Source organism: Salmo salar, chromosome ssa18, assembly GCF_905237065.1.
Source record: "Salmo salar chromosome ssa18, Ssal_v3.1, whole genome shotgun sequence".
Taxonomy (NCBI): Eukaryota; Metazoa; Chordata; class Actinopteri; order Salmoniformes; family Salmonidae; genus Salmo; species Salmo salar.
The window spans coordinates 14,745,418-14,889,596 of record NC_059459.1 but is presented as its reverse complement, the minus strand read 5'-3'; the positions used below and the strand labels follow the sequence as shown (position 1 = coordinate 14,889,596).

At 42.1% G+C, this 144,179-nt stretch overlaps 3 protein-coding genes across 12 annotated transcripts; 1 reads left to right on the top strand and 2 right to left on the bottom strand.

Annotated features, from left to right (window-relative positions):
* Window positions 1–24,322: 24,322 nt before the first annotated feature.
* Window positions 24,323–50,968, bottom strand: LOC100136798 (paired-like homeodomain transcription factor 3beta). Of its 2 annotated transcripts, XM_014153922.2 has the most exons (4): window positions 50,697–50,968; window positions 34,803–34,929; window positions 27,537–27,742; window positions 24,323–25,800 (listed from the first exon to the last, which is right to left on the bottom strand). In XM_014153922.2, exons 2-4 carry the CDS (start codon window positions 34,909–34,911, stop codon window positions 25,234–25,236), a joined length of 882 nt encoding a protein of 293 aa, XP_014009397.1. In that variant the 5' UTR covers window positions 34,912–34,929; window positions 50,697–50,968; the 3' UTR covers window positions 24,323–25,233.
* Window positions 50,969–54,774: 3,806 nt separating this feature from the next.
* LOC106576680 (Golgi-specific brefeldin A-resistance guanine nucleotide exchange factor 1) lies at window positions 54,775–128,926 on the top strand. 8 transcript variants are annotated; one of them, XM_014153976.2, is made up of 41 exons: window positions 54,775–55,075; window positions 59,153–59,256; window positions 59,686–59,752; window positions 91,117–91,248; window positions 96,789–96,907; window positions 97,217–97,325; window positions 97,741–97,801; window positions 100,921–100,975; window positions 101,401–101,481; window positions 102,919–103,066; window positions 103,617–103,825; window positions 103,940–104,120; window positions 106,196–106,407; window positions 106,500–106,598; window positions 106,714–106,908; window positions 107,141–107,336; window positions 107,479–107,619; window positions 107,740–107,828; window positions 107,965–108,167; window positions 110,287–110,410; window positions 111,479–111,604; window positions 113,016–113,098; window positions 113,294–113,530; window positions 113,661–113,754; window positions 113,842–114,018; window positions 114,258–114,322; window positions 114,522–114,645; window positions 114,870–114,941; window positions 115,068–115,162; window positions 115,381–115,534; window positions 116,990–117,215; window positions 117,435–117,592; window positions 117,809–118,055; window positions 119,033–119,235; window positions 120,680–120,830; window positions 123,684–123,814; window positions 124,130–124,231; window positions 124,485–124,598; window positions 125,259–125,442; window positions 125,656–125,823; window positions 125,935–128,926. In XM_014153976.2, the coding sequence occupies exons 2-41, from the start codon at window positions 59,161–59,163 to the stop codon at window positions 126,207–126,209; spliced, it is 5,703 nt and encodes a 1,900-aa protein (XP_014009451.2). In that variant the 5' UTR covers window positions 54,775–55,075; window positions 59,153–59,160; the 3' UTR covers window positions 126,210–128,926. The 8 variants fall into 8 exon arrangements, with proteins under 8 accessions (XP_014009451.2, XP_014009455.2, XP_014009453.2 ...); XM_014153980.2 differs by lacking the exon at window positions 101,401–101,481 and adding an exon at window positions 102,227–102,262 and having other exon boundaries at window positions 54,777–55,075; window positions 59,140–59,256; XM_014153978.2 differs by having other exon boundaries at window positions 54,777–55,075; window positions 59,140–59,256; window positions 103,940–104,111.
* A 59-nt stretch (window positions 128,927–128,985) lies between these two features.
* Window positions 128,986–135,154, bottom strand: LOC106576681 (core histone macro-H2A.2). Of its 2 annotated transcripts, none has more exons than XM_014153984.2 (9): window positions 134,781–135,154; window positions 132,632–132,823; window positions 132,356–132,462; window positions 131,609–131,803; window positions 131,391–131,501; window positions 131,138–131,237; window positions 130,949–131,038; window positions 130,511–130,685; window positions 128,986–129,579 (listed from the first exon to the last, which is right to left on the bottom strand). In XM_014153984.2, exons 2-9 carry the CDS (start codon window positions 132,801–132,803, stop codon window positions 129,414–129,416), a joined length of 1,116 nt encoding a protein of 371 aa, XP_014009459.1. In that variant the 5' UTR covers window positions 132,804–132,823; window positions 134,781–135,154; the 3' UTR covers window positions 128,986–129,413. The 2 variants fall into 2 exon arrangements, with proteins under 2 accessions (XP_014009459.1, XP_014009460.1); XM_014153985.2 differs by lacking the exon at window positions 134,781–135,154 and adding an exon at window positions 133,437–133,462.
* Between the last annotated feature and the right edge of the window lie 9,025 nt (window positions 135,155–144,179).

Here is a 144,179-nt window from a genome sequence, read left to right as displayed (position 1 = left end):
TCAAAGGCCCATCCAACTGATTAATTCTGGCGCCGGCTGTGGGCCAAATGCTTGCTGGCGTCAATCAATCAAATGCTACAGTGGCAACATGTCATAGTCTTTTGGTCCAGACAGCATTAGATACATGGGCTACACATACCGAGACAAAGGGGCGCTGTTTCCCTTTGCTCGGTTGAATTCTCTGGTGAGATTCAGGCATTTGCGAATTGAAGGAAAATTATGAAAACAGGGAGACGAAAGATAAATGATTATATATATTGGTCAAATATTTAGGGAAGCCTGGCTTCCCTTGGCATTAATGAATATACACCACTGGTGAAGAGACTATAAATGTAGTTCACAGGAGGTTGGTGGCACGTTAATTGAGGAGGACAGGCTCTTGGTAATGGCTGAAGCGGAATAAGTGGTATGGGATCATATACATCAAACACATGGAAACCATGTGTTTGATGCCATTCCATTTGCTCCATTCCAGCCATTATTATGAGCCGTCCTCCCCTCAGCAGCCTCCACTGATTTAAGTCCATTTTCTTTTTTACTCAAACCATCTGCAGGCTGGATTGAATGGGCTTGCGGGCCCGCGGGCCTTGAGTTTGACACATGTGCCCTAACCTAACCTTACACTTAACCCGCAAACCTAACCCTCTAACCATCAATTAACATTTACCGAACCCTTAACTGTTACATCTGCCAGCTGAACATCTACTTCCTATTTTATGTTTTTGCTGATGTTTAGTGGTGGAAAAAGTACCCAATTGTCATACTTGAGTAAAAGTAAAGATGCCTTAATAGAAAATTACTCAAATAAAAGTGAAAGTCATCCAGTAAAATACTACTTGAGTAAAAGTCTAAAAGTATATCCCTGGATATCCAGGGCCAGATCAGAGGCAGTAGGGGTGACAATGGATGTTCACTTGATAAGTGGATGAATTTGACAGTTTTCCTGTCCTGCTAAGCATTCAAAATGTAATGGAGTACATTTCTTTAAGAATGTAGCAAAGTAAAAGTAAAAGTTGTCAAAAATATAAATAGTAAAGTAAAGTACAGACACCCCAAAAATCGACTTAAGTAGTACTTGAAAGTATTTTTACTTAAGTGCTTTACACCACTGCTGCTGTTACACTAATACTGAACAAGAAGGACTGTAAATTGGGTTGTAGGTTTCTTATTTTTTGGTTGATAAAATGTTTTATCATACCAATGAATACACCATGCTTAAAAATTATCCACTTGCACATTAAAACTTTGAATAAATAAAAGGTTTCAGTACAATTTAAATGACATGTTTTTCTCATTTGAGTCCACTACTGTACATTTCACTACTGTACATTTCCAAGAGATGGCACTGGAGAGTAAACTGTGGCAGTTTCTCTCTTGCCTCAGTAACTATCCCTTTTATATGTCCTAGTAGATATAGGAGATCCAGTGATTGAATGTACCCAAAATGCTTTGTAGGGGTTTGTATAGTATATGTTTAATATGATGTGCAGATAATATATATTAACAAGCTTTATCAATAACTACCGAATTGCGACTAACAAAACATGAATGAATGTTGAGTATGAGCAAGGAAAATTAAATACTGAGATACAATATAACATTTAAGCATAATTGTTTGGTAATTTACCTATTTATGAAATTCCTACCTTGCAATTATATTATCATCAAAAGGAATATAGCAGACACTTTACATATCCAAAGCTCTAGAAAAAACACTTTATACTGTAAAAGAAAACTCAACAACATAATAAATGTGAGACAGTGAGGAGGGGAAATCTTTTCCAGATAATCCTGTCAGTGCATTTAGAGGAGATGGTCATTGTGGAGTTGGGTGCGTTTCGACCAAGGAGGATAATCCCATGAGAAAACAGTCCTGCTCTCTCTCCTCTGGGGATCCTGGATAAATAATGTGTAATAGGAGGTGGCTGGGATTGGTTTAGTGAAGCATCTGGCCTTTAGCCTGGTTTACACGACCCACATGACTACACTAGGAAAGGCTGTGACAGGAGGCCTACGATAGCTGGTGTCAGCCAGACTACTTGGCCTATCCCAAGGGTCAAATATGTGTGTGTATCATTTTGATTACTTCAGGACCAATGTGTGTTTGTTGTAGTCTTAGTTTACTTGTTGAATTTATTTATTAGCTCAATTTGTCTTTGCTTTGGCTATTAGGTTTCCACAAACAAGTGGAGACATAACCATTGTAGATTTTGGTTATGAATACAGCAGTAACAATTCAGCCACAGCTCTGCAAGGGGAAATAAATGTTTGTTTTTGTTGTTGCATGCACTCTGATTCATCAATGCCATTGAAATGTCTTATTCATTTCTGGATTTCTACAGTATAACATCTCACCACAACCTGTCAGAACTAGCCTTACAACTCATGTAGGTAATGGTGGGAAAAGGAAGCCAGGAATATTGTTAGTCGAGAGATTAACCTTTGATGCATCATTGCACTGTGGCACATGTGTGTGAGGGGGGAAAAGCGAAGATGCAGAAGGGAAATTACGTGCAAGATGGAGCAGGCTGATGGCCTGGGGGAAGAGGACAGAAAAGCCGGCAGGTTCGTCTGCGGGGCTTACCATCGGAATGTTAATCCTGCTAATGTATTACAGTTGGAGTGGAGGACCACAGTCTGGAACCATCCTGCAGGGCAGGAGCATCTAAAACCAGGAGGACGAGAAGGAGGTGGAAGTAGGGGGTGGAGGAGAAGGAGGTGGAAGGGGGAGGAAGGAAGAGGAGGAGGGAGGCAGACAGCAAGGCTTTTATTGCTGGAGAATTACACACAGGACCAGGCTAAAGTATGCAGAGGCTGCACCAAAACAATAGAGCATGTATTTTCTGTTGTTGGGTGTGTGACAGAGAAAGCACACGTTCCCTGGGTTTTACTGGGGGTATAGTTGGACTAAATCCTCAAAATCATATTGAGTGGTAGAGTAGGATAAAGTAGATGCCCTAAAATCCACCCCTAAAACAGCAAGTTTCAGGCCTCAAGTAGATCCAAAATTGGGCTTACTGTGTCTGTGGCTTGCTCAGGTATGAGAGTCTGTGTGGTCCACCAATTCCCTGATCCCCCAGGGTACAGCATGTCAGCCATATCTTGTATTGCTCCTATTGTGAGTATTCAGATAGAGCCGAGACAGTGTCTCTACAAGCATCTTATTGAAAAGGAGGGGTTTAATCACATAATGGGGGATTAAACACAAACGAGGCATGTTATACGTCTTGTACATTGCCTTCGGGAAAGTATTCAGAGCCCTTGACTTTTTCCACATTTTGTTACGTTACAGCCTTATTCTAAAATATATATATTTTTTTTATCTACACACAATACCCCATAATGACAAAGCATAAACAGGTTTTTAGAAAATGTAGCAAACGTTTAAAAATAAAACAGAAATACCTTATTTACGTAAGTATTCAGACCTTTGCTATGAGACTCGAAATTGAGCTCAGGTGCATCCTGTTTCCATTGATCATCCATTAGATTTTCTACAACTTGATTGGAGTCCACCTGTGGTAAATTCAATTGATTGGACATGATTTGGAAAGGCACACACCTGTCTATGTAAGGTCCCACAGTTGACAGTGCATGTCAGATCAAAAACCAAGCCATGAGGTCGAAGGAATTGTCCGTAGAGCTCAGAGACAGGATTGTGTTGAGGCACTGATCTGGGGAAGGGTACCAAAACATTTCTGGAGCATTGAATGTCCCCAAGAACACAGTGGCCTCCATCATTCTTAAATGGAAGAAGTTTGGAACCACCAAGACTCTTCCTTAAGCTGGCCGCCCGGCCAAACTGAGCAACCGGGGGAGAAGGGACTTGGTTAGGGAGGTGACAAAGAACCCGATGGTCACTCTGACAGAGCTCTAGAGTTCCTCTGTGGAGACAGAAGAACATTCCAGAAGGATAACCATCTCTGCAGCACTCCACCAATCAGGCCTTTATGGTAGAGGGGCCAGACGGATGCCGCCACTCAGTAAAAGGCACATGACCTAAAGACTCTCAGACCATGAGAAACAAGATTCTCTGGTGTGATGAAACCAAGATTCAACTCTTTGGCCTGAATGCCAAGCATCACGTCTGGTTGGAACCTGGCACCATCCCTACGGTGAAGCATGGTGGTGGCAGCATCATGCTGTGAGGGTGTTTTTCAGTGGCAAGGACTGGGAGACTAGTCAGGATCGAGGGAAAGATGAACGGAGCAAAGTACAGAGAGATCCTTGATGAAAACCTGCTCCAGAGCGCTCAGGACCTCAGACTGGGGCGACGGGGGTGGCCCGTCAGGGAGTCCAGGACCCAGTTGCACAGACCCAGGGCCCGAGCTTAATGATGAGCATTCTTACATAGGTATTTCTCTTGTCCAGATGGGATAGGGCAGTGTGCAATGCGATGGCGATTGCATTGTCTGTGGATATATTGGGGCGGTATGCCAATTGAAGTGGGTCTAGGGTGTCAGGTAAAGTGGAGGTGATATGATCCTTAACTCTCAAAGCACTTCATGATGACATAAGTAAGTGCTACAGGGCGAGAGTCATTTAGTTCAGTTACCTTTTCTTTTGTACAGGAACTATGGTGGACATCTTGAAGCAAGTGGGGACAGCAGACTGGGATAGGGAGAAATTGAAAATGTCCGTAAACACTCCAGCCAGCTGGTCTGCGCATGCTCTGAGGACGCGGCTAGGGATGCTTTAGATGTCACACGCTTAAATGTCTTAATCACGTCGGCCACAGAGAACGAGAGCCCACAGTCCTTGGGAGCGGGCCGCGTAGGTGGAACTGTGTTATCCTTAAAGCGGGCGAAGAAGGTGTTTAGCTTGTCCGGGTGCAAGACTTCAGAGTCCGCGACGTGACTGGTTTTCCCTTTGTAATCCATGATTGTCTGTAGACCCTGCCACATTTGTCTCGTGTCTGAGCCGTTGAATTGCGACTCCACTTTGTCTCTGTACTGACGTTTTGCATGTCGAATTGCCTTACGGAGGGAATAACTACACTGTTTGTATTCGACTATATTCCCAGTCACCTTGCCGTGGTTAAATGCTTTCAGTTATACGCAAATGCTGTCATCTATCCACGGTTTTTGGATTGGGTAGGTTTTAATAGTCATAGTGGGAACAACATCCTCTATACACTTCCTGATGAACTCAGTCACAGTGTTCGTGTATATGTCAATGTTATTCTCAGAGGCAACCCGGAACATATCACAGTCCGCGTGATCAAAACAATCTTGAAGCATGGATTCCGATTGGTCAAACCAGCATTGAATACACCTTAGCACAGGTACTTCTTGTTTGAGTTTCTGCCTATAGGAAGGGAGGAGCAGAATGGAGTCGTGATCTGATTTGCCGAAGAGAGGGCGGGGGAGGGCCTTGTAACCATCCCGGAAGGGAGAGTAACAATGGTCGAGAGTTTTTGAGGCATGAGTACTACAGGCAATGTGTTGATAGTACTTCGGTAACTTTTTCCTCAAATTTGTTTTGTTAAAATCCCCAGCTACAATAAATGCGGCCTCAGGATATGTGGTTTCCAGTTTGCACAAAGTCCAGTTTAGTTCCTTGAGGGCCGTCGTGGTATCGGCTTGAGGGGGAATAAACACTGCTGTGACTATAACCAAAGAGAATTCTCTTGGGAGGTAACACGGTTGGCATTTGATTGTGAGGTATTCTAGGTCAGGTGAACAAAAGGACTTGAGTTCCTGTACATTATCACAATCACACCATGAGTAGTTAATCATGAATGACACACCACCACCTTTCTTCTTCCCAGAGAGTTCTTTATTCCTGTCTGCACGATGTACTGAGAACCCAGCTGGCTGTATGGTAGGGGACAGTATATCCGGAGAGAGCCATGATTCCGTGAAACAGAGTATGTTACAGTCCCTGATGTCTCTCTGGATGGAGATCCTCGCCCTGAGCTTGTCTACTTTATTGTCCAGCGACTGAACATTAGCGAGTAAAATACTAGTAGCGGTGGATGGTGTGCACGCCTTCTGAGTTGGACTAGAAGTCCACTCCGAATACCTCTTCTCTGCCGGCTACGTCTTGAAGTGGTCTCTGGGATAAGTTCAGTTTCCCTGGGGGGGTAAAAACAAAGGATCCAATTTGGGAAAGTCATATTTCTGGTCGTCATGCTGGTGAGTTAACGCCGCTCTGATATCCAAAAGTAATTTCCAGCTGTATGTAATAACAAACAAAAAAAACATTCTGGACTAATAATGTAAGAAATAAAACACAAAAAAATCTAAATACTGCAAAATTGCTTAGGAGCTAGAAGCAGAGCTGTCATGTCTGTCGGCATCATCTGTATTCAGAACATAGAGTTAATTTCTTTGTAACACAACAAAATGTGGAAAAGGTCAAGGGGTGTGAATACTTTCTGAAGGGACTGTATGTAAGGTGCTGATACACTTCATAAACAGCTACAATGAAAACAGTATATCAATCCTCAAGCTTCTTAGTGGGCATGTATTTACAAGACATAAAAAACAAAACAATAAATCCCTCATGTTCCTCATTCACCTCCTCCCCTTTGATGCTTCCCGCATGAATCTGTCCTGTACAATGATGTTTAAATATGATACTGCTTTATGAACTGTTTGCCCATTTACACCACTGAATAATTATGTTGATGAGTAAAACTTTTAGGTTGGTTAATTGTGGATTTTTTTTTTTATTAGTTTGGAATTAAGATGTTTAAACCAGTGCTTAATCAATCTTTTAGAATATGGCTAGGGATGTTTTTCTAAACTAATTCATGCCCTTAATTGTTATAGTTTTGTCCATGAATTAATCATCACAATATATTGATTATACACTATTAGAGAGACTGTTGTTGCAGCTTCCAACTTCATGAATGATGACATAAACAGTGCTTTCGGGAGGTTTTCAGACCCCTTGACTTTTTCCACATTTTGTTAGGTTACAGCCTTGTTCAAAAATGTATTAAATTGTTTTTTCCCCTCATCAATCTACACACAATACACATAATCTACACATAATGACAAAGCAAAAACTTGTTTTTAGAGATGTTTGCTAATTTATTACAGATTAAAAAAAACATAAGTATTACTCAGTGCTTTGTTGAAGCACCTTTGGCAGCGATTACAGCCTTGAGTCTTCTTGGGTATGACACTACAAGCTTGGCACACCTGTATTTGGGTAGTTTCTCCCATTCTTCTCTGCAGATCCTCTCAAGCTCTGTCAGGTTGGTTGGGGAGCGGTGCTGCACAGCTATTTTCAGGTCTCTCCAGATATGTTTGATTAGGTTCAAGTCCAGCCTCTGGCTGGGCCACTTAAGGACAGTTTTGTCCCAAAGCTATTCCTGCGTTGTCTTGGCTGTGTGCTTAGGGTTGTTGTCCTGTTGGAGGGTGAACTTTCGCCCCAGTCTGAGGTCCTGCGCGCTCTGGAGCAGGTTTTCATCAAGGATCTCTCTGTACTTTGCTCCGTTCATCTTTCCCTCGTCTCCCAGTCCTTGCCACTGAAAAACACCCCCACAGCATGAGGCTGCCACCACCAAACTTCACCGTAGGGATGGTGCCAGGTTTCCTCCAGACGTGATGCTTGGCATTTAGGCCAAAGAGTTGAATCTTGGTTTCATCACACCAGAGAATCTTGTTTCTCATGGTCTGAGAGTCTTTAGGTCATGTGCCTTTTACTGAGTGGCGGCATCCATCTGGCCACTCTACCATAAAGGCCTGATTGGTGGAGTGCTGCAGAGATGGTTATCCTTCTGTTCTCCCGTCTCCACAGAGGAACTCTAGAGCTCTGTCAGAGTGACCATTGGGTTCTTGGTCACCTCCCTAACCAAGTCCCTTCTCCCCCGATTGCTCAGTTTGGCTGGGCGGCCAGCTTAAGGAAGAGTCTTGGTGGTTCCAAACTTCTTCCATTTAAGAATGATGGAGGCCACTGTGTTCTAGGGGACGTTCAATGCTCCAGAAATGTTTTGGTACCCTTCCCCAGATCAGTGCCTCGACACAATCCTGTCTCTGAGCTCTACGGACAATTCCTTCGACCTCATGGCCTTTCCAAAATCATGTCCAATCAATTGAAATTACCACAGGTGGACTCCAATCAAGTTGTAGAAAATCTCTTGGATGATCAATGGAAACAGGATGCACCTGAGCTCAATTTCGAGTCTCATAGCAAAGGGTCTGAATAATTATGTAAATAAGGTATTTCTGTTTTTTACTTGTAATACATTTGCAAACATTTCTAAAAACCTGTCATTATTGGGTATTGTGCGTAGATTGCTAAGGATTTTTTAATTAGATGTATTTTAGAATAAGGCTGTAACGTAACAAAATGTGGAAAAAGTCAAGAGGTCTGAATACTTTCCAAAGGCACTGTATGAATTAACAGACTTATTTTCAAATAATTGTCAACATATACAGTTGAAGTCGGAAGTTTACATACACTTAGGTTGGAGTCATTAAAACTCGTTTTTCAACCACTCCACAAATTTCTTGTTAACAAACTATAGTTTTGGCAAGTTGGTTAGGACACCTACTTTGTGCATGACACAAGTCATTTTTCCAACAATTGTTTACAGACAGATTATTTCACTTATAATTCACTGTATCACAATTCCAGTGGATCAGAAGTTTACATTCACTAAGTTGACAGCTTGGAAAATTCCAGAAAATTATGTCATGGCTTTAGAAGTTTCTGATAGGCTAATTGACATAATTTGAGTCAATTGGAGGTGTACCTGTGGATGTATTTCAAGGCCTACCTTCAAACGCAGTGCCTCTTTGCTTAACATCATGGGAAATCAAAAGAAATCAGCCAAGACCTCAGAAAACAAAATGGAGACCTCCACAAGTCTGGATCATCCTTGGGAGCAATTTCCAAACGCCTGAAGAAGCCACGTTCATCTGTACAAACAATAGTACGCAACTATAAACACCATGGGACCACACAGCCGTCATACCGCTCAGGAAGGAGATACATTCTGTCTCCTAGAGATGAACGTACTTTGGTGCGAAAAGTGCAAATCAATCCCAGAACAACAGCAAAGGACCTTGTGACAATGCTGGAGGAAACGGGTACAAAAGTATCTATATCCACAGTAAAACGAGTCCTATATCGACATTACCTGAAAGGCCGCTCAGCAAGGAAGAAGCCACTGCTCCAAAACAGCCATAAAAAAGCCAGACTACGGTTTGCAACTGTACATGGGGACAAATATTGTGCTTTTTGGAGAAATGTCCTCTGGTCTGATGAAACAAAAATAGAACTGTTTGGCCATAATGACTGTTGTTATGTCTGGAGGAAGAAGGAAGAAGAATTGGCTAAGGTGTATGTAAACTTCCGACTTCATCTGTAACTTCACATTAAGGTGTGGAACGTTCACTGGATTACAAGGAACAATAGCAAGTCTATTTCGCTCCAGTAGCTGACCCAATTTGAATCTCTTGCGCTGCCCACTTCTAAAGTGGATTCCTACTCAACTAAAGTGGAAAGCAACTCCATGACCTGGAAACAGCACGAACTAAGCCAGAAGGGGAAATCAATCTCCTAAAAAGAAAACAGAATCACTAAAGATAACAGTTACATCATTGATAATACACTCTTTTTTTTTTTTACAATGCAACGCTAGCTATTCTCACTTGGAATTTGAAAGGCATGCACTCTCTTTTTAAATGTTCCAGCTGTCTTGATATCCAAGAAAGAAACCATGTTGATATAGCAATGCTCCTAGAAACACACTTGCTCCAAAAGGACTTGCAAAGAATAGATAACCATTTATACAAACTGGCTGTTTTTTCATCAGCCCCAAACAACACTAAAGGTGTAATCATGATGACACATAAGAAACTCAAAATCACCATCTTGGGTGAAGGCGAAACCAAGATGTATCCATAATGGAAAGGAAATTGCCTTTATTAATGTGTACGCTCCAAATTCATATGATCCTAAGTGTGTTTATTCTCTGAACAGCATATTAATAGAATTAACTAAATTCCATCTGGTTATTGGGACAGACATGAATGCCATTTTGGACATGTGGGAGAAATCGTGTAAGAACAACTACAATCCACATGCAACCAAGGCCCTCCAGCATATACTCGCTGAATACAACCTCATTGATGCCTGGTGAGCACATAATCCTAAAGCAAAAGATTACACTTTCTACTCAAACAGGCATAAATCATTCTCACAAATCGATGTCATACTTTTATCTACACCTCTGTGGTCTTTAGTCAAGAAAATAGAAATTCGACATATGAGCTTGTCTGACCACCGAACATACTACTTCCAACTTAAAATGCCAGAATCTCCTACAATAACCATAAAATGGCGTTTCAACATCTCATTACTACAAAATCTTACATTCTGTGATCAATTTGAAATTGAACTAAATTAATTAATAATAATACATAAAAATTCAGTCGATGACCCCACGGATTCTATGGGATGCCACAAAAGGTTTTATTAAAAAGAATGCAACTGGGGGAACAAAATGGCGCAGTAGAGAGAACACGGTGTTTCAGCGAGCTCACGCGGTATTCGTAAATTTATATTCTTACATTAATCTCCTAGCTTGAAAAAGTGGTAGAATTGGCTAAATAAGTTACCTTACAATGAGTCTTGGCGACTATTTCTCAAAAATCTCCGACAACACGCCCAACAGAGCTACTAAGAAGTCGACCAAAACCGCCATCCGTGTAGATGCGCAGGAGGAGCTAGCTAACGTTAGCGAATCTAACAACATTGCGGATCCAGGCACAATGGACCTGGTGAATCAAAGGATGACGGATAACATTACTAAAGTGATCGATGTTAAGATAAGAACGGTCCTGGAAGCAATAGCAGGCCATTGAGCTGAACTACAGAGGGTTGTCAAACGTGTTGATGAGGCGGAAGGAAGAATTGCTACTGTGGAAACTTCAACTACATCCATGGACACTAAGATAAAAGCACTTGAGAAACAGGTGCGCGAAATGGCGGAGCACATTGACGACTTGGATAATCGAGGACGCAGATGCAATATACGTGTTGTGGGACTCCCGGAAAATTCTGAAGGGACACGTTCAGTAAAATTTTTTGAGGAATGGATCCCTGGCTACCTACAAATGGACACTAAGGCTGGTCGTGTGAAGCTAGACAGAGCACATCGCTCTCAAGCACCGATACCCGGTCCCAATCAGCGCCCACGACCAGTGGTTATAATGTTCCACAACTTTACCGACAAGCAGCGCGTCATGGATGCGGCTAGAAACATCGGTTCTGACGGTAGTCAACGTAAAGGTCCAAAGGTCTCATTCTTCAATGCGTTTGATGAGGTGAAGGCTCGACTCAAGTGAATGAAGATCGACTACGCACTGCTGTACCCGGCCACATTGAAGATTATGGTCAACGGATCGCCTAAAAAACTCTACACATCTGAAGAGGCTGCTGCGTTTATTGACTCTCTCGGGTAAATAACCTTAAGCTGCACCTCCGCAGCATTGGATAACGTCTTATCTTATTTTTAATCTGATCATGAAACAGTGGTGTAAGTTCTCATGTGCTCCTGTTCAGTAATATTCGTATCGTTATTATTTTTCTTGCTAAAGTAACTGCCGCCGTAGCTCAGACTGAGATATGTGTGAACCTATATTGGTGCCCATGCTTGGTTTTAGGTGGAAGAGCCTCAATCTTCTTCTATTGATTTTAATTTCCACATATATAAAGGATGAGGCTATTGAGTGGCAATGCGGACTTAAGAGTCTACATTGGAAAGTTGAAATCCCCTGCATGTTAGCTAGTGGGAAAACCCCCTTTTGGATCTTTTCATGTTTAATTTTTGGGTTTAGTATAGTTCGAGTTCAGGGTTCATATCGTTTGTTTACGCTCAGTGAGATAGAGGAGAGTTCAACACATGGAAAAAGGTACCACCCCATTTTTACAGTAGGATTCAGTCTGGATATTGAATGGTCAAAGCGCAATGGCAGGTAACAGACTACGTGTATGTACATGGAACATTAGAGGGAGCCATAACCCAAATAAAAGGAAGAAGGTACTGTCCTTTTTGAAAAAAGAAAATATTGATATTGCCCTGTTACAAGAAACTTATTTGAATGATAAGGAGCATCTGAAATTACAACAAGGGGGGTTTGGTCAAGTGTTTTTCTCATCATTTACATCCAGAAGTACAGGTGTAGCAATTCTTGTGAAAAAGAACCTACCACTTAAGGTCTTGAAGTGTGTGAAAGATAAATTGGGTCGCTTTGTTATAATTAATGGTACTTTACAAGGGCAGAGCATTTCCATAATGAATATTTACTTCCCCCCTGCCCACCCCCCTGACTTCCTCACTAAGGTATTTCTAGACTTTTCAGAATTAAACTCAGACACTGCAGTGGTTGGAGGAGATTTTAATTGTTTGTTGAACCCCCTTATTGATAAGCTTCCTAGTGGTATAGCCTCACTCTCTCCTCAAGCTAAGTCACTTACAGCTATTTGTGATGATCTGGGGTATGCTGATGTTTGGAGAGCTTTTCATCCCTCCAACAGAGAGTTCACTTTTTTCTCTGCACCTCATGGATGTCAGACTAGAATAGACTACTTTTTTATGCCCAGGACGTCGCTGCAGTCGGTTTTATCCGCTAGGATAGGAAGCATAGTCATATCTGATCATGCGGAGGTGATCCTGGACATAAAACTCAACGGGGCATTCAATCAGTCAAGAGATTGGAGGTTGAATACAACCATTCTTAAAGACCATACATTCACATCATATTTTATTACAGAGTTTAAAGCATTTTTCTCTATTAACTCTCAATCAACAGATAACCCCCTCACTCCTTTGGAAAACCTGTAAGGCGTACGCCAGGGGTCTGATTATGTCATACACAGCCACTAAGAGGCGGAAAAAGCGTGAAAAGCAAAAAACACTAGAGGGTGAATTAGGAACTAAAGAGAAGGACTACATTAAAACTCCCACTCCTGCCCTATTAAAGGAAATATCAGTCATTAGATCAACGTTGGACTCCCTCCTAACACAGGACGCTGAAAAGAAAATGAGATTTGTCAAGCAAAAGCTATATGAACATGGCGATAAGCCAGGAAAGTACTTGGCGTACCTAGCTAAAAAGAGAGCTGACTCACAGTCAATTGCGGCTATTACTGATTCTGATGGCAATCATTTATATGAAAATAAATTGATAAATGACTCATTTAAGAAATTCTATGCAAATCTTTATGCCTCAGAACTGCCAAATGACGCACCCAAGTTAATGGAGAACTTATTTTCTAAGATTGAGCTCCCTACTATCTCCGAAGAACAGAGGTCTCTCCTTAATGCCCCTATTACTGAGGAAGAGATAATGTCCGCAATTAAGAATCTGCAAAACGGTAAGGCCCCAGGACCGGACGGGTTTTGTAGTGAGTTCTATAAAGAGTTCCATGGCCTGATCCTTGAGCCATTGCGTGATATGTTTAACCACTCATTTTCAAATGACCAGCTCCCCCAAACGCTGCGAGAAGCCAACATATCACTTATTCCCAAAAAGGGAAAATGTCCGGAGTCTTGTTCCTCGTACAGACCAATTTCCCTTCTGAATGTGGATAGAAAATTGCTTTCTAAATTCTAGCCACAAGATTAGAGGACTCACTGCCACTAATTGTGAAAGGAGACCAAACTGGCTTCATTAAGGGACGTAGGTCATGTAACAATGTCAGACGGCTTCTTAATGTAATTGAAGTCTACCAACGAAGTGCTATGGATGGTCTTGTGCTCTCCCTAGATGCTGAGAAAGCATTTGATCGTGTGGAGTGGTCTTACCTATTCTTTGCTCTAAATAAATTTGGTCTGGGGGACAACTTTATAAAATGGGTGAAAGTTTTATATGATGATCCTCAGGCTGCTGTCCTTACTAATGGACTACGATCAAATAGCTTCCCTATACACAGAGGTACCAGACAGGGCTGTCCTTTGTCCCCCCTCCTATTTGCACTTGTTATGGAACCACTGGCCGAGGCCATCAGGGTAACGCCTGCTATACAGGGGCTGCTCATTGGTGATGTTCACCATAAAATAAGCTTGTATGCTGATGATGTCCTGATATCCATTTCTAATCCCGAGACTTCAATCACATCTCTTCTTAATATTATTGAGTTATTCAGCGAATTCTCAGGCTACAAGATTAACCTAACTAAATCAGAGGCTATGCCACTTGGTAACCTTCACTCTGTACCTAATACTTCTCCCCCCTTCCCTTTTAAATGGTCTCCCTCAGGTTTTACGTATCTGGGTATATTTGTAACTCCTAAATTCCAACAAATGTACAAAGCCAATTTTGTTCCCTTGTTCGACACAATAAGACAGGATCTGGAGCGCTGGAACTCTCTTCCGATTTCATGGTTGGGTAGAATATCCCTCTTGAAAATGAACATTTTACTTAGGCTACTCTACCCAATCCAAATGATCCCAGTATTACTCTCCAATAAGGTAATAAAGGATGTAAATGGATGGCTAAGTTCCTTTATATGGAGTAAACGCAAGCCAAGACTTAATATGGCAATATTGCTGCTGCCAAGTTCTATGGGTGGCTTGGATCTGCCCAATATCAGGTTCTATCAGTGGTGTGCCCACCTATGTTATATTTCAGACTGGATCACAAACGATGACTCCTCTATTTGGTTAGACATTGAGACTTCTCTTTCAAAATACCCTTTACAGGATCTTTTGTTTTTCACAAATTTCAAGTCTGTAAAAGATCATTGTAACAACCCCATTACACTTAACACACTCAAAGTATGGAAGTCAGTTCAACGTTTCCTGGGAAGGTCCAAACTAACCTCTGCTCTTACCCCAATTCTTAACAACCCAGATTTTGCCCCAGGATTGCTGGATGCTGGCTTTAACGTTTGGCTTAATAAGGGCATACGCAGACTAAATGACTTATTTGCGGATAAGATTTTATTGTCATTTGAGCAGATGGTCGAGAAATATCAACTCCCAAAGCAGGACTTTTTCCGTTTCCTACAAGTAAGACATTATATTCTGAAGAGCACCACCTTAATTGGCAACCCTGATATGTCTGTCATTGAAAGAATGCTTTTTTTCCCACAAAGGAAAATGTCTGTAAGTCTGTTTTATGATGCTTTAAGGCCCTTTTCTGCTGTCGATACACAGAGGGTGAAGCAAGTGTGGGAGAAAGAACTGTCTGTTACTATTGACGAAGAGATGTGGGAGGACATTTGGAAATATGCAAAAACAATATCTATATGTAATCGTACTAGAGCAATTCAATTAAGAATAATACACCGATTGCATATATCCCCAAATCGCAGACATGCTTTTAGCCCCTCTTCCTTTAGCCCCTCTTCCTCAGTGTCTTAAATGTAAAACTGATACAGGCACCCTAACACATTGTTTATGGTCATGTACCAAAATACAAAGATATTGGTCTGGTGTTCTGCAAGAAATTGAAAAGATCCTAGGGGTCGATCTAGAATTGGACCCAGTCTCTCTACTGTTAGGTCTCCCTAGTAGGCATGTAACTTCTGTGGGTAAGAGGAGGCTTTACAACATCCTCACCTTCGCAGCGAGGAAAAATATACTTTTACAGTGGATTAGTGATAAGGTTCCCTCTATTAAAGATTGGCATAAGATACTATTTGAATGGGTGCTGCTGGAATATCTGACATGTACATTGCATTCTAAGACAGATCAGTTCTACAAAATATGGGAACCTTACCTAAATTACCTAGAACCTGAAGTATCAGCTATTATGCTGCAAGGATTCTCTTAGAATGGTGATCTATGTATTTCAGAATTACACTGTACGTTCCATGTGGGGAACTCAACTTCTTGGTTTAAACTGAGCTTTTTTTTTTTTTTTTTCTTTTTTTTCTATATATTTTTTTATATTTCTGTTTATGTTTGTTTAAAATGTATGTATTGAGAGACGCAATGAGGGGGATGGGGTGAGAGAAGCGGGGAGAGGGAAATGGTGTGTGTGTGTGTGTACGTGCGTGCATACATACGGATATGTGTAAGTGAGTGTTTTTTTTTGCCTTGTCTTTGTTGTTGTATCTCTTAATATGAGTGAAAATTGTGATACTCCAATAAAAAATACTGTTACAAAAAAAGAATGCAACTGCATTTGCATCTGGGTTGAATAAATCACAATGAAATAAGATGTGTTAGAGCATTCTCAAGAAACACTCTTTTCAGACCAGGTAGCTATTACTCTTTCCAAAGTCAAAACACAACTTGATTTATTCATAAGACATAGATTTGAATTTGCCATCCATCAATTTAGACACAAATCGAATCAAATACGGTACAGAGTCAATGTGTCAATGTGCGGGGGCACCGGTGTCGAGGTAATTGAGATAATTATGTACATACAGGTAGGGTTGTTAAAGTGGCTATGCATAGATAATAGCAGAGAGTAGTAACAGCTGTAGTAACAGCAGTAGAAGCTGTTTAGAAGCCACATGGACCTAGAATTGGCGCATCGGTACCGCTTGCCGTGCGGTAGTAGAGAGAACAGTCTATGACTAGGGTGGCTGGAGTCTTTGACGATTTTTAAGGCCTTCCTCTGACACCACCTGGTATAGAGGTTCTGGATGGCAGGAAGCTTGGCCCCGGTGATGTACTGGGTCATATGCACTACCCTCTGTAGTGCCTTGCGGTCGGAGGCCGAGCAGTTACCATACCAGGCAGTGTTGCAACCCGTCAGGATGCTCTCGATGGTGCAGCTGTAAAATCTTTTGAGGATCTGAGGACCCATGACAAATTATTTCAGTCTCCTGAGGGGGAATAGGTTTTGTTGTGCCCTCTTCACGACTGTCTTGGTGTGCTTGGACCATGTTAATTTGTTGTTGATGTGGATGCCAAGGAACTTGAAGCTCTCAACCTGCTCCACTACAGCCCCGTCGATGAGAATGGGGGCATGCTTTGTCTTTTTCCTGTAGTCCACAATCATTTCCTTTGTCTTGATCACGTTGAGGGAGAGGTTGTTGTCCTTGCACCACATGGTCAGGTCTCTCACCTCCTCCTTATAGACTGTCTCATCGTTGTCAGTGATCAGGCCTACCACTGTTGTGTCATCAGCAAACTTAATGATGGTTTTGGAGTTGTGCCTGGCCGTGCAGTCAAGAGTGAACAGGGAGTACAGGAGGGGACTGAGCACGCACCCCTGAGGGGCCCCCGTGTTGAGGATCAGCGTGGCGGATGTGTTTTTACCTACCCTTACCACCTGGGAGCGGCCCGTCAGGAAGTCTAGGATCCAGTTGCAGAGGGAGCTGTTTAGTCCCAGGGTCCTTAGCTTAGTGATGATTTTTGGGGGCACTATGGTGTTGAACGCTGAGCTGTAGTCAATGAATAGCATTCTCACATAGGTGTTCCTTTTGTCCAGGTGGGAAAGGGCAGTGTGGAGTGCAATAGAGATTGCATTGTCTGTGAATCTGTTGGTGCGGTATGCAAATTGAAGTGGGTCTAGGGTTTCTGGGATAATGGTGTTGATGTGAGCCATGACCAGCCTTTCAAAGCATTTCATGGCTACAGACGTGAGTGCTACGGGTCAGTAGTCATTTAGGCAGGTTACCTTAGTGTTCATGGGCACAGGGACTATGGTGGTCTGCTTGAAACATCTTGGTATTACAGACTCAGACAGGGAGAGGTTGAGAATGTCATTGAAGACACTTGCCAGATGGTCAGCGCATGCTCGGTGTACATGTCCTGGTAATCCGTATGGCCCAGCGGCCTTGTTGACCTGTTTAAAGGTCTTACTCACATCGGCTGCGGAGAGCGTGATCACACAGCCACCAGGCCATGTACTGGGGCCAAGCTTCCTGCCATCCAGGATCTCTATACTCGGCAGAGGAAGGCCCTAAAAATTGTCAAAGACTCCAGTCACCCAAGTCATAGACTGTTCTCTCTGCTACCGCATGGCAAGCTGTACCGGAGTGTCAAGTCTTGGTCCAAAAGGCTTCTACACCCAAGCCATAAATCTCCTGAACAGCTAATCAAATGGCTACCCAGACTATTTGCATTGTCCCCCTCCCCCCCACCCCCTCTTTTACGCTGCTGCTACTCTCTGGTTATTATCTATGCATAGTCACTTTAACTCTACCTACATGTACATATTACCTCACCAACCTGTGCCCCCGCACATTGACTCTGTACTGGTACCCCCTTTATATAGCCTCGCTACTGTTATTTTACTGCTGCTCTTTAACTATTTGTTATATTTACTTTTATTTTTTACTTATCTATTTTTTCTTAAAACTGCATTGTTGGTTAAGGGCTTGTAAGTAAGCATTTCACTGTAAGGTGTTCGGTGCATGTGACAAATAACATTTGAGTTGATGGTCTTTTTAACATTTTGGAATCAATTAGGTCCACTCCTGCTCAAAATGTTTAATACAGCTGTTCACAAATGTTCATTTGGGAGATATGTGAATACAGCACTAATTTACATTTTATAAAAAAGGTAAGTATCTTTACTTTGAAAAACACATATGAAACTGTTATCCAAAATGTTGTCGTCCTGTCTCGAGACCATGGACCGTCTTTGCTATTTTTATTATCTATGAAACCCCTGGCCCAGGCAATTCATAAATTGAAAGAAATAACACACATTTCCCACAAATCTACTGATCACTTCATCTCATTATATGCAGACGATATTTTACTATATCTGGACAATTTATCTCAATTACTCCCAAATGCGTTGAAGATCACAGATAAATAAATGATCTGGGCTCTCTATAATATATAAACGACTTTTGGAAAGCTCATATTCTGAGCTAGCCATTAAAAAATATGGTCCACAGATCTAATTGAATCTGAACAACCCTTTAACTCGAACAGAATATGGATAAATATGACCTTGGCACCCGGTAATCCGAACAATCAATTTATACAGTTTAAGTTTGTTCACAGACTGTATTTATCCAAGGAAACATTTTACAATGAAATTGGCTCCAACTCCCAGCTGTTCACTGTGTCTCCTAAATCATATGATGTGGGAGTGCCCTGCAGTTAAATGCTTCTGAGTCAAAGTTACAAAATTCATTTTGAAGTGCATACATTTAATATTCAATGCTTTGCATCTATTATGTTACTAAAGGACGATAGCCCCTTGAATCTCTCAATCAATCAGATAAGATTACTGCTGGCAGGCAGCACTGCTACGAACATGGCTCCCGGGTGGGGTGGGAGGGAGGATTGGGACTGAAGGGAGGAATGGGTTTGGGTTATCTTTGTATGCATTTTTTTAATTGTTTTTGTACCTGTAACCCAACCTCTGAAAAAAAATACTACATTAAAGCTGGTCACAGAAAATGTTTACTTATCAAAATAGATAGGATCTTCAAACCATGGAAAGGGAACCACCTGTCCATCTATGGGAAAATTACCCTGATTAATTGTCTAGTGATATAGCAGTTTACATATCTATTAATGGCTCTACCAACTCCAGGGGAAGTCATGTGAGCAAATAATAATACATTTTATTTGGAATGGCAAACCAGATAAAGTTAAATGGGTATATTTATATAATGAATATGAGTTTGGATGGTTAAAACTATTAAATATCAAGGCATTAAAACTCTTTCCTAACGCTTCTATTTAACCGAAACTGTATCTAAATCCAAACTGATTTTCCAGTCAGCTACTAAGAGAGGCACATCTGGGGGCTCTTAGATGTTATACTGAATAAAACCATCCCTTTGTGGTGGAATGACAATGGAACCCTGTTTAAAGTATCCCCTTTTTTAAACGAAGCCATACAATTCTAATTGTATCCTCCAGAAGAGGCACAACACATATTACAGCAAATAATATGGCTAAACTCTAATGTACTGATAGTGGATAAACCAATTTTCTTGAAGATAATTTATAAGGAAGGTATCATGTCTATGAATGACATTGTAAACAAAGATGGTAAAATTTTGTCACACAAGCAATTTATCATAGTGTATAGAGATACAAAATACAAATACAATATACAAAATTGGAAGAGACAATTACTTGAAAGAGAAAGGAATGAATTATTTTGTCTTCAACCAATTAGAAATCATAATGACCAATATACTGAGTATACTATGACCAATAAAATTTGATTTGATTTGATTTACAAACACCTGCTCATTACATGATATACACTATATATACAAAAGTATGTGGACACCCCTTTGCTGACTGGTGTATAAAATCGAGCACACAGCCATGCAATCTCCATAGACAATCATTGGCAGTAGATTGGCCTTACTGAAAAGCTCAGTGACTTTCAACGTGGCACCGTCATAGGATGCCACCTTTCCAACAAGTCAGTTCGTCAAATTTCTGCCCTGCTAGAGCTGCCCCAATCAACTGTAAGTGCTGTTATTGTGAAATGGAAATGTCTAGGAGCAACAACGGCTCAGCCGTGAAGTGGTAGGCCACACAAGCTCACAAACGGGACTGCCGAGTGCTGAAGTGCGTAACGCGTAAAAATTGTCTCCTCGGTTACAACACTCACTACCGAGTTCCAAACTGCCTCTGAAAGCAACATCAGCACAAGAACTGTTCATCGGGAGCGTCATGAAATGGGTTTCCATGGCCGAGTAGCCACACTCAAGCCTAAGATCACCATGCGCAATGCCAAGCATCGGCTGGAAGGGTATAAAGCTCGCCACTATTGGACTCTGGAGAAGTGGAAATGCATTCTCTGGAGTGATGAATCACGCTTCACCATCTGGCAGTCTGACGGACGAACATGGGTTTGGCGGATGCCAGGAGAACGCTACCTGCCCAAATGCATTGTGCCAACTGTAAAGTTTGGTGTAGGAGGAATAATGGTCTGGGGCTGTTTTTCATGGTTTGGGCTAGGCCCTTTAGTTGCAGTGAAGGGAAATCTTAACGCTACAGCATACAATGAGATTCTAGACGATTCTGTGCTTTCAACTTTGTGGCAACAGTTTGGGGAAGGCCCTTTCCTGTTTCCTGTGACATTGCGATCGTGCACAAAGCGAGGTCCATACTTCCATTTTTTATTTAACCTTTATTTAACTAGGCAAGTCAGTTAAGAACAAATTCTTATTTACAATGACGGCTTACTCCCTGACCTCAACCCCATCGAACACCTTTGGGATAAATTGGAACGCCGACTGCGAGCCAGGCCTAATCGCTCAACATTAGTGCTTGACCTCACTAATGCTCTTGTGGCTGAATGGAAGCAAGTCCCCGCTCCAATGTTCCAACATCTAGTGGAACTATACCACGTAAAATTCAAGAAAGTTAGGAACAGATTTGCAATGTCCTAATACCATGGCACCGGGTTTATGAACTGACATAGAAAATAACAATTGACGCATCAATCCATTCTTTTCAATTTAAGCTATTATATAAAATTCTCACTACAAAAACAATTATCCGAATATGGGGCATTGAATAGTCAGCCCTGTGCAGACTCTGCCACGAGGAAACAGAATCAATAGAGCATCTCTTTTGGTACTGCCTTCGGTGGCTTGTCTTTGGAGTCAGGTCCTGGAATCGTTGTCATGTCATAATATCAGGGCGCGGTTGGACCTGCAAACTGTATTGTTGGGGATTTGAAGAACCACATTCAGTCAATTGGAAATATAATTGTGCTCTTGGGTAAAATGTTTATTTTTAGGGCAATTTCAGCAGAAATGTTGCAGATGGGGAGGTTCAAATCCCTAGTGAGACACCATGGTAGAATGTAGGGATGTATTGAAAGAGGAAATTGTAGAATGATAATTTACTGGGAAAGATGGGTTGAACTGTGGCTATCAGAAGGTTGGAATTAATGAGTGTGGGAATAAATATATACACAGTATAAATGTTTGAGGTCCTCCAATCAGGGGTAAGGGTGGGGATGTGATTATTGTATGTTTTGCTTTTAGTTATTTATGTTTTCTATTTTGGTTTTATGCTGTGAGCGGTGTGTGCTGGTCCTGGTCGTTATTGGTGAGATTGCTTCCGTCGGGTGAGACTTGGTCCTTCCCGGCCTTGGAAAATGCCTTTGGGCCGGGGACGGGGGCTTCGACACGCCGGCATCTCGGGGTGGGGTGGGGGCGAGTGCACCCACGGACCAGAGAAGCCACTAATGTGAGCGACCATTCATATTGTCTTTGTATTGTATTGAGTTGTTGTTGTTTTAATAAAAATAAATAAACATCGCTGGGAGCATTCCTCCCATCTTGATCAATTTTTATTGTTAATAAGTTTGAAAAGCTATCTCAACATATTTTAATTTCTTTAATCCTCTTTGCAAACATACTGTTAAAAAAAATAAAATAAAGCTGAGATTCCTTCCCCATTCTGTTTGTATTATTAACACTAATTACCATGATAGTACTTTCTGCTGAAATCCAAATTACAATTTTAATTAAGTCAGGGTTTCCCAAAGTCGGTCCTGGGGGCCCACCCTTGGTGCATGTTTTGGTTTTTGCCCTAGCACTAAACAGCTGATGCAAATAACTAACTCATCATCAAGCTTTGATTATTTGAATTCAGCTGTGTAGTGCTAATGCAAAAACCAAAACGTGCACCCAGGGAGGCCCCAGGACCGATCCTGAATTGTCACTCTTGCTCATTACTTTAATCATAGACAAAGGTGGAATAATGATATGTAATTAAATCATAGTTCCCAACGAGGTATGCAATTAACAAATTAGTTAACACAGGATACCTGGAATGGATACTGATATTACATTCTACACCATTCATAGTATATGGCTTTTTAATAACACATTTTCATTATTGTTCTCTAATTACAGATATTTGGTGTAAGAGATGTTCAATAACAACACACCTCTCTATTTCATGATAACATCTCTCTAGCAATACCGTTGCATATGTACCTTATCGATTTTGGACACAGGCGGTCATAGCGCCTTAGATCAAACAAAATGTTCAACACATTGACGTCCGTAGGCTACCCAGAGAGCTTATCATCGTCATAAAATGTGATGATTGATTCTTCATCAGTAATAAATGCAAATATTCTTTCATAATCTTTATTATTCTTTCCACTACCACAGAGAGACTGTAGGCAGTCCTGGATATTTATAGTGGGTAAAAGGAGATGTGGATTGCTTAATGCTAAACTGTTGTTGACTGTAATTCAAGTGATATTGGTCCCAAGGAAGTTGAAGTGACAGATAAATTAGAACCTACTGATGTTGCTGAACTTCTTGACGCTGAAATGCATGCTTGAACTAAATGTGTTCATGATATATGGGCCCTTGAAATATTTTACTGGGATATATATAGGATACTGTCAGAGTACACAAACAGTTATTCTATTCATTCCCTCTGTATTCTCAAAGGTAATCGTTATTACTTGAAGTTGTATGGATTTTTCCAGACTATGGCTTTGGAACATTGTGAATGTGTTCTCTTTGTGCTGGGCAGTGTGAACAAATGGGAATGGGTTGTTTGCCCCACATATTGATTCTATGTGTTGTGTGGAGGGGGAGACCAAATACTGTGACTGCTCCACCTCACTCCACAGACAACTGTAGTCCCATGGACAGGCTCTTTGGACTGCTGGGAGAAGAGACAGATTTATACACACAGAGTTGTGTTGTTGAAAAAGTAGCCGTTAATAAAGAACTACACATATAGTTGCGATGTTAAAATAATTGTTTCCTTGTCTGCCTTGTAGTTCTAAGATAATAACTCCATTGCTTTATGCCTGCCCGTTTGAGAGACTGATGTCTAACATTGTAGATATTAACTAGAAAATAGTAAGCCTAGGCAGAAAGGAACAACTAAAATGTGAAAATGTAATTGTTGTAAAAGGCTGCTTTGCCACAAGCTGGGCGTCCCAGGCTCAGCCGACAGTCCCCTTGGTGAGTCCGCAGGGACTCCTCCTGAAGGCTTACATAATGTTGGCACTGGCCACAGAGATCTAAGGCACGGCCCCAAGAATTCCTCCTATTACGTTTAGGTCAAACGTATCATTGACCAGGCAGCAGGAACATCTATATCTCTCCATCTCTCTCCAGTCCCCACGTCCCCTGTTGCATAACGTTGCCAGGGATGTGAGACAGCGTTTCCATGGCGTTGACGTTTGCTCAAGGGGAACATTGTGTGTAGGACCTGTTTATCACTCAGTCTAATGTCATAGAACACAGTGGAGGCTGCTGAGAGGTGGACAGCTCATAATAATGGCTGGAACGAAGCAAACACATGGAAACCATGTGTTTGTATTTGATACTATTCCACTCCACTCCAGCCATTACCACGAGCCCATCCTCCCCAATTAAGGTGCATCCAACCTCCTGTGATAGAACATAGACGAAGTCATGCAGTACCTGTAAGGAAAACTGGTGACTTTCTTTCAATAGTACTCACTTTTAGCCCATGTGTTGTTCATAAAAACAGATCATTTTTATTATGTTAATGAGACAAAGCAGGCTACACCAGGAAAAAAGGCTTGTTTTATAACAACTGCACTCTTACATACATTTTTACAGTCATGGACTCCCTTTTTATAACACCACACAAATCTATATATTCAATGGCTTTTTTAGACTTTTCTTTAAAAAGGTTCTGATTTTGGATATTATTTCTTCTGATTGAGACTACGTTGTGCTAGCTCCTCTCTCCTTTCTGATCTGACCTTTGACACCTGACCTTCTGAGGGGATTGGAATTCATAACAAAATTACAATTCCTAAAGGAGGTACTCATAGTACATCAACCTAGGGTCTGCTCTTGAAGAACATGCTTTTCTCATCTCCAAAGTACTACGTTTCATAGATAGTTTTGTCACATACAAAACAAAAAAAGTCCATTATATACATCCTCATATTGAAACCACAGGTCATTTTCCCATGATGGTGGCAAGCGTCACAATGATTTCATGTTTGGCCAAGATGTTGACCACCAGTGCAGTTGAAGCATCCAGGTTTTCTTCATTTTAAATTCACTCTAGTCATGCAGTCCCAAAAAAATGATATTGGATTAAACTTAGAAATCCTTTTTGACAGTTGGTCGGTTCAGCGACAAAGTCTCAGCGTATTTGAGAGAGTTCTTTGAAGCGTGGTGGTCCATCAGGGGATTTTCTTCTAACTGTTAAAGCTTATTCCTGTTGTGTAGCATCAGTTAGACAAACAGCGTCTTGTTAACCAGTCCATGGTGATGACGATGTGTGCAGTTAACTCTGATTCACTGATGGAGCATAGCAGGGACCGGGAGGAAGAGAGGGAGAGGGGGGCAGTGGGTCTGAGAGGTTGGGGGGTACAGGGCAGGCTGGGTGGGAGTGGGTACATGTCTTCATACCGGCCGGTCCACTGCATACTGGCAAGGGCTTAGGTTGGACACTGTGCTTTGCACGGCTGGGTAGGCAAAGTTGGCGTGCTGCTTGGCCTTCAGTCGGAGGCTGGCCAGGCTGGAGTTGCAGGTGTCTCTGTACATGTAAGGACTTGCGGTGGAGGCGTAAGGGCAGGTAGCGGCAGTGACCGCCACCGAGTTCAGCGTGGAGGTATTGAGGTTGCCCAGGTTGCCCAGGTTGTTGAGGCCCGAGCCGGGCACCCCGGCCACCGCCGAGGGCACCATGGAGGAGGCCATGTTCATGGAGGGGATAGAGCTGGGGGAGGAGAACATGGGCTGGGATGACAGGGGACTGACATTCATGGAGTTGAAGAAGGGGAAGCTCTTGGCTGACAGTGGGCTGCTGGCCAGACTCTTGGTGGCCCAGTTGTTGTATGAGTAGCCAGAGTACATGTCATCATAGGGCTGCATTAGTCCATTGAACTGGGCACCGAAGCCGTTTTTACACAGCTCAGCCTGTTGGTTCCTCTCCCTCTTCCTCCATTTGGCACGGCGGTTCTTAAACCATACCTGAGGGAGAAGGACAGAAAAGGGACAAAAGGAAAATAAATATGGGCTTTTCTTTTCAACCTAATCTGAGGTGGTAAAAATAGTTCTGAAACAAAATAACATTTTGGTTTGCAATGGCTGACACTATGATTCCTTTCAAATAGTTTAGGCAAGATTCAGTATACTGTAGCTGCAGACTTTTTAAAAGAAAGAATAATCTGGGAAACTAAGTTGAAGTGTATAATCAAACAGTCATATTAGCCATGATTTATTAAAACAAATTATTCACTTATTTGAATTATGAGCTCCCAGTGAAAGAAATGTCAAGCTGGAGCGGTCTTCACATTTTGTAATTTTAAGGTCCTATTTTTGGAGGGTATAAAACGGATTAAAGTTTTAATGGCAAATCTAAAATGAAGGTACTTAATTCAGTTCCCAATTGGGGAAATATGAATTTGTCCCTGAGCGTTCATTTTGTGGTGGAACTTTTTCTTTATTCTCATAAAGACTTCAAAACTAATTGAGAAGCAAAATACCTTTATTATAAGAATCCAATACAAAAATGATATAAAACGGACTGTATAAATTTAAAAATATAATTGTATTAATCTAAATAATATTATTCACATTTTAGTTATTCGAATAAAAATTATTTAAAAAGCCACCAACACTTCTGCGGCTAACTCATCTCCCTTCCTCATCTAATACTGCTGTGCCAGGCATACAGTATCTAATCCAAACCCTTAGTCTGTGTGTGCCAGCCGGCAGAACAGGCATCTGTTGTGGCAAACCTAACCTCACTTCCCTAAAACTGTCAAATGACTGACACAATCAGACACTCGCTGTATCCTAAGTACCCACGTTCATTGCTTACAACTCTGCTAAAATCTATTTCAGACTAAATCAGAATTCAGACAAGCTCTGACATATTTCATATTATACATTTCATTTTATAATACTGTGTTGGTTTAAATTTAGTCTGAGCTGTATTGATATTATTAGAATCCAGTCTCATTGGACTCAGGACTCTCTGTACTGTAAATATACATGTGCAATAGCAATTTGAGTTTTATAAAGCACATTGTATGCAGCTATGTACTGTACATACACATTTGTAGGCAAGGAAGTAGCCATCATGGATATAGAGGGAGAGCAAGTGGTTTGTTATTCAAACATTTATTACAAACGCATTCTGTGTTAAATGCCATAAATCAAGATGACAGGAGAAGTATTCTGTATATGCAGGGGGAATCTGCGTCCATGTGGGATTAGCAGGGAACAAGTGGGGTCCTGCTAGACATTAGGACGTGTGTGGTCTGTTGTTCTTTCAAAATAACAACCAAGACTGTGTGCTATGTGACCTTTAATCTAGCCAACATGAATTTGATCCATTACTAGGCAGGAAGGCAACGATTGTATTGTCATCCATCAAAATGTGAGCCCACCTGCTCCATACTGGTGGTGAACAAACCTCTGGGGGGACATTTCAGGGTCAGGAGCAGATCAACACACTTCTGACCTTTGTGACATGTGAAGCCTAGTTTTAGGTTGTTGAAGTGAAATTGCAATATTTTTAAATCTCTCCTTAGTTAGGTAAATTTTTTAGATATGTACCTTCAGGTGCCTTTTTACCTTCAGAATTATGTTGAAATTATATGTCTGAATCCCACAAATGTATTGTTGAATAACACCTAACCCTAAGGAAAGGGGGTTTGGATTATTTCACTGGCTCAGTAGTGATTATGTGGGGGACTCACCCTAACTCGTGCTTCTGTGAGGTTGGTCCACACGGCGATCTCCTCCCGTGTGCTCATGTCAGGGTAGCGGTTCCTCTGAAAGGTGGCCTCCAGCTCCTGGAGCTGCTGGCTGGTGAAGTGGGTTCTCTGCCTGCGCTGCTTCTTCTTCAGAGAGCCGTCCTCTGCATTTGACTCATCTGTCTGGTTCTGGTGGGACTTCTCTGTGTCTGGGAGGCAATAACATGAATCAGTAGTTATAATCAGAACAAAATGTGGGCCCAATACATAGCAAATCCTCATTTTGTATCGCATCATAACTATCTATATTTGTTTACAATACTTCCAGACTTGCTCAAAATTGTTTTTGAAAAATTGCATATTTCAATTCTCATCCAATATCAAGTATTTTGCACAAGAGCAGCAATCATCTCTACAGAGTGAAGTGTCTTCCCATTAAAAAGTTATCACACTTTCCACTGTCCTCTTTTATTTTAAATTAATTCATATAATGGACATTTTATCCCATGCTATTTGAAAAATTATGTATTGACATATTTTCAAATAATATGGGAATTGTTTACTGTTTACACCTACTATATTAGATTTGTGCAGTTCTGTTTGGAATATTTCAAGATTCATTGACTGTATGTATCCTCTTCTCAGAGTTGTCAGAAACAGATCAATAATTTAAATTGGCCCTGAAACCCATCTGGCACTAACACCAGAACCAAACAGACATGTTTTGTCTGCCTGAGATCCTTTCTCTCTTCATCTGAGTTCCGCAATTTGAGGACCCCACAGAAAGAGTGAAATTAGTTGGCTACCTAATCCCAGGGATCAGGCTTTTGTTACCGGGCAGGTTTCGGACTGTTTGGCAAGGGTTTATCTCTCTTAGAGCAGTAAGAAATAATCAGCAGGGTTTAAAAGACTCTGCAGTGCCACTGGCAAAACCAATAGGACCAGACTTTTGCTGCTATCTACCAGTAAACTGACACTGGTTTAGCCATCACTTAGGCCAAAAACCATTTTCCATCCCATGTCACAATCCAGGAGAGAGGGCAGACCTTGAAAACCTACAATAAAGAATCTCACTGATGGGAGTAAATAAAGTCTATTTATTGAGCTTTTTTCTGATTACGTTGTACTTGATCTCCAAATACAATAAATCTTTGAACATTTTAACTTTACTTACTGACCTACTGCAAATACAATGAATATGAATAGCTGTTTTGTTTTAATGTGTAATACATTGCTGAGGGTATACTTAAGCAATAATGCCCGAGAGGGTGTGGTGTATGGCCAATATTCCACGGCTAAGGACTGTTCTTACACAAGACGCAACGAGGAGTGCCTGCATACAGCCCTTAGCCGTGGTATATTGGCCACATATCACAATCCTCCAAGGTGCCTTATTGCTATTATAAACTGGTTACCAAAATAATTAGAACAGTAAAAATACATGTTTTGTCATACCTGTGGTATACGGTCTGATGTACCACGGCTGTCAGCCAATCAGCATTCAGGGCTCGAACCACCCAGTTTATAAAAATCAATTGGCTACACAACACACACCTATAGCACATGGGCTAATATTGATGGTGGTGTACAAATGTATAGTAGAAGGCATATACATACATACATACATACATACATACATACTGCTCAAAAAAATAAAGGGAACACTTAAACAACACAATGTAACTCCAAGTCAATCACACTTCTGTGAAATCAAACTGTCCACTTAGGAAGCAACACTGATTGACAATACATTTTACATGCTGTTGTGCAAATGGAATAGACAACAGGTGGAAATTATAGGCAATTAGCAAGACACCCCCAATGAAGGAGTGGTTCTGCAGGTGGTGACCACAGACCACTTCTCAGTTCCTATGCTTCCTGGCTGATGTTTTGGTCACTTTTGAATGCTGGCGGTGCTTTCACTCTAGTGGTAGCATGAGACGGAGTCTACAACCCACACAAGTGGCTCAGGTAGTGCAGCTCATCCAGGATGGCACATCAATGCGAGCTGTGGCAAGAAGGTTTCCTGTGTCTGTCAGCGTAGTGTCCAGAGCATGGAGGCGCTACCAGGAGACAGGCCAGTACATCAGGAGACGTGGAGGAGGCCGTAGGAGGGCAACAACCCAGCAGCAGGACCGCTACCTCCGCCTTTGTGCAAGGAGGAGCACTGCCAGAGCCCTGCAAAATGACCTCCAGCAGGCCACAAATGTGCATGTGTCTGCTCAAACAGTCAGAAACAGACTCCATGAGGGTGGTATGAGGGCCCGACGTCCACAGGTGGTGGTTGTGCTTACAGCCCAACACCGTGCAGGACGTTTGGCATTTGCCAGAGAACACCAAGATTGGCAAATTCGCCACTGGCGCCCTGTGCCCTTCACAGATGAAAGCAGGTTCACACTGAGCACATGTGAGACGCCGTGGAGAACGTTCTGCTGCCTGCAACATCCTCCAGCATGACCGGTTTGGCGGTGGGTCAGTCATGGTGTGGGGTGGCATTTCTTTGGGGGGCCGCACAGCCCTCCATGTGCTCGCCAGAGGTAGCCTGACTGCCATTAGGTACCGAGATGAGATCCTCAGACCCCTTGTGAGACCATATGCTGGTGCGGTTGGCCCTGGGTTCCTCCTAATGCAAGACAATGCTAGACCTCATGTGGCTGGAGTGTGTCAGCAGTTCCTGCAAGAGGAAGGTATTGATGCTATGGACTGGCCCGCCCGTTCCCCAGACCTGAATCCAATTGAGCACATCTGGGACATCATGTCTCGCTCCATCCACCAATGCCACGTTGCACCACAGACTGTCCAGGAGTTGGCGGATGCTTTAGTCCAGGTCTGGGAGGAGATCCCTCAGGAGACCATCCGCCACCTCATCAGGAGCATGCCCAGGCGTTGTAGGGAGGTCATACAGGCACGTGGAGGCCACACACACTACTGAGCCTCATTTTGACTTGTTTTAAGGACATTCCATCAAAGTTGGATCAGCCTGTAGTGTGGTTTTCCACTTTAATTTAGAGTGTGACTCCAAATCCAGACCTCCATGGGTTGATAAATTGGATTTCCATTGATTATTTTTGTGTGATTTTGTTGTCAGCACATTCAACTATGTAAAGAAAAAAGTATTTAATAAGATTATTTCTTTCATTCAGATCTAGGATGTGTTACTTTAGTGTTCCCTTTATTTTTTTGAGCAGTGTACATACATACATACATACATACATACATACATATTTATGTACATATTTGTGTGTGTGTGTGTGTGTGTGTGTGTGTGTGTGTGTGTGTGTGTGTGTGTGTGTGTGTGTGTGTGTGTGTGTGTGTGTCAAATATACCCTTGCAGATTTTGGGACAACAACGTATTGGGTCAGACTGCTAGTCATTCAACCAGCCAATAAACCAACCAACCAACTAAGAGTCAGTCCTTCTTAATGCCCACCACCACTTGCACAACTGATGAGATTTTTGAGAATGTCTGAAGCCTTGTGGATTTATCAACGCCAAGCACACTGCCAGACACAGTTGTTTGGCAATTCAATCTGAATTTAAAAAGCTTCATCCCTTGGGCAGGCGAAAAAGCACCAATGTAGCAGCATACTGTGTTATGCAAATGCATGCACACATGCTTTGAAATGCATGCATACATACCCACAAATGCTTATGTATGACGTATATTATAGGCTATTGCCTCTCTAGGCTTTGCATTATGCACTAAGGCCTCAGCAATCTGAGGCATATTCTATTCACTAGGAGTGTCCTTGAGAATTGAGAGGCTTTGTTTTGACTAACTATACTTTTGTGAAAGAAATGATAGAAATCCCAGCTACATAATCAAAAATGGTCTGAATACAATATGCCTATTGTAACCAAGCCTCTAGATCTATGCTGTACAGTTACAGTATGTGTTTGTCATTTATTGAAGTTTAACTAATTTTGAAACTTCAGATGCCACTTGAGTGAGTGTGCTAATGCCCATGTGCCATTTGTCATTTAAGAAGGCCTAATTTAATAAAAATCGGCAGTATATATTACATTTCGGCAATTAGTGGATCCACAGGTTAGGGTTCTCATAATATGTATCCAGAAGGATATACATGGTTATTTGTTCAGTGTAAGCCTATATTTCTTTAGTAAACTGGATTCCCATGATGGTGGACACCTGGTTCTCACCTCTGAAATATTATAGTGCCTTCAGAAAGTATTCACACCCCTTGACCTTTTTCCACATGTTGTTGTGTTACAAAATGGGGTTAAAATGGATTTAAATGTCATTTTTTTGTCAACAATCTACACAAAATACTCTGTAATGTAAAAGTGGAAGAACAATTCTAACATTTGGAAAACATTAATGAAAAATGTAACCCTAATATATCTTGATTAGATAATCATTCAACCTCCTGAGTCAATACATGTTAGCATCACCTTTGGCAGAGATTAGAGCTTTGAGTCTTTCTGGGTAAATTTATAAGAACTTTCCACACCTGGATTGTGCAACATTTGCCCATTATTACTTTTCAAAATTATTCAAGCTCTGTCAAATTGGTTGTTGATTATTGCTAGCCATTTTCAAGTCTTGACATAGATTTTCAAGCTGATTTATGTCCAAACTGTGACTAGGCCACTCAGAAACATTCAATGTTGTCTTGGTAAGCAATTCCAGTGTATATTTGGCCTTGTGTTTTAGGCTTTTGTCCTGCTGAAAGGTGAATTTGTCTCCTAGTGTTGGAAAGCAGACTGAACCAGGTTTTCCTCTAGGACTTTGCGTGTTCTTAGCTATATTCCATTTATTTTTTATCAACAACAAAAAACTCCCTAGTCCTTGCTGATGAAAAGCATACCTATAACATGATGCAGCCACCACTATTCTTCAAAATATGGAGAGAGGTACTCAGTGATGTGTTGTGTTGGATTTGCCCCAAACATAACACTTTGTATTCAGGACAAAAAGTTAATTGCTTTGCCAAATTTGCAGTATTACTTTATTGCCTTGTTGCAAACAGGATGGATGTTTAGAAATGTTTTATTCTGTACAGGCTTCATTATTTTCACTCTGTCAGTTAGGTTTTACATTTGTATTTCTTATTTAACCTTTATTTAACTAGGCAAGTCAGTTAAGAACAAATTCTTATTTACGGCATACCCCGGCCAAACCCTAACCTGGACGACGCTGGGCCACCCAATGGGACTCCCAATCACGGCCAGTAGTGATACAGCCTGGCATCGATCCAGGGTCTGTAGTGACGCCTCTAGCACTGAGATGCCATGCCTTAGACCGCTGCACCACTCGGGAGCCTATAGGTTAGCATTGTGGAGTAACTCCAATGTTGTTGCGCCATCCTCAGTTTTCTCCTATCACAGCCATTCAACTCTAACTGTTTTAAAGTCACCATTGGCCTCATGGTGAAATCCCAGAGCGGTTTCCTTCCTCTCCAGCAACTGATTTAGGAAGGATGCCTGTATCTTTGTAATGACTGGGTGTATTTATACACCATCAAAAGTGTAATAAATATCTTCACCATGCTCAAAGGGATATTCAACGTCTGATGTTTTTTCATTTCTACCCATTTACCAATAGCTGCCCTTCTTTTCGAGGCATTGGAAAACCTCCCTGGCCTTTGTGGTTGAATATGTGTTTGAAATTCACTGCTCAACTGAGGGATCTTACAGATAATTGTATGTCTCGAGTACAGAGATGAGGTAGTCATTAAAAAATCATGTTAAACACTATTATAGTCTATACAACTTATGTGACTTGTTAAGCACTTTTTTACTCCTTGCCATAACAAAGTAGTTGAATACTTATTGACTCAAGACGTTTAAGCTTTTTATTTTTTATTAATTTGTAAACATTTCTAAAAACAACATAATTCCACTTTGACATTAAGGGGTATTGTGTTTAGATCAGTGACTCAAAATCTAAATTGAATCCGTTTTAAAATCAGGATGTAACACAACAACAAAAAACTGTCAAAGGGTGTTTATACTTTCTGAAGGTACAATAATATTTCAGAGGTGAGACCCAGGTGTCCACCATCATGGCGATCCAGTTTACTAAAGAAATATAGGCTTACACTGAACAAATAACCATGTATATCCTTCTGGATACATATTATGATAACGCTAACCTGAATTGGACATTGAAAAACAAACTCATTGTTTAACTTTAACTATGCCAATATCCCAAGAACAATGAATGAATGATGGTTTCATTTTTCAATATCTAATTTCAACTAGCTAAAACCTTTCTAGAATGAATATTCCATAGTCAGTGAACAATACAAGTAAGGTACAGTACATTGGACATATTGCCTCTTGATATTTGGCCCCCACACACCTCGTTATCTTGATGGTTTTTGTGCGTAATCCGTGGTTCACATACAGTATATGCGGGTTCTCCTAAATCCCTGCACTCACTCAGGGCCGTCCATTTCGGAGTAAGTTTACATTAGTCACACTAATGGAGTCTGTTGCAGCCCCTGGATCCACAGAGATTTCATCTATTAGACCGCACGGGTATCACAAATATTAGCTTTTTCTCTCTGTCAAAGGCCTAATTTGTTATAAATTGGCATGCAGGCGGTTGAAATGCAGAGACAGATATTTAGCTTTCAAGCCTGAGCAATCGTAGTTGCTCGGGATATTCTTGTATGTCTAGGCCTATGACATTCGACTATATTCCGTTCATTACGCACAGGTATGTTTTAGCTTATTTTTTAGGTTTCAATTGAGAGTTTAAAGACACGCACACGACAAAATGCCAAAAAGCTCCGCCAAAGCGTAAGGGGTCCATGCCAAATGTTTACAATAGCTTCCATTAAAGTCTAGCCGCTGCAGTTAACTCTTGCTTTATAAAAGCCAAACGAGAAGAATAAACTTGCAACTTGAGTTCATTAAGGAAAATAACAATTATAGAATGTGAATCATAGGAATATGCGCTATAGGGCTACAAAATAATAGCAAGCCAATTAATATTATGTTTGAATTGATATCCACACAATCACGTACATTAAAGGCGACAATGAATAGCCTAATAGCTATTGCAAGCTACATAAACAATTTTAGAAATTCGTCCTGATGTTATTATTATTATTATTATTATTATTATAGCCTATTAGGACATTATAATTCCCATTATTATGATCAAATTATTCGATTGGTTTAGACCCACACGCATTAACATATATGCCTATTCTTCATCCAAAATGTCAGTCTGAGGACTATTAATCGGTCAAACACTCCTGTAGACAAAGCATTTGCAAGGTAAACGTGGAAACTGACCGCTGTTGTCTTGGCCTTTGCATCCCTGATCATGTTGAGGCGTCCCAGAGTCCGAAAGCGATAGCGCTGGACTACGGGCTTCACTGTCTGTCAGAAGGTTAAAATCCATAACCCCGGCCGCCAGGCTCTGCAAAAGGAAGGCAATACATTTCAATATTAGTCAATATGGCAAAATAATACACGTATCCTCATAAGTTTAGACCTGCAACCGAATTGGCATGACAAATAAATAACAACAATAAAAAATAACATCAGAAAGAACAACTAATGACAACAATAATTATGTTATAATAATTTAATAATAAGCCTGGATATGTAATATAAGAAATTGCAGTTCTGACATTTCCATATCAACACAAATTAACGAGGGAATCTGTTTATGAATATCACAATTCTCTTAACTTTTTAAAATGTGACAAACTGCTAGTGCTAATCATAGGCTATAGGCCTACTGAGCAGGCTTTAGAATATTCTCATATTTTGATAACATTCAGGTTGCTGATTGACTTTATTTTTATTTTGTTTTATTTATTTAACCTTTATTTATCGAATTAAGGACATGAAACGGTCCATCTGTGAAATAACTATTTGATTAAATGTAGGCCTGTATTCCGTGGTAATTACTACGAATGTGTTCTGTTAGTTCTATTTTTGTTCCTTTGCAGTTATATAGTTAAAATATATGGTGACCGTTCAGACCGAAATAGCAACCTCGTGAGGGAGACTGATACGTAATAGAGCCTAAAATAACAGGTCGTTTATTTATACAAGCGCAGTTAACACCTTGAAGATATGGGGACACAATCACTCCCTCAAAGCTTCTTGAGATTTATGATGTCGTGGCTGGGTTTAACGACGGGGGTAGGTTCCAATCCACTTAGCCGCCTCTCAACTCGTTTATGAGAACTCCCAAAATGGGAGCTGCACCTAACGTGCATGGTTCATACCAAATAAAATAAAATGTTCAAAACAAATTGTATTTGTCAAATGGGCCGAATACAACATTTGAATACTTTACCGTGAAATGCTTACTTAGGAGCCATTTCCCAACAATGCAGAGTTAAAAAGTAAGAAAAATTAACAAAAGAAAAAAAGAAATAGTAAGACAATACAATAATGAGGTTATCTATGTACAAGGAGTACAGGTGCCTAGTCAATGTGCAGGGGTATGAGGTAGTTGAGGCAGCTGAGGTAATTGAGGTAATATGTGCATGTAGGTAGGGGTAAAAGTGTCTAGGCAATAAGGTAGATAAAAACAGAGTAGCAGCAGCATATGTGAAGAGTGTGTGAGTGTGTGTGTGTGTGACATCAATATATATGTGTAGGTGTGTTTTGTGTGTGTGGGCATATGTAGTGTGTGTGTGTGTGTGTGTGTTGGAGTGTCAGTGTTTGTATGTGTGTGTGTGTGTGTGTGTGTGTGTGTGTGTGTGTGTGTGTGTGTGTGACAGTGTTTGTGTGTGTGTGTGTGTGTGTGTGTGTGTGTGTGTGTGTGTGTGTGTGAGAGTGTGAGTGAGTAGAGTCCAGTGAGTGTGCACAGAGCCAGTGCAAGAGAGTCAGTGAAAATAAAAAGGGGGTAAATGCAAATAGTCCAGGTAGCCATTTGATTAACTGTTGAGCTGTTTTACAGCTTGGGATTAGAAGCTGTTCAGGAGCCTTTTGGTCCCAGACTTGATGCTCCACGACTGCTTGCCGTGTGGTAGCAGAGAGAACAGTCTATAACTTGGGTGGCTGGAGTCTTTTATAATTTTTAGGGCCTTCCTCTGACACCGTCTGGTATAGACGTCCTGTATGGCAGGGAGATCGGCCCGAGTGATGAACTGGACCGTTAGCACTACCCTCTGTAACGCCTTGCGGTTGGATTCCAGGCAGTTGCCATTCCAAGAAGTGATGCAACCAGTCAAGAAACTCTCAATGGTGCAGTTGTAGAACTTTCTGAGGATCTCAGGGCCCATGCCAAATATTTTCGGCGCATCGGTTTGAGTATGTCAAGAACTGCAACGCTGCTGGGTTTTTCATACTCAACAGTTTCCCATGTATATCAAAAATGGTCCACCACCCAAAGGACATAGAGCCAACTTGATCAATTGTGGGAAGCATTGGAGTCAACATGGGCCTCCATCCCTGTGGAACACTTGACACCTTGTAGAGACCAGGTGCAACTCAATATTATGAAGGTATTCCTAATGTTTTGTACACTCGGTATATATATATATATTTTAATGATTCCAACCTAAGGGTATGTAAACTTCCGACTTCAACTGTATTATATATATATATATATATATATATATATAATACAGTTGAAGTCGGAAGTTTACATACCCTTAGGTTGGAATCATTAAAACTCGTTTTAATTTCTTGTTAACAAACTATAGTTTTGGCAAGTCGGTTAGGACATCTACTTTGTGCATGACACAAGTCATTTTTCGAACAATTGCTTACAGAAAGATTATTTCACTTATAATTCATTGTATCACAATTCCAGTGGGTCAGAAGTTTACATACACTAAGTTGACTGTGCATTTAAACAGCTTGGAAAATTCCAGAAAATGATGTCATGGCATTAGAAGCTTCTGATAAGCTAATTGACATCATTTGAGTCAATTGGAGGTGTACCTGTGGATGTATTTCAAGGCCTACCTTCAAACTCAGTTCCTCTTTGCTTGACATCATGGGAAAATCAAAAGAAATCAGCCAAGACCTCAGAAAAAAAGATTGTAGACCTCCACAAATCTGGTTCATCCTTGGGAGCAATTTCCAAACGCCTGAAGATACCACGTTCATCTGTACAAACAATAGTACGCAAGTATAAACACCATGGGACCACGCAGCCATCATACTGCTCAGGAAGGAGATGCATTCTGTCTCCTAGAGATGAACGTACTTTGGTGCGAAAAGTGCAAATCAATCCCAGAACAACAGCAAAGGACCTTGTGAAGATGCTGGAGGAAACGGGTACAGAAGTATTTATATCCACAGTAAAACGAGTTCTATATCGACATAACCTGAAAGGCCTCTCAGCAAGGAAGAAGCCACTGCTCCAAAACCGCCATAAAAAAAGCCAGACTACAGTTTGCAACTGCACATGAGGACAAAGATCATACTTTTTGGAGAAATGTCCTCTGGTCTGATGAAACAAAAATAGAACTGTTTGGCCATAATGACCGTTGTTATGCTTGGAGGAAAAAGGGGGAGGCTTGCAAACCGAAGAACACCATCCCAACTGTGACGCACGGGGGTGGCAGCATCATCTTATGGTGGTGCTTTGCTGCAGGAGGGACTGGTGCACTCCACAAAATAGATGGCATCATGAGGCAGGAACATTATGTGGATATATTGAAGCAACATCTCAAGACATCAGTCAGGAAGTTAAAGCTTGGTCGCAAATGGGTCTTCCAAATGGACAATGACCCCAAGCATACTTCCAAAGTTATGGCAAAATGGCTTAAGGACAACAAAGTCAAGGTATTGGAGAGGCCATTGCAAAGCGTTGACCTCAATCCCATAGAAAATTTGTGGGCAGAACTGAAAAAGCGTGCGCAAGCAAGGCCTACAATCCTGACACAGTTACACCAGCTCTGTCAGGAGGAATGGGACAAAATTCACCCAAATTATTGTGGGAAGCTTGTGGAAGGCTACTCAAAACGTTTGATCCAAGTTAAATAATTTAAAGGCAATGCTACCAAATACTAAATGAGTGTATGTAAACTTCTGACCCCCTGGGAATGTGATGAAAGAAATAAAAGCTGAAATAAATCATTTTGGCAAACTCCAAACGGGCTCTCATGTGCCTTTTACTGGAGAGTGGCTTCCGTCTAGCCACTCTACCATAAAGACCTGATTGGTGCACTGATGCAGACATGGTTGTCCTTCTGGAAGGTTCTCCCATCTCCACAAAGGAACTCTGGAGCTCTGTCAGAGTGACTGTTGGGTTCTTGGTCACCTCCCTGACCAAGGCCCTCTCCACCGATTGCTCAATTTGGCATAATTTAATTATTATGGAGACCAGTGGTTCCAAACTTCTTCCATTTAAGAATGATTGAGGCCACTGTGTTCTTGGGGACATTCAATGCTCCAGAAATGTTTTGGTACCCTTCCCCAGATCAGTGCCTCAACACAATCCTGTCTCTGAGCTCTATGGACAATTCCTTCGACCTCATGGCTTGGTTTTTGATCTGACATGTACTGTCAACTGTGGGACCTTATATAGACAGGAGTGTGCCTTTCCAAATCATGTCCAATCAATTGAATTTACCACAGGTGGACTCCAATCAATTTGTAGAAACATGTCAAGAATGATTACATTTGACATTTTAGTCATTTAGCAGACACTCTTATCCAGAGCAACTTACAGTAGTGAATGCATACATTTCAATTAATTTCATACATTTTTTTTTTCCCGTACTGGCCCCCGAATCGAACCCACAACCCTGGCGTTGCAAACACCATTGCAAACACCATGCTCTACCAACTGAGCCACAGGTTGCACCTGCGCTCAATTGAGTCTCATAGCAAATGGTCTAAATACTTATGTACATTTCTAAAAACCTGTTTTCGCTTGGTCATTATGGGGTATTGTGTGTAGATTAATGAGTAAAACGATCTATTTAATCGATTTTAGAATAAGGATGTAAAGTAACAAAATGTGGAAAAAACCGAGGGGTCTGAATACTTTCCGAATGCACTGTATATATACACTACATGGTAAAAAGTATGTGGACATCTGCTCGTCGAACAGCTCATTCCAAAATAATGGGAATTAATATGGAGTTGGTCCCCCCTTTGCAGCTATAACAGCCTCCATTCTTCTGGGAAGGCTATCCATGTTGCTTCTGTGACTTGCTTCCATTCAGAGCAATGGTGAGGTCGGGCACTGATGTTGGGCAATTAGGCCTGACTCGCAGTCTGTGTTCCAATTTATTCCAAAGTTGTTCAATGAGGTTGAGGTCATGGCTCTGTGCAGTCCCGCCAAGTTCTTCCAGACCGATCTCAACAAACTATTTCTGTATGGACCTCGCTTTGTGCACAGGGGCATTGTCATGCTGAAAACAGGAAAGGGCCTTCCCCAAACTGTTGCCACAAAGTTGGAAGCAGAGAATCGTCTACAATGTCATTGAATGCTGTAGCGTTAAGATTTTCCGTCACTGGAACTAAGGGGCCTAGCCCGAACAATGAAAAACAGCCCCAGACCATTATTCCTTCTCCACCAAACTTTACAGTTGGCACTAGGCATTCGGGCAGGTAGCGTTCTCCTGGCATTCGCCAAACCCAGATTCGTCCGTCGGACTGCCAGATGGTGAAGCATGATTCATCAGTCCAGAGAACGTGTTTCCACTGCTCTAGAGTCCAGCGGTGGCTAACTTTACAGCACTCAAGCCGACGCTTGGCATTGCGTATGGTGATCTTGTGTGTGGCTGCTCGGCCATGAAAACCCATTTCACGAAGCTCCCATTGCTGCAGACGTTGCTTCCAGAGGCAGTTTGGAACTTGGTAGTGAGGTTTGCAACTGAGGAGAGGCGATTTTTATGCTCTACACGCTTCAGCACTTGGTGGTCCCATTCTGTGAGCTTGTGTGGCCTACCACTTCGTTCTAGACATTTCCACTTCACAATAACAGCACTTACAGTTCACTGGGGCAGCTCTAGCAGGGCAGAAATTTGACTAACTGACTAGTTGAAAAGGTGGCATCCTATTACAGTGCCAAGTTGAAAGTCACTGAGCTCTTCAATAAGGCCATTCTACTGCCAATGTTTGTCTATGGAGATTGCATGGCTGTATGCTCAATTTTATGTGGTTGATATAGCCAAATTTGAAGGGGTGTCCACATACTTTTGAAGGGTTGTCCACATTGTAGAATACTATGAAATAATAAATATGGAATCATGTAGTAACCAAAAAAAGTGTTAAACAAATCAAAATATATTTTATGTTTGAGATTCTTCAAAGTAGCCACCCTTTGCGTTGATGACAGCTTTGCACACTCTTGGCATTCTCTCAACCAAATTCATTACCTACTCACCTGGAATGCATTTCAATTAATAGGTGTGCCTTGTTAAAAGTGAATTTGTGGTATTTCTTTCCTTAATGCGTTTGAGCCAATCAGTTGTATTGTGACAAGGTAGGGGTGGTATACAGAAGATAGCCCTATTTGGTAAAAGACCAAGTCCATATTATGACAAGAACAGCCCAAATAAGCAAAGCGAAATGACAGTCCATCATTACTTTAAGACATGAAGGTCAGTCAATCCGCTCATGAGGACCACCACAGGAAAGGAAGACTCAGAGTTACCTCTGCCGCAGAGGATACGTTCATTAGAGTTAACTGCACCTCAGATTGCAGCCCAAATAAATGCTTCACAGAGTTCAAGTAACAGACATCTCAACATCAACTGTTCAGAGGAGACTGCGTAAATCAGGCCTTCATTGCTGCAGAGAAACCACTACTAAAGGACACCAATAAGAAGAGGAGACTTGCTTGGGCCAAGAAACACGAGCAATGGACATTAGACTGGTGGAAATCTGTCCTTTGGTCTGATGAGTCAAAATGTGTGATTTTTGGTTCCAACCACCGTGTCTTTGCAGAGTAGGTGAACAGATGATCTCTGCATGTGTGGTTCCCACCGTGAAGCATGGAGGAGGAGGTGTGAGGGTGTGTGGGTGCTTTGCTGGTGACACTGTCTGGGATGTATTCTTCAATTCAAGCACACTTAACCAGTATGGCTACCACAGCATTCTGCAGCGATACACCATCCCATCTGGTTTGCGCTTAGTGGGACTATCATTTGTTTTTCAACAAGACAATGACCCAACACAGCTCCAGGCTGTGTAAGGGCTATTTGACCAAGAAGGAGAGTGATGGAGTGCTACATCAGATGACCTGGTCTCCACAATCACCAGACCTCAACCCAATTGAGATGGTTTGGGATGAGTTGGACCACAGTGAAGGAAAAGCAGCCAACAAGTGGTCAGCATATGTGGGAACTCATTCAAAGAGCGTTGGAAAATCATTACAGGTGAAGCTGGTTGAGAGAATGCCAAGAGTGTGCAAAGCTTTCATCAAGGCAAAGGTTGGTTACTATGAAGAATCTCAACAACAAAAAACTACTACATGATTCCATTTGTGTTATTTCATAGTTTTGATGTCTTCACTGTTATTCTACAATGTAGAAAATAGTAAAAATAAAGAAAAACCCTGTGGCTCAGTTGGTAGAGCATGGTGTGTGCAACGCCAGGGTTGTGGGTTCGATTCCCACGGGGGGCCAGTACAAAAAGGAAAAAAAAAAGAAATGCATGAAATGTATGCATTCACTACTGTAAGTCGCTCTGGATAAGAGCGTCTGCTAAATGACTAAAATGTAAATGAATGAGTAGGTGTGTCCAAACTTCTGACTGGTACTGTATATATATTTACATTATAACAGCAGTATAATTGGTATTTGCCTTGTACCAGAATTATTGAGGTAACACTGTCATAAGTGCCATAAGGGACTGTGTGAGTGTATGTGTTTAAATCAACATTTTCATGCCAATCTCTGTCACTCTATAAGCCCATCTGTGGCTGTGCACCCTTTAACTCATCTGGTGTGTCTCTGTGAACTAGGATGTGAACGAGTCACATGGTGGCAAAAAGTGGCATAACATTGAATCTCACTCACTTGAGCTGAATACTTACTGGGGAGACTTGCTATTATATGTAGTACACATTTCCAAGTCATTTTCATTCAAGTACTGTACTGGTTAGGGGCTCTGATCTGATCAACCAACTTGCTGACCATCAACATTTGCAGACTAACTTGATGGAGAGCTCGTTGTCAGTTTGAAAGGGAAACTCAATAAGTCCTCAAACTGAGTCACCACATCAAGCAAACACTGGCAGTACTTCCGTTTCCCCTTCTTTTCATTACTTCAGAACATTCCTGACAGCCCTCTGCTCATCGATGTGAATGCCTCTGCCCTTGACATCTCAGAAGAAGGCCTACACGATGAAACCTCATCTCCATACAGATAAGCCTAACAAAAATATTTGTATTCCACTTCAAAAGTTTAAAGAACTGCACGGTGTCACGGTTGTCTTCGTCCTCTGATGATATAACGAAATCATCGTTGGAAAATGTGGACCAATACGCAGCAGGTACGTGTATGCTCATCTTGAGAATTTATTAACTTCAAAAAATGAACGTACAAAATCACAAAACAAAAAGAACGAACGAACAACTACAAACAGTCTGGCTAGCATAGGCTCAACACAGAACAATCACCCACAAATAACACATACAAACACACCCTAATATATGGGACTCTCAATCAAAGGCAGATAGACAACACCTGCCTTCAACTGAGAGTCCCAACCCCAATCAACCAAACATAGAAACACACACACTAGACTAACCATAGAATTAACTAAACATAAACCAAAACCCGGAAATACTAAATCAAACACCCTTTACACAAACACACCACCCCGAACCACATAAAACAAATACCCCCTGCCACGCCCTGACCAAACTACAAAACAATTAACCTTATATACTGGCCAGGACGTGACAGTACCCCCCCTTAAAGGTGCTACCCCAGAAGCACCTTAACAAAAAAATAACCCCAAGCAACACCAACAAAAAGTCCCCTTTTCTAAAGGGAGGGAAGGGAGGGTGGCTGCCGTCAACGACGGCACTGTGCGACACCCCCCCTCCCCAACCCACCTATTTCTGGAGGTGGCTCTGGTTCCGGCCGTTCCAGGCTGTCGGGCCACTCTGGCATCGCCGAGGGGCAGTCGGGCCAGTCTGGCATCGCCGGGGGGCAGTCGGGCCAGTCTGGCATCGCCGGGGGGCAGTCGGGCCAGTCTGGCATCGCCGGGGGGCAGTCGGGCCAGTCTGGCATCGCCGGGGGGCAGTCGGGCCAGTCTGGCATCGCCGGGGGACGTTCAGGGCAGTCTGGCCACTCCGGCAGTTCAGGGCAGTCTGGCCACTCCGGCAGTTCAGGGCAGTCTGGCCACTCCGGCAGTTCAGGGCAGTCTGGCCACTCCGGCAGTTCAGGGCACTCTGGCCACTCCGGCAGTTCAGGGCAGTCTGGCCACTCCGGCAGTTCAGCGCAGTCTGGCCACTCCGGCAGTTCAGCGCAGTCTGGCCACTCCGGCAGTTCAGCGCAGTCTGGCCACTCCGGCAGTTCAGCGCAGTCTGGCCACTCCGGCAGTTCAGCGCAGTCTGGCCACTCCGGCAGTTCAGCGCAGTCTGACCTCTCTGGCGACTGTTGACTGGCGGGCAGCTCTGACGACTGTTGACTGGCGGGCAGCTCTGACGACTCTTGACTGGCGGGCAGCTCTGACGACTGTTGACTGGCGGGCAGCTCTGACGACTGTTGACTGGCGGGCAGCTCTGACGACTGTTGACTGGCGGGCAGCTCTGATGATGACTGTTGACTGGCGGGCAGCTCTGATGATGACTGTTGACTGGCGGGCAGCTCTGATGATGACTGTTGACTGGCGGGCAGCTCTGATGATGACTGTTGACTGGCGGGCAGCTCTGATGATGACTGTTGACTGGCGGGCAGCTCTGATGATGACTGTTGACTGGCGGGCAGCTCTGATGATGACTGTTGACTGGCGGGCTGACGCACTATAATCCTGGTGCGTGGTGCTGGTACCGGATATACCAGTTTATGAACACGCACCTCCAGGCTAGTGCGGGGAGCGGGAACAGGACGAGTCGGACTGGGTTGACGCACTTCCGGGTCCGCACGAGAGACAGGAGCTGGAAACCCAGGGCTATGGAGGCGCACAGTCGGTCTAGATCTTACCTCCTGCACAACCCGCCTTGGCTGGATGGAACTAGTATCCCTGTACGAGCGGGGTGCTCGTACAGGGCAGACTGGGCTGTGCAGGGGCCTGATGGTAGCCGTGCGTAGAGCGGGAGTTGGGTAGCCTGGTCCTCGGAGGCGTACCGGCGACCAGATGCGCTGCGCAGGCATCCTCCTACCAGGCTGGATGCCCGCTCTAGCACGGCACCTGCGAGGGGCTGGAATAACGCGCAGCGGACTGTGCGTGCGTATGGGTGAGATAGTGCGCTCCTCAGCGAAACATAGCGCTCTCCACCCCATACGCTCCTCCATATAACCACGGGTAGCTGGCTTCCGGCTCTTCTTACGCCTAGCCAAACTACCCGTGTGCCCCCCCAAAAGTTTTTATTGGGGGTGCCTCTCGTGCATCTCCTTCAGCGCGTCCACTCTGTCCTCGTACCACCGCCTCTCTGCCTTGGCTGCCTCAATTTCCCACTGCGGGCGGCGATAATCCCCAGCCTGATGCCAGGGTCCGGCCCCGTCCAGAACTTCCTCCCAAGTCCACTTCTCCCGCCAGTCCAACTCGAACTCCGTCTGCTCCTTCCTCTGCTGCTTGGTCCTTTGGTGGTGGGTGATTCTGTCACGGTTGTCGTCGGTGAAGGAGGACCAATACGCAGCAGGTACGTGTATGCTCATCTTGAGAATTTATTTACTTCAAAAAATGAACGTACAAAACAAAAGAACGAACGAACAACTACAAACAGTCTGGCTAGCATAGGCTCAACACAGAACAATCACCCACAAAACCCAAACACAAACACACCCTAATATATGGGACTCTCAGTTGAAGGCAGGTGTTGTCTATCTGCCTTTGATTGAGAGTCCCATATATTAGGGTGTGTTTGTGTTTGGGTTTTGTGGGTGATTGTTCTGTGTTGAGCCTATGCTAGCCAGACTATTTGTAGTTGTTCGTTCGTTCTTTTGTTTTGTGATTTTTGTACGTTCATTTTTTGAAGTAAATAAATTCTCAAGATGAGCATACACGTACCTGCTGCGTATTGGTCCTCCTTCACCGACGACAACCGTGACACACGGATAAAACAAAGTGTTTATGATATGTCATGTTGGTCGAGACTTTAAGATTGGAATTCACCATGACAGAAAAAGAAAGTGAGTCCAACAAGAAAGATCCACTTACAATCCCTTCTGTTCAAGCATGTTTAAAGTTGCCATGCATCATGTTTTTTTAAGTTAGAAATGACTATAACATTTTTTTCAAAAGTACCGGTTGGATATCAAATATAAAACTTGATGTTGTTTGGTACAAGTAGACAATGATAAATACATACTTATGCCAATGTAGTTCTCTCCTCAATTTGTCAGAATCCTTATTCCCATGTGTATTATCCTCAAACTATTACACCATCACCCTTAGTCTCCCACATGACATCCATGACATAAATGTAACACTCGAGGAAAGCTTTTGAAGAGTAATGACCAAGTAAGCCCATATCCAATCACAATGAGGGAAACTGGGAGACATGTCCGTATTGCTCTAATACAGGTTAGAATGATAGATGTGAAAAGTGCCATGCAAAAGCTGATGAATGGATATTCATCCTTCAAAGTATAAAGCATTTAGGAATATATTATTCTACGGTGTTAGTATCTTTCCCAGTGGCATTGTTCTGCCCCTGAAGGAGAGAAGGGAGATGGAGGATAAGGTCAATTCTCACAGAGATTGCTTTCCAAAATGTACTGCTTCTGTGTTGAGGCTAGCTATATTACTAATGAGGTTCTGATATGGTTTTGTGGGCTAAAGTTGACTTGCAGGTCTAATGGTATTTCAGTTGATTGTACTTTAGAACCAGTCTAAAATGATATAAAAGATTATGCTGAAATCAATACAATTACTTGTCAAAGTTAAGTTATCAAATACTATTCTTGCTTTTGATTCTCTATTGTGTAAGCCTGTTGAAATTAAATGTAAAGTTGTTGAAATCAAAAGTCAATATGTGCCTTATAGGACATATCTGTTTGGTCTACAACAAATACCTAACCTGAAAAATAACCCAGTCTCATTGCAAAGCAACCCACAACAAAACTCAGAGAATAGTTGCCCGACAGAGAGCAACAGGTGCTGTCCTTTGCTTTTGGTGTAGGGCTATGCCACCAGAGAATAACAGTATTTTGGTCAGAAATATGAATATGACACAGTCAGACACATATCCACTTTGACAGTGATGTATGGGACCGTGTCAGAGCAGTGCTGAGAGAGGCTGGGAAGTTTGGCAGGGAGTGCGGGTTACGCTCGCCCGTCATTTCGCCTAGAACAAGGTGTCAGTGTCCCCTTCAGAGCCGCGACATTATTATATTTCGTATTCCAAATCAAGTCCCTTCCCTAGAATTAGATAAGGCCAACAACCCATCATGGGTCTAACTAGGACACATTGATCAAATGGACACTAAGCTTTTATGAATTTCAAGAGACACTGAATGGAAATTCCCGAGTTCACCCCAGATTTACAATAATGTTGTGTTATTTAGTGCATGTGCATTCGTATTATAAAGGTTTTCCCTAGTCATAACCTAATGACTATAGGTGCAATGTCCTATATGTTTATAGGGTATGTTATTACCGATTCATTTCGTTCATTGTTATCTGCTTATATTTGACAACATCTGTCACAATATCAATCAATTACTTCACCTAACATCTCTGAAAATGTAACAATTTCCCTATGGTGGCTCCTTTCATTTATCATAGAAATGTGCATAAATGTGTAGGCCTACAGTTGAGAATGTTTCCTTTCCTAAAAGTTAAATCAGAGATGCCTGATTATGTGGTCAAAAGGCATGCACTCTATTTCTATCCATAAATTAGTCATAATTAAGACATATTGTATATAACCAATTGTTCACCCATTGAAATAAGTGAAGTCAATCTAGTCACCAAATGTGTACAATGGTAATAATACATGTATTATAATAGGAATAATTACAACAAATCATGATACTATTCATGGTCAGATTATAAATCATAATTTTTTTCTTGTTCAGTAGTCTACAAAAAGGCCTACTTATGTTGATAATATCAGGTACTTAATCGTAACCTGACATGCTGAAATGTTACAGGCAAATTGCTTGTCTGACAAACATTACCCATAGCAATTGACTGTGTAACCTCGGTAGTTCAACAACTTTATTAGAATTACTGTGATGTTTTCTAAGGACTTGCTCTCTCGCTCGTGCGCCATGCATTGTTAAATTGGGAGCAGTGCACCACCACTCTCACCATCCAAATTCAACGTCTGTGTTCCTCTGTTTTCTGTCTCCACAATGCGCTTTAAGAGCATAAAACATTTCTGTAAGCACAGATGGAAGTGTACGTTCACTCATATGAACTGAATGAAGTTTAACTCGTGTTTAACTCTTTGCGCAAATCAACATAAATAGGAGTTGATGCGAGATGGGGTCTCTAGTTTGCACAAGCAGAGCGCTTTGCATAAGCAGTAGCCTATACGAAATCAGTCTCATTAAAATATACATCTGATCATTTAAAAAAATGGAAGCAGAAATCCTCTCATTTTTCAGGAGATTGCTGGTTCTATCTGTTGTTACGGCAGAGGCAGACTGCTTACATTTCCACGGAATTATTCATAAACGCGTTGAGAATTAATTCCTTGGATTAAGACTTGATTAAGATGTGTGTCACTTTGCTGTCTGAGAACATATTAAGGGCCTTCTCGAGGAGGCGGCAGATGGAATTTCGGCCCAATGTTTGTAGATGTTAATTTCTCCCCTCCTAACATTCATTTGCATATTACTGGGAGTGGCAAAGTATGAACTCGGATTTCTCAATGTCCCAAGTTATTTTCGTAGCAATTTATTCGATGTTATGAAGTCCATTTTATTGTTATTATCATTATTAGGCTATTATATTTTGTATTTATCAGAACATTTTAAACGTGCGCATAAATGTTTTATTACAGATTATTTGCCACTGAAATGACTGAGCTGGTAGGCCATGTGAATAACGTTATAGCTTTATCTGGACGTTCAGATTCACAATAAATTGTTCAATTAATAAACATAAAGAAATCTGAAATAGGAGCAATTAAAAATAGGAATTAGCCTATATTTACATTTTGAGTGAAATGTACAATGCTAAATAATACAAAATCTAGAGGTAGTTTACAAGTAGTCTACTACACAGGAACAATTCGACAATATCAACATTTAATAATGGGCCTATAAGAAATAACTGTTAGGATAATAGTCATAGCTTGATGGCTGAGGCCCATAGCATGATCACATTTCACATGATCAAAATTATAATGCCCGAGAATCATAGGTTATTTGGAAGACAATGTTGCTCCCTAAATTATAGGCCTATCCCTTGTCTCAATTTAATTCAACATTATCCCACGATTTGACTTTGAATTAACAGAATAGTCTACTCCAAAATGTTTCGTTACAATAACTCCGTGGTTTTCATTTCGAAACCGTTTGATTCCTTAGCCTAACACAAATATATGTTTTATAATACACAAATGATCACATCTAATATTATCTTGATCTTTAACTTCACATGTGATGTGGAACACTTGTCAGACTGAAAACGACAAAATAACATGCAATAAAAAAATGCCATGGCCTAAAGAATCGATTCTTAATAAGTTATAATGGTTTGCCATTTGACCTCTTAAAATCGAATAAATAGATTGACACTTGTTGTTCAACGTTGTAGGCTACTACTGAAAGTCGTTTCTTCTTATTCCCACAGAGTAAATAATTAAAAAGCCAATTTATATACCACTTTTAAAATACCCCTGTATAGGCCTACCATACAGATTAGGCCAAGCTGTGTAGTAAGACACGTTGCTATCAAATCAATTAAATAAAGGATGATTGTCATTCAAATTTCTGCATGACATATATCTAAAGAATTTTTCAATTATTGTAAACATTAGGCTATAGTGTTAGAATGAAGTAGTATAGTTGAATTCGTAATAGCCCATATCCTTTTAAGGCCTATGTTTTCCATGACTAAAAGGGCCATAAACATGGACCCAACAAAGGAAGGAAAGCCTATATGAAACAATAGCAGTGATTTATACTTAAATATATGCTTGAAAACAAACCATGTTCAGGGATGATTGAGCGCACGCATGTTTGTATGGAGAGAGTTCCGAGGCTTAGACGGGAGAGGGTAGAGTGGGCGCAGCTCTGTTTTTCTTCCTGAGGTCTCTTGTCGCTCGGGAGCACCTGCCACCTATCAATTTCGGGTAGTTCCCCAAAAATGTTTGACCTCTGAAATAGTCTCACAGAGAGCGCCCCCCATGCAAGACAAAATCATACGAGTTGCATTTCGAAAGAGTTTATAATTTGGACAAACAATGGGAAAAAAATGTGTATATCAATTCTGATATATTAAATGCTAGTAAACAAATATATGTATTTAGCTTTAGAAAGATGGAAACAGACTTGTTTTTCAACTGAATTAAAGCAAATTTACATTTCACAAGAGGAGCATATGCAAGGTTTAAAAACGTTTAGCCTTTACCTACTAAGAAATTAATCAAGGCCAATATTAGAGATAATTTTAGATACATTGTGGTCTACACTTTCAGTGTTATTGTCAAGGTATACAGGCTAGGCCTAATAGATGTATGTTTCATTCAGATAAGGGTTTGCATTATGGCTATGGTTATAGTAACAGAGTGCACTCTTATATGGAACCGAACTTTGAGTTATGTAAGGCCAGATGTGACACATCATCATCATCATTAATAATGAAGTAAACTTTTAATACGAGTCTATTTCTTTTACCCTGGTCAATAAAAGTTTAACCACGCAGTTACCTAAATCATGTTAACGGACTTACCGAGTATCCTAAACCTTTGGTCAATAACTTTAGAGTAATTTGCTGGTAAAGTTAGAGTTTGTGAGGTGACAGTTTCAGACTAGCAACCCTAGTACAACAATGTATAGGCTACGTTATTGATTGATAGTTCAAACAAGGGCAATCTACTCATTTGCTTGCCTACTGCACATGCTGTCATAACAGACACAACCACGATATGTGGAGTTGTACTGGGAGACTATCCTACTTGCACTTACATGAAATCCCGGTCTGGTTAAATTAATCCCCCGAAAAGGCAAGCTTGATGTGGGTTAATGGTTGTCCGAATGGGATGTTGCTGACATGAAGAAAGTTCCTCTGTTTGTGAAGTAAAAAATCGTCAGTTTCCCTCTTTCAATGCTGTCAGACATGAAGGCAGTCGAAGAGTGAAGGCTTGATCCCCATACAGCGGGGGGACTGACTTTATGCTAAATATCTTGTGCGACAGGTCCACAACAGAAAGGACTGCCCACTTCACCGCTTTTACTTGCCCGGTACCAACTCCACAGTGCGCGCTCGTGCGCAAGCAACCCGCACGCACATACACACACACACACACTCGCTCGCTCTCCCTTTCTCTCTCTCCCTTTCTCTCTCTCTATCTTGCAGCCTTGCACTCTCACATGAATGCGACCTCTCCCCGCCACTTTTCTCTGTATTCTCGGCTTTCGAAGCTTTTCGCTTCGCTTTGTCTAGGTGATATCGAGCTGAGTCAAAGTAGCCAATTATTTTATTGTATTTCAATTTCATCATTACGAAAAACGCATGGCGACAATTACTTTAGAATAACGAAGTCTCTTTCTTGGATGTATTATTATTGATATGCGAATAAGGCTATAACGTGACAGTTACGTGTAGGTTAAACAGGTATTGAGGGTTGTCAACCTTCCACGCACGGAGGAACGCTCCGTGGCATAGGAAGGAGGGGTGAGAACATGGACTAAAATAATATTTGGTACCCCTGTGCATTAATAGTACCAACTAATCTTATTTAATTCCCCAAAAAATCCAGATAAACAGCTTTCCCCTATCTGTGATTAAGTAATTCATTGATGATGCAAATGATGAAGTTTGCCAATGCATTTTAATTCAAAAATTAGGATATCCAATATGGAAGTTCCAGAATAAGATGATCAGCCAAACAACACCCATGCACTCCCAGTTGACATTGTGTGTATTGAACCCACTGCGGACAAATTCTTCCTGCACAGAAAATTCTCCAGTGTCAAACCAACACTGAGTGTGTTAAATTTAACACTATCCCAGTGTCTATATGGTCCACATTTTTCAGTGTTAAATTAACACCGCGATTAGTGTAAAGCCTTATTTGCATATTTCCTTGCCCTTGCATTTCGAGTGAATTGTACAGTTACTACCCATGATTGTATTTGTTAGTGACAGAGACATGGTTGTTGCATTCATTAATTTCTAGCCCTGTGGCCTTCACCAAGTGAGATCCTAAGTGAATATGTTATCATTAAAATTCAATGATTTTAAGACAATACCATAGATATTTCACAAGGCCTTATTTTGAGGGCCTAGTTTTACCCTAATACAGTGGCCTGAAACTCATGGTTTACATTCCACATCAGACTTGCAAGTCACATTATGCTGGCTTGCAAAGGGATGTGAAATTCCTATTGGAATCCAGCCAGAGTGGGGATATCCAACATTTATAGTTTCTATTCACCCGCAATCTACATTCAGAATGACTGCCAGGGTTGGGAAGACTATAGATTACCTAAAGCCTGTAAACTGGAACAACCATTTCAGTAACCGGTGCAATAAATCCAAGAAACAGATTGGATTAGTTTAGAAAAATCTATGTTATTTATATTTGAGTAGCATAAGATTAATTAATCAATCAAATACATGCAAAAGCAAAGATATTGAAACAAACAATTCTAAAAATCAACCTGCAGTAGAACATGATGGGAAATATGATAATGATGGACCTGGCTTTGATTCTACTCTGGTTATTAACACCAACACTGGGGTTATTTTACGCCACTGAGTGTTCATTTAACTCTTACAAAGTTAATTTAACTCCTGAATGAAAACTCTAAATGTTAAACTGAAAAATCAACACTAGTTAACACTGGCCAGCTTGCTGTATGTGTCCTTTGTCATTTGCCCAATGGCAATCCAAACTGTATAGAAGGACTACCTTGCACATATTCATAATTTTATGTAAAGTAGCCAATATTGGCATAGGATATAGTCACTGGTGAAAGCTAATTGATTCTAAGGTCCATCACCGTTTTACGAGTATTGTCTTCAGAAATCCAAATTTGTCTTTAGCTTGTAGTCACAAATGCCTTTGATAATAGCCTAAGCTATATACTGTATCTTATTACAGCACCAATAGGCTTACTGTGCCTTAAACCGGATTTTGTCAGATTTCTTACAACCACCTAGCAAACAAGGCCTATGCCTATGCCGAACTCCATCAAATGAGGCCACCGCTGCCTTAAAATGAATACATAATCAAAATACATGAGTTAGATTCAATTGCCTGAGAAATATGACAAAGGAATTCTATAAGCAACTCTGCAATGGATAACATCCTAGGTTTCATTGTCAACTGATTCCAAATGTTGGCAGTAGTTTTAGCAGTCTGTAATAGGGTAACTATGAATAATGATTGGTGTTACTTACATAACATATGCCATTTAGCAGACGCTTTTATCCAAAGCGACTTACAAGTAATGTGTGCATACATTTGGGAATGGGTGGTCCCGGGAATCGAACATAATATCATGGCGTTACAAGCTCCATGCTCTACCAACTGAGCTACAAAGGACCACTTCCCAGATATCTTGAGTAAATATTTGCATTTTGGATGAAGTAAATGTAATCAAAAGAAATCCAGATGTTTCACATAGTGTGGAGAAGAAGTGTGGAAACAGAATGACGGGGACATTCAGTCAAAACATATCACACTATGGGTCAGATGAGGACACATCATAATACGCAGGCAGAGCAACATTCCATCATAAATGATCATTCAATAGCCTACTTCTTTTACATCGTTGTCCATGATTATGGAAGCATGATTCTGCTGTTTGATGAATACATCAACAGATTGTTTCAATGTGCAAACTGTATAACAATTTTAGTTTTGTTGATGAAATACGATCATCAAAAAAGGTTCCAGGTGTTTATTTGTGCTAATCTGACAGATGTTCACTACAGTTTGTACAAAATATAACCTATTGGTTGAGCATACCACAAATGTCATGAATGTACAGGTGTATGACTGACATCCATAAAAATGTCTGTCATACACCTGTACATACATGACATTTGTGGTATGCTCAACTTTCTTGTTATTGCCTCCGTGGGGTTGGCGTGTCTATGACGTGCATTTATTTGCAGATGAAATGTTGCAATTACAAACCCCACAGGTGATCAAACACTTAGCAAAAGAGCAAATAGAGGGCTTTGATTGTAAGGAGTTGCTGCTGCATGTTTTAAACAGAAAGTAATACTTTCAGGTTAGAAAGGGGCCACTGACATCACACAGCGAGATAAGGGTTTTTATATAGTAATAGAAAACCCTACAATATCTTTACACTGCACATAGAAACATAAATGCTTTCATTTTCCACAAAAATGCAATTTATGCTGCACTGTAGCCTAACGTAAAATTTTATTTTTAATATTTTTACATTAAGTTGTCCCTCCTTACACAGTTAATAGGCCTATCTATTGATTCATTAATCATTATGGAATAACTTTAGTGCCTACATTTTCTAATGCTTAAGAATAGTACAGCCATAAACGCATAAAGAAACATTGGTTCCAGTTATCATTTTGTATGATAATTTCATCATACTGGGCCACCAACAGAATCAATCAACCAAAACCTTCATACATGTGTATCAACCGATGAACCAACCATATAAGTATTGGGAACATGGGCTACAATGACAGCTTGTGTTGTTGTTTACACCAGATTACAAAGATGTAGCCTTGTGCTGCAGTCTTTTGCATTTCCAAGGATGCCGACTATAATGCTTTCGTCATCACGAACACTCAATCAACCTTGCTTACGGTTAGTCCCGCCCATTTAGAGTCCTTGATTTCAGGTAGCTAGAGTAGTTGGATAAATTAGCTTATGGATAAGTCAACAGAGGTTTATGTAGCTAGTTATGATAAATGTAAAAAAATAAATAAAAAAACTTCTGTCTTCTAGTGATTCAAGGTATTTTTTTCTAATAAGAATTATATTTCCTCGGACGAGAGAGTTGTCAAACCATCCCAGGCGATTGGCTTAGAGTTGACAAACCATCCCAGCGCAGCATGTTCGGTTGTGAAGACTCAGGTTTTCCACGTCAGTGTGTTTACCAAGAACAGATTGACAGCCGGTTTATGTGTTTCATTTCTCCATATTAGGAACAAATTACCGAACGAATCAATAGTTGTGGGTTTTAATATGACTCACGTACTGGGATGTCAAAATATTTGAATTGTCCTTATATGTTGTAATTGATTTTTGGTCATCACTGTTGGCCAGTTAGCTTGCTAGCTAACTAAGTTAGCTATCATCAGTTGAAATTGTACAGGACTCCATCTTGGAACTGCAACCATACAGGTAGGCTATTTTCACAGTTCAGTTTGGCTACACAGTTTTGCGCAATGGTAGTTTGCTAGTTGATGAGTCATAAATCCAGTAAAAGCTAATTTCACACAGTCATTGTTTCACCCCGACTGTGTGTCGTCAGCAGTGTAAACTACGGCAGAACGAGCTAGCCGACCTGTCCAATTTGACTGAGCCTAGCTAGCTACGTAACTTGATAGCTAACGTTAGCTAGCTAGTTGTCTCACCAAGTTAATGTTAGTTTAATCGTTGGCCGTGAAATATCTAACGTTGGGTTGCTACCTAATAGATAAAGCATATCGATAGCTGTATAAAATTATTTCCCAGGCCACTTGTCTATGTAGCTGGTTAGTTATTTAGCTAGCTAGATTGTAACATTGGTGTCAAGCCTATTACCCTAGTTAGTTAGCTACCTAACTTGTATGACCCATCACATGATTGGTGATCTAAATTCACTGCAGCATTAGGAATATTCTGTTGTAAATCAGCAACTCATGTTTAAAATGAAGATAATCCCAACATGTAAGCAAGCCTTTTACTTCTCAGCCAGCTAACTAGCTGGGCTAGCCTAATTATCGTAGCTATGCCAGGCCTGTAAATTACAAGGCAAGTTGAGTAGCTAGCTTGCTAGTGATGCTACTGTTAGGTTATCAATCCGTCCACAGTTGACACAGTAGCATAGTTGTCAGGATGTTACTGATAAACGAGCCTAAAACATGGGGATTTTCATGTAGCTAACTCATTTCAGTTAAGAAGACTGAAGACGCTAGCCACTTCCATACCAGTCAGAAGAAGTTAGGTGTTTTATCTCTGAACACTCAAGATGGTTTCTCCACGGACTGTTAGATAAGGGGAGCCTTGTGGCGTTAACAACACTCGGTGGAGACTGGAGATCCTGACTGCCAATATGTCCAGCCCTAGACATACCATGTAGTTATCCTGACCCTCACATCTCACCATTGTCACACACACTAATGGTTGCTAATACACCACTCAGTGTGGTGTATTAGCAATGATTATATGTATCAAAATTCTTCAAAATTGTAATATGTAGAACTATGTTAGTCAGTCCATGTCTTTCTGGGACTACTCACCTTCAAACTCCACAATGCTCCACTCTCCATCTGTCTACCTTATTCTCAGCTGGTTGACCAACAGACAATACACAGGTGTTGTAAGGACTTTTTTCTCAGATATAAAATTAAGTTTATGGATGAAATTTCCACCACTATTTAATGTAACATTTGAGAATGCTAAGATAGCCATCATACAACTTGGAAACTTTTTGTCAGTCATAAACAAATTTGTCCTCACTTTTCTTGCGGCCTATATTTGTTCTTGCCAGCATAATGTGTAGATCCCTTACTGTCCGCTATTAAAACAGAAAATACCATCATTAGCAAATTTACAGGATTCAAATATTCAACGTTAGCTACCACTAATGTGCAAGTTGTAGAAGTAAACAATTAACTTACTGATAGCTCATTCCATCTTGCCCAACCAATGCCTGTCCTGGTGCAGTCACTGGAGAAGAGTTCTGCTGTAGCTGCTGCTGTTGGAATAGTTGAGCTACTTGTGTTAGCCTTTCGTTCATATCAGCCACTGTGTTGTAGTCCGGCATCGGATTCAGCCTGGCTATAAGTTGTTACAAATCCATGCCCTCGTTTGGTGATGCATCGTTCCCTCGCACGAAGAGATTCCTGGCAGGCCCGAGGGTCCCATGAGCTAATGAGAAAAATTAGCTGTCAATAGCCGCTTGTCTCCTTTGCTGTATTTTACTAGGCATGGTTAGTTAGCTATCTGTTGGGTAGCTAACATTAGCCAACTATGTTTTGGTTGGTAGCTAGCTAGCTTACTTTGCTTGCCAGCTAACATTACCCCCTAAAACATTTACAAATAAACATTAGCTAGCTTGTTTTTAGTCAAAACAGCAACATGCAATTTCTTACTCTTATAACTAAAATCCATGTAACATGATCCTGTTAATAACTACAAGGTTTAACTAGCTATTAACATTAGTTATTGGCTGTAGTAATTTAACTTAGTGATCTAGCTAGATTGCTTTGTTGACAAATAATAAGACTGCTTCTTACCTTATTGCGGAATCGCATTCGGAAGGTTGTGGCCTTGGAGTGTAGAGTATTGCTGACTCCTAGTACCGTTTTATAAAGTTATCCTTAACCATTTCCATGGCTTGGTGCGACAAGTAAAAATTCCAGGAGTTGTTCATGGTTTAAAATGACCGGCAGTATAAAACACCCTCAAGGAAGTGGTATGGCAGAGCTTTTAAATTACCTTCATTTGATTGGTCATTTTCAACTGTCACGTCCTCACTTCTGGTTTTGTTTGTTTGATTGAATTGTTTGATTGAATTGTTTTCCTTTCAATCGCTACTCCTCTCCCTTTTATTCCTGTGCATTTGTTTGGCTGAGTTTGTGCCGGTGTTTCATGAAACTACACTTCCTGTCCCATCAAAACAGGACTTCTGGTACAAGTGCGTTGCTCACAATTACTTTATATTGTCACTCCAGCAGAGACAGAAGAGGAAGCGAGACATCTCACTGGCAAATATTTCATGGTTCATATACAAGTAGACCAGACCCAGCTGCTATTGCATTGGTGTCTATGGGAGAGCCACCCCTTAAGTTTACCGAAATTATGTAGCGCTGTGCATATTGCCGGTATAAAGTGCAGTTTGCCAGGACTACAGAGACAGTAAATGTGGTAGTACCAGTTTCAAGCAGGGCTGCTTTTTAGGAATTAGGCTACTTGGAGATAAAACTGTGCATAATCAAGGAGCCTAGCATTGGGAATTTGAGAGCAAAGCTACTGTTCATTTCTAAAATTCTAGCGTAAAAAACGTTTGATAATTTATCATTGTTTATTTGATAAAACAAAAGTATGAAACACTATCTGTTTGTTATATGAAACTTTACATTGTACTGTGAAACTGCTTGAGATCTTAATCCCATTTGTCAATCAGCCTTTTTAGCTTGGCCTTTAATCAATCAAATGAATTTATAAAGCCCTTTTTTCTGTAGCCTGAACAGCCGAAAAGCACATGGAATCGGATGTTTCAAGCCACATGCAAATCTGATTCCTGGCCATGTGATTTGTCTGAATGGTCAAATCTAATGTATTTGCCCTCAAGTGGTTTTAAACTGTTATTTGGCATATCGTGTTGCTTACGAGCTACTCTGACAGTTTGACAAGGACATGTAGTAGCTAACTAGCTTGTTAATTGTTTACAAACAAATGAGTGAATGTGTTAGAACTCTAAACAGCTATACCTAGCTTGCCAAAAAGGACTAATTTTGATTGTTGGGTCATTTTATCCTTTGAGGCTTTATTAAAAATGTTCTTAAACCTATAATTTTGAACATTGAAAGCATCTGGGAAACGTCCATGGCAGGCATTGTTCTCAGCTTAGCTTGTTATAGAACTTCTGAGTGATGGGAAGCACGAGCAAAACCACCAATCAGCCTACACCACTGCTCGCACACTAGTCGTTACTATGACAACTAGCGTAGCCATGTCAGCAAATGACTGCTGTCTGAACACACACATCCGATGTGGTCACTTGTAACTTGCTGTTTTGGACAGTCAGTATTCCAAAACCGATTTGAAAAATGACTGATTTGAGCATTAAGGCCTGCAGTGTGAACAAGGCTTAAGTCTATCATTCAAAGCTTGCATTTCAGCATTCCCACCCCCCTGTACCAATAACATCTCCCTGCAAAGACAGGCTATTATTTTTCTACAGTACCTTTCTCTGGCCGGCGTAAAGGTTAATCCAACCATTTTGAGGTAAATGGGGAAAATGCTACTCAAATATTAACATACGTCAATCTGATAATGTTCTGCTTGCCCAATTTTTGTCTTGAGGTGGTGTCCAGAGATACCCTCTGCTTTATGCTGATTTAGCTGTAGGATCAAGTAGTTCAGTGTAGACAGTTGCATTAACTGGCTGGTCTTTGACTACTAAGCTATTTTACATTAATTCATTTTATTGCTTAAGAGTAAGAAGTAGGCCTACTGCAAATTGATATCATTTATAGTTTGTCTTCTCAGATATCAGGATGGTCGACAAGAATATATACATTGTCCAAGGGGAGATTATTACTGTTGTAAGTGCCATCAAGAGGAATTCAAGGTGGAATACCCACACTCCTTTGGTAAGTTAATTTGTCTTGGTGAAGAAAAATGTTGTAACACAATGCTATTTACCAATCTAGGCTTAGTTTAACATAAGACAACAGTTTTTAGTGTTAATTGTAGAACTACCTGCTCCAGGAAGTAATGTGACAGACTTGGTACAAAAGGAAGAAAGATTAAAAAGTTAAGAGATAGATGGGGGGAAATTGTGTTTTCACAATGCTGTCATGGATGTGTTTGTGTAGTGTTAAGGCCTAATCTTCATTTAAAAAACAATACCGTAGCTCTATACATATGTGAGTAGAAGACAGCCATTGTATTAAAATTGTAGGCAGTGTGTTCATTTTTTTCAGATCTGCAGCATTTGATTAGTTTCACTTTTGAGGTTCAAAGTCCTCTCATTAATTTTAGTTGATGCCAATATTGTTTATTGTTTTACCTTTGTACAGGATGAAGAACAAGATCCATTGCTTAACAGCTTCAGCCACCTGAAGGAGACTCTCAACAATATAAAAGGTAATTACGTCATAATGACAAACACAGCACATCACATAACTGTTGTTCTATTTTGGGAAAGCAGATACCTGTAGTGAAGTCTCCTTTACTAATTCCTGACTAGCCCTCTTCTCTGTATAGTTGACTCATGAGGTCACCATTTCCTCCCTAACAGCATATTATACAGAGATACAGAGGATATGATAACACATGAAAGTTTATAACAATTATTCAATATATGAGAATGATGATAATTGTCATTGTTCCATGGAAGTGGACAAGCTTAAAACAAAAGCCAAATTTTCATTTTCAATTTTCCCTTCGCCAATACGTTACATGGATAAACCTCAGCCAGTCGGGACCTTGGGGCTAAACACATTCAGATTGTTATCACAAAGTACCTTCTCCAGCCTGAAGAGTAAGAGCATATTTAATCAGGTGTGCAGCAGATTTCCACAGAGAAATAGGCTGGCCTTTCACGTTTGTCAATATTATCTCTCCCAATGTCTTACTGGGGGGACTACTCAGCTTAATAATTTTAAGAAGTCCCATTGAAACGATATCACTGTTTGCTAATCTTTTATCCAAATTCCTCATTATGAACAAGACGGCGAAGGTAAATGTTAAGCTAAGTTGTGCAAGTGTTCTCTGCACAAAGACGGGAAGATGTGTGCAACGCTTCAAGACACTGTTACCTCGGAGCTCTTCTAACACAACATGCAATTCAGTAAAAAAAAAAAAATATATATATACTTTATCTATTTGATTTCCCTGCATGTCTTAATATTCTTGTCAAGAATTCCTTGATCAGTTTTGGTTGTGACAATACTTTGCTCTTAATATGTACTACTTCTATCAACCATATTTCCTCTGCAGGGCAATCTTCTCCTTGTACTCAGACATAAGAATGTTCTATTCTTTATTCTTACTTAGTCCTCTTTTTCCGGGGTGGACATAATTCCGCAACAATATTCCACTAGAGTCTCTTGGGCCACAGTTTGTGCCCTGCCCCATGAGACTCATCTCTTCCAGTTCAGCCACCCCTGTCCATCGCCACATTATATTTGGCCTGCCTCGCTTGTGCTTTCCCGTAGGTGTCCATTCAACGTGGACATTTTCTTGAGGCATCCTCAGCAGTGCACGTATCTGTGCCATCGTATCCTGCCCATCTTGATCTATACTATGCTGGTGGAATAAACCTTTTATAGGCCTACTGAGTTTGCAGAACTATCCTCCATGTTGGCAACACGTTCCATGATGTCACTTTGCAGAATGGTTGCCAACATGCTGCATATGACAATTTTAAGTTTCATATAGTTTGCTGAGCAAAAGAGGTTTAGTTGTTTCACATACACTAGGTTGGTTAGTCTACCTAGTCTCCTACAGTGCCATACAGCGCCTTCAGAAAGTATTCATACCCCTTGACTTATTCCACATGTTATTGCTACAGCCTGATTTCAAAATTGGTTAAGTAGTTTTTCTCACCCGTCTACACACAATGCCCCATAATGGCAAAGTGAAAACATGTTTAAGTTTTTTGTGTGCAAATTTGTTGCAAATAGAATATCTAATTTACGTAAGTATTCACACCCCTAAGTCAATACATGTTAGAATCACCTTTGGCAGTGATTACACCTGTGAGTCTTTCTGGGTAAGTCTCTAAGAGCTTTGCACACCTGAATTGTACAATATCTGCACATTATTCTTTTGTTGTTGATCATTACAAGCCATTTTCAAGTCTTGACATAGATTTCCAAGCTGATTTAAGTCAAAACTGTGACTAGGCCACTCAGGATCATTTAAATTTCGTCTTGGTAAGCATCTCCAGTGTATATTTGGCCTTGTGTTTTAGGTTATTTTCCTGTTGAAAGGTGAATTTGTCTCAAGTTTTCCTCTAGGATTTTTCCTGTGCTTGGCTCTATTCTGTTTCTTTAAAACAACTTCCTTGCCGATGACAAGCATACCCATAACATGATGCAGCCACCACCATACTTGAAAATATGAAGAGTGGTACACAGTTTGTGTTGTTGGATTTGCTCCAAACATAAAGCTTTGTATTCAGGACATAGTTATTTTCTTTGACACATTGTTTTGCAGTTTTACTTTAGTGCCTTATTACAAACAGGATGCATGTTTTGGAGTATTTTTGAATTCTGTACAGGCTTCCTTCTTTTCACTCTGTCAATTAGGTTAGTATTGTGGAGTAACTACAATGTTGTTGGTCCATCCTCAGTTTTTTTCTTATCACAGCCATTAAACTCTGCAACTGTTTCAAAGTCATCATTGTGAAATCCCTGAGCGGTTTCCTTCCTCTCCGGTACTGAGTTAGGAAGGACTCCGGACGCCTGTATCTTTGTAGTGACTGGGTGTATTGATACACCATCCAAAGTGTAATAACTTCACCATGCTCAAACTGACATTCAATGTCTGCTTATTTTTTTACCCTTCTACCTATAGGTGCCCATTGCGAGGCATTAGAAAACCTCCTTTGTCTTTGAGGTTGAATCTGTGTTTGAAATTCACTGTTTGACTGAGAGACCTTACAATTATCTGTATGTGTGGGGTACATAGATGAGGTAGTAATTCAAAAATCATGTTAAACACTATTGCACAAAGTGAGTCCATGTAACTTATTATGTGACTTGTTAAGCACATTTTTACTTATGAACTTATATAGGCTTGCCATAAAAATTAAATACGGAGGGCATGGGTTAAATGTGGAAGACGCAATTCAGTTGAAGTTATTTAGGTTTTCCATGACAAAGGGGTTGTATATTTATTGACTCAAGAAGACATTTCAGCTTTTCATTTTTTATTAACTTAAAAAAAAAATGTCAAAACATAATTCCACTTTGACATTATGGGGTATTATGTGTAGGTCAGTGACAGTCTAAATGTAATCAATTTAAAATTCAGGCTGTAACAAAACAAAATGTGGAACAAGTCAAGGGCTGTGAATACTTTCTGAAGACAGTGTGTGGTTTCATAGCAGAATTACTGTATGCTAACTTCATCCGATTTTGTTTTCTGGTCAGAATCTTCACATTTCACTTATTTTGCCTACTAAGTTATTGTAGTGTAAATTCACATCAAATTCAAGTGTTGATTTCCTGATTTATCAAAAAAGCTAGCGAGTTTTGAACCCTTATTTTGAAAGGTAAGTTGAGTAGGAACATATTATAATTTTCATATTTGTTTTACAAATATGTTGGGAGAAGGATGCAAAATGTTGTATGAAGTAATCTTTTCAAAGTGCCATTCTACATGGTCTACAAGAGATTGTATCTTCACAGGTGTGTTTGTATTGCCCTTCTCATAGATATTCATGGCTAAGGTCAGCAGGTGGCAGCCATGTGGGTATGTGTTCAAGCAATCAGCTTAGACTGTGAGTGGTGTATGTATGGCTTTGCTCATATTCCTCATCTTGGGGCTATAGTTTGGAAATGTTAGACATAAAGATTTTGGCTGTCCTGAGTTCACTTGTTTCCAGCAGGGATTTTGTTTTCCCTACTCTACTGATCAGTCGGTCAGTAGAGTATGGGATGGCAAGATGCTTTCAAGTTATTCAAACGTTTATGGTAACTAGTCTACGGCATCTCTATTAAAGGGGTAACTTTAGTGCCATATAGGGTTCACATGCAACAACCCCATTAGAACCCCTGACCCCCATTCTGTCTCTCTTTCAACATCTGTAATAATTGATCATTTGGAGTGGCTGTGTTGTGTGGATTTAATGGAGTGGTGCTAGCTGATGGTCTCCGGTGAGCCAACTCTGCGGTCAAGCCTTTGTGTCGTCATGCCTTTGCAATGGGAGTCCTGGCAGCTCCACAGCCCCAGCCGCAGCAGCAGCAGCAGCAGCTAGTGGAGAGACAGAACACATGGAGCCTGCGGCCATGGTCTCAGCCCCCTCCAGGCATGGTGCTTCCTCAAGGGAATGCCACTGCCTCGAGATGGACAGGCACGGCTGCGACAGAGGCCTGGGAGGAATCCGCCACGCTTTTTCACCCCCCTCCCCTCAAGAACACCAAAGGCCTTGTTAGTGTTCCACAGCTAGCATTGGCAAGTGGTGTTATATTATGTTCAGCTACTTTGATTCGACAGAGGTAGCTGCTGTAGTCTCTTGGTTGCCAGTTAGATTAGTTTGCAGAACAAGTTCAGCCCAAGTTGCCATTCTTAAAAAAATGTTGGAAAACTTCTGACAATGCTGGACTATTATTGTAATGGTTGGAATATTTTTTTGTTATCCCATGTCGTGACCTCCGTTTGTGTTTGAGCAGACTGACTTAATTGTACAGTATTTGTTGTTCCATCTTGTTTTGTGGTTCTAATGTGGTTTGATATGACATTTCCAATGGACAAACAGTAGGGGGGTTAAGAGATGTTATTGCCTCCTTAACCCCCAATCTCGTGCGTATTTGGCTCTCTTACACGGTATGCACCTGTCCTAGAGAGAGATGAAAGCCTTAAAAAGCACATCAAATAACCAGGCCAAAGCCCAACTCTGTGTTTGACTGACTGATCAATGTGTTTTTGTTTCTGTGTGAATTCTTCTGGGTGGGCTGTGTAGTGGTGCTCTGAGGCTGCACTGGTCCAGCTGTCTGCTTAATGAAAGCCCAGTAATTCCATTCACACTGTGTATCTTAGCTCCTCTAACAACAAAAGCAACCAGCGAAGGAAATGTGGATTAGTCCCGAAAGGTTTCTCAGCCACTTTCTCCCCGTTAAAGGTTCTGTTCTCCTTCCTCTGTTCTGCCAGCGTGATTGGCAGGGCCATGTGCCATGGCACAGTGCAGCTGGAAGTATATCATCTGCAATTTTAGTTGGGTAAATATAGCAGGGAGTCTTGTCAAGCAGAGAGATAAATTGTTCTGGGAAAGGAAGTGTTGTCTCTCTTTCTGGAAGAAAAAAAGTTTCCTACAACCTCTGGAAGGAGGGTTTCTCTTTATTTCAAACAAAGAGAACACAGTTATGGAGCCTGGGCCAGTGGTGAAGAAGCATTTGCCATGCCTCCACCCCACCTCACCCCATCACCCCACCTTCTCACACCACCCCTCTCTTCCCTAGGGGAAGTAGGCCCAATATCTCCTCTTTGGATGGGATGTTTTGGATTGCTCCAAATGCTTAATCTTCCATCACTAAGCTCATTCAACCCATATAATTTAGTGCTTTCCACAGATTTAGCATCTGCATCTGCGTCTTTAGACTTGAACTGCTTGTTTGCAAACAATGAAAGGGTAGACTTTCCCCCTTTTGTCTCATAGGATATGTCTTCTAAAAATGAATGAAACACAGCATGACTTGTTGAATCTACAGTTTCGAGGGGAATTATTTGTACTTGAGTATCTCAATAAGGAGTCTTTATTTAGCCAAACTGTCCCTGCTTACTATTCAAAATATCGTGTGTGTGTGTGTGTGTGTAAACATATATTATTATTTTTTTTAAAGGCAGCCGTTTCAGTCAACTGTCAGTACCGCAACAAAATACAATTTTGTGTTGTCATTGACTGTTTTGGGTATGACATTTTTATGTCTCCAGCGGTCATTGTAGATCATATTTACATGTTAAATTGGGATGTTCTATATTCACTCCAAAGCCTGGTTTGGGCTCTTCTCTGCCTTAATGCCTATGAGATGTAGCTATGGTTTGCCAGTGCTGTACACTAATCATTGAACTTCTGGGTAAGTAAGTGGACCAGTGATGACAAGGATAACCATGAGGACTTGTGTTGGGTAATCCCGGCACTACACTGGAATTACAAACAAGCAACTAATAGTGACAAATTGGCACTGTGACATATTTGGTAATGCCTATTAAGATGAGCTGTCCATATTTTCTAATTGAAGCCATAGGCAGTGGATGTTTTACAACATCCAAAAAGGCAAAAGCATTGTTTTGATGTGTAGATTGAATCGGATCTCTCCCGTGACATTGGCAGGGAAGTGTTGTATAAAGGATCCGTGTTTAACATCAAACGGACAAATGTCTCAATCCCCTGTTGAATAATTCTGTGGATTTTTATTGGTTGTACAGTGGTCGACTATACTGCTGAGAGGTAGGAAAGAAGGGAGCAGGGTGAACACATTCATTCTCACTTTTTTTCTTTCCCCCCTCTAGAAAATAAGAGACTTTGTTATGCACAAGTCATTCCCAGCCTCAGCTTTCTAAATCTTTAAATCTTTTTTTCTTCATCTCCTTTTTCCTTTACAGCGAAGGTCAGATTTTTGACAAGTCTTCAGAGAAAGCAGTCGGGCTAAATCTCCTCATTTTTATTCATACAAATACAGGTTTAGAGATTCCAACACCCACAAGATCCAGAGCCAGACCGGCCTTTGACTGACAGCTCTTTCCCTTTTTTCCAAACACTAACAAAATTCACAGGCACACCTCTAATGGACTGGAATCACCAGAAAGGCACCACTGGTTGATAGTGGAAGCGTAGAGTGAACGCCGTAGCGATGATTTGATCACTCGCAGACTGACCTTTTCGGTAATTACCTTGCTGTCCCATGAGCAAAGGACAATGCAGAGACAATTTTGCTAGGAGTGGCAAAATTAGGCAAGAGAGCACATTTTAATCGTTATTTCAGTCTAAAACACATTATGTTCATGATTTCATCCCTTTTAATGGTAATTGAAGTGTATACTGATTTAATTTTTTTATTTAATTTTTTTATTGTTTTAGTCTTAAGCTACTATCCGGGTCCGCAGGTTAGTTGTTTTGTAAGGCTATTTTATTCCTATAGTTCATTATTGAAGGATTAACAGTCATGTGTTTTACTTTATCCATGAAATGCATACGATCCCACACATGTACCTCAATCAGTGTTTCCCTTAGTTTGTTGTTGCAGCAGTGTCAACGGGTTGCGCGTGGGGAGTTAGGCGCACCTTAAATCGGTCCGGAATTGGCGGCAGAGAGAGAAATGTGCTGTTTTTCAGCTAATTTCCTTTTATTTTATGCATTTTTCTATGGAGCTGAGATAATGTTGCAGTGTGAAAGTACATTTCCTGCAATTCTATACATTTTGACACGGCCAATTCTGTGTTCTTATGCTCAAACATTATAACACATCAGGGCCCGTGGGCATGTAGCCGGCGTGACCGGTCAGTAATCAAGCCATGCCAAAAATTCTCCTAAATTCATGGTTCTTAGAATTTTTCTATTCTCCCTGAATGTCTAGATTTAGTTTTGGTGCTTGCTAGTTCTCAAAGATTATATTATTGAAAAATATTTAGGACAATTATCTTTTCTACATACTTTGTCTGGGGTTAGTCATTGGAAGTTTATACTGAGAGCGTTTCTCTCCCCCCCCCCCAGCCCGGCGCTAAATTAATTTCCGTATTCATTTAGCACCGCCGTTAAGTTCATACAGGGAAACACTCATTGTACAGTCTCGTCCATCAATAAGTAGGAACAAACACACACTCATAGTTCAAGGTCAAGTGTGTTCGTGTGTGCCGTCTTGGCCACACAGCTGTGCTCAGGCAGCCGTGGCCAGGCCTCTGAGGGCCGTAGCCTGTGCACGTGGGAACCGACTGTGCCCTTTAGGTCCTCTGCGCTCCTCCGCCACCTGATATCCGCACATATATCATACTCAATTGAACCGCCAGAATGCAGTTAGCAAATGCCAAGTAAGAAGAAGAGCCATAATTCATATCGCTCAGTCACTTATGCAAATATGTTTACATATGAAAGCATTTTGCCCGGTGGAATTGCCCGTGTGAACTTCATTACATTTCCCCAGTACGCTGTGGGCTTACCACTGAGATTGTGATGAGGGAGGGTTTTATTCTCAGTCCCAGCTTTGAAGTTATTTTTATTGCTCAGTCAAAAACACAATAATTACTAAGGATAGTGTTGTCACTGGTACCCTGGTCATTTTCCTGACGTTTGATATTTTACCTATTTATAACACCCAATCCACTAGTCTTCTTGAGTGTTTGAAGACCGGTTGTGTGCTATTGAAATTCATTCTGTAAAGTGGCCTATATTTGCTTACCCCATCCCTTGAGAGCATGTGGATTCTCATTAACCCCTGTGCTATAGCGGGGACTTAAAGGTAAGGGAAACATTTTACTCTTTGACTGTGAATGTCACAAGGAAACATTGTGTGGGCCCAGAGCTGAAGTACAGCAAGTGTTTGACCCTGTGAGGAATTTACAACTGCTGTCCCCTGAGGAGCGAGGCTTCCTTTCCATTGCGCCAAAAACTTGAGACCCTGGTTTCCATTACAGAGAGATGGTGTCCTGTCCACTACTTCTCCCAACCTTTCATCTGTCCCCGTCCATGGGAAAGGTGGGACGCTTAGCACCCTCGTAGGGTTAATGCCCCAGTCCGGGTGGGATCGGCATAGGGTTAAACTTTTTTAGGAACAGTACTCAAGCTTTCATTATTGGGTGCTTTGGGAAGTTTATCGGGTTCACTATTAAGCCAAAGGAATGGCAAAATGTTGGACAACTTTCACAATATGTCATAGGAAGTTGAAACCTTGAGGCTTCAATACAGTACAAAAGTAATATCGGCCATTTTATGTTTAGACCCTGTAAGCAAGCTGACTATGACCAGCAGAGCAGTGTTCGTCAGAATGTGGTCCATTGTGGGTCCATCATGGCCATTCATCAAATGGCCATGATTAATCGGGGTCCTCTCCATAGACAGGCTGCCACCTAGTGCTGGTTAGTAGCTGTAAATCTGGCCAGTTAACAGTGCTCTAACCGGGGACTGACAGGCAGGGCTTAGGCAACTGTTGTCCTGTTTCAGAGCCTCAACAATGTGCTGAGTGGATGGAGAGTCCCACCAAAGGGCCATTAATCATATTGGCCTGGGACAGTGGGGGGGCGCGCATCGGCAGGGGTGTATGTGTGAGGATGCATGGGTGAAGGATCCGGATGTGCTGACAGGAACAGAGGGCAAGACAGGAGCAAAACAACAGACCCAAAAAAGAGGGGGACAGGAGTACTCTGTTTGGCCTTCTGCCAGCAAGGTTAACCAAGAGGAGAGGAGTAGAGCCAACGATCTGTATATAATGACGAGATGCTTGTCTCCGTCCTAAAAATGGATGTCGTTGTCCCAAAGGCGGGAAGGATGGTGACAAGCTTGAGTCCAAAATAAGCCCATAGAAACGCTTTGGGCTTATTTTTGTCAGATTTTGGTGAGAGTGGAACCTCTCGCTTCCTCTCTGGTAGAGCATTGCTTCCTGAAAGTTTGCATCAGAACACTTGTCATTGACTTGTCATGTCAAGTTCTCTGATTGTGCTTCAAAAGAACTCACTATGGATGTGAATCACAAATATGTTCTTGTCATCGAATAGCCGACATCAATAACTACCAATTTACCGTAGAACCTGTTTGATGCGAGTAATCCAATCTTTATGTAGCTCATTGAAGGGCAAAGGCAAGAAATATACTTTGATGCACAGCTTTTGTTTTGAAAGGTGCAGTCTATGATAAGGAAACATGGCTGGCTAGTTACTTTTTGCCATCGGCATTAATGGTGACCTGAGATAAACATTGCCCTGGCTAGAAATAGATTTTCACCAAGGTAAATGATTTTAACCCTCTAAGCTGTTTCTATCCACTTCAGGCATTATGTCCTAAGAGGGACAAATAAGATGACATAATGGCAGTAGATATTCAGGTAAAGATAACATTAAGTGTCATGGGGTCTAGCCTACTGTTAATGTCTAAGCAAACCTATAGTCTTAATTCCTCTAGGTTTAACCTATAGGGTCCTCTTAATTCCTCTAGGTTTAACCTATAGGGTCCTCTTAATTCCTCTAGGTTTAACCTATAGGGTCCTCCTTAATTCCTCTAGGTTTAGCTGTGGCCCACGGAGTCTAGAGTCGATCAGTTTAATTCAGGTCTAGGCCCACCTAATGTGTGTTTGTCAGCCGTGAACCAATGCTGAGGATTTAGTGTTTTCCAGTCTGCTACCTGGATTGGGTTTTAATGTTCTGTTAAGCATATTCTTATGAGGTGGTAATTGGCTCGGTGTGGGGCAGATCTCCAACAGGACCTCCCCTGTCTTTGTTCAGCCTGGAGGTAATAGGTTTTAAGTTCAATGTTGCTTTAATGACTCCACACTGGGAGCTGAGAACATGATTAAAGCAGGGGGTATTAAGGTGGGGTTTGGGACATTTCAACACCTCTGCCTCCCGCACCCGTCCACACTGGAGGTCTGCTCTAAAAACAACCCGGGAGCGCGTGTGGTGACACTTTGATGGGGCGGACAGCATTTTGCAGATTGACAATATGACCCGGTATTGACAATTTTTGGAGGTGCCAAGTGTTCGCTTTCAATGTGTAAGTGAGCGTGTCACTATGTATAGCCCGACACAAGGCTGAAACCGTTTTAGACGAGGCTCAGAATTGTGTTTGTGTGGTGGCGGTTTCTGCCCCGTGTATTGTTGGCACCTCAAGGACAGCATTTTTTACCTTTTTAATTAGTCATTCTATAGCAGGTCACTTTTCAGCGTGATGTTATTTGCATTTCTGTTGGGTGGCTGGAATGACCCCTGGCTCATCACAATCCCAATAAATCTCAGGGGTGCCTGGTAAAACGGCATCTGTGCTCTAGTCTGGTTCACATACTGTGTGTTGAGACTTTCTCATGTATAGATTAAAATGATAGGTCTATATAGTACGTCACCTCAATCTTCTAGATGAATATTTACCCCATGCAAAAACTGTGGATTATGTGGGCTAGATATTTAGCTAATTTAATTTAGCTTACAGCTTCTGGCTGGTCTTGTCAGGGGGTTCTGTTGTGTGGACCGTACATAAATCATAGTCCCTATTAGTGTTTTCCTCTTCATTCTGAGTGAGTCGGTCTGCTGTAGGGCATGCCTGGTTGTAAAACCTGTTTTGTCAGTCATAGCATGGACAAATATAGGGTCTCAACCTTGAACACCTTTGACGGACAATGTGAAATATTGCATTCAATTGGTTAACGGTGGACACAAGGTTGTTTACTGGAAGGGTACATTGGAAAGTCAGAAATAAAGCAGTGGACCACTGACTGTCAGTGGCCAGGATAATCTCCTCAGTAGGACAGCAAAGCTGGAGAAATCAAACTGCACACTTGACTAGCTGTGGAAGCGGCCCTGCTATTGGGTGTTGGGGGGGTTGGTGGAATGGGATTTTATTGTTGTAGAAAATAAGGGCCGATATTAGTATTGCGAGGAGGCAGTGTCTTGCTTGTGTGGCGCTCACATCTTAAGCCTTGGGCGTCCCAGTGCGAATCTCAGACTGCCTTGATGGACTGTGTTAATAAACCTCCCTGCAGACCTACACCCCCCTCACACACACATTTACGCGCACGCACATTGTCTCTCCACACACAGCTGCTTGTTATTTCATGCCCCATAATGGCCCTGTGACCACGGACATTCTAATACACATATCCAATTAGATAAGCATTGCTGTGTGCTTCAGCTTCCAACTGTGATTCTCACACATGCATGCACACATATTGATACATAGAATTCACATTTTTAGTTTTTTGTCAGTCTTGCTAAATAAGACTAAATCAAGGTCACCCTCATTTCCAATCCCTGAATTATATTGTACTAATTTATAAGTACAATTTTTAAAGAACGTTTTATTCTAGGAACATTTTAACTTCCTGTATTGACGCTTTTGGAAAACCTAATGTAGTTCCCAGAAGAGACTGCATGTTGCTGTTGAGTCTTCAACGTTATGGCAACTTGTGTGTGATGGGGGAGGCTAAGATCATTGCCTTGTTCATTGAACATGCCAAGCCGATACTCGATTACACTTCAATGAAATCACCTGTCAAAACTCTTGAGTACATCCATTGGGTTGTCAACCCCCCCCCCCTGTTTCGGCATGGAACAGAGGCACTGGCAAAAGGCAATATCTTCCAAGTGGACGCCCCCCCAAAAAAGAGAGCCTATTTTTGGGCCGCAGCTGGGTTTTGAAGGGAGTGTGTGCTGTCAAGGTGACATGGGTCAACTTTCTTGTCGCGGGACGACTGGGGGGAATGGCTGAGAGGCGGCGAGGAGGGGTGGAAAAGGCTTGGGGAGTGGCGATTTAAACAACTGCCAGTGTTTCGGGGTTCATAAATATTGAATCGAAAAAAGGTGGCATATGCGGCGAGCGTTTTAAACCTGTTGACGCGTCCTTCTAAAATAGAATGGGATCAGCACTGCCGATTACACATTTTGACAAAAGCCGTCCTGCTGACAGAGGGAGCCGGCCGGGCCTGGCTGCCCACGCAGCCAACGAGGAGACATGCTAACAACCTGGGACAACAAGGAGGTGTTGATTGGTCTGAAAGCGAAATAGAACTGCTGATATACTGCCAGTTTACCCCTCCCTCTGGCTCCCTTTGTTATGGCCATGGCGCTCCTCTGGCTGACGGATGTGACTGTGACATGGACACAAGAAACGAGGTGGTCCTGGGTAATTCATGTATTGAATGAAGTCTCACCTTGCCGACAGACGCCCCCCCTTTGCCCCTCCCCTAATGTCTCTCGTAAATGGCTTTTGTTTTTTTATCTATTTCGGTCACTTTTTTTAGGACATTTTATAAAATGCTCAAGTTTCCGAGACATTTTAATGTTAGAGGAGGTGAGTTTTTCTTTTAGAAACTGGACTTTCCGATTTTAATGGAAAATATTGTGTCTATATCGTTTTAGATTGTTTTGTCACTGTATAATGTGTTTTCGCCTCTTTAAACACTCCAAGGTGTTGATGTAGTTCAGTGGTCACCAACTGGTCGATCACGATCGATTGGTTGATCTCCAAGTCATTCCTAGTCGATCACCAAACATTTATGTAAAAAACAAAAAAAAACGATAAAGCCTTATTTTTTTTAAATAATTTTATGCTGTTGGCAGTAGGGGCACTTGATTCAGCAGCCCTAGCACTGCAAAGTGTTCCCGTTTTGAACCATTTAATGTGTCTGAAGGTAGAACTCAGTCTACCCGGCAGTCCCAGAAACCAAATCAAGTGCACCTATAGGCCTACCTCTGGCCAATCAGATAGCTCAGAGCTCCATGTCTGCACAGTTTCCTCGAGCCATAGACTGTAAAAATAAGTCTTGAACGCAAGGCAAAGTTGATACTGTAAGATTTTAAAACCGTGACTAGAGACTCAACAAATACAGCAAAGAGCTGCTGTTTTTGAGTAAGTTCATGTTTAAGTTGTTATTCAACACTGTCAACACTTTGTTAAACACATTTTTATAAGCCATAAAATGTGTCCTCCCTACTTCATGCTACAACCAGCACTGCAGCTGCAATGAGTATAGCAAAGTGTTCCGATAAGCTTGCAAAGTTATTATTATTGTCTTTTTTAATATTGAGGAATATTTCACATTCTCTGGTCATGGGAGTAACAAATTGGTGCATGAGGCAGAAATAATGCAGTGTGACTTGAGTTTCGCCATCAGCCCGAAGACTATGTCCCCTTTTCTCAGCGGAGGGAAGGAGAGCTCCCTCCCCTTAGACTTACCATCAGATGCAGGCCATCAGTCGTAATAATATTATGCTCACATTCAAGCATAGCCAATGCATGCATATATATATATCCTTCTGCACAAACCTCATTGCTACAGGACTGTTTTTAATTGGTTAATGTTGCATAGGCTTACGTTTAAGTCGTCTTTAGAATCTGGACGGTAGTTCTCTGCATGCATTTTTACACAAAGTGAACTTGACTCAAAAGGTTGGTGACCACTGATGTAGTTAAAAGCAGCGTGAGATAAATATACCCAGATTAGTCTGTTGTAGTCTAATCCCTGTGTGAGAGGGGTGTGGTGGCTCCAACTCTGTAGCCCCTCCTCTTCAGTCAGAGTAGGGCTTGTACGCACAAGGCAGACTGCAGCCATCCCAGCTATGCACATAAACCCATGTTGGTTTTAAATAGTAAAAATGCTAAACTGGCAGTAGTGGAGCAGGTTATGAGGGGTGAAATGTGGTCCTTGAATTTACGACCTGGGAACACTTGCGGCGTAGTATTGTTTTGCGGTGTGTCTGTGTGTGTGCAAGGAAAAGGGGGTTGGTGCTGCTCTGTATCTCAGACACCGAGGTCAGGGGGGAACTGAACTTGTGAACCAGTGGGCAGCACTGTTACTGTTGAGACGAGTATTGATCAAACTAATCCAAGGCTCAAAGCACAGATTCCTCTGAACTTTAGGTTTGCTCTTTATTTGGACGTGCCACACGCTGACATTCCCTCCACTCTTTCAAAGGAAAAGAAATGTCTAGGAAAAAGAAATACAGATGGTGACTAATGTATAGTTAGTTTTGTTGGTAGGTATAATGGCAGTAAAGTGAAGGTCGGCAGTTTAACCGACCTATATGGTACAGATAAGAAAGCTAAATCCTGAAATCTAGGGTTTGCTTTCTCAAGACTCCGATCACACGTAATGTTGTCTGGCCCTCATGTCTTTTTGACTTTCACGTTTTCTTTTCATCACTTTGTTGTTTTGTGTGGTTTGTCACATTTCCCTTATGGAGTTTTATGAAGCGCCTTGGGCAATCAATAGTTTTACAGGTTTTGGGCTAAATACATATGTTTGTGATATTGCAATATGGTTTACTAATCCATAATTCAAGTCTTTACTCTGGTGTGTTATATGGATGTAGTTCAAGAACAGTGTCTGCATTTGTATCAACATAACATGCTGACCACAACGCTCGCGTCGCATGCGCGAGCATTGCAAAATAAATGTAAACATACATGTTATTCAATTATTGCACCCACACTGCTCGCTTGCGCCAACGAGCGTCTGCGTTGCCAAGCGCTAAAATAGAAGTCAGTTCTATTTGTGATGCTGAACGCGGTGCAAGTCCTGCATCTCCCATCTCATTGGTTTATAGTAGCAGATACCATCTCATTGGTTATACTCACGTGGGTGATTGAAAGATGAACTGAGTTCGGTCTGTCATCGTGGTAACTATGAAAGTTAGATGCCAATCGCCATATAAATTCAAAGATGAAAAAGCCTGGAAGGAGGAGAGATGACTAGAAACGATTCGGTTGACCGTTTTATGTGTGAATTAATTGTCTGAGTAGAGGACCTTGTGCATTTCAGGTAAAATAACAACTCAACGTTTAGATCCCAGGACAAATTAGCTAGCAACTGCAAGCTCGCTAGCTAAATTGCCATAAATGTTCAATGCTTTTTGACCTGTCGCCAAATTAATATAATTGGTTCAGAGTTTGTTTTGATATTTCACCTGCATGTGGTGATCGCGTTTGGTGTGGGGGGACAAAATCTATTTGTGCACGATGGCGCTCGCGCGCAGCCGGTTTGGGTACGGTGTTAACGTCGGCCATTTTTATGTTAAACATTTATTCCATTGTTCACTCTTGAGGCACTAGCTAATGTACAGCTGTATAGTAGACAATCCAACCGATTCAGCCATCTCTCAACACGCATGTATGCCGAGCCATTACAGGACAAGTTGAACGGGATCTCTAGGGCCATTGAAGTTGTGACAGATACTTTCATAATTATAGGTTAACAGTTCCTTTATCATTGGGCGAATGTAGTATCAGGTGCTGTCAGGGCAGGAGAGTAGAGATGTATAGAGGGCACGTTTAGCCAACGACCCATTGCAGTTGTGTACACAGAGAGATGCCCCACCTCTGTCTGCTCGACACACACACAGCCATTTTCTTTAAAGGTGACAAAAGGGATTGGCGATTGTTTTTCTGTTTATCAGAGGTGACATGACCAGTGGCGCAAGGGGGTGAGGAGGCCCTGTGTTGCCATAGCTAAGTATACATCCCTGACAGTTCCATAATGGGTTTCAGGAAGTTCAGTCGAAAATAAAAACAAAGCAACATTTCTAGCTGATTGGTTTTGAAAGGCCGTTTTTCCTTGCTGAATGGGAAAAATGTGGACTTCAGCATTCCATGGCAGTGATGCCAGTCGGATCGGATAGGCGCAGCCTTGCGTGAGCAGAACGAGCAGTGCCGATGGAGACGCAGTGCGCTGCAGAAACACACTTTATGGGCAAGAATTTAGTCCATGGGTTTGGAATAGCAAAAAAACAACAAATGGAGGAAATCCAGATATTATATTTTGCATTTATTTTGTCCCAGACCGTTGGTTCGTTAAATGTTGGTTGGGCTTTAAATACTTTTAACCTGATATAGCCTAGTTTGAAAAATGTTGACGTAAAAGTACTGGTATACTCGCTTTATTTCTACAGTTGGACAAGTGGAAGAGCGTAAAAGAGTGTGTGGACCTCCATTTAGTGGTTTGGAGCTAATCCCTGTAAAGCCTGTAATGTAAGCAACATTCTCAGCGTTTGCTCTGTGATCCAAATGATGTCGTACTACGTTACCAACTGAACTGGCAAGACCATACTTTAAATACCCTGTTATATTGTTTTTGTGTCACATTATTTTGAAGTTAATAAAAATAGACCATTGGCACTCTCTTCCCCTTGCCTAGGAGGGACCAACCCAAAGCTGTCTGTTTTAGACTAAAGCATTTTTTCCTGATCAAGGCATTTTGTGGTATAAAACATATGGAGAAAGAAAGAACATAACAAACTTGAAAGCTTGGTAGATTCCATTTTACCATGTTGAATGTTTTGATTCTCTAAATAAATACTGATCAAGTCAGAGCCTGGTGTATTGTGGATGAAAGCAAGGGCCTTGTAATGAATGAAAAGGCTAGATGGCATTGAATCATCCACTCAAGCAGCGCGGAGGCTGACAAGGCGGAAGATAAGTGAGACGAGAAGAGGCCACAAATCGTATGGATGGAAGTGCTGTAGCCCTGCGTTTAGATCTACATTTTTGATCTTTGACTTTCTCATGTGAGAGCTGCCTCAAGTGTTTACAAACACCTAGCCCGCCGCTGCTATCAGAGCAGAATTTTGTCATGAATTCATAAAGATAATGCACTTGCTGGATCCAATCCCATTTGCTCAGCTGTCCGACAGTACCCCACAGTATCTTGGAGGAGCCACTTAACACGGCATGGTTTAAAATTACTGCACTCCTGGCAAACGGCCTCACTATTAAACTCAAACACTTTTTGTAAATTGTGTTTGTATTCCATTTTTCCCTTTGCCTCTCCGGTTTGGGTCAATTATGTGCTGAGAGATGTTTTATGACAAACAGCAAGCCTCAGGGAAGTGCACTTTATACATCACTAGAAGGGCCTGCCATCTGAACTGCGATAGAGTAGCTCTGTTTTTTGCTCTTCAACCCCTCAGCCCCACTGCACAAATGCTGAGGGAAACTTGAAGGATTGCATCTCCTGGTAGCTGTAGAGAAGACTGGAGGGTTCGTTTCTCTATCCCGCTGACACCCCCCTACAGGAGAAGAGGCATAGAGCCGTAAGCCATGCCAAGAGCCTCGCTCCGGGATGGCGGGACACATCGCGTACCCTCTTGGCCCAGCCCCTGGCCTCTGCATTTACCCAAAGCTGGTTACAGTATCGCAAACATGTGGACCCACTGGGGAGTAATTTATGACAGTTGTCGCCTTGGTCTGATAAGCCAGCCAGGGCATCTCCAGCCACTCTGAGCGGGGCATTTCAGAGCCCCAGTGGGGATAAACCCCATCGGCTTTAATGTTTCCCCACCATGGAGCCCATGTGGCATCACTGGACAGAAATGTTCCCCGGCCCCAAAGCCACTGTTGTCTAAAGTCACCATGTGTTACCATGGAGAGAAGTGCTGCACATGGTGGCTACGTGACACTTTGGACAGGACTCAATGTGTATGTATTTTATGAAATCTTGTTATGAAATCTCAAACTTGCACATCCAACAAAGAATGTGCATTACGGTGTAAGGGAAAAACTCCCCGTGTCATATCACTGGATAATATTAGACTTAGTGACAGTGAAGTGGTCCAAGTCAACACGGTTAAAAAAAAAAAGACAAAGTTATAAGTACACACTTAAATCTGAATTTCTTAATTTCAATGTTTGGCTATATGACCCACTTCATCCCTCATCTGTATTCCCCCTGTAGACCTGTTTATGGTGCTGTTAGCAGAAGGAGCTGACCCTGTGCAATGGGCTCAGGGATTCTCTCAGCTCTGTCAATGGGCTGCAGATCTGACGGCTAGATGGACTGAAGAGGCTTTTAGCTGTGTGTACAGTCTCCAACCTCTGTTTGTTTGGGAGTTTATTCCAGCTGTACAGTGTTTACTGCTAGCCGAGGAGGAGTTGTCAGCGCTAGTTATTCATGTGTGTGCCACAGGCTGGCTTAACAGTATACTAGCCGAGTGATGGTGTATTGGCTAGTCCACTCCCTGCAGAACAAGAGGCAGCATAGGGAAGTGCTCATTAATATGCTTTTGCTGTATTTAGGAGCTGACTGGCTGGGGCGTGGCGGGTCCGTTGTCCTCTCGAAACGCCCACCCTCCAGCCCAGGGTAAACTGAAACAGCCAAGATTAGTATTAATCCCTCTTAATGCTGCGGCTCATAATATAGTCATTAGGTGACTTGAGACTAATCCGTCTCACCTAACTGCTGCGATTTATTAAACACACACAGAGGATTTTCGGATTTTCTGTCAATGCAGGGCGGGCATAAAGAGTGCATCACGTCTGAATACAGTGGTATCAGACTATTAATACTGATGAAGCTGGGGCTGAATAGTACATTGAAATGAGGGGGCAGGGATGACTGGCCTTTCCATTGAATCATGTTTTCCTGCATGTTGTCTCTCTTACAAATCCCCACAGTCTGTTTTACCTGCAGCTCAAACAGTGATGAAAATGTGAATCCTTGGTCAGACTTGCAGAGATTAAGGTTTCGCTTTCGCTATTGGTAAATCAAAGCCCACACGTTATTTCAAACATTTTCTAAACATATTTCCATATTTGCTCAGTGCCCAACACCTTGCATATATAGGAAAAACAGGACTGAATCCTTTACCTTCTAAAGTGACGATGACCATATAGCCTAACGATCATAGTTTAGGCATAACACGCAACACTTTTTGTAGATCAAATATTACAATGTATTCTTTGTGGTGATTTTATCCAACCATTCATTAATGGTTTAGCCATCCCTCCGTTGTGTGAACACGGCAGCAGAAGCACAGCTGGTCCTTCCAGTAATGTCAAGGTGGCAGAGGAAGTGTCCATGCTCTGGAGATAATTCAACAGTAGTCCTTGGGAATTCTATCTGGAGAGCAGCCAGAGCTCTGACTGTGTAATGGCACCTTGAAGGGCTCATGCTGGCAGGCAGTAGGTTTTCTTGTCATGCAGTGACTCCTCTACAGTGTACTCCTCTGTCCTAACCATCCACCGGCTACTGCTTCCTTCACTTTTTTAAAATATATTTTTTAACCTTTTTATGTAACTAGGCATGTCAGTTAAGAACAAGTTCTTATTTACAATGTCGACCTACAAAAAGGCCTCCTGCGGGAACGGGGGCTGGGATTAGAAATAAATAAAAACATCTATAAAAATCTAGGACAAAACACACATCACGACAAGGGAGACAACATATAAAGAGACCTAACACGACAACACAGCATGGTAGCAACATATGACAACATGGTAGCAACGCAACATGGAAGCACAAAACATGGAAGCACAAAACATGGAAGCACAAAACATGGTACAAACTTTATTGGGCACAGACAACAGCACAAAAGGCAAGAAGGTAGAGACAATACATCACGCGAAGCAGCCACAACTGTCCATGATTGAGTCTTTGAATGAAGAGATGGAGGTAATACTGTTCAGTTTGAGTGTTGTTGCAGCTCGTTCCAGTCGCTAGCTGCAGCGAACTGAAAAGACGAGCGACCCAGGGATGTGTGCGCTTTGTGGACCTTTAACAGACTGTGACTGGCAGAACAGCTGTTGAATGTGGAGGATGAGGGCTGCAGTAGGTATCTCAGATAGGGGGGAGTGAGGCCTAAGAGGGTTTTATAAATAAGCATCAACCAGTGGGTCTTGTGACAGGTATACAGAGATGACCAGTTTACAGAGGAGTATAGAGAGGAGTGATGTGTCCTAGTAAGGAGCATTGGTGGCAAATCTGATGGCTGAACGGTAAAGAAAAAACTTGGGGTGTTTGATTTATACTCTAGCCCTAAATTCTACCTTTATGGACTGAGAAAGAGTGAGAAGTTTGTGAGAGTACAATGCATGTATTGGATCACTGGTCATCTTGCTCTGATTTTCTCTAAACAGCTGGTAAATAATTTTTTGCCTCCAGTAGAGCTAACCGGCTAAATGTAGGCTATGCATTTTACAAAGCCATACGTCTTGAGAACAGACCAAAAAGATTGACACAATGTATTTCAAAGTTGTGTCGTCATTGATGGTTTTATTGTAATATTTTTTTAAATGGCTGTATTTGGCACAGTAGAGAATATTTGTTAAGATAATCAAACTCTCTCTTTGCCACTGATGTGAAATGGAAAAGAAAAGTACAGGACTGATTTCAGAATAGAATCGTGTTGAAGATGGAGCCTTTTTGAAGACGCTCTTATTCAACAGCACTCCTCACATAAAAAGCATAGGTCTCTGTGAGTCCACACTGCTCGGCTGCAACCTCAATGTAATTCCAGGCGGGCTCTGATTTAGTGTGTGGCGGTGGGTATTGTGTCTTGCTAACACAGTAGCCGGGGCCTGTTGTCTAAATCTACAGTGCGTGGTTGCAGGATTCCTTCAGACCCCAGGGAATGCCATTAGTTGGGAGCTGAAGGAATGCAGCAGGTGAAAAAGAGTGGAGCCCCCCCTCTCTTGTTTCTCTCGCTCTCTTCTCCCTCCACCCCTCATTCTTTCCATGCAGTTGTGGATGGTAGTACTCATCAGGATGGGTGTGAAATCTAGTCCGAGCTGGAGCATGTGTGTCGATTTATCCTGCCAAGCTGACCGCCATCTGCAGCTTAACCCTTTACTGTACCAAACAGAGAGCCCCATCCTACTCCCCCACCCCCACGTCTTTCCCATGATTCGCACCAGGATCGGCAAGGGTACATGGTCGAAGGATCGGATGGAAATTCAGTGTTGCTCTCTCTGTTTGTTTTTCTGGAAATAGAGGTGATAATACCAGGCCACCTCTTCTGAAGGGCAGCGTATGACAGCGCAAGCACTTTGAAATAAAATGGATTGGATTAGATAATGGGGGCCGTATTTGCCTCGAGGTATGTCATTATGAGAAAACGGTTTATAGAGCAACTTAGTCCTGAAAATCAAATTCAAGATCATCGATTTGTAATGAGATGTGTCGCGAGACCTTAAAACGTTGGACATAAGGAGTCTTTTCATGATTTTAATTTTTTTTACACAATCAATACGGTGTGACAGACACGCACACACAAACACAGGAACTGAACTCAATGTGCTTCATCCTACCTTACCCCTCCTTTCTCTCAAATGTTTTAATTCAGCATGATAAAACATCCGTTATTTATTAGTTGATTGAGTGTAAAGTATGTCCATCCATCATAGTGGCGACGGCAGGCTGTGAAACACATTAACTGGACGCCGGGGCCTGGCCAGCCCTCGGCTGGAATAATACGGCTTCTGTGCAAAGTATGCACCATAGAAAATACATTTTATGTACAGGATAACAGGTGCAAGGCAGCGCCGGTTCCTGGGCCGGGAAGGTTTACTGATGAAGTCTTGCTTTTTGAATGCGCTTGGCTTTCTTTTTTACAACTTGTTTCCATTTTTATATCAGCAGAGCTGAGTTACTCTTAAATAGACTTTTAGCTACAGGTCGTCTGAGAACATGGGTATGTTTGGTTGTTTAGCCTAGATGAAAGGCAATACAACTATTTGAGTATAAATATGAGTTTTTGGCTTGATTGACAATGGAATAGTGTGGTTTAATTAGTAGCCCACATTCCTCAAGCCTTTGTCCACTGCCTGGCTATTACCGTGGCTGTATGTCCCTTCAATATTCATTGTTTAGCATGCACTCACTCACTCACTCATATAAACAGGGATATTTCTCCCTAGCGAGGCCCTCTCCTGTTTGGTCGTTATAAATCCAGAAGGTAGTTTGAACAGAGCCCCGTGGGTCAGAGGTGCTGGCCAGGCTGTTTGTGTTTGCTTGGTCTTTTGCCCTGCCTTTTTTAATATCTGTCCCAAGATGTGGCAAACAAAGCCTTGGTGGCCAGCGGCCTCAGTTTCAGTGACCTGCTGAAAGACTTATGGAGTGATTATGAAGAGGAGGAGAGCGTATGAAAGACTGCCTGGATTAGGAGACCAAACAGGCCTCTTGTTTATCTGTGTGAATTAAAGTTTATGCTGTGCTGTCTCTTTCGCAGCTCCCTACACATGCACGGACGTACACACACAAATGTATGCACAGTCAAACTGCGTGGCTCCACCTCTGTCCCCAGCCAGCAGTGATGGCACAAGTAGGCAAGCGGTGACACAAAGCCACCACCAGGCACAAAGGCTTTCCCTCTAGACTAGATAATAATAATCACATGCTTTGACTTCTCTGTTCACAATAATCATGTTGGTGTTTAAAGATGGGCAACATGACTGAGGGATTCCTTTGAATCCAAGAGTTTCCAACAAATACCGCAACAAGCCTCTATCATTAATATCAGAGAAACATTTTATATGTATTGGCCAACTTTGTTGTTTTAAAGGTTCAACACAGGATTTTGTTTAGAATTTTTGCTTTTGTAATTTCAGAAAATGTCCCTAATATACCTGCATTAATAGTGGAGTGATAGTTTCACACTATTACTTACCCACCAATGTTGTGATTGGCTGTGATATTCGCCTATTGATTTCTCTTGCCAGAGTGGCATCTGTTGTCAAAATGTGAAAGCTGTTTTGACTTTGTGGCGGTGTTATTTAGGACATAGACATATCTGATATTGGCAGAAAGCTTAAATTCTTGTAAATCTAACTGCACTGTCCAATTTACAGTAGCTATTACAGTGAAAGAATACCATGCTATTGTTTGAGGACAGCGCACAGTTTTGAACTTAGTTATTAATAAACACATTAGGCACATTTGGGCAGTCTTGATACCAATATTTTAACAGAAATGCAATGGTTCATTGGATCAGTCTAGAATTTTGCACATGCGCTGCTGCCATCTAGTGGCCAAAATCTAAGTTGCACCTGGGCTGGAATAATACATTATAGCATTTCTCTTGCATTGCAAAGATGATGGTAAAAAAAAAAATAATAAATAACGGGGATTTTTGTATTATCTTATACCAGATCTTTATGTTCTCCTACATTCCTTTCACATTTCCACAAACTTCAGTGTTTCCTTCCAAATGGTACCAAGAATATGCATATCCTTGCTTCAGGGCCTGAGCTACAGGCAGTTAGATTTGGGTATGTCATTTTTAGGTGAAAATTGGAAGAGAAGAAAAAGGGGTGGATCCTTAAGAGGATAACAAATCGATTTTCAGTGAAAAGAATTAACACTCAATGGTAGCAATTAATTAAACTCTTGAAATGAAGGCCACTTCCATCTGTCCTTATTCGCACAATATTGGCTCTATCTTACCTTCGCTGGCCACTTAGCAACCTAAGACAAGGTATGTGTGTATATATACAAATGCAAACTATATTCCATTCCCCACTAGAAAACACTCGTGTTGTAGCCCTGCAAAAGCTACAGTGAGTTATTTCCGAAGCACTTGGAAAAGTTTTAATTTCTCTGGGGCTTTTAAATTGCCTGTTTAGGTTGTGCCGTGGCATTGTTCAAAGCATCTATAAAATACCGCTGCGGGTTGGACGAAACAACCATATGGAATTTCATAACATTGGTACATCCTAATTGCCCCCCTTTTGACAAGTGCCAATTTCCTTCAAGAGGAGGGAGCGATGGGGGGGAAAAGATCGAAGGAGGGAGGGCTTACCAAGTTGACATGCATCAAACTTCTCCCGACAGATGGATAAGACTGTCGTCCAGGACTTGCCAGCGCTAGATGAAAATTCTCCCTGGATTTCATTTAGCCTTGCTGGCCTTGTTAAAACGTCCCCTCTCCCCCAGCATTAAGAGCCAACCGCTGGAAGGCCCCTGACTCTAATTCCAGGAGCGGGGCTCCAGATCAATAACCATCAGTGTTTGGTTTTAGGCCGCTGCCCCGGTCACAGGGGTGACTAACCCCCCCACCCCTGCTCTTCACTCACGCACCCATGGTGTCATTTTGTTTTGAGGTAATTTTCACTGTGAGATCGTGGACTGTCTGAATTGGAGTGTGTGTGTGTGTGTGTGGGGTAGTAGAATCTCAGGGATTTGACACGTCTGCTGTTGCACATTTATTTTCTCCCTTTGTTTTCTCCCTTTGTCTGTTAATGTGAGGGCACATTAGCATTAGGTTGTGTGCAGGGCATGCACTACAATATGTGCGTGCTCAAACGCATGCATAAACACACACACACATGCACACACAACGGTCCTGTTCAGCTCATGAAAGGCGTAAAATTAAATACATTTTTAACTGTGGAGCCAAGAGTCTTAAAATGTCAGGACATGGAGGGGAAGAGCAGAATGTGTGCAATGCCCATGTCATAAATCTAGCACGTATCATACACACATTCTTCACTTCACATTTATGGCTCTCCCATTCACAAACAGGCACCATTGGCAACTCTCCGTATCCTACTTCCTTTAGAATGTACAGTATGCATTTTCTCTCAAGTCGGCACAATTCAGTCATAGTCTTCAGTTTTCCACATTTTAACCATTGTTACTTTATAACCTTTTTTGCATTTAAATAGATACGTTTGTGTAAGAAAAAAACATTTTTAAATGAATGAAGAATGCTTTTTAATTGGGAAGTCAGTGACTAATAGAGAGGGTCTTAAAGGAAAGGTGGACAGGGTTCTGTTTTAGACTGGGCGCAGGGCACCAAGCCTGTGTGAGTGTATAAAATATGTGACACAGCAGTCTGACAAATTAAGTTATTCATCCTTTTGTGATTAAATTAAGCAAATACAAAGGGGCTACCAGCCCCAGTGCCCACAGTATTTCTTTGTATTTCTGGTGTTGTAATCATGTGCTGCTCTGAATAGCTGTCCCCCTCCCTCCCTCCGCCTGTCTCTCGCTCTCTGTCTCTCTCTCTCACACACACACACACACACACACACACACACACACACGTTTTTGAAAATTGGCTTTGTGTTTGTAGAGCGTAATGCATAGTTCTCATGGAATTCATATTTCTCTCTGTTGGTTCAGTGGTATGCACAACAAGGGGGAAATCTAGCACAATTAATGAAACTGGATATGATGGCTATTGGAGCTCTGAGTTTATGTTTTATACACCTGAAGTTGGATGTTAAAATCATGAACATATACCTAATCCCAAAGACTGAGCTGCATGTTAAAGTAAAGGTTCACCCATTTTGATTGTTGTATTGTTTTTGTGCATCTCTGTGCGATGTTCTATCAATTCCCGGGGTCATTTCATGTTTTCATGTGTATCTGAGCTATTGGTGTTCAAATAGGCAGAAATCTGTCCGGTTTGACGTAGCACTGTGATAAAGTCTCCCTCACTACACTGGAAGTTAATAGGAATATGACTTTTAGATCGCAAAACATCTATCATACATGTTCGATTTAAATACTGGCCGATGTCATAACTCGGGAGAACGTCTTCTCTCGAAAGAGACGTTGATCATATTTTTGCGATATTCCTACCTCGAGAAATGTGTAATTTCCTATTTGTCTGCCTCTTTAGTCCAAAGTGCATTGCAAGGTGCCGTTGCCAAAGATTTTATAGGAAGGAGATAGGAATCCAATGAAGGAATGTATAACGCCGCACCCAGCAGACTGTCGACTAATCATGTTCACGTTATCATGCTGCGTTCCACGGTTGCTAAGCTAATCGTCACACAATCCCTTCTGAAAGTCAGTGTCTATATTGAGAAACGTGCCAATTTTCCTCAAGTACTTAATGTCACAGTTCCAAAGCTATACGATATTACAGAAAATGTTTGTAATTTTCTTTAGGTGATAAATGTATTTATTTGTTTAAAGGTCCAATGCAGCCTTTTTTTAAATCTCAATTTCAAATCATTTCTGGTTAACAATTAAGTACCTGTGATTGTTTTCAATTAAAATGGTCAAAAAGAAACAAGCTTCTTAGCAAAGCAAGGATTTTGGTAGGACTGTCTGGGAGGGGGAAACTGGAAGTTAGCTGTTATTGGCAGAGAGGTTTGGAACTCTGTCTTATTGGTCTTATTTAACGCATGGTGATGTCACCATGGAAGGCCAAAACTCCATCCCACCAAAACAGGCTGAAATTTCAGGTGTTTTTTTTTCAAACCAGCTTTTACACTAAAAGGGCATTATCACAATTTTATAGTATTATTCTAATCTCCTAGTGTAGAAATATATACAGTACCAGTAAAAAGTTTGGACACCTACTCATTCAAGGGTTTTTCTATATTTTTACAATTTTCTACATTGTAGAATAATAGTGAAAACATAAACTATGAAATAACACTTATGGAATCATGTAGTAACCAAAAAAAAGAGTTAAACAAATCAACATTTATTTGAGATTCTTCAAAGTAGCCACCCTTTGCCTTGATGACAGCTTTGCACACTCATGGCACTCTCACACTCTCAACCAGCTTCACCTGGAATGCTTTTCCAACAGTCTTGAAGGAGTTCCCACATATGCTGAGCACTTGTTGGCTGTTTTCCTTCACTCTGCGGTCTAACTCATCCCAAACCATCTCAATTTGGTTGATGTCTGGTGATTGTGGAGGCCAGGTCATCTGATGAAGCACTCCAACACTCTACCATTTTGTTCAAATAGCCCTTACACACCCTGGCGGTGTGTTGGGTCATTGTCCTGTTGAAAAACAAATGATAGTCCCACTAAGCGCAAACCAGATGGGATGGTGTATCCCTGCAGAATGCTGTGGTAGCCATTCTGTTTAAGTGTGCCTTGAATTCAAAATAAAGCACTGGCAATGTCACCAGCAAAGCACCATCACACCTCCTCCATGCTTCACGGTGGGAACCACACATACGGAGATCATCTGTTCACCTACTGTGCGTCTCACAAAGACACGGCGGTTGGAACCAAAAATCTCAAATTTGGAGTCATCAGACCAAATGACAGATTTCCACCAGTTTCTTGGCCCAAGCAAGTCTCTTGTTATTGGTGTCCTTTAGTAGTGGTTTCTTTGTAGCAAATCGACCATGAAGGCCTGATTCACGCTGTTGATGTTATGTCTGTTACTTGAACTCTGCCAAGCATTTATTTGGACTGCAATCTGAGGTGCAGTTAACTCTAATGAACTTATCCTCTGCAGCAGAGCTAACTCTGGGTCTTCCTTTCCTGTGGCGGTCATGAGAGCCAGTTTCATCATAGCGCATGAGAGCCAGTTTCATCATAGCGCTTGATTTTTGCGACTGCACTTGAAGAAAATTTTAAAGTTCTTGACATTTTCAGAATTGACTGACCTTAATGTCTGAAAGTAATGATGGACTGTAATTTCTCTTTGCTTATTTGAGCTGTTCTTGCCATAATATGGACTTGGTTTTTTACCAAATAGCGTTAACTTCTGTATACCACCACTACCTTGTCACAACACAATTGATTGGCTCAAACACATTAAGAAGGAAAGAAATTCCACAAATTAACTTTTAACAAGGCACACCTGTTAACTGAAATGCATTCCAGGTGACTACCTCATGAATCTGGTTGAGAGAATGCCAAGATTGTGCAAAGGATGGCTACCTTGAAGAATCGCAAATATATATAACATATATATTTTGATTTGTTTAACGCTGTTTTAGTTACCACATGATTCCATAAGTGTTATTTCATAGTTTTGATGTCTTCACTATTATTCTACAATGTAAAAATGAAGAAAAACCCTTGAATGAGTAGATGTGTCAACTTCTTTTGACTGGTACTGTATAAAACAGATTTTTTTTTGACTTCGCTGGACCTTTAACTTACTGTAATCGGACAAGGATTTAACCAAGGTTTACTGCCAGTGCACTAAGAATGTAATCTTCTTTGGCTTTGATGTATTGGGTATGAAAGTAAATAGTTATTGTATTTTCCTGTGTGTATTAATTTTTTTGCTCTTCACTTCTGAAGCAGCCCTCTCATATATAAAGTTCTGCCTTGATCTTGCGCTGCACTCTGCTGATAAGGCATAGCAGTTTTTCTACTCGACTTCACCACCATATACAGTATGATTCAGATTCACCATATGAAATCAGCAACAAATAGGTAGACTGATATATTAAAGAAAACAAACTGATTATTTATCAGGACATTCTCTTAGTGGTCTTGTGAATATCTTCTACTGGAGTCTACGTTACAGTGCCAGTTTACAGTTGGAGCACAGCTCCTCGTCCCTCCTAGTATTCCCTGTGTTTTAAGCCCTTTCTGCTCCACTGCCAATAGATGTGCATACGTTAGATGGTGTGGACTGAGGTGCTCTCCTGGGGGCAAAGGTTCAGGCGCTCCCTGTCTCTGCTGTGGTCGTTTGCAGAGGTAGGCCACACATGGCAGCACACACCAGGCAGTGTGGTTTTTATATAGAACGACTGAGTAACTCATTTCTGGTGATTATTTTATTTTTTTAAATTATTTTTTTAAAGGACGTTCTACTCCAAAATGAATGAAAATATAATTAAGCTGACACCATCTAAAATAATTTCCACCTCTAGAAATTAGCCAAATATCATAATGGTAAAATTATTTAAAATACTTTTTACATATTGGACCATGCATATAGCCTATGCATGGTTGATATTATCAGGTATGCTATTAGCAATACGTATTATCACCTGTAGCCAAACTGATGCAGCATAGTGTCTATAAATAAATGGGCTGATGCATGGGGCTGCCTATCTACATTTACCCTATTGGGCTAATCATTAGCTAGATCCCAAATGTGATCTTTGAACTAGTTAGCATCCTATTGATGACATTTATGTCCCAATAAACTTTCATAAACGGAGTGAATAGAATGTAGACCTACCTGTTAGGGTAACTTCAGGTGTTCTGCCACCCGGGGTAATACTGCCTGTACTTCTCACAGAAACCACTTCGTTACAATTTTCCCCCCAAAAAACTTTCCCTGGTTGCCAAGGTGTTTTACCCTAAATTATCCTACAATTGACCCATGTTACATTTAGCCTCACTCTCCCCTATGTACTCACAGCAACCATGCAACACTGGACTATGGTTCTAACATGGCCAAATGTCCTAGCTGTGCTTTTTAGTATAAAACAAATTGGACTTAAACAATGGTAAAATCTATTATGCCATACCGTATTTAATTTGGCTGATATTTAACGCACACGCGCACACACAGAGTTGGGAGGCAATAGGCTATACATATGTGGATGTGTAAGGGACTTTAATCCCCTTTTTTATATTGGCCAATGTCAGCTAGAGGTCAACCTAGTTATGGTGGTGCAGTGGCTGTCTTTATTTATTTCACTTCACAAGCCCTGGAGATTGAGCTGAAGTGAAGAGCCATATTTAGCCTTTATTTAAGAAGATTGGGCTGGCCTGCCAGGAGAGCTGTCTGATGGGCTAGCCCCTACTCACCGATGGCCAGCCAGATCAATACAACACAATTGAGTTCTCCAATTTGAGGGTCTTTGAGACGTAGCCGTGGCACTTACAGGGTGATCGCTTCTGATGAAGTCTTCATCAGCCTCTATTGACGGATTAATTTGAGGACCCTCCACCCCCATTCCCTTCTCTCCGAACTGTAAAGTAATGGATACTAAGCCCCCTCCTTTAAAAGTTTCTAAGAGCTGATGGATTGATAGATAGGAACACAACAGAGGTCGCCTTCTCTTTTTGGAGTTTACACAACCTCTTTTTAAGTTTGTTTTTGTTATTTCTGCCTTGATATCTGATGGGAGTGGGGATTACTTTTCAGAAGCGTTCAGGTGACCCTGTTCAGGCAGGTACTTCAGCATTGTGGCTAAATTTCCCAAATGGACCTTCCCCATAAAAGGAGCATTGAGGGTTTTCATGGGGAATACAAAGAAAACATCAGATTTCCCCCCCCCCCCAAAAAAATGAAGAAAAAGAAAATGCAAGACAGAGATTACTTTCAGAAGCAAGTCTAAGAGCGACCTGGCGTCTGATGAAAGGTTGTGGAAATGTCCAAATTATTAAATATTTGATGTCCAAACAAGCCGCGGGGATATTGGATATCGCAAGCTAATGCGCGGTGGTCACGTGCAATCTTGGAAATTGGTCAAGGCTCGTCTCAGCCTTTTGAAGTCACAAGTCGTTTTTTGGAGTTTAGAGTAGCTGCTCTAGAGGAAGCCTAATCCGTGTGGTATTACTACGGCAAGCAGTGTTTCAACAGCACGCCAAACGGTGTTCGTGACTCCACTAATTTGTCCGTTTGTTGTTTTACCTGGTTTGTATTTTGCAGCCCCTCTCGACCCCCATCTCTTTCTCTTGGTTACCCTCAGAGGGAGCGGTTACCTCCTCGGATTGGCCCGAGGTGGTTTCCCATCGCGAAAGATGCAAAGCGATTTTCGTTTCTCTGTGACTTGATTAAGAGGAAGATTTGGGGCATCTTCCTCTCCAGCTGTGTTTTGTTGTCTGTGGTGTAACCCGGCTTTAGTCTTTCATTTATACACCACAATCAGGCTCTTGTGGGTGCTTTAGAATACGCTTGTTCAATGTCTTTCACTCCATGTCTTTTGTCCATATGTTTTGTGATTTGTCATGGAATATGTAAACATGCAAACACTGTCGGTCGTTATGGGATTTCTTCCAGTCGCTGTGACCCCTCCGAGCCACCAGCAACCCTCACCCCCACACCAAGCCCAGTCACTCTCCAGTCATTTTCATTAATGCTAAATCCCACATCCTACACAGCTGCCTTAAAAAAAAGCTTTTGGAAATTGAGTTGTAATAAGATACCATGTGCTGCCAAGGTGAATAAGAGGCGGCTCTTGAATGCCTCTCACTCCCTCTGTCTTTCACTCACACACACACACACACACACACACACACACACACACACACACACACACACCACACACTTCGCTCCATGTTGTTCTCATCTCTTACTGTACTGGAGCAGTGGGAGAAGGTTACAACCTCCTGAGCAGCTAATTCCCCATTGATCTGCCCTGGGGCACCAGAGCTGTTGACACAGACCTTTTTATAGAGAGCAGAGAAAAGTCCTCACACTGCCGTTCACTACTCTGTTCTGCATGTTTTTGCACAACAGCAGAACTGAGGCTAAGGCCCTACCGAGACTTACCACACTTGGGATTTGAAGATCCCACTGCCATGATAAGGGAAGATAACTGAGAGCATTAAAATATTGGGAAGAAATATTTCTCCATGGTGGAGACCATGTGATCTGTAACACTGAAAAAAGGCCACATCTATTTGGTACAGTACACTGCTATATATATATATATATCAGTGTTCAGGGTTGACTGACCTGTCCCCTCTCTCTGTCTCCACAGAGCTGTCAGATGTGGAGCCTAACGTATTCCTGCGGCCTTTCCTGGAGGTGGTACGATCTGAAGACACCACCGGACCAATCACAGGCTTGGCCCTCACCTCTGTCAACAAGTTCCTGTCCTATGGCCTCATAGGTGAGTAGCACAGCTGTCCTCAGACAGACAGACAGGTCAGGGAAAAAAACAACACTTGTCCTATTGGTAAGCTTTGATGATACATACAGTGATGTCAGTTATTTAGCCTAAAATGTAAAACTTACATATATTTATGTGTGGGACCACTACATTGTTCTTAAAGACAGCTTTCCATGAAGAGGGTGAGTTGGTTATATTGTCAGTGTTTCCCCTAGGATTTCTTTTCAGCAGTAGAGAAAACGTAGTGGGCCAGCAGGACTTCGTCATTGCGCTAACGCTAGTTAGCAATTGCGCTAATGCTAGTTAGCAAAGTCCATCAATCTGCACATATAAATATTGTCTCCATGAGTTCATTTGGCTTAATTGCTAAAACCACGCACTATCCTTTTAAAAGCACGTCTCAGCAGAAATATTTAAAAATATAAATGTTTTCTTTTTGGAGTGGCGGCAATGATTTAGCAGCAACAAGGGCGTCTCTGCTAAATTAATATTGGGGAAACACTGTTGTCAATCCTGTGAGAACTGTCATCATGGACTCCCTCTGGCTTTAGGCAAACCAAGAATGATGAGTTCTCACTAGCAATGCCTAAATGGACTTGTTTTTTACTACACAAATAGCACAGCCTGTCCTTGCTAGCATCATCGTGGAAATATGGCAGGCGTCCGCCAGTTGTTGTTAAAAGTTTGAAATAAGCATCACCAGATGTTATTCTAAATGGCAGGGGGTGAATAAATGATGGTACAGTACATCTCTGACCGTTGAAACAGCTGCAACCCCTCCCTAAACTAAATAAGCGCCATTTGGACATTGAATAACACCATTTAACGATTCCCGTCCTGAACTTTTTATTGAGCTGTATTTTTATCATTCAGCTGTTATGTTATCCAATATTCAGTTAATAAAACATATGTGAACGGTAGGCTAGGTGTAATTTGATTTCAGCACCATGATCATTGCTACGATGTCTTTTTCTGACTGATCCAACAAGCCCTTAGAATACCTGGCAAACTGGATCTAGACACACGAACGCACTCAAACACACAACCCGCACATACACACACCACACTCGCATGCATCACAGTCACAAGCACACACACCATCACAGTTCACCCCCTCACAAATCACTTCCCTACTCCCAGAGCCACTGTCCGTCACTCAAAACCCAGCGCCTGCTTCCTAATCCTGTAACCCCCCCCGCGCGCGCGCACCTCATCAGTGGGGTTCAAAGGGACGTGTAACCATGGAAACCTGACCCAGCGGCTCTCAAGACAATGGCCCTCCAGCGCAGAATGAAGAGAAGGATATGACACGCTCAGATATTACCCTCCGTTTGAATTCAACCCATGTTCCTCAAGTGCTGTGAGGTCTTTCCCAGCTTGTTAACACTGAAGTTAAAGGCATTGTTTTCCCCTAGCCTCCATCTTAGTCTGCTCACATGGCAAGTGGCTAGTTGGAGCACACAGTTGTTGGACATATTAAGAAACTGATAATGGTTACGAGGTACTGATTGTATTGGACATTAATACATTCATTTTTCAACTGGATATTACTGTACAGTAAATGTAGTGTAGCTGTTGTTAAATACTTGGAAACGTTTTACTGAAATGTGAAATAAGAGTTGCGACAGATTTTTATCTATACTGTATTGTGATTTAAATTGTAAAATAAATTCTACGCCTTCCTGAAAATGTTGTAACCTATTGGAATTGGTTTAGAAATGTAATCTATTTAGATATTAACATTATTCACTAGAATAACTTATTCAAAGGCTGGTAATCAAGTTGGTTCTGAGGTCTCGTTGATTAGCCAGTAAGTAGTGCCAAATTGCACGGCTTAATTACCATTTCAGACCAGAAAGTTCCTAATACTACCCAGGTTGTTTTCTTTAGAGGAAGTGCCAGTAGCTAGTAATTTAGAATTGACTGCCGAGTCAGAGAGCAACCTGTTACCTTAGTAACCAGGTGAACAAGAGACGGTCTGTATCATGTTCATAGAGGAATATGAGATTGAATGAATGACCTTTCAGAGTCAAAGGGCTTTTATACTAATGAGACTGCAACACCAGTCTATTCTGATTATCTCCAGTGAAAAGTCAGCTTAGTATCCCTCTGTAGTCCAGACGTTTATGAGAGCTGGCTATCTATATTAGCTAAAGATATGACCTGTAGCATGTATTAGCACTGCGCATGTAGGTCTACTCCATCTAGCAATACTTTGGGAAAACGCGTCTTGCTTTCAAAACCCCCAGCCAAAGGAAATGTCTCAGTCATTTTTACTCAATTGTCCATTTGTCACTCCGTTGTACAAGTGGGGTAGTTGAGGTAAGAGGTTTAAATTGACTTCTGTTAATAGTGAATTACTGACACGAAGACGGGCAGAGGGCTGATCCTGATAAACACTGCCATCTGCTGGCTGCAGTGGCAAAAATGATGTTAAGATTTCCTGGTCTGTCACTCAGTTGTTTTTGATCATTTATTTTATGGGAATTTGTCATTTATATTTTTTCCCATTTAGATGTATGGTAAAACTATCACTAAATAGAATCTCATTTAATTTTGCAACATCAGCTTACATTGAATAGGGATCGATTCACTGAGTTCTTCTTCACTATACAGGAAATATGGAAACAAAGAAGAGTTGCCTTCAAGTATCACGACTGAAAAGTCCAATTGCCAAAACATGTTAATAACAGGGATAATGCGGCCACTGGTGGCATGCTAAATACGTCCCTCTTAGTCTGTCTGCTTTCTTGTATAGACGTCGTGGTTTTGCTTTGTCTTTGAATGATTACAGAGCTCTGCTGTCTCCTGTGCCTACGATGTGGTGAGGAGGGCGCAGTGCAAGTTTGCACACATTACTTAATATCCCCTCCAAGGCTCCTCTCTCCGGAGAACCACACCACAGCATGTAGCCTTGTTCCTTTAACCCTGTGTGTCACGCCGAACATGTTCCCCCTCGCTTTGTCCCATGTCTCCCTTCCTCTGTTAGCAATGGGCCCTGCCTGATCCCCCCCCCTGTCTCCCTGGGGGGTCCAGAGAAGAAAAGAGGGGGACATTTCATTTAGTGTGGGCTAATTCCGCTCAATCTGTGGCCTGAGGTCTGCTGGCATGGAGGGAGTGCTGGCCTAAGCCCCTCCACTGACAGACATCCCGATCCCCACCCGTCTCTTCTCCTCTCCTCAACCACATCCCTCAGAGCCCAGCTCCACTCAGCCTGCCGAAAGCAGCCATGGCCACAACTGCCTTATAGGGCTCATAGGACGGCTCCACTGAGCATTTGCCACCACTACCCGCTTAGAAGAGGCGTAAAATATCACACTGGTTTTCTAATGAGTGTTTTACATCAAAAAAGGCATTTTATAGAACTCCAAATTTGTTTCACCTAAAGGCCAGTAAAGTAAACTTTGAATGCAGCGAAACTATTATTGCAACATTTGGCGTTCTTATAGAGGTATTTTATTAAAATGTTACCTGGGCTGTCTGACAATGGGTTGTAGTGGCTTTCAGAAGGGGAACAAGTGAGCAAACCTGACTTCACTTAGACCAGGGGATAGCACCAGTCCTTTTGTTGGGTTTGAGGAGATGTATTGGTCATTGTACAGTATGTGGAGTTTTTATGTGTGTGGCATTCTGAAAGCCACTCTCCTCTCACTCGACAGCATTTCCAGTCAGCCTTTCCAGCCCCCCCTACAACCACACACACACACAGCCAGTCTCTGGTGTTATTTTAACAATGGTCCGTCCCTTCTTAGGCCGTCCTCTGGAGACTCTGCCAAGAGGGATTAGTATTTTATATCACTTCTGACATTCTGCTGGATAGCCTGTGGCTCCAGTTTCTGTGGTGGGATGAGACGTTTTCAGGGCAACTTCCACGGTTGTTGTTGCCCTTGTCTCTTGAGGGACGTTAGCATGACTTGGTTTCAGTCTAACCGCGTTTCGGCGTCCGCCCAACTCGGTGACTTGTATCATTCACTCAAGTTTTCTCAAAGCGTCGACAAACGCTCCAAGACTTTAAACACACACATTTGTTAAGCATCTCAACTGGGAAGTCACTTCTCCCTCTTCATTTTGCTAATGACAGCGATTATCGACGGTCAGGCTAAACCCCTCCCCGGCCTAAACCACTCCTATTGTTTCTATCAATAGATGGAATGTTGTGTGGCGTCATGGCTCTACCTGGAAAAGCTTTCACTTATTATCCCACTCCTTCACCTAGTATGCTCTGCACTTATTAGGCCTAGTTAATGAAATGCTCCTTTTAAGAGCGATGGGGAAAGAAAAACATGCTGGCTCCAGGCTGCTATCTGGCTCCGGTTGGGTTTCAAAACACTGGCTCCTGTTGCCTAGACAGCCAATTGGCCAGCACTGCCCACAAAAGGCCACATCTGGTGATTAGATCTCCAGGCTTTGAAGGACCTTCGGGATGGACCAGCTAGATTTGTGTGTGTGTGTGTGTGTGTGTGTGTGTGTGTGTGTGTGTGTGTGTGTGTGTGTGTGTGTGAGACCATCAGATGTGTAAGACTTATTGGATCCAGTCTTGCAGTGCTATCACTTGTCAGAAAACCTGCGTTCTCGCTGCATTATCTGTTTGACAGCAGCTGTCTCTGCATCAAACATGCATTCACGTAATGATGCACTCCTAGATTTGTTTAGTTTCCCCTCTTGCCTTAGAATGGTATTTTACTTGGCTTTTTAGCCATTTAATTGATTCAATTGCTTCAATTGACAAAAATGTGTCCTCTCTGATCATATTGGAGGATTTGTGGTTTACTTGGTCTGGAAAACAATTTCTGGCTCAGATTTCGTGAATATCAAACGTTTCACAGGTTGGCTTGTTGCACATTGCTAACATCTGTTAAGAGGGTAATCTCAATGTGCATTCCTTTCAATAATACTGTCCTCGACCTGCCTTCTTTGAACTGGCCACCTACTGCAACTTTCCCCTTGTCCGTTCTATCTTGTTTTGAAGGACAATGCTTTTTTTATTTCATTTTTATTTAACCTTTATTTAACTAGGAAAGTCAGTTAAGAACAAATTCTTATTTACAATGATGGGGAACAGTGGGTTAACTGCCTTGTTCAGGGGCAGAACGACAGATTTTTACCTTGTCAGCTCGGGGAATCGATCCAGCAACCTTTCGGTTACTGGCCCAACACTCTAACCACTAGGCTACCTGCTATCCATATTTGAACAGTGTAATGTGCCTCTCACAGCTTCATTTTATTTCTATTTAACCTTTTATTTAATTGGGCAAGTCAGTTAAGAACAAATTCTTATTTACAATGACTGCCTACAATGACTGCCTACACCGGCCAAACCCGGACAACGCTGCGTGCCGCCCTATGGGGCTCCCAATCACGGCCGGTTGTGATACAACCTGGATTGGTTTCAGATGAATTTGTCACTTTAATTCAGCTAAAGTGTTGAGGGGAACTTGGCAGCTTGAATGAGCAGTGTATGAAAGAAGCTGTTTTAGAAAATGTCTGCGGAAAAAGACGATGACGATGACAGCGGACTTCTTGTTGTCTGTCCTATGCAGATGCTAACCATGAGGCGGCAGCAGAGGCCATTGAGAACATGGCAGACGCCGTCACACACGCCAGATTCGTAGGGACGGACCCCGCCAGCGATGAAGTGGTGCTCATGAAAATCCTACAGGTAATCTTCTAGCTAAAATCTTTCAGCTAATGGTGCACCAGAAAATTATTAATCAAATGTGTTTATTTCAAACAAGCCCAAGGGCTGCATATCAAATGTCACCCTGTTTACAGTAGTACTCTGTCATAGTATGACACTTCACTATATGGGGGATGTGTTGTCATTTGAAATTTTATACAAGTGTCCTACGTGCATGAATACCCTGGCTGGATTCCCTTTGAGGTGTAACATTTACTTTACGATACCTCGTAAAAGAACTGAGATGACCACTCAATGTTACACACACACACACTGCGTCTGCCGTGACAGGTCCTGAGGACCTTGCTGCTCACGCCCGTCGGTGCCCACCTGACCAACGAGTCTGTGTGCGAGATCATGCAGTCGTGTTTCCGCATCTGTTTCGAGGTGCGCCTCAGCGGTGAGTTGTGTCTCTAATTCTCCCAGGGATTGATAGACTTCTAGTCCACATGCTTTGTTAGAAAGAAACTCTAAGCTGTATTTTATGAAGCTTTTCCAGGGGAAAAATATCAGGAACTCGTAGATATGAACCTGATTTGCACGTTTAGCTTCCATGGCCTCCGGGGTTCTCCATCACACCAGCCTAACAATATGTTGAGTTCTACCGCTCAACTCCAACTCTCACCCCCTCCAGGCCTTCTGCCCTTAGTTCACTAACACCCCTTACCCCTCCCCCCAGTCCCTGAGATGTGCATTAACAGAACACCCTCCTAATCCTGGCCAAACACATACAGACAGGAGGTCCCAGCCTGGCCTCTCTCCTCTTGTCCTCTGGGCTCTAATGGCACCTGCCCTGTTTGTTTTGCCCTCCACAGAGCTCCTGAGGAAATCAGCCGAACACACACTGGTAGACATGGTGCAGCTGCTGTTCTCCAGGTAAACGGGGTGGGGTTGGGTGTGTGTGTGACAAGCTCAATCCCCCCCCCCCCACCATACACTGTGACTGGAAACCTTCAGGAAATTAACTTCCAGTTTGTCTATAGAGACCCATTTCTATTAGGTTATTGGATTAGAGCACCTACCCAGAAACCACTGGGAGGCAAAGGTGTAGGGTTCGGGTTACTTCACTGTGTTCTGTTTAAATTGCAAATCTGTTTAATTATACAAGTATGGGACACTTTCATTTGAAGATAATTTAGTAAACTTAAACTACATATGAAAGTCCCTGCCCTCGTTATAAGACCTGCGAACCAACGTTTTTGTAAACAACATTGGTAAACTGTGGTGTAGTGGTACCTAGAGAAGTCGGTATACTCTAACTTTGCCACAAAATTTCCAAACCGCCTGCCCGGCAAAGGAAGGGGATTTAAAAAAAAAAGCTTTCCTATAGATTTATCAGGTTGTCACTCTCATAATCTAACTTTTTTTTAATAAAAATATATATTTTAAATAAGTTTCTACCACAATTCTTAAACCACATCAGGAGACACTTTTTTAGGTACTGTACAATATCCTATTGCAGAGTTTGCAAAACAAATGCCCTCTCGATTGATGCAAATCATCACTAGCATTTTGACAGGCTAGGCTTACTTCAGTCAACATTTTAATTGGGAAGGTTTTTTGGGAAATCCCTTAGACATGTTCATTCAAACAGCCCATGATGACTGACATGCACATCGCAAAGATTCAACCAAGACTTCGTACCAAACTTTTTCAGTACCTTGTTTGCATACCCATTGTTGCCTTAGTTACCATTTACTGGTAGATATAAGTTGAAACGTCTTTCCTACCTACCGGCTACCAATGTCGTTCATCTGTGAGCTGCTCAATGCAACAACCAGTTGAGAGCTGCGTGCTCTCTTGCTGCCCACAGATGATATTCCGCTGAAACTAGGCTACCGTTATGTGTGCAGCACATTCATATATTTCAAGTGCTTTGTGTTGGCTACTTTGTGGATGATTTCTCTATTGTACTAAATAATTGATAAGCGTATTCCTCCACTGTGATAAGCATCAGTGGGGATTAAGAAGTGAGTATACGCAATGCCCACTGGAAGAAAGTGGGTATACGTCATATACCTGTGTATACCCTCCACTACACCACTGATGTTAAAGCAACAATGGTCATCATTCAATATTTTTTTTATACTAAAGTTGGTTTACCATCAACTGGTGATGGTGTATAATGCTTTGGAAGCCTCAATAGGTATTATCGTTAAATATGTTAACGTCCTCAGCAACACTTTGCATCTTAATTTGCCTCTGCATTCAGAGGTCACTGGTTCACTAATGCAATAACATGCTTTTTCTACCGGCATTTAGCATAGGGTGGCTCCACATCGCTTCCCCACCTCCTCTCCCAGAGGCCCGTACATTAGACTTCCAGTCACATCGTCTCACAGACGAGGGGATAAGCCTGCAGAGCGCCAGACTATATGATCTGCATATAGATGAAGAGGAGCGGCTCCCCCATAAACACACACACGTAGAATTAGCATGGCCATTAATCCTGCCAGAAATGATCTGAAAATAATCCGGAATAGAGTCGTCTCATTCTCTAAATGTATTAGGCCCCCCTGCCACCGCGAGAACAAACAGAGCTCAAAATAAAGGCACGGTGTAATTCTGTCTTGGAGGCGCGTGGACGTCAGGCGAGGCTATTTGATGCAGGATTTGTTAAAAAACGTGGTGTTGTCTTTCACAATAGAGCCAGTTGATATCACCAAGTCACCGTCAGCACGTTCTTAGTCCATTTGTGTCAGTGCTGGGAGTTGTGTTATGCCCTGTAGCAGCTTGTTATCATATTTCTTACGGCACTGTGTTGGTTGTTGGATATTCAAATAGACTGCAACGGCTGTCATTATTTTCTAAGGAGGCATCTGTGTCCGTGGTTAAAAAAAAAGTAGGCCTATTACTGCCCTTTTCCCAGCATGCAAGTACCTTGAGGATGCCTATAACACCACGCCCTCATTTGTCGGTGTCTTTATTGGCTGACCAGCCCCCCCTCCCCTCTTGTCCACAGCTCGTCCATAATAAAGATGTGAGCGCCTTGGGCAGCCCCCCCCCCCAGGCTGGGCGTAATGAGCAGCGGATCTCATCGAGTGCTCACGAGGAGGCTTAGATCGCCTGCTGAAAGTATTAGGGATGTTAATCTGTTGGACCCACAGATCATCCAATAATCGAGCTTGCAAGACAAGACTATTAACGCGGGAGTTAACGTCAGGGGCCTGTCTCTCTGTGTGTGTGTGTGTGTGAGACAGCCAGTGACATCTCATTCGCCGTAAAGCCCAAGAGTCCACAGAGCACAAGGCTCTCAGACAATGTGTGATGCGTTAGAGAACATTACGCTGCACAGCTCATCTCATCAAGCCACTGAGAAGCTCATCTGGGTCCGGGAATGAATGCCCTCCGAGACAGATTGCTTCTGTCAGCCTAGTACCTCATAAGAATTTCTCTCTCTCTCTCTGTTTATGATTATTTTCATGGAAGTTTGGTTAGTTAAAAAAATAACTTTTGTTAAGCAATTGTCAACTTGTACACCAGCTGTTTCTCTTCTTCTGTCTGCAAGCCTTTGAGAGATTTCATATTATTTCAGCTAAGATTACCAACAAATGTACAGGTTCTTTGTCCCTGCATGGATATTGAGGTTACACAATAGATTTTTTTCAGTGTGGTATATAAGAACATTCAGAGTAGTCTCCATGTTAGTCTAAACGGTGTTATGCAAGTAGCTACTTCCCTTGGCGTCACAAAGTTTGCTAGGGCTCAAAACCATCTGTGCTCTCACCCTGCATATTCAGTGTGCAGGTTGAAATGAAAATGACTCATCTTTAAATATTTTCTGCAAATGGGCAAACTGCTTTATTGGTGTGGATATCAGGTTTCCTGTCGCCTCGGTGGCTGATGAATGAATTACCTTGAATTGACGGTAGAGGTTGAGAAGGCACAGGGGCTCAACACAGAGGGAGGAAAGAATAGGATAATTGATCACATAGCTACATTAATGTAGCTGTATTTGTCAGACAATTGACATCTATTTTCCATTTTTCTTCCAGACTACCCCAATTTAAAGAGGAGGCCAAAAGTTTTGTGGGTGCTAACATGAAGAAGGTAAACTCAAATTAGGCCTAGATGTTGAATGTGCCTCTACTCTCTGGCTATGACTAATTTGCTTGCAATCCCCCCCTCCCTTTGTCTCCCCCTTGTTCCTGTCATCCCCATGGTGCTGTGAATAATCATTGTACTCTGCAGGGATGGCCACCGCAACAAACCCTCTATTGGTTCTGAAACTAGAGTGCATGAAGTATCCAACAGGGAAGAAATTAAACCTTTTTTACTGGGTCTCTACTCCCTCACAGCTAAATACAGGATACCCCAAATGCCCTTCCCTCCTCCCTCTGCTTCCACCCATCAAGATGGCGTTCTTTCCCAATATCACCTCTGTCTCATCGGATGCTGCCTTTAAAAAAAAAGATTTTGATTTTCTTTGAGTTCCTCCTTTCAAACTGCTCATTTGCCTGTGTTCCCTCCCACAGATCCCATCCTGTATCCTGGACACACAGGATCTTATTTGTGCAGAACAGCCTATAAACACCAATCAGAGGGGCTTAGAGAGGGTACTTGATAAAGACACAACTTTCAATTGGCTTTCGCTAGTGCATTGAAATGGGCCAGGATAGCATGGCTTTCTGGAGTGAATGCATGAAGGTGCATTTGAGGGATATTTCAGCATTTTCTTAGGACTTTGGTTTCAAGGAATTTCATATTTCCATAAAGCATATTTTAAATCCATTTATTCAAATAGTTTTTCCCACTTAACAACTTAATTCAACTTAATTTAATGGAAAATAAATGTTGGCTAATAGTTTCAGGCTGTACGACAAAATAAGTTACTTCATTTTTCTTTTCTTTTTTTTATGTGGTCATACCCATTTTTGTATATTTGCATCGTGTAGTTTAGATTGGACATTTCACTGACATTTCTGGTTTTAGCCTCATACCACAAAAAAACTCCACATAAGTGACTTTGTTTCACAATCATACCCCATCAAACCTAGACTCCAAATGGACAAATCGTACAAATAAAAATAGTAATGGGCTTGAAGCAGTTCCGATATGAAGCCTGCCATTCTGTCTGATTGCCTGACCTTAACCGTTTTGTCTGCTCATTCTTGAACATCTTCGTATGGAGCCTGCGTCCCCTCCCTCCTGACCCACCACCCCTTCCCCAAACAAACCCATCCCTGGCGAGTTTGCATGGTGCTCTGTTCCATGCATCACTGACTGAGTCTCTTGTCTGTGTGCTGGTGCTAAAATGTCGTCCATCACTAATCACGGGCACCTGCCCCCTTCTCTCCTGAGGCTTACAATATCTTGTGGAAAAACAAACGAGTGCAGGTAAGGAGACTCTGGTGCCTCAGTTGGAGAATGACCTTCCCTACTTCCTATCCACCCTGCCCCTCCTCCCTTCTTATTCAGAACCCATTTGCCACCCCCTTTGGAAGATTCATACACAATGCGATGGGGGCCAAAATGTTTAAAATATTTGTCTACCATATTGGACATGCATCTAATGGTAGATGTATTGATTTTGTTAGATGTGTAGAGTACACAAACAAAGCCATGCCGTGGGGTTAGTCTGTAGAATGAAACAGATCTTACTGCGTGCATTTTTTTGATGGTTGCTTGAATTTGTTTCTTGTGATTGTCACTTTTTGTTGTATAGTCTTTTAATTCACCCTCATAGGTATATTGTATCTTGCCATTGGGGATACTTCTATGCAGTCTCAACATTTGCTAAACAGAATGAAGCATGTGGCTGCATTTTTGTGTACGGTAACTGTCTTGTGTTTTCAGATGTCTGTCTGTTACTTTCTGTTTTAAGACGGTCACTGTCCAAGTGTGTAAATGATCCAGAAGGATCCTATTGCTTTTAAAAGTCCAACCTGATGCAATACCCTCATCTGTACAATGTGATATTACAACACCCCCTGCCAAGCGCATAGCCAGCGGTTGTGTGTGAATGTATACTGAGTGTGTTCTACTGGTTCCAGCTGAAGATGCGTGCTGGTGGGATGAGCGAGTCATCAAAGTGGAAGAAGCAGAAGCGCTTGCCCCGGCCCCCCCATCACATGGTACGAAGCGCCTCGGGTGGATTGGAGCAGGCCCCTCCCGCCACCCTTAGCAACAACAACCTCACTGGTGAGACACCATTTTCTAAAGAGCTTAGCTTTTAAAAAAAAACAAACATTTTTAATCAGAGTTCAGAACATCTTTCACATTTTATTGGTTTTTCAGACTGAGTTAGAAACCAGGTCGTGGGGATAGACATAGGAGGTGGTACATTAAGGAAGGATAGTCTGCCGAGCAGAGGCTTGAACCCCCGTCGCCGTGGGGGCATAAGTGGTCAGAGGTCAGGACTCCAGCACTTCTATGATCTTTTTAAATGAACTTTTCATCTATTACTGCTACCACGTTGCGGTAACCGGAAGACGGACCATTGACCGACGATCTCAATGCATCTCACATCAATAACAAACGCTTCGTTAGTAATGAGCAAATGCCTCTCATCTAATCATATTTGGTCCAAGGGGGCTTCATTTTATGTCTATCAAATTTAAACATCATAGATATATCAACGTTTATACTGTCGGGCACTCTAAAGTGGAAAAAAATTATATTGTGAATACGTCTATAGAGGTGGTCACAAAACATCTGATGTAGCTAACCATGGTCGACGTGTGTCTACCAGGTGGTGTCCTTTTCATCGAGCAGGTTAGTTTGTCTGTCCCAGACAGCATGGCCTCTTCCATGTCTAGCCCCACAGACAGCGGCCTGGACACTTGCTCCAAGGCCACCTCCAGAGAGGACCTGACAGACCTGGACCAGAGCAGCTCTGTCGCCACCACCCCAGGCACAGCAACTAGCCCTTCCACAGAGCCTGGACGCCTGGATGCTCAGGTGGGGTGGGGGTGGCACTGGAAGCAGCTATGTTGTCTGTCATTTTGTGCATATTTTAATTATATCTGGTGGAGCTCATCAATGTTCATACTCTGTTTCTGTTTCCCCTGCCAGTCTGAGGGGAGGCAGGTGGATCGTGCCCAGTCAGCTTCGGTGGAGTCCATCCCTGAGGTCCTGGAGGACAGAGACTCTGTGACGGAGCAGTCAGACTCAGCCTCAATACACGACATGGATTACGTCAACCCCCGAGGAGTCCGCTTCACACCACAGCAAACACAGAGAGACGGTGAGGATGGTGAGCCCTCTTACCTCCACTACCAACCTGCATTCAGTTTGGGTTTCACCGTGCCTCAACCTGTTCCATTTTATATCTCGCCCTCTGTCTCACCTTGTCTCATGTCTGTTCATATGTCTCTCAACACGTCTCACCCCATGTCTCAACCTACAGTAATTTCGGAAAGTATTCAGATCCCTTGACTTTTTCCACATTTTGTTACGTTACAGCCTTATTCTAAAATGGATTAAATGTTTTTTTTCCCCCCTAATCAATCTCACATAATACACCATAATGACAAAGCAAAAACTGATTTTAATACATTTTTGCAAATTGATGAAAAAATATAGTAGTATTCAAACCCTTTACTCAGTACTTTGTTGAAGCACTTTTGCCAGCGATTTAAATGCTCGAGCCTTCTTAGGTACGACGCTACAAGCTTGGCACACCTGTATTTGGGGAGTTTCTCCCATTCTTCTCTGCAGATCCACTCAAGCTCTGTCAGGTTGGGGCGCGTCGCGGCACAGCTATTTTCAGGTCTCTCCAGAGATGTTCGATCGGGTTCAAGTCCGGGCTCTGGCTGGGCCACTCAGGGACATTCAGAAACTTGTCACGAAGCTCCTCCTGTGTTGTCTTGGCTGTGTGCTTTGGTCATTGTCCTGTTAAAAGGTGAACATTCACCCCAATCTGAAATCTTGAGTGCTCTGGAGCAGGTTTTCATCAAGGATCTCTCTGTACTTGGATCCGTTCATCTTTCCCTCGATCCTGACTAGTCTCCCCGTCCCTGCCGCTGAAAAACATCCCCACAGCATGTTGCTGCCACCACTAAACTTCACCGTAGGGATGGTGCCAGGGTTCTTCCAGACGTGACGCTTGGCATTCAGGCCAAAGAGTTCAATCATGGTTTCATCACACCAGAAAATCTTGTTTCTCATGGTCTGATAGTCCTTTCGGTGCTTTTTTACAAACTCCAAGCGGGCTGTCATGTGCCTTTTACTGAGTGGCGGCTTCCGTCTGGCCACTCTACCATAAAGGCCTGATTGGTAGAATGCTGCAGAGATGATTGTCCTTCTGGAAGGTTCTCCCATCTCCACAGAGTAACTCTGGAGCTCTGTCAGAGTGACCATCGGGTTCTTGGTCACCTCCCTGACCAAGGTCCTTCCTCCCCCGATTGCTCAGTTTGGCCGGGCGGCCAGCTTAAGGAAGAGTCTTGGTGGTTCTAAATTTATTCCATTTAAGAATGATGGAGGCCACTGTGTTCTTGGGGACATTCAATGCTCCAGAAATGTTTTGGTACCCTTCCCAGATCAGTGCCTCGACGCAATCCTGTCTCTGAGCTCTACGGACAATTCCTTCAACCTCATGGCTTGGTTTTCTGACATGCACTGTCACCTGTGGGACCTTTATATAGACAGGTGTGTGCCTTTCCAAATCATGTCCAATCAATTGAATTTACCATCAATGGAAACAAGATGCACCTGAGCTCAATTTCGAGCCTCATAGCAAAGGGTCTGTAATTTGTAATTTGCAAAAATGTCTAAAAACCTGTTTTCGCTTTGTCATTATTGGGTATTGTGTGTAGATTTGTATTTATTTAATCCATTTTAGAATACAGCTGTAACATAACAAAATGTGGAAAAGTCAAGGGGTCTGAATACTTTCCGAATGCACTGTATGTCCCACAACTTGTCTCTGCTTGAGTGTCCTTCAGTCTTACCCATGTCTTATTTTTTATCTCATGTCTACGGTTGCATAATTCAGGTAACTGTCCCAATATTCCCCGGTTTTCCAGAAATCCTGGTTGGAAGATTCCTCAAATTACGAGGGAATAAGCAGGATATCTAGGATTCTGGAAAACCATGGAATTTGGGGGAAATTACCAACATTTTGCAACTCTACTTGTGTTTCACGCCACCAGAGGGTTATACTACAAAGCAGAATCAAGGCGTTGCCTAAATATTGTGAAATATACATATTGTGAAAAAATCTCATTGACTCAACAACCTAAAACATAAGTTTATCGACGTTAGCTGACTAACTCATGCATCCTGCTTTGTCAATCATTTCCTGTTTTGTGTTTCTTCCTAACTTCCCAGGTGCGGCTCTCATCCCCTACGGTCTGCCCTGTCTGCGGGAGCTCTTCCGCTTCCTCATCTCGCTGACTAACCCCCATGACCGCCACAACACGGATGCCATGATGCACATGGGCCTGCAGCTGCTGACTGTGGCTCTGGAAGCAGCCCACATTGCCCCCTACCAGTCACTGCTGGGTCTGGTCAAAGACGAGCTCTGCAGACACCTCTTCCAGGTACTGTACACCCCAGGCTTATTCAGGAGGGGGAACTTGACCCTTCAATTGTGTCTTCTACACAATATGACAAAACATGTTTCCTTTTTCAGTTGCTCAATGTGGACCGTATGAACCTGTGCACCGCCTCCATCCGAGCATGCTTCTTGCTCTTTGAGAGCATGCGAGGACATTTGAAATTTCAGCTTGAGGTATTTGGAGTGTTTCTTTTCTTTTGTTTTCAACATTGTCACACAATTTTTTGACACAACCGCACGAGTCGTTGTAAAACAACCAACTAAACCGAATGACCTGGGTTGTGTGCAGATGTATCTGAAGAGGCTGATGGACATCATCACGTCAGAGAACATGAAGATGCCTTATGAGATGAAGGAGATGGCCCTGGAGGCCCTGGTGCAGCTCTGGAGGATCCCCAGCTTCGTCACCGAGCTCTACATCAACCACGACTGTGACTTCTACTGCTCAAACCTGTTTGAAGACCTCACCAAGCTGCTCTCCAAGGTGGGAACTGGGGCGCCAGCTCTTTGGCCACTCTCACTCCAGAGAGCTTAGGTTTTTATTGACTTTCTAAAATCTGCATTAGAAGAGTGTCTACTGTCCTGTTCAGTCAGGGCTTAATACTTTTATTTATTTCAATTTGATGCATGTCGCCACGCTCCACGCTTTACACTTTCAGGGGAACATTGTTCTCTTTTGTTGACCTATGGTGTGTTTGTATCATTTTGTCTTGCAGAATGCCTTCCCTGTGTCCGGACAGCTCTACACAACTCACCTCCTCTCACTAGAGGCCCTACTGACTGTTATTGACAGCACAGAGGCCCACTGCCAGGCTAAGGTGCTCAACAGCACAGCTCAGCAGGACCAATCAGCAGAAATTATGTTGGCGGAACGTGAGGGCTCAACCAATGACCGTGGAGACACAACCACAGGTATGCAGATTTCTATCATACATTTGATGTACTTTCTGTTTTGATAGTCTCATACTATAATGGGCTTTGTCCAACATTGACTACAGTTGTATCAGATGTGTATAGAGGGGTAGTCATGAATATATTTGTCATGTGGTTGTAGAAGCAGGCAGGCAGGTGAACAGTGCCAATGGTCAGAATGTTCCAGAGGCTGACAGCGTGCCCCTTCCACCTACCAGCGGGCACCTAATGGCAGAGAAGATGAGACTGGGCAGACAAGACCAGGAGGAGACAGAACCATCTGGTAGGTTTGGTTTTACTAACCAGTGGTCAGGTCTCCTCGAGGACTGGGTTAGCATTCCGGTCTATAGCCATGAATGAAATTGAATTAAAAGTGAAAATTGTCTTTTTTTATTTTTGTTAGCTGAGAAGAAAGAACCGACAAAGCCTCAACGCTTCTCGTCTTGTTTACCTGATTCTCAAGAGCTGTTGGACATCAGAAATAAAAAGAAGGTAAGTTTTATGATTTTGTTGTATATATTCAACCAGTCGAACACATACTGTAAACGCTGACTTTTACATGAATCATGCATTGATGCCAATGGCGTTTGTCTCTCTGAAGTGATGGTATTTATTTGTATGATTACAGCTGCTGAACAGCGGTACAGAGCAGTTCAACCAGAAGCCTAAGAAAGGCATCCAGTTCCTGCAGGAGAAGGGTCTCCTCAGCAGCCCCATGGACAACAACGAGGTGGCCCAGTGGCTCCGGGAGAACCCCCGCCTCGACAAGAAGCAGATCGGAGAGTTCATCAGTGACCGCAAGCACATGGAGCTACTGGACAGCTTCGTCAAGTACGAGTCTTATTGTTACCCGGCAGCGTGCTGTACAACCAGTTGGTTTTAAAAGAAGACCTTTTCTGGATCTTCTCCTTCATTTAATTGTACTGAAGCTTGGTTTTGTCAGTCACTAGTGAAGCAATGAATAATGAAGCAGTGAAGTTTATTTATTTGAACCCTAGGAGTTGATTTACACAACTGTATACACTGAGTATACAAAACATTAAGAACACCATTACATAGACTGACCAGGTGAATCCAGGTGAAAGCTATGATCCCATATTGATGTCACTTGTTAAATCCACTTCAATCAGTGTAGATGAAGTGGAGGAGATGGGTTAAAGAAGGATTTTTAAGTCTTGAGACATGGATTGTGTATGTGTGCCATTCAGAGTGTGAATGGGCAAGAAAACATATTTAAGTGCCTTTGAATGGGGTATGGTAGTAGGTGCCAGGCACACCGGTTTGAGTGTGTTCCTAATGTTTGGTATACTCAATGTATGTATAGTTGTATAAAATAAAGACCTGACAGGAAATTGAAGAATATATATACTTCAAAATATACAGTACCAGTCAGAAGTTTGGACACACCTACTCATTCAAGGGTTTTTCTATATTTTTACTATTTTCTGCATTTCAAAACTATGAAATAACACACATGTAGTAACCAAAAAAAGTGTTAAACAAATCTAAATATATTTTAGATTTTAGATTCTTCAAAGTAGCCACCTTTTGCCTTGACAGCTTTGCACACTCTTGGCATTCTCTCAACCAGCTTCATGAGGAATGCTTTTCCAACAGTCTTGAAGGAGTTCCCACATATGCTGAGCACTTGTTAGCTGCGTTTCCTTCACTCTGCGGTCCAACTCATACCAAACCATCTCAATTGGGTTGAGGTCTGGTGATTGTGGAGGTCAGGTCACCTGATGCAGCACTCTATCACTCTCCTCCTTGGTCAAATAGCCCTTACACAGCCCCTGGAAGTGTGTTTAGGGTCATTGTCCTGTTGAAAAACAAAACAAATGATAGTCCCACTAAGCGCAAACCAGATGGGATGGCGTATCGTTGCAGAATGCTGTGGTAGCCATGCTGGTTAAGTGTGCCTTGAATTCTAAATAAATCAGACAGTGTCGCCAGCAAACCACCATCACACCACCACCTCCATGCTTCACGGTGGGAACCACACATACGGAGATCATTCGTTCACCTACTCTGCGTCTCACAAAGACACGGCTGTTGGAACCAAAAATCTCAAATTTGGAGTCATCAGACCAAAGGAGTCATCAAAGACCTAATGTCCATTGCTTGTGTTTCTTGGCCCAAGCAAATCTCTTATTATTATTATTGGTGTCCTTTTAGTAGTGGTTTCTTTGCAGCAATTTGACCATGAAGGCCTGATTTCACGCAGTCTCTGAACAGTTGATGTTGATGTCTGTTACTTGAACTGTGTGAAGCATTTATTTGGGCTGCAATCTGATGTGCAGTTAACTCTGAACTGATCCTCTGCAGCAGAGGTAACTCTAGGTCTTCCTTTCCTGTGGCGGTCCTCATGAAAGCCAGTTTCATCATATCGCTTGATGGTTTTTGCGACTGCACTTGAAGAAACTTTCAAAGTTCTTGACATTTTCAGAATTGACTGACCTTAATGTCTTAAAGTATTGATGGACTGTCATTTCTCTTATTTGAGCTGTTCTTGCCATAATATGGACTTGGTCTTTTACCAAATAGGGCTATCTTCTGTATACCACCCTCCTACCTTGTCACAACACAACTGATTGGCTCAAACGCATTAAGAAGGAAATAAATTCCACAAATGAACTTTTAACAAGGCACACCTGTTAATTGAAATGCATTCCAGGTGACTACAGTACATCATGAAGCTGGTTGAGAGAATGCCAAGTGTGCAAAGCTGTCATCAAGGCAATGGGTGGCTGCTTGGAGGAATATAAAATATATTTTGATTTGTTTAACACTTTGTTTGGTTACTACATGATTCCGTAAGTGTTATTTCATAGTTTTGATGTCTTCACTATTAAAATAAAAAATTAAAATCTTGAATGAGTAGGTGTCCAAACTTTTGACTGGTACGCTACATATTTGTGCTTTACACTCATTCTCCCATTCCCACGCGCAGCACGTTCACTTTCCAAGGACTGCGTATTGACGAGGCGCTGCGTCTGTATCTCGAGGCCTTCAGACTGCCAGGAGAGGCTCCGGTCATCCATCGACTTTTGGAAACCTTCACAGACACCTGGCATGTAAGTCAGCTGCGCACACACACACACACACACACACACACACACAGGGCACCCGGAGGGACTCACACACTTCTTCCATTACCGCATGGCAAGGCAATCCTTGCCACCAACTGTCCCTATCCTTGTCACCAACTGTCCTTATCATCAGGTAATTACGTCCAGTGGAACGCCGACCCAGATCTGAATCAAGGACAGGGACTTTAATCACTGAAGTAATTAAGGGATAGTCAAATGTAGCAGTGCCAATGGCAAGGTTGGCACAACAGAGCTGGCCTGTTGATCAAAGGCAGGGGGACAAACCAATGGGGCCACTGGCTGCTCCTTAAAATAACCGGAGAGGGTCGTCCTCGTGACCTGGAAAGTATTCCTAGTAATGTCTTTTCATAGTCTCTCTCCGTACACAATCGCCTTGAATGACTTTACAGATATTCTTAATACACACTTGTCTTCTTCCACTATTGAGCAGTCATACGTCGTGACTGCACTTTCAGCAGCACAAATATATACTGAACAAAAATCGAAATGAAACAATTTCAACAATTTTACTGAGTTACAGTTTATATAAGGTAATAGGTCAATTATAATAATTTCATTAGGCCCTAATCTATGGATTTCACTTGACTGGGCAGCGACGCAGCCATGGGTGGGCCTTGGAGGGCATAGGCCCACCCACTGGGGAGCCAGGCCCAGCCAATCAGAATACGTTTTTCCCCACAAAAGGGTTTTATTACAGACAAATACTCCTCAGTTTCATCAGCTGTCCAGGTGACTGGACTCAGATGATCCCAGGTGAAGAAGCCCGGATGTGGAGGTCCTGAGCTGGCGTGGTTACACGCGGTTGTGAGGCCCGTTGGGATCTTTTATTTCACCTCATGAAACATGGGACCAACACTTTACATGTTGCGTTTATATTTTTGTTCAGTGTAGATATTTGAACGTTATGCCGAAGGTAGTTATATTATAGTGTGCATCTGGAACTATTCCTGAAATAGTGCCTGCAACTCAGCTGTTGATGTATATATGGATGGGCAGAGGGTTATTTTAGTGTGTGTTCCTCTGTGTGTGTAGAAAGTGAACGGCTCTCCCTTCATGACCAACGACGCGGGCTTCGCCCTGGCCTACGCTGTCATCATGCTCAACACGGACCAGCACAACAACAACGTGCGCAAGCAGAACATCCCCATGACTGTTGAGGTAAACGCGCACAATTTATTTCCCATGAAGACGCATCACCATTTTTTTTTATGTTTCAAAGATTTATTTGTATTGAAGTAAAATGGAAAATAAACTAAATTCCTAAGTATAGTAAGTTTTCTACTACTTCTACAAATAGTCTTAGAAATGCACTCATCAACCACATGTGTTAGATCTGATTTCAATCACTTCTTATGAACACTTTTGTGCCAGGCAGTGATAGGTTTTGCCAGAGACCCTGTTAAGACCCTTTTAGACACCCTACATTAGTATGTTGTACTGGTTCTTTCAGACCCTCTGATGGTCTGAAAGACCTCCTGTAACAGCTGTGCCCAGTGGTGGTCTGTGGGATGAGATCATCTTGGTTAGTCATGTGAACAGGCGGCAGGGGTGGGAGAAGTGAGCGAGGAGCGGACGGGGGGGGGGGTGCGTCCTCTGCTGTCCTGGCTCCCTCTCTCTGTGTGAGTGACAGCGCCTGAAGACTAAACACAAGTCCCATGGGCAGGGTTCTAAAGAGAGCGCGGGTGGGCCACAAACACACACACACACTTTTGTTTGAAGTATTCCAAGTTGCCATTATGGAATTCTAAGCTGCAATGAGAGCAACTGATTTGTTTTACCTTATATTTTTCTAGAGGGCAATGAAATTCCTACTGTTCAATTTGCTGACTGTTTACGGCACAGTATATAATTACAGATTAAAGTCCTTACGATGGGATGTCGCCAAGTGTCATACAAATGCCATGATATGATATTATGTGGGATAAAATGGACCCGGGGCATCATGGCAAGAGTACAATTCAGAGCAATAGAATATCAGCTACCGCATAGCACATTGTAGCTCCCCAACAAATCCATAAGTGTGGAACAGCTCTGCTCTCTGGATGTCAGTCCTATGATGACTTGGCAGGCAACAAGGCCAGCTGCTTTGTGTCTGTGGCGGCTATTATTACCGTCGTCTGCTCCGCTCTGGGGTGGAGGGGGACTGGTATGACAAACACAACCCTGAGCCCATGGCCCCTGAGCCCTCATTGTGTTCATTTCTCTCTGTCCATCCCACTGCAAAGCATCTCGTGTTTCCCCTCTGTTTTTTACCTGCCATCAGCCAAAGCACGCAGCCGAGCAGGAGCCTTGACTCGATCCGTCAACACACGGCGGATCTGTTTATTTGCTGTGGCTCTTGGCCTCGATCCTGGTTGTCTAACATCACACCTAACCGTATTAAGTGACACATACGTTGGTAAAGCTCCTTGGCCCCCCACCCCCTTAATTGTTGGATGCTCAATTAGCAAGCGCATTGCATGCCTAAGGGTTGGATGCCAGAGCCAGGCCAGCTGGCAGAGCTCCGCAATGATTGACATGTTGATGGTGCCCTGATTCAGTATTAATGCCCCCCCCCCCCTTCATGTAGCAATTCAAGAAGAATCTGAAGGGTGTGAATGGAAATACAGACTTCGATCAGGATATGCTGGAGGACATCTACAATGCAATCAAGTAAGCCATAGTCTTATGTAGAAATGTTTGTGACGTGTACACACACACACACACACGATGAGGTAAATCTAATTTCAAGAGGATATATTTGCATCAGCGTTTGAGCTTTGACGTTAAGTTATGTCAAACAACTCACCCCATATGATCAAGGTCGTTTTAGCGTTCACACACTCCATGGTATTCTCTGTCCTGTAGGAATGACGAGATCGTGATGCCAGACGAGCAGTCAGGCCTGGTGAAAGAGAATTATGTGTGGAGCGTGTTGCTCCACCGGGGGGCCACCTCCGAGGGGGTCTTCCTCCACGTGCCCGCCGGCAGCTACGACCACGACCTGTTCACCATGACCTGGGGGCCCACCATCGCCGCCCTCTCCTACGTCTTCGACAAGAGCCTGGATGACGCCATCATCCAGAAGGCCATCGCTGGCTTCCGGTACACTAGGCGTCCCCAGGGGTTTCTGGACCCAGCACTGTGGTTCTGAGGAGATGCTGACGAAGCATATATTGGGGAAAGCAACGAGAGCGAGTCGTGATGATAATCTGCTTGTCTCTCTCCTTTTTAGGAAATGTGCCATGATATCAGCTCATTATGGATTCAGTGACGTGTTTGATAATTTGATCATCTCCCTCTGCAAGTTTACAACGCTCAGCAGCGAGGTAAGTGCTTCATTTCAAATGTGGGAACCTTTTGCATCACACCTACTGGAGTTTTCTAACATGTTCCACTGTGTGTGTTCAATACAGTCGGCGGAGAACCTGCCCACAGTGTTTGGGAGTAACGGGAAGGCCCAGGTAGCTGCTAAGACCGTGTTCCACCTGGCCCACCGGCACGGTGACATCCTGAGGGAGGGCTGGAAGAACATCATGGACTCAATGCTGCAGCTGTTCAGAGCTGAGCTGCTGCCCAAGGCCATGGTGGAGGTCAGAACTGTTTCTTTATAACTAGCAATGGTCATGGACAGGCATAACCTTTTTTTTTTTATGGTCCGGGGAAAACAAATGGCCTCAATCATGTTTTGAGTACCTGTGGAACATGGAAACCTTCCATTCATTTTGCTGGGTGAAATGGGTATTTTTGAATTTGGGTGTTATACTGCCACCTGCTGGTATAAAACCAGAAATCATTTCCTTGTGGCGTTTGTTTGCTTATGTCCATACAGGTGGAGGATTTTGTTGAGCCAAATGGAAAGATTTCACTTCAAAGAGAAGAGACGCCTTCAAATCGGTAAGTCACCTCACAATCCTGTCACACAATCTGTTACGCTCAAATAGCAGGCTGAGATCTTTCACTTGTGAAACCTCTGAGTTTTTCAGACATTTTAAACCCAGTTCCAGTAATATTGTGAAATGGGTGGCTATCATTAAGCATGAAATGTGTTTTAAGAGTTTGACATCTCCTCTCTATCTTCCTCTCTCTCTCTCAGGGGCGAGTCTGCGGTGCTGAGCTTTGTGAACTGGCTGACTCTGAGTGGAGCGGAGCAGTCTGGTCTACGTGGGCCCTCTACTGAGAACCAGGAGGCCAAGCAGGCAGCAATGCTCTGTATCAAGGTACCAGAACTACACCAATCATCCCTCATCCCACTGCTTTGTCTCTGCCACACTCATTCAAATTGCCTCTGGTGACCAGTATACTTACTGTACGTTCTAGTTCAACTGTATGGGTTCATATAGTGCGTTTTCAATTTTTTTTTTATTATTAATACATTTTTGTGGCTTTTTGTATACACGGTCAGTCTGCTATATTGATTTGTTACCTGTCACTCCCGCGCCAGCAATGTGACCCAGAGAAGCTGATCACAGAGAGTAAATTCCTGCAGCTGGAGTCTCTACAGGAGCTGATGAAGGTAATCATAAGAGTCCAGGCAAATATTGTCCATCTTAACATGTGATTGGCTGAATATGAATTTCTGAGATGCAGGAAGTATAGAATGTTCTGGTGTTGTTTACTAAGAGCTGTTTCTTGTGGACAGGCTCTGATCTCAGTCACACCTGATGAGGAGACGTATGATGAGGAGGACGCGGCTTTCTGCCTGGAGATGCTGCTACGCATCGTCATGGAGAACAGGTACAGCAAGGAAACGGTGCGGTGTTTGCTTTGAGTCGGGGACCTTGTGATCGCGCGTTTTATGTTTTGTCCCAAGTCCAGTAGGAATTACATCAGTCAAATCAGCTGTTTAAACATCAGGCTTTGTTATGCTATTGAGTCCTTATATGTGTGTGTGTGTGTGTGTGTGTGTGTGTGTGTGTGTGTGTGTGTGTGTGTGTGTGTGTGTGTGTGTTTAGGGACCGCGTGTCATGTGTATGGCAGACGGTGCGGGACCACCTGTGCCACTTGTGTGTCCAGGCTACAGAGAGCTGCTTCTTGGTGGAGAGGGCCGTGGTGGGCCTCATCAGACTGGCTATCCGCCTGCTGCGCAGAGAGGACATCAGCTCACAGGTACACACACACACACACACACACACACACACACACACACACACACACACACACACACACACACACACGAGAGCGGAAACCAAGCTATCTAGGCGTGCATCATTGCATTAATGCATGTTTAGTGCTGTCAAACAGATAATGCAGAGATGACGCAGGTTTTCTGACAAGTGATAGCACTGAGTGATTGGATGATTGGACTGTTGATCCAATGGGATTTACATTTGATGGTCACACACACATACACACGCTGCTTGTTAGGTCAGTGTCCTTTAGCCATTGTAATCGGTCTTATCTGGCCTGAGCTTAACAACAATCATAAAAGAGGCTTAAATTAGTTGTATAACAAGTACAAAAAGGATGTTTCATGCTATCATACTGGTATCAGATGTTTAATTTGTTCTGGCTTAAAGGCACAGGATGAACTACCTATCAGTATTCTTAGTCTGTGTTGATCAGTGGGACAATTTAATTAGCCAAGTTTTTACTGATCTAATCTTTTTTCCAAGAGGGACCTGCTTTCTTGGTGACCTGGCCTGTTACCTAAATAGCGTTTATTATGTGACTGTCCTATTGACCTTGAACTATTATATCATTACAGTTGGGTTCTACTTTATAACCCATTGGGAAACCAAACAAGTCCCTAGTGAACACTTTCATATGTATTTATGAATTGATTGTGAAGGAGTTAAAAGATCCAAGTTATGTAAAGGAGGTTTACATGTTTGTTGTAAAAACCCTACTGTTTTGAGAGTGATTGTTATTAACCATGGGGGGGGGCAGAAACTTTTCTTTTTTTTTAAAGCTTAATTTATTTATTTTTTGTCTTATTTACGGAGTTATCTGCTGTTTTGCAAAAAGTGTCTTGTGATAGAGTTGCATCTACTGTTTTGCAAAAAAAGTGTTTAGCATTTGCATTGGTGTAAAACCAATGACAAATGACTGTTGTGCAAAAAAGGTTATAGTTTTGGCCACGCGGATCCCAGTTTAGCTCACATGGATCTGTTTCCTTCACTGTGTTTAAGAAATCGAGGAAAACTGTAAATGGAGCATCAACTTTTGGTCCCATTTCTTCTATAAGGTCTTTAATTGGCTTTCAATCTGATCTCTAACCCAGATGGACGTTGTTACAGCCAACTAATAATGTTTTCTTCTTCCTGTTCTGTGAACTGTGGCGATCAGGGCAAACATCTTATGTTGCAGGGACTTGAATCCACAACGTGCTTGTCACAAATCCCATATTTGTTTTTCTAATCTTTTCCTTTCAATTGTGCAGTGAGACCAAGAACTGTGAGACCTAGCGCAGTATATACATTGAACTGTATTAGGAATTGTGAGCCGAATGTCGGGAACGTACTTCAATTCCCTAATCAGTGAGATCGAGGTCACCGGCAGTTCAAGCAATTGGTCTTATACAACATCGGCGTCCACTTAACCCCTCTGCCACCCTATCTCTAGGTGCTGCTGTCCCTGCGTCTCCTGCTGATGATGAAACCACACGTCCTGGCCCGGGTTAGCCGGGAGGTGGCCTACGGCCTCCATGAGCTGCTCAAGACCAACGCTGCCAACATCCACTGCACAGACGACTGGTTCACCCTCTTCTCCCTAATCGAGTGCATCGGGGCCGGGATCAAACCGCCCGCCTCCTTCCAGGTCACCTCCACCAGTCCCGACATCGACACAGGTCAGCCTCTTACATGTACAGCATCACGTGGAATGGTAGCCTACTTTGTTGGCCTTAGCAGCGGAGAAACCATATGATCACCTAGTTTACGGTCAATTGCAGTGACTTTACACAAACAGCTCGGCTGTTATATTACAAGGCACACGTCCACACTGTTAGTGGCGTGTTTTGATGCCTGGTAAAAAAAATATCTATGTCCTGTTTCCACCTTGGTTCCAGGTGCCCAGTCAGACAGTGAGCTGTCGTCCCACCACCACAGCGAGGTGAGTCTGGACCGGGGCTACACCTCCGACTCTGAGGTCTACACGGAGCATGGAAAGTCCAGGATGCCCCGCTCTGTCACTGACGTGGACGTGGCCAGCAGCGGATGGCTGGTGGTAAGAGCCAACACACACTCACTTCACCTGCTTACACTTTTCTTTCGAGTGCTCAGATGATCAACTCCAGAGATCTTCATAGCGTTAATACTATTTTACACTGTTTATTGTGGAACGCCCCACTGTAATAGTAAAGCTAAGCTTGTTATTTTGTCATATCAATGTCAGTCAATGCCTCAACATACGGCACATCTCACACAGTGTTTATATTGGCAGGTTGGTAAAGATGACCTGGACATCAACAAGGTACCGGCCTCTGGCTCCAAGCCCCTGCTCAACCCTCTAGTGAACCAGTACAGCCTGACCCTGGGCCAAGACATGGGCTTCCACGACACCAAGTCCCTCATCAAGTGTGTGGAGTCCCTCTCCTTCATAGTACGCGATGCTGCACATGTCACCCCTGAAAACTTTGAGCTGTGTGTCAAGGCCATCCGGGTGTTTGTGGAGGCCAGCCTTAACGGAGGTACGACTTCCTCTTTCATCACTTCATGTTGACTGACAAATCAATTCCTATTTGAGGTTAATTTTATATTCAGTCTTTTTCCAAAGTGTTTCTTGAAATCTTCCAACAATGAATTCGGCATTTTATTTGCTTTTACATCAATGCTGATTTCCAAGCTAACACATGCCATCAAACTATGTTTGAGTAATTTCTAAATTAAGCTTTGATAGTTTGGCATGTTGGGTGGTTACTCTTAAAAGCCTTTGGAAGGGGATCTCAAGGCATGTCTATATAGTGACTGACCTGACTCTGGGTTCCCTGCCTCCCCCACACCAACCCTTATTGAGGACTGTGTCACTCGGCTGTCCTTCTCCCCATTCATTCAGCAACAGCAGTCTGTTAGTGATCCAGACTCCAGAGTAAAGCAGGGATTACAGTGGGAGGTGGTGCTGGTGCACTGTGCAAGCCTGGCACCACTGATAGCCTTTTAATTTCTCCCAGCGCTCCAGACCCTTAGATACCTGCTGTCAACACTGCTTTACACACTTAACAATAAAGTTTGGTTGAACAAAGACCTCACGCTAAGCACCGCTCTAATCTATATGGGAAGCAAATGGAAACCGCACAGCCCTAAAACCTGCTATTACTCAATTAGAGTTGATATAGCCTTTGGGGTTTACGTGAAAGGAATGTATTTTTTCCTGGAGAGTTTCCTAAGCGCTAAGTCATACCCTATAGAGCTATCAATTAAGATAATTACTATCATACTGCACAATGTCTTACACTAGAATGGCCAGTCCTGAACGCAGCCTTAGGGTAAAGACATGAGTCACATGGTCTCTGTACTGCTAAAATGGATTACCTTTGGGAGCAGTAAACAGTGGGCATTCATTCTCTGTTCAGAGATATCAGTCAACTATTATGAGAAAATTTCACCCTCAGGATATATATCTGTAACAATGGCTAAAAACAGTCCCTTCATCTCTCCTGACCTACAGGCTACAGGACCCATGAGAAGAAGAAGAACCACAAGTATGACTCCCAGAAGTCCCGTGTGAGGAGGAAGCCTCGGGAGAAAGAGGGGGCATCCCGCCGCGCCAAGGCCTCCAGCCAGAGGCCCTCCCGTTCCCATAGCGACGACGAGGAGGACGAGGGGGTCCCAGCCAGCTACCACACGGTGTCATTACAGGTTAGTCAGGACGTAAGTACCGCAGCCCTCTTTCCCTTATGCCTTGGTCTCTGTGCTGCTCAGGGGCTCTGTTCAGTTGGGTGAAACGTTCCGAACTACATGACCAATCATGTCTGTTCTACACAATATATTTCTCTATCTGAAGGTTCTGTAACGTTGTACCCTCCTGAATATGCCCCAGGTGTGCTCTGCCTCAGGTGTGTGTGGGTGGGAGGTGGGGTTGCGGAGGGAAGGCGGGGATTTGGGGAGATTTCAGCTATATCTTCCCCTCTCTTGGCACATTATGGTTGTCATGGCAATTAAGCAATGTTGTGGCGGTGTTTAGTCCTATTTTTCTTGAACTACTATTCTCATTTCCTGAGGTGTGATTAAGAAGTTACATTGTCTGCCATCTCTTTTCAGAACTAATTTGGCACTAATCAGGTATTCATGCTCAGTCGACTAATGCTAATATCCACCTCTTGTATTTCCTATTCACAAATGAACTGTCTTGGAAAGGCTGAATAGTGAATTCTCAATGCTCATCGCTCTACTCTAAATGAAATTAAACTTTCAAACCTTGACTAATTAATTGCTTGGAAAGGTATATTATTAGCTATTTAGGGCTGTGTAGGGTTGCAAAGAGCGGGAATATTACCAGTAACTTTAGGAATTTTGGAAACTTTCAAGATTTTAACACATTTTCATGAAATATAAAAGATACCCCCCCCCCCCAAAAAAGAACATGTTTATAATATAAAAATATAATCATAAGGCTATAAAACATTATGCTAAATGTAACCCATCAACATAGTTAAACCCTTGCTGTTTTAATGAGTATGGAAAATCCTTCATATTTATTTAAAAAAATATATTTTGGGGTTTCCCATGTCTATATATATATATATATATATATATATATATATGTTGTAAATGTTTTGGGTCAAACTGGTGCCGGTTGTGAAAAAAGTCAATAGTTGGAAGAGCTGCGGAGTTAATTTCAAATTATATCATAAGATGTTTTCTCCAGAACCATATGGGATATCTACTAGAAACTCATGGAACGGATCAGATGGACACGAATATTAAATAAAACTTTTTTTTATTTTTGTAGATTTCCCAAATTTACTAAATGTCTTTGGTAAATTACAGGGAGTTTTGCAAACTTAGGTCTGTGTAACATAAATGAAATGATGTATACATGGAAAATACTGTACTATACAATATACCCCTCTTCTCCATCAGTATTTCAAAATGACATAAATATCAATACTCTTATCACAGATCATTACCTAAATATATTGTCAGCATTAAAATAAAGTACTTAGACATGTAAATGTTATTTTAGTAAATGTTATTGAGGAAATGTCTTGCAGCCAATACAGACATTGAGTCATACTCATGTTTAGAATCAAGCTGTATTGTGATTAGAATAGCTATGACCACGTCATAATGACATGAAGTTCCCCTGGCTCAGCTGTTAGACCTGATGCACACGCTGCACACGAGGGCCGCCAGCATCTACAGCTCCTGGGCACAGGAACAGCGCCACTTGGAGGTCGCAGGGAAGAAGATTGAGGCTGACTCCCAGACACTGTGGACCAGCTGCTGGTGCCCACTTCTCCAAGGTCAGAGACTTTAACCCCTAGCTATCTATAAAACATATTTGCATATAGGCACCACTCAACTCTGTGTTTATTAATAGGGGTTAAACACAATTCATCATTGTTTCCTAGTCATTTGTAAGTCGCTCTGGATAAGAGCGTCTGCTAAATGACTAAAATGTAAAATGTAAATTTGAGGAATGTTTTCAATGTCATTGTGCGGAACGGAACCAAAGGCACATTTCCTGTTTTCGTGAACAATAAGGTTTTCACGTTAATGCTTTTCTGCTTATATTGGAACTAATGACTAGTATTTAGAGGAGAGTCATATACACTGAACAAAACTTTACTTGTTGCATTTAGATTTTTGTTCACATGTTTCATGAGCTGAAATAAGATCCTAGAAATTTTCCATATGCACAAAAAGCTTATTTCTCTCAAATGTTGTGCACAAATTTGTTTACATCCCTGTTAGTGAGCATTTCTCCTTTGCCAAGATAATCCATCCACCTGACAGGTGTGGCATATCAAAAAGCTGACTAAATAGCATGATCATTACACAGATGCACCTTGTGCTGGGGACAATAAAAAAAATCTAACATCAAGTGGAAAGCCTTGCCAGAAGAGTGGAGGCTGTTATAGTAGGAGCTACTGAATATGACCTCTCCTGGTACTACTGAACATGACCTCTCCTGGTACTACAAAACATGCACTGAAAACAATGGGTACAAAGCCATAGTAACATCAATATACATAAAAACACAGAATCCCAAACACCAAACATAATGTTCATTAAATCTGAGTGTTGTCAATGTCAAAGGTGTTCATTCCACAGACTAGAGTGATGTATTTCTTCTTGGCACGGGGGACTTGAGCTATGGTTATTTTCTTAGGCACAGTCTTCTTTTTCTGTTCGGTCTGTTAGGAAAGGAAGGACACTGGGAAATGGGTTTAATCTACTGATGTCCTTTACACTGCTCATTTAACCTAGTGATGTCCTTTTATCCTGGTAATTTACCTTGATACTGTTGGATGTCGAAGTTTGAACATTAGTCATGAAGATTAGGCAACAAAGAAATTATGCACGAAAATACTGAGATCCTGAGGCCCATTGTGAGATTCATTTTTCTTAAGGTACTTGTGACCAACAGATACATATCTGTATTCCCAGTCATGTGAAATCCATAGATTAGGGCCTAATGAATTTATTTCCATTGACTGATTTTCTCATATGAACTGTAACTCAGTAAAATCAATGAAATTGTTACATGTTGCGTTATATATTTTTGTGTCTTCAGAAAGTATTCACACGGTCCCCTTGACTTATTACACATTTTGTTGTTACAGCCTGAATTTAAAATGGATTAAATTGAGATTTGTTTTGTCAATGGTCTACACACAGTACCCCATAATGTCAAAGGGGAATTCTGTTTTTCGAAATTAGTACAAATTAATAAAAAAAATGAAAAGCTGAAATGTCTTGAATCAATAAGTATTCAACCCCTTTATGGCAAGACTAAGTTCAGGAGTAACAATTTGCTTATCAAGTCACACAAGTTGCATGGACTCACTGTGTGCAATAATAGTGTTTAACATTATTTTTGAATGACTACCCCATCTTGGTACCCCACACACAATTATCTTTAAGGTCCCCTCAGTCGAGCAGTGAATTTCAAACACAGATTCGACCACAAAGACCAGGGAGGTTTTCTAATGCCTCGCAAAGGGCGGCACCTATTGGTAGATTGGTACAAAGATACAGGCGTCCTTCCAAACTAAGTTGCCGCGGAGGAACGAAACCGCTCAGGGATTTTACCATGAGGCCAATGGTGACATTAAAACAGTTGCAGAGTTGAATGGTTGGGATAGAAGAAAACTGAGGATAAATTATATAGTTACTCCACAATACTAACATAATTGACAGAGTAAAAAGAAGGAAGCCTGTACAGAATAAAGATATTACAAAACATGCATCCTGTTTGAAACAAGGCACTAAAGTAAAACTGCAAAAAATATAGCAAAGAAATTACATTTATGTCCTGAATATAAAGTGTTTGGGGCAAATCCAATACAAGACATTACTTAATACCACTCTCCATATTTGTAAGCATAGTGGTGGCTGCATCATGTTACGGGTATGCTTTTCATCAGCAAGGAACGGGATGGAGCTAAGCATAGGCAAAATCCTAGAGGAAAACTGGGTTCACTCAGCTTTACATTAGACACTGGGAAATTAATTCACCTTTCAGCAATAATCTACAACATAAGGCCAAATCTACACTCGGGTTGCTTACTAAGAGACAGTGAATGTTGCTGAGTGGCCGAGTTAGTTTTGACATAGATTTCAAGCAGCTATGTCAAGATCTGAATATGGTTGTCTAGCAATGATCAACAACAAATCTGACAGGGCTGGAAGAATTTTGAAAAGAATAATAGGCAATTGTTGCGCAATCCAGGTGTGGAAAGCTCTGAGACTTACCCAGAAAGACTCAGCTGTAATCGCTGCCAAAGGTGATTCTAACATGTATTGACTCGGGGTTGAAAATTTATGTAATGAAGATTATATTAGTGTTTTTTTAAATTATGTATTTTTTTAATTTTATTTTTACAAAAGTTACACATTTTTCTTCCACTTTAACACTTGAGTATTTTGTGTGACAAAAAATAACATCCATTTTAATCCCACTTTGTAATGCAAAAAAATTGGGAAATATTCAAGTGGTGAGAATACTTTTCTGAAGGCACTGTAATTCACTGAGATGACCCTTGAGAGAGTGGTCTTGTTCTCACTCCACTATAGCATTCCACTTAACACTCTTGCCGGTCTTAACACTTTATATCTGACATAAGTATCCATACATTGTGTGAATCCCATAGGGATAGCCTGGCTGTGCTGTGATGCCAGGCGGCAGGTGCGAATGCAGGCCCTGACCTACCTCCAGAGGGCACTGTTGGTTCATGACCTGCAGACACTAGATGCTGTGGAGTGGGAGTCCTGCTTCAACAAGGTGAGGGGATGCTGAACATATTTTACATTATAGGAGGACCACTGTGAAATGGTTGTGTGTGTGTGTAAGGAGAGTGGTGGGTCATAAGAATAGCTGCTGAATGGTTCCTCTGAAATATATATAGTGAAATATATGATTAATTAAAAGAGTAGGCACTTGGGGCCAAATCCTAGCTTGCCATGGGCATTTATTTAGAATTTTATGGCAAATATCCCATTGAATACAATGCAGTATTATGCAAAAAACATAAAGTTCGAAAATAAGTGGGAAATAATTTGATCAGTGTTAACTGTGTTCTAATTACTGTGTTGCCAGGTCCTGTTCCCCCTGCTGACCAAGCTGCTGGACAATATTAGCCCTGCAGATGTGGGAGGCATGGAGGAGACCAGGATGAGGGCCTGCACCCTGCTGTCAAAGGTCAGAGTTCAGTCAACACACAACAGGAAGCCATTTCATAGTGTGAAATCTGTAATATGTGTTCAGACCGTAGGGTTGGCTTTGGTGTTTTTTTTGGGTTGAGAAATTGACAAAGTTGCTAAATCCTTCCACTGTCTAGCATTGCTTATCCGCCTGAAGAGCGATAGTATAATATGCTGTGTCAGGTAGTGCCTGTCCTACTCATGTCATATCTGAATATCTCACTGTTTTCTATTGCTTTGTTCTCCACCAGGTGTTCCTGCAGCACCTCTCTCCCCTGTTGTCTCTGCCCACCTTTGCTGCCCTGTGGCTCACCATCCTGGACTTCATGGACAAGTACATGCACGCTGGCTCCAGTGACCTACTGGTGAAGATGCCTAATATTGCACAGTATCACATGTCGATTTCAACTCCTATTAGCTCAGGTGTTTCTATGGGTTACTGCCAAAATAATGGAAACACTTGAGTAAATGAGGGATACAAAGTATATTGAAAGCACAGGTGTGGTTCCTGAGTTAATTAAGCAATTAACATTCCATGCTTAAGGTCAGGTATAAAAATGCTGGGCAGGCCATTATTTTGGCTACCATGACTATACCCCCAAAGGATGACAATGCCCCTATCCACAGGCCATGAGTGGTCACTGGATGGTTTGATGAGCATGAAAACGATATAAACCATCTACCATGGCCGTCTCAATCACCAGATCTCAACCCAATCGAACACTTACGGGAGATTCAACACTTGTACAATCTATGCCAAGGCTCATTGAAGCTTTTCTGGCTCGTGGTGGCCCAACGCCTTAATTAAGACACTTTATGTTGGAGTTTCCTTTATTTTGGCAGTTATCTGTAGCTAGTCTAAAAAGTCCATCACTTTACAACAGCGAGTGGTCAAACGCAAAGGAGGGCACACTCAAGAAAAATAACAGTTAATGTTAATTCCTTTTCAGCTCGTTCAGTGTTTTTTCCTTCTGTGTGTGATTGCACGGCTGATGGGCTGTTTTTTTTTTTTATCCCGACCCCAGCTGGAAGCCATTCCAGAGTCTCTGAAGAACATGCTGCTGGTGATGGACACAGCAGGAATCTTCCACAGCGTTGACTCCCGTACGGGATACTCTGACCTGTGGGAGATCACCTGGGAACGCATCAACTGCTTCCTGCCTAACCTCCGGGAAGAGCTCTTCAAACAGACAGTCATACCCCAACCAGGTAGAGGTCCACACACTACACCTGCATCTATTAAGGCCTTGTTTTCTCCAATATGCTGTGAATATTAACAATATATGAATGTAGGTTAGTTAGAATACACTTCCTACATGTTTTTCATGATGTGTGCTTAGCCTTCAGTGTTTCAGTGTTATTTCTGCTATATAGCTGCATAAAGCCAGATCACTGAAATGCAATGGTGCTCTGTGTCCATAGATCCTGCTCCCAGTCCCCCAGTGGAACTTGCCCAGCCGGCTGCCCCCTCCCCCCCAGCCTCGCCACCCCCAGCCCAGGCCCCATCTCCAGTGCCAGCTGCCCCCACAGAGCCAAAGACCTCCAGCAGACCAGCGTCGCCCCAAGATCCCCCACCACCTAGTGCCAACGGTAACCATGTTAACATGGCCAGTCATTTATGAAATCTGGCCAAAGCCAATGATCATTGTCAGTTTCATAGCCAACAATAAATGAATGAATCAATGTCCTCTTCTCTTCCAGGAACTGACAGATCATCTCCAGTGCCCCCGTCGACTCCCCCCATGCCCACCCCAGTGAAGATGTCCCCCCAGATCTCTACCCCCCTGAGTCACTCCCACATGAGTCAGTCCCCCCTCATCCTGCAGCCCCTGGCCTCCCATCTGCAGGTAGGGGGCGTGCCCCCCATGTCCCTCCCCATCATCCTCAACCCCGCCCTCATTGAGGCCAGCTCACCTGTCCCCCTGCTCCCTGCCCCTAGGCCCACCGACCTTAGTGACACCCCGGAGGTAAAATAGAGCCACCATAGCCCTATGCCTACTCTCACAGGGGGACTCTGTCCCCCACCTGTCCCCTAAACAACATGGCTTCCCTTAGGCTCTGCACCCCTTCACAGGAGGGGATGGGCCAACTCTGACAGAGAGACCCTGGCATGCATGGTCACCTCTCAGACAACACTAAACAACCACAGACACATCTAGCTTTGGTCTTAATCTAACATCCTGGGGCCTGCTGTCCTTCAATATTCACGTATTCATCAGAAAATACATATTTATGATATACATATACGATGCTGCATGGATGTTAAGGACAGCACCTATTTGACTCGCTTCGGTCTTTCCCACTTTTCCTACTGAGTCAGTTCCAACTTGAGACCTACAAAGTTAAGTACGTTGTTAGTATGCCTGTGCTTAACATTAATCTAGAGGTCCTGCCAGGAATAAATCATAGTGAATAACTTATTTGGTTTTAGGTGCTGCATGTTGTTTACTGAATAGGATGTACAGAGATTAATTTACTCCAGTCAAAGTATCAGGGCACTGTCTTAAAACAATAGAGTGAAATACTAGCTATATCATAACTCTTGTATCTGAAGGTCGAAATATAAGTGTACAGTAATATAAAGCATACAGTTTATATATTTCCATTATAAAATTGTGTCTGAGGTTTTTGAAAATAATGATATTATATGATATCCTGAGATTTCCAAAGAGGGAGAAATTTGCCAACATGTTGTCACAAGCTTGTTTGCAAAAAGTTGATTACAATGCCCAAAATAACAAAAATCTGTTTTAAAAGGACACTACATATTCTTAAGTCCTCTAAACACTGTTATACCCAAGAGGGACAGAGGTGTGCATGGTTTGCCTTGGAAAGATGGATTTGAGATGCTGCCATTGCAAACAAGGACAGCACCTAGAACATTCCGACCGTGACGACTGGTCTGGCCTGGGCGTGTTCGCTTTTATCGATCAGGTTAGAGGGGTTTTATAGGAAGGTCTTAATGAGATTATTTAAACGAGTACAGTATTGACTAGCAGATTGAGCATAGACAGCCATCAGTAAATCTGGGACAAGCTGATCTAAAATTCAGTTTTCATTTTCAAGTGATGAGATGAATGGTCTGGATCATCTTTTCAAGTTTTCATTTGGGACTACTTTATCCCACTTGACACAGGGAAAGTATTCTTCCATGTCACTGTCTGTACAGTAAGCAGTACAGTCATTTATTGATTGCAGAGGAGTTCAGATATTGGTAGGTTGAAGTTAGAGCCTTGATCTTCTGTCAAATTATACCCAAACCAGACACCTCGCTGCATGTGATGATGGAAGAAGAATAGTTTTCAAAAGCATCATCCACTTAGAACAGGGATGGGCAACTGACGGCGGCCCGTGGCCCCTGTTTGAAAGGCCCTCGGATCACTGCCCCCCACCACAGTCGGGTTCTCAACTAGAATACACAAGGTGCAATTTCAAAATTTGGTTGTGCATCAGCTGTTTTTCTATCTCTACTGATAGTAAGTCAATTAGCCCATGTCAGCTAAAATGTTTGATTGCCAAGTTAATTTAGCGGCCAGCTATCCAGACTTGTTATCATGGTCAAATTACAGGCCGGGGGGCTCCCATTGATTTTGTTAGTCAGTCTCACTCGGATATTATATTAACAACTGCAAACATTTCTCTCCACCCTATGACAAAATGTGTAGAATTGTAGGAAATTAGCTGTAAAACTGCTAATTTTCCTCTCTGCCTCATGGCAAAATGAGTAGAATTGCATGAAATTAGTTATAAAATGCTAAATCTTCTCTCCACCCCATGGCAAGAGTATTCTGAATTACAGTAAACATGCTTTAAAACTGCAACATTTTCTCCACACACCATGGTAGAATTGCACCAAATTAACTCAAACTAAAATGATCTCCACTGTCAAGACGGGGGCCACTAAAATGTTTTGCTCGCAATGGAGGGTGTTATGTGGGTACGCAGACCTACGAGCAACTGCATCGCCTCATGATGAGTTAAAAAAAAATTGTGGCTCCCCCACCCCCATCATTTCAGAGCGGTATACTACAAAGCAAGATCAATGACTTGGACAGCTAACTTACCAAAATATTCGGAAATAACTTTATGCGAAAGATTAGCATGAAATGGGCATGGTCTAATTGACTCAACAACCCAAAAATGCAAGTATAGGTTTATTAAATTAATAAAACAGAAAATGAATAGTTATATCTGGTTGTTTATTAAAGTTAGCTGGCTAACTCTTTGATGCTGCTTTGTAGTATTATCCCTGTGTTGTCTATTTCGAATGCCCAACCTTGTGATTTGTGTAACCTTCAGTGCAGTTTATTTCTCTCGGCCGTTGCCCTTATCAGTCTAAAATTGTAATCTTATTTATTCCGCAAGGAATGGGCTGTTGGGGAATGAATACTCTTGTTGAAGCACAGTTGGGAGCAACTGCTTTCAGGTCAGGTTAAATTACTCTCCTAATCCACTGCCTTATGTCAGAGAAATTAGAAACGCATTAGTCTGTCTGTGCACCAACACTATACAATACAATGAAGTGGAGCCCCTCTTTCGCAGGGTTGTTAAGTCTTTTTGTAAGCTGTTCATTTGTTGTACTGCATTGTTAGTTATACCAGGCGCTAATTCTTGAGTAAACAGGAAATTACATGTGTATATATAAATAAAAGGTCATGTACTTTTTACAATGTAATAAATATAATGAAACTGGGTTGCTGTGCTATTCATGGGTGTTGGTAAATGATGCATCAATCAAATAAGAACTGGATCTGTGGTGTAAAACATCTGTATTTTTATTTCAAAGCAGAATGAGAAACACTTTTCTTAGTAAACTAACTGTATCAGAAACTACAGAGGGATTCTAGCAGAAAAAACAACCGTCAAAATTGTCTTTGTACATGGAATGTGAAAACAATATCAGTAAATAAGGGATAAGAATGACAAGCCATGGGATTATTAATTGAGTCTAGTCTAAAAAGAAAGAATGCAATCCTGTAAAAGGAAGACAGTGTAACATAAATGCGTACAGTACTTCACTCACAAACATTGTTTTTTTTTTACGCCTTCCGAGGGCTATCCAATGTCAAAAACGCCTACTTACAGCACCTTTGATCACACTATATCAGCTGCAAAAAACAAAGATCCATCTGAAATACAACTGCAACCGTTAAAAAAAACACCTCAAATCAAGCATCTCTTCACTTGGCATCCAGCTTGGCCATTTCCTGAAGGTATATTCCGATGCTCTCGCTGTCAAACAGTACAAAGTAAATGTTTTTCAGGGAGGAGGTTGTCGCAGAGACAAAATGGTTGGAGATGGCCTTGAGGATCAGCTGGGCGGCTGTTTGCTTTGGGAATCCATTCCTACAACCAGGAGAGATACACAGATGTGGGCTCAATCTCAATTTGACTTTCTACAATTCCTCACACCTTATCTCCTTTATTGGAGGAGATAGGTTCAAGGTCCTTCCCTCCTTTGACCTTCTTCAATGCATTTTGAGAATGAATCAAGGAAAGATTAATTAAGAGCCTTGGTTCAGAAAGTTGAGCTATGTTAATTTAGTCAACAATAACTGACAAAATGTCAACGACCAATTACTCCTGACGAGATGCCATGAAAATTCCACGTCCAATCATAAGCTTGCAGAATATTTAATGCAATCCTCTCATTGGCAGAATGAATGTTTTTTTAAGCACGGTCTGATTGAGCTGATCTGCCCAGCTCTCCCATACAACTCCCAGGTGGTCACTTCAGTCACTCATCAATCTTTTTAACTGGCAGCAAGGACACTTCAATTGTAAGTAGACTCTTTTTTTTTTTTACTCTCTCATACTATTTACTGAATATTACTAGTACAGTAATATTTCTGGCATTGTTGTAGAAAGCTCAGATTCTTCCATTTTTAAGGGAATCACTGTTATTTACCGCCACCCCAAGGTTATGAAGGGGAGATAAAAGCTGAATGCCTAAATTGTTTAACATGTAGCCAAGGCTTTGTAGCCTGTGGTAAATCATTGCTGGCATTGGTTACAATGTGCCAGCTATATGAGGGGATAGTAGACCTAGTTGGATAAGACTATCTCAATGTACACATGGAAGTAAGTTATAGGTGTACACTAATTATTAAATTCACTGACAAATGTCTGACTAAAACTAGACAAATTGTTCAGAGTTTTAGTCGACTGATAACGAAGAAGGATGAAATTATTCAATTGTGACTAAGATGTATTTTAGTCATATCAGTGTTTTTATTGTTACTGGTATAGATTTAAAACTGTAGTTGAGTAGTCTCACCGGCCAGCAGGAAGTGAGGGGAAGGCAACGGACTTGAGTTTCTTCTCCTCTGCAGCAGAGAGGCAGGCCTTGACAGTCTTCTCCAGCTGGTCCTCACACTTCTCTGAGCCCCATTGAGGGATGTTACAGTGGATGACAAAACGAGCTGGCATCCCACTGGCCTGGCTCACTGCAACTACAGGAGGAAGACACGGAAACACACACTGATGTTTCACTCCTTCTTTGTAGGTTTAAATATACGCATTGACAGTGTACTTGAGGCTAGACGGGTGAGTGAGGGCGAGACGATCATGTGTCGATGATGTTTATTATCTGTATGCTGAATGTGGGTCTTTGGATAAACACATTTGGTAATAACATCATTTCATTACCATTGCATGCGAAACTTCTCAAACCTCTCATTCAGCAGATTTTACTCTAGTTTCCAGATCTCCATACCTGACGCTACCTCCAAAGGTCCCTGTGCTTTCCGCAGTTCTTTCACTGCCTCCATGAAGTCTCGCCCCCCTGCCTTCTCCAGGGCACTGCCTGCAGACGAGCACACAACAGGTAAGAGGGATAATTGTAATGGGCCGTGGGCCTTTCACACGTCCAAGAAGAAAAGACCAGCAGGTCTGGCATTCTCACCCACTCCCTCTTTGAGGTCCATCTCTGCATTTGTAGGGTTGATGATTCCCTCCACCTTGATGGTTCCAATTTTGCTAATTTCACTCTCTGTTAGTGAAAGCTGTTTTAGGGGATGTAGAGTTGAAGTTATAACAAAATCACTTAGAACCTTGACTCGTGTCACTTATGTCCAAGGTGAATGACTGGGGTATCTTTATAAAAGGTGTGATAGAATGACATGTCATTACTGACATGCGACTACATTTAATGATACCTTTTGTCCAAGGAACAGGCTTTTCGCTGAGAGGATAGTGAATCCATCCCCTGGCCCATCTTCCACTGTTGAGTTAGCTACAACAGCCTCTTTGTCGTTTTCCGTGTTTTTCTTTCAAAAGAATCAATGAAAAACAGAACACACTCATGCTTCTTATCGCACTATAACAAACACATTGACAAATATTGAGATGTTTGCCGTCATTCATGTGTACTTACCCTCTGCTTACGGCCTGGTTTGCCTTTGCCTTTTTTGGTGGTGGGTTTCTTGATGCTCTTGACGCGCTCCGCCCTCTTCTCTGGCACGGTCACCTGAGTGTCCACTTTCACTCGGCTGCCCCTCTTCTTGGACAGCAGCTCAGGGTGGATGCGAGGCAGGACCCCTCCGTTTGATATGGTCACCCCTCTGAGAAGCTGAGAGGCCACAGAACAGGAGAATCAGTTGACTATTCCGTCTCATTGGTCAATTTCTTCCCTCTGAGAAATACTAGGCAAGTGGTAAAAATCCTGCTAAAATGATAAAGATCATTGTCTATTAAGTGTAATTATTTCATCATTATTTGATACCCACTTATTTGAATACAGGCGGAATGTCCCCACTGTCTAAAAATAAAATTATATTTTTGAGTGCATTGAGCATCTAACCTCTTATCTTGTCAGGATATGGGGCCTCAATAAAACCGTTTGTCTATTCGAGGTTAACCACAAAGCGGTGGCAGTTCATGCCTGATGAAATCCTACCTGGTACAGATGCCATTTGCCGTCAACTGCACCTTCCTGAACACTTAAGACAAAGGGACTACCTTCATCATTAGTTTTATGGATCCCTATTGGGCACTAATCTACTGTAATATAATATGGTGTAACGATTGTGCAAGTGAAGTGGAACAACATGAAAAATGTACTCTGCTGAGTTCATTATAGGACATCTTTGAAATGTCAGTTTCAAGGGGAATTATACTGTACCTGGTTGAGCTCCTCATCGTTGGCGACAGCCAGTTTAATGTGCCGAGGAGTTATTCTGCCTTTTTTGTTGTCCCTTGCTGCATTCCCTGCCAACTCCAAAATCTCAGCTAAACAAGAAATTGTCATTAGAAAAATGTTCTGCCACCGTTTACCAAGAAAATATAAATGTTCATATTTTACACAAGTGAATTTAGGAACATTGTTTTTGTGTTTGCTGACACATGATGACACTGTGTGACATTGGTGTGTGTGTTTTCACTCAGGCGAGATACCAACCTGCCAGGTACTCAATGACAGCTGCCATGTAGACGGGTGCCCCCATGCCGATGCGGTACTTGTGCGTCCCTGTGCGTAGATACCTCATCATCCTCCCCACAGGAAAGATGACCCCTGCTCTGGCAGAGCGGGACAGTTTGGTGGTCTTCTTCTTTCCTCCTCGGGCTGACATCTTGCCTCAGCTATGTCTACCTGGGGAGGACAGCAGTCATATTACCATGGTTAGTGTTCAGGATGGAGATTGCAACTACATTTAATTGGTTATTTGTACTATACATGCAACAATGAACCAATTGAAATACACTAGACCCTATTGTGCAAAACTGTCTTTATAATGCCCACTTGCCCAAAAGAAGTTAGTAAAGACTACATTTACTCCAGTGGAGGCTGGTGGGAGGAGCTATAGCAGGACAGGTTCACTGTAATGGCTGAAAGGAAATGAATGGACTCTGTTCCTTTTATTCCATTCCAGCCATTACAATGAGCCCGTCCTCCTATAGCTACTCCGCCAGCCTCCACTGATTTACTCCTGCAGAAGCCTATTGTGCCATTTTGAAGCTTCTATGCATTGAAATGGTAAGGGTTTTGTGTTGGGAGCAGAATGACTAGAGGCAGGTGTGTAGCAGAATCAAGATATGAAGTATGGGTGTGAAAAGTAAACCAACGTGTTCGCAGGCTATATGATTTATCATTCTTTAAACTGATAAAACATGCATAAACACTTGAGGAACAAAGATTGAGATGTACAGAAGAGGCCTATCAGGGGCATCATATTGTCCTCATGTAGGCAAGAAAATACCCATACCTTGACTTTGCAAAGTTGATAAGAACAGAGACTGAATAAAACAAGCAAAGCACACTAGATTAGCAGAATATTCCAAATTATTCAAGAATAAAAGGCCTACAACATTTAAAAGCCTAGTGCAGTCAAAAACGTGATTTTTCCTGTGTTTGATATATTTCCACACTGAGGTTGAATAATATTGTGAAAATGATAATGCAAGAGCTGTTCGAAAAGACCGTTGGGGGGGTCGCCTTCCATGGTGACATCACTACCGGCAAATTAGTTAAGACCAATAAGAAAGAGTTCCAAAACTCTCTGCCAATAACTATCTGATTTTCTGTTTTTCCCTCCCCACTCAAACCACTCCCAGACCTTCCTAGAAAAATTATTGCTTGAAAAATTGCTCTTTGCTAAAAAGGTATTTTTGTAAAAAAAAAACATCATTTTCATTGAAAACAACCATACTATAGTACTTCCTTGTTACCCAGAAATGTATTGATATTGAGATAAAAACGGCTGCATTGGAACTTCAAGAATTCAATTAAATTGCCAAATACGAAGCATTGTTCAGAGGAATTGTAAAGTTGTGCATGAGTATTAGTTTGATTTTCAAGATGGGAAGGTTACTTTGCCAGAGGTTGTAAACAAACTCAATAATACTAGTAGAGAAGAGGTCCGCGGTGGCTTACAGTAGAGTCCCAGATTTAGAAATTCCATTTGCAATCTGAGACCCGATATATTATTTCGGATAGCTATGCCCTATTGCATTGAATGCATTACATTTTCTTGTGCACCTTGAATGCGTTTTGTATCCTCGATTGCTCCCATGCAAGGGCAAAATAAAATAACAGGGAAAAGATCGTGACACCTACTGTAACCTACAATACTCGACGTATGTCATTTAATTCATGTTTGTCGTAAAATGTGACGTTTTAAAATTAGATCCTAACCGACATAACAAGACAATGTACAAATCGCCATGAATATAGGACAAATTAAATACGTGTATACATAGACGCTCTATTCTGCAGGAATAAAAATGCACATGCTGGTAGGCCTACGTGTATTTTTCGGATAGGGTACGCGTATTGAAAAAGCATTATGCACACCTATCTAATCAAGGGCCTCGCTTCAGTTGGTCGCCTGTCCACTATAAATACGCGGCTGTTCTCAAATAGAAAGGTCTGGGACATCGGGCCGTAACCTTTCTTGTAATCATGTTGCTCACATGCAACAGCGCAACCCCCATTTTGTTTTCATTGCATTGAATGTGTAATCTCATCAGACATGGAAATAAATTATTTCGGAGACGCAGCTCGCCACCGAACGAAATAAGCCGGATATGCGTGAGCGTGAAATGTATACCTGTTTGTCGTCCTTTACACGAATAAACGCAGACCTGAGTTTCCCCTTCACAAATCCCCCGAGGAATTGCTATGTTTTTTTTTCTTCGCTGTCCTTATGCGTATCCTGTTCCTAAAAAAAAAAACTACAGCCACAACCACCGTATAAGAGGCTGGCTCAACGCTACTACTGATGCTGCAAAGTGGAAAAAAATCATTCCAGGGGAAAATAGAATGAAACGCCCCCTTAACATGGCTTCCAGGGGAGAAGAATGTTGGTTGAAATGAACGCGATGTGCTTAAAGATAGGACAGAATTTGGCTTTGTATACCTAGAGATAGGTCTGGGCTATGTGTACAGCATAAATTGTGGATGCATACATAGACACTCCAGTCCATCCTAGTGTAAAGGCTACTGTGTAGTAGACCAAGAAATATGCATCATGGTTGCCCACCTTCATTGTGTAAATTCTGCACAGCAGGCAAAAAAGGACTCAGGAGTATACTGTAGAGGCCGACACTAGCCACCCCTCCACAGTAGGCCTACATGTCAGGAGCATCGCAGTGCAATGGCATACATTTATTTTACCCAGGTCCAAAACTGAACGTTTCCGCAGATCCTTTTTACCATATTCTATGACGATTTTCAACACGAACAGTTTTTTATTTATTGATGTGCTGATTTGGGGTCTGTGTGTCCTTCTTGTGTTTTTTTTTATGGTGTATTTATTAGCAATGTATGTTTTGGCTGGTGCAATCAAATCTCCCCATGGGGATTAATAAAGTACGATATTTTATTATTGGCCATTTGGTTATTCTGTGTAATCCCATGTTGCCATAATGTTGCAAAATCTCATATTCCTAAAATAATTAGGCAATAGTCATAAAACATATGTTAAATTGACATTTACAGGCTATTGAAACTGTGAAAATACAGTTGAAGTCGGAAGTTTACATACACTTAGGTTGGAGTCATTAAAACTCGTTTTTCAACCACTCCCCAAATTGCTTGTTAACAAACTATCATTTTGGCAAGTTAGGACATCTACTTTGTACATGACACATGTCATTTTTCCAACAATTGTTTACAGACAGATTATTTCACTTATCCACAAAATCACAATTCCAGTGGGTCAGAAGTTTACATACACTAAGTTGACTGTGCCTTTTAAACAGCTTGGAATTTCCATAAAATGATGGCTTTAGAAGCTTCTGATAGGCTAATTGACATAATTTGAATCAATTGGAGGTGTACCTGTGGATGTATTTCAAGGCCTACCTTCAAACTCAGTGCCACTTTGCTTGACATCATGGGAAAATCAAAATAAATCAGCCAAGACCTCAGAGAAAACTTTGTAGACCTCCACAAGTCTGGTTAATCCTTGGGAGCAGAAGGTACCACGTTCATCTGTACAAACAATAGTACGCAAGTATAAACACCATGGGGCCACGCAGCCGTCATACCGCTCAGGAAGGAGATGCGTTCTGTCTCCTAGAGATGAACGTACTTTGGTGCGAAAAGTGCAAATCAATCCCAGAACAACAGCAAAGGACCTTGTGAAGATGCTGGAGGAAACGGGTACAAAAGTATCTATCCACAGTAAAACGAGTCCTATATTGACATAACCTGAAAGGCCGCTCAGCAAGGAAGAAGCCACTGCTCCAAAATCGCCATAAAAAAAGCCAGACTACAGTTTGCAACTGCACATGGGGGCAAATATTGTACTTTTCGGAAAAATGTCCTCTGGTCTGATGAAACAAAAATACAACTGTTTGGCTATAATGACCATCGTTATGTTTGGAGGGAAAAGGGGGAGGCTTGCAAGCTGAAGAACACCATCCCAACCGTGAAGCACAGGGTGGCAGCATCATGTTGTGGGGGTACTTTGCTGCAGGAGGGACTGGTGCACTTTACAAATAGATGGCATCATGAGGCAGGAAAATTATGTGGCTATATTGAAGCAACATCTCAAGACATCAGTCAGGAAGTTAAAGCTTGGTCGCAAAAGGGTCTTCCAAATGGACAATGACCCCAAGCATACTTCCAAAGTTGTGGCAAAATGGCTTCAGGACAACAAAGGCAAAGCATTGGAGTGGCCATCACAAAGCCCCTGACCTCAGTCCTATAGAAAATTTGTTGGCGGAACTGAAAAAGCATGTGCGAGCAAGGAGGCCTACAAACCTGACTTAGTTACACCAGCTCTGTCAGGAGGAATGAGCCAAAATTCACCCAACTTATTGTGGGAAGCTTGTGGAAGGCTACCTGAAACCTTTGATCCAAGTTAAACAATTTAAAGGCAATACACTCAATTAGTATTTGGTAGCATGTAAACTTCTGACCCACTGGAAATGTGATGAAAGAAATAAAAGCTGAAATAAATCATTCTCTACTATTATTCTGACATTTCACATTCTTCAAATAAAGTGGTGATCCTAACTGACCTAAGACAGGGAAGTTTTACTAGGATTAAATGTCAGGAATTGTAAAAAACTGAGTTTAAATGTATTTGGCTAAGGTGTATGAGAGAGAGTTTCAGTTCATAAAAAATGAAATGAAGGCAGTTGAAACCATATCACAGCCTGTATGACTAGCTATTTTATGCATCAAGGGGAAATCACATGGGACTAGGTTGTCAGATGAACCAATCAGATCTGCCAAAGTCAATTGCTAAATGGAGCCATGTCTGAATTAACTTCCAAACAACTCCCAGGCTTGATTTGTCAAATCTCATAATACACACTGATACCTTACAATTTCTTGAGTTAGAAAATGTCAATAATTTATATGTTCAAATTAAACTGGAAATGTTTTAGTAAGGGTATACCAATGATAATTGTTGTCTCCATCTGCAACTTTGGTTGTCTGTGATCCTGAACAGCGCCAGCCTTATTCTAATGATATTTCCTCTTGTTCCCAAGGTCAAGATTAGGCCTGTGTCTGTCCAAAGACCAATGCCCCGCAGCCGCCTTGAGCTACCGCATGTAAATTTACCATCAATGGGAAGGATGGATGGATGGATGCAAACCATTAAACTCATCAGCCCTGCCATCCTCAGAGTGCATCTTCTGCCCTGTCCTATTATGATATAGGTAAGTAAGTGATAAGTTAATTGGTATGGTGATACTATATCAGTTACCTATATTAAATGATTACCCTCTTCCTCATTCTAAATATCAATGGGACCTCCTATTGCCACTATTTCATTATTTTAATTTACACATGTTCACAATATGTCCTTATTGCTTAGAGTTGATGCATCTCAATGGACAATCCCTGAGCTATTATAGCAGTCAATATAGTCGTCACAAATTACGTTTGGAGAAACGACTTCCCTTTCCAGTGCCCATTACTTATCCTTCAACAGAGGGCAGTAAAATAAAATGTTTTATCTATTGGACCATTATCTATCCCATCATTCCTATTACGCTATATAACGGTTAAGGAAGTAATGGTTTTGTTATTGATACAGCTTTATGTAAAGAATTATCTCCGGTAGTGTAAAGTGGTGATGATGTGAATAAGAGCTTGCAAGAGATTCACATACAGATGGAAAGAATGCATTTGTCTCTCTTCTTGTCCTGCCCTGTTGTATCTCGCTTGCTACCCAGTAGAGGTCAGCACCTGCATGTCTACTTTGATTCATTCAATGTAATTGTCTCAGGCATTGGGTCACAGCAGACTATTTAAACTCTCAGATTCATCTATTGATATAAGGCCTTGAGATTGTGATGGAAATTTTGATCTTGAGGCTTTATTAATGTATTTATATTTTAAATGTCTTACACAGAGATATGCATGTACTCCCTGTTCACACACGACTCCAGCACCATCATTAAGTTTGCCGACGACACAACGGTGGTAGGCCTGATCACCGACGACGATGAGACGACGATGAGATAGGGAGGTCAGAGACCTGGCAGTGTGGTTCCAGGACAACCTCTCCCTCAACGTCAGCAAGACAAATCAGCTGATTGTGGACTACAGGGAACAGAGGGCCGAGCACGCCCCCATTCACACTCCACCGGGTCTGCAGTGGAGTGGGTTAGCTAAAGCTAGACCCACTCCACTACAGACCAGTCGATGTGAATGGGGGCGTGCTCGGCCCTCTGTTCCACACCTGTTGTTTATGAACCATGTGACAAATAAAATTCGATTTGATATGATGGGTTAATAAGACAGTAATGTAAAATATTTTTGCGTTACCTTTTGTGTTACTTTTAAAATGTCTGTAACACTTGAGAATCAATATAATCACACTTAAGTGATGACCTGATTTGTTTATTATAGATATTTCACTATGTTTCTCATGTATGCCATCACTGTGAGGGGAAATGGGTGTTACCAAGAAAATTTTTACTCCCAAACATCCAAGCTCACACAGCTGCAGGCTTATTTAGAAAACATTCTGTTATTGGCATGAAATATATTTTAGATTGGCATTAAAACTTAGTAGGGCTAGGCCCCTTTTTTCCCCAATTGAATGACGTGCCCAAAGTAAACTGCCTGTTCCTCAGGCCCTGAAACCAGGATATGCATATAATTGGTACCATTGGAAAGAAAACACTTTGAAGTTTGTAGAAATGTTAAAATAATGTAGGAGAATATAACACAATAGATATGGTAGGAGAAAATCCAAATAAAAACCAACCAGAATTAATTTTTTGAGAGACCATCCTCTTACAATGGCAAGTATAAGGTCATACTGAAAATTAGCTCCCTGGATGCAATTCCTATAGCTTCCACAGGGTGCCAGCAGTCTATGTTCAATGTTTCAGGCTTGTAACTTCAAAAACGAATAAGAAATACGTTTTAGAAGAAGGACAGTGTTGGAAATTCGTGTTTGCGTGCGCCGTGAAGACAGGACGCACCTGCTAAAATCGGTTTCCTATTGAACATCTTTTCGTAAGAAATATTATAGTGTGATTTACATTTTAGGTTATCTGAGGAGTAAATGGAAACGTATTTTGACTTGTTGAAACAAAGTTTAGGGGTAGATTTTTGGATTCCTTTCTCTGCATGTTGAACGAGTGGATTACTCAAATTGATGGCGCCAACTAAACTGACTTGTTGGGATATAAAGAAGGATTTTATCTAACAAAACGACATGTTATAGCTGGAACCCTTCGGATGACAAATCAGAGGAATATTTTCAAAAAGTGAATATTTAATGAAACCTGTGCCGGTGGAAAAATATTTTGATGTGGGGCGCCGTCCTCAAACAATTGCATGGCATCTTTTTGCTGTAATAGCTACTGTAAATCGAACATTGCTGTTAGATTAACAATAATTTACGCATCAACAGATATGACACTTATATGTACCTAAATGTTTAATATCCATAATTTTTATGATTATATATTTTTATGATTATATATAATTGTGCGCCCTCCAGTTTCACCAGAAGTTGTCGGGACACCTAGCCCAACACTAGCACACCACACCCCATCAAACTGAGAAATATAGTGTAATGCCATTAAACTTCTGAATTATTCAGTATAGGGGAATGGGACATTTTTATATCTGCAGTCGGTAATGACAACCCAAAATCAGTCAGACAATGATAAAGAAGATTATCCTTTTTTCCCCCCTCGGTCCTGTGGAATAAAGCAGGACCAGATGGCAGATATATGGATAGAACCAGAGAGGATGCAGACACTTCTGGTGTTGGATCTCGTTTAATGATCTAACCCAGGGATGGGCCACCTTTTCTAGGCCTGCGTATCAAAAAATAGTATAATACACAAGGTGCAATACAATTTCACTTAGGGCACCCAAAAGGCTAGGGCCGGCTCTGACTGCATGTATGGGTATTGATGTTGGTAAAAAATAATGGTGGCCCCCCACTCCCATCAAAGTTGCCCATCCCTGACCTAACCTATACTGTAGCCAGCTCACAGGATGGTCCTGTCTGTAATAGCCATAGTATGCCAGATGCCTGTTGCATCCTCAGGAGGAGCAGAAGAGATGGTTTCCCCAGGTTTGTGTGTCTGGGCTGTTAGAGGAAGCATTGGGGGGAAGAACAGGCCCCAGAGTATCTGCACAACAGAGGCATGTATAGTTTTAGTCAGCGTTCACCAGCAGAATGGTGAAAACACCTGGATGCAACCATCCAAACAGACCCTGTGCCTGGTGATGAGACGACTGGACCTGTTCCCATTGGGCTAGACTTCACGAATGAGTGCCTCTGATTGATAGTGTCAATTCATAAATTTAATTTCATGTCCTCTGTTTCATTTCAATGATCTGAATTGACCCTAAAACTTCACCCATTTACTGACTAAAATGAAGTACAGTAGTACCAGAAAGGAATCATTTTGTACAGCATTAGAGTGCAGGGGCAGATTGACCATCTAGCAATTCTGGCAAATGCCAGATGTGCTGGACCATTTCTTAGTTGGGTGGGCGGTTGAAATTGACACAAATTAATATTTTTATATAAAACAATAAGGTGACATGGCCGGTGGCCCATGAGCCTGGTACGATTTTTGCACAATTTCTCTGTTATACTAATCTATAATGAGCCTTTGGCTGACCAGTGGGCGACAGCCGGCCCTTTAAACCAAGATGGGCCTGCCCGATTTTCTGATGAGCGGAGGTCACGCAAACTCACATTCAATGTCAAACTCGGCATCAGCAAAGAGACCAGCTCCAACTCTGTCATCAGACTGCCAAAACCATGGATCGTAAAAAATGGAAAGCTGTCTATAAACATAGGAGCACATTCTACATTGTCACCTCACTCAAAACATCCTATTTGTTGGGTGGCTAAAACCATGATTTGGTCAAACAGTATAGTGATTCCTGTAATAAGTGTCTTCCCTGTGCCTGTGGCCTCGCTGTGCCCACATTTTCAGAAGTGTTTACACAATTCTGATCTTTTTTCACTAATTGGTCTTTTGACCAATCAGATCAGCTCTGAAAAATATCTTATGTGAAAAGATATGATGTGATTTGTTTAAAAAATCAATTAGTAGAAAAAAGATCAGAATTGGGATGTACAGTGAGGGGAAAAAAGTATTTGATCCCCTGCTGATTTTGTACATTTGCCCACTGACAAAGAAATGATCAGTCTATCATTTTAATGGTAGGTTTATTTGAACAGTGAGAGACAGAATAACAACAAAAAAATCCAGAAAAACGCATGTCAAAAATTTTATAAATTGATTTGCATTTTAATGAGGGAAATAAGTATTTGACCCCTCTGCAAAACATGACTTAGTACTTGGTAACAAAACCCTTGTTGGCAATCACAGAGGTCAGACGTTTCTTGTAGTTGGTCACCAGGTTTGCACACATCTCAGGAGGGATTTTGTCCCACTCCTCTTTGCAGATCTTCTCCAAGTCATTAAGGTTTCGAGGCTGACGTTTGGCAACTCGAACCTTCAGCTCCCTCCACAGATTTTCTATGGGATTAAGGTCTGGAGACTGGCTAGGCTACTCCAGGACCTTAATGTGCTTCTTCTTGAACCACTCCTTTGTTGCCTTGGCCGTGTGTTTTGGGTCATTGTCATGCTGGAATACCCATCCACAACCCATTTTCAATGCCCTGGCTGAGGGAAGGAGGTTCTCACCCAAGATTTGACGGTACATGGCCCCGTCCATTGTCCCTTTGATGCAGTGAATTTGCCCTGTCCCCTTAGCAGAAAAACACCCCAAAAGCATAATGTTTCCACCTCCATATTTGACGGTGGGGATGGTGTTCTTGGGGTCATAGGCAGCATTCCTCCTCCTCCAAACACGGCGAGTTGAGTTGATGCCAAAGAGCTCTATTTTGGTCTCATCTGACCACAACACTTTTACCCAGTTGTCCTCTGAATCATTCGATGTTCATTGGCAAACTTCAGACGGGCATGTATATGTGTTTTCTTGAGCAGGGGGACCTTGCGGGTGCTGCAGGATTTCAGTCCTTCACGGCGTAGTGTGTTACCAATTGTTTTCTTGGTGACTATGGTCCCAGCTGCCTTGAGATCATTGACAAGATCCTCCCGTGTAGTTCTGGGCTGATTCCTCACCATTCTCATGATCATTGCAACTCCACGAGGTGAGATCTTGCATGGAGCCCCAGGCCGAGGGAGATTGACAGTTCTTTTGTGTTTCTTCCATTTGCGAATAATCGCACCAACTGTTGTCACCTTCTCACCAAGCTGCTTGGCGATGGTCTTGTAGCCCATTCCAGCCTTGTCTAAGTCTACAATCTAGTCCCTGACATCCTTGGAGAGCTCTTTGGTCTTGGCCATGGTGGAGAGTTTGGAATCTGATTGATTGATTGCTTCTGTGGACAGGTGTCTTATACAGGTAATAAACTGAGATTAGGAGCACTCCCTTTAAGAGTGTGCTCCTAATCTCAGCTCGTTACCTGTATAAAAGACACCTGGGAACCAGAAATCTTTCTGATTGAGAGGGGGTCAAATACTTATTTCCCTCATTAAAATGCAAATCAATTTCTAACATTTTTGACATGCGTTTTTCTGGATTTTTTTGTTGTTATTCTGTCTCTCACTTCAAATAAACTTAACATTACAATTATAGACTGATCATTTCTTTGTCAGTGGGCAAATGTACAAAATCAGCAGGGGATCAAATACTTTTCCCCCCTCACTGTACCTGACTGGTCTAACTTTTTAATCACTAAATCTGACCACAGCTGACTCCCTGTAAATCAAAGGAGCCTAAACACTTGAGCACTTGTTTTTTCCCCCCTGTGTTTGTCTGCTGTCTGCAGTCAGACTAAACCATGGAATAGTTCCCTGGATAAGTTAACAAGTAAGGTTTTGGACAGCAGAGATGTATCATTTCCAATACAGTCTTATAGTCAAAGCACAATTCCTATTGTGTTTCTGCATTACTTGACAGGTTCTGTTATTCCTTGGATAAGTAGCCAGCAGAGACACATGGTAATACAATGGTTTCATGTTTAATCCTTCTAACATCCTGGGGTTTTGTTGTTTGCGCTGCTGAAAATCATATGGAGTCCATTTTCATAATCTAGTGTCAGATGATTCAGACCTGTGACAAACACATCAACAGCACATGGATGGAAGGGGATTCAAGTTATTTCCCAGCAACTACCATAAAAGAGCCTCCAAACCGCACTCAGGTGGCACCGTAACGGGCCAGATGGAAAATAAATCCATGTGTGTTTACTCTACGGCTGTTTGGCTGCTTTCCCCATGCATTTAAGACTCATGTTAAGTAATAATGCCCCGTAAATTAGGATTCATTTCAGGAGAATATTTTGTTGGTACTGTTATGCTGGTTAGGTCATGACCATCTGTGGGAAGTAGTCAAATCTGCTTTTGTCTCTGAAATAGAGATGCGTTAGTGATGTCTTTCTACAATGGTAAAGTGAATGTGTGGCCAATTTACTGTACCGTTACTGTGAGATATCTCGCCTAGTAAACTACACTGTCTTCATTTCTGT

Coding starts and splice junctions, on each gene's coding strand:
- LOC100136798 (XM_014153922.2), bottom strand. CDS start 34,911: ATGGATTTTAACCTTCTGACAGACAGTGAAGCCCGTAGTCCAGCGCTA. Junction 27,743..34,802: donor CAAAGGCCAAGACAACAGCG/GTCAGTTTCCAC, acceptor ATTGCCTCCCAG/ACACAGAGAAGTCCCACCAG. Junction 25,801..27,536: donor TCACAGAAGCACGAGTTAGG/GTGAGTCCCCCA, acceptor CTTCTCCCTCAG/GTATGGTTTAAGAACCGCCG.
- LOC106576680 (XM_014153976.2), top strand. CDS start 59,161: ATGGTCGACAAGAATATATACATTGTCCAAGGGGAGATTATTACTGTT. Junction 123,815..124,129: donor GGGAGTCCTGCTTCAACAAG/GTGAGGGGATGC, acceptor CTGTGTTGCCAG/GTCCTGTTCCCCCTGCTGAC. Junction 125,824..125,934: donor CCCACCACCTAGTGCCAACG/GTAACCATGTTA, acceptor CTTCTCTTCCAG/GAACTGACAGATCATCTCCA.
- LOC106576681 (XM_014153984.2), bottom strand. CDS start 132,803: ATGTCAGCCCGAGGAGGAAAGAAGAAGACCACCAAACTGTCCCGCTCT. Junction 131,039..131,137: donor GGACCTCAAAGAGGGAGTGG/GTGAGAATGCCA, acceptor GCTCGTCTGCAG/GCAGTGCCCTGGAGAAGGCA. Junction 130,686..130,948: donor ACCTTTGGAGGTAGCGTCAG/GTATGGAGATCT, acceptor TTCCTCCTGTAG/TTGCAGTGAGCCAGGCCAGT.